This window comes from Dendrobates tinctorius, unplaced genomic scaffold, assembly GCF_039654945.1.
Source record: "Dendrobates tinctorius isolate UK_male_01 unplaced genomic scaffold, ASM3965494v1 ptg000155l, whole genome shotgun sequence".
NCBI lineage: Eukaryota > Metazoa > Chordata > Amphibia > Anura > Dendrobatidae > Dendrobates > Dendrobates tinctorius.
In genome coordinates this window covers 10,834,580-10,978,758 of record NW_027361822.1, presented here as the reverse complement: position 1 = coordinate 10,978,758, position 144,179 = coordinate 10,834,580, and the positions used below count along the sequence as shown (strand labels likewise).

Sequence of the window (144,179 nt, the reverse complement as noted above, 5' to 3'; positions counted from 1 at the left end):
TTAAGGTACTAAATGATATAACGATTGCCCTATTGTCCTGTATGGGCTATTTCAGGCGGCATTGAACAATTTGTTATTTTTACACACTTTAGCACGAGCACTTTGTATGGCACTTTTTGTTGATATCATGTTGGTTTTATAAAGGTTGATTAAAAGTTAAGCAATAGCCTGACTACCTTTGTTAATAGGATAAGGGAACCCCAGCAGCCCCCTGACTGTGACCAAGGACCCGGCCAAGGCAGCTTCTAAGTCTGTCAGATGCCCAGTATGCAGGGTAAAGCTGCCAGACACCTATACTAAGACAATCTGCGGGCCCTGCACGTCGAGGGTGATAGGAGAAGAGCAGCCGTCCCTCCTGGCCGAGATGAGATCCCTGATACGGGAGGAGGTCCAGGCCTCCAGAGCCAGCTTGGCTCAGCGGCGATCCCCCAGCCCAGGGCCAAGCCGAAAGCGTCCCAGATGGGAGGCGGAGATGTCCGAACCAAGCTCCGAGGAGAGGTCGGACTCCCGGGACTCAGATCCAGAGGAGGAAGGAGAGATCCCGGTGGATAAGCAGGACCAGGGCAGGAAATACCTGTTCAAATTAGAGGACACGGACGATTTAGTCCAGGCGGTGAGGAACACCAAGCAGATGGAGGAAGTCCCTAAACCGCAGTCCAGACAGGACCTAATGTTTGGAGGACTCGTGTCTAGAACCCAGATAGTGTTCCCAGTAAGCGAATACATTAAGACAATGATCCGCGAGGAGTGGAAGGAGGCGGAAAGACGTCTGGTGCTATCCTGGGACGTTAAAGGCCGACTGCCGTTTGATCCCGAGGAAACACTGTCTTGGGAAGAGGTTCCGAAGATCGAGGTTCCGAAGATCGATGTTCCGGTAGCCAAGGTCACAAAGAAGACCGCCATCCCGTTCGAGGATTCATCAAGCCTCCGGGACCTGATGGACCGAAAGGCGGATGTTCTATTAAAAAGAACATGGGAAACCTCGGGGGCCCTTATCAGGGCTAACATAGCAGCCACCTCGGTGGCCAGATCTATGATTTTGTGTTTGGGGCAGTTGGAGGATCACCTTACCAACAAGACCCCTAGATCTGAGATCTTAGCTTCCCTTCCCCTTATGAAGTCGGCCACGGCATTCCTATCAGATACGTCGGCCGAATCAGTAAGATTTGCGGCCAGAAACAGCTCCCTTTCTAATGCCACCCGAAGAGCGGTCTGGCTTAAATCCTGGTCAGGAGATAACGCTTCTAAAGCAAAGCTCTGCTCACTTCCCTTCTCAGGTCTAAGAGTATTCGATCCAGCCCTGGATAGTATCTTAGAGCTGGTGTCCGACAAAAATAAGGGTTTTCCAGAAGAAAGGCCTAAGCGGCCCCAGCCCTTTCGGCAAGGTCCCTTTTATAGGAGGCACCTCGACCCCAGAACCCAGGCTAGGTCTAATAGAGGATCATACAGAAGCCCCCAGGGCCAGGGCGGGAGAAGCAAAAGCTCCCTTTTTCCGTCAACCTCCAGGTCTAGGAGGCAATGATGCCATATGCATTGGGGGAAGACTTCGCCACTTCGTCACGAATTGGTCCCGAGTTACCCAGAATCAGTGGGTCCTCAGAACCATCACGGAGGGTTACAGTATAGAGCTCTATTCTCCTCCCCCCGACAGGTATATTTCCCCTACTGTGGTTCAGGCGGACTCTCCAATGTGGGCAGACATACAAGACATGATCAGGTCAGAGGTTATAGTGCTGGTTCCCCTGTCAGAAAGGGGAAGGGGACACTACTCCTCCCTGTTCTCCATCACAAAGCCATCTGGCGAGACCCGGACCATTTTAAATTTAAAGCCTCTAAACACCAGGGTCAGATACAAAAGATTCCGGATTGAATGTATTCGGTCTGCAATTCAGTTAATAGACAGGTACGCGGTCATGTGCACTCTCGACCTGAAGACTGCGTACTATCAGGTCCCTATCCACCCCTCATCCCAGAATTTATTAAGATTTGCAGTCAGTTGTCTATCCCGGACCTGCCACTTCCAGTTCCAATGCCTTCCATTCGGCCTGGCCTCAGCCCCTCGAATCTTCACGAAGTTGGTAGCGGAGGTAGTGGCCTTTCTGAGGAGTCAGGGTATCATCATCATCCCGTACCTAGAGGACTTCCTCCTGGTGGCAGTATCAGAAGAAGTTCTCATCCGAGACAGGAACCGAGAAACAGATCTAATGGAGTTCCTCGGCTGGAGGATCAACTGGGAAAAATCAGACCTTATACCAGAGTGCAGGAAGGTCTTCCTTGGGGTGCTCTTGGACTCACAGGTCAGGATATCCCTGCTACCCAGGCGCAGGCAGAAGACCATTCAGGACAGAGCCAGAGATCTCTTAAAGTATCACTCCTCTATAAGAGAGGCAATGGAGGTTCTGTGCCTAATGACGGCCTGTATACCGTGTGTCAGATGGGCCCAGTTCCACTCGAGACCGCTACAGAAGCAGATCGTCGCAGTATGGAACAGAAGTCAGTCTTCACTTGACAGACCCATAACGCTGTCAGGACCAGTGAGGGAGTCACTACAGTGGTGGACATGAGCCAAGAATCTTCAGGTGGGCGTATCATGGACATCCTCTCCATACGTGGTGGTCACCACAGACGCCAGTACGTGGGGATGGGGAGCCCACGTAGAAGGGAAAATCTTCCAGGGAAGATGGCCGGCAGAAATCGGAAACAGATCCTCCAACTACAGGGAGCTCTACGCGGTCTGGGAAGCCCTGCGGCGAAACCGTCCAATCCTAAAGAATCGACATGTCCGGATACTATCCGACAACATAACAGCAGTGTCGTTTCTGAAACATTAGGGAGGACCCAGGCACCAACCGCTCCAGGCCCTAGCAGAAAGAATATTCTCTTGGGCTGAAAGAACAGTGATCTCGGTAACTGCAGTCCACCTAGAGGGTTCCCAAAGCGTGATAGCAGATTACCTGAGCAGACAACAGGTCTGCCCGACGGAATGGGAGCTGAACGACAAAATCTTTCATTTGGCTCTGTCAACGTTGGGGGGGCTCCAAGCATAGACCTGTTCTCAAATCGAAGAAATTCGAAGGTCTCAAGATTCTATTCCCTGAACCTGGCAGACCACCCAGAAGGCGTGGACGCCCTGAGACAAGCCTGGGAAGAGCCACTCTTATACGCATTCCCACCACTGGCTCTCATACCGGCAGTATTAAGGAAGATCCGCGAGGACCGCGCAAAAGTAATTGTGGTGGTTCCATACTGGCCAAAGAGGAGCTGGTTCTCCCTACTGGGAGCTATGGCAGTGGGAAGCCCGGTCGAGCTACCCCCGTGGAAGGACCTCATCCACCAGGGCCCAATCTGCCATCAGAATCCAGTAAGACTTCACCTCTTGGCTTGGATCCTGAAAGGAACATCTTAAAGGCAAAAGGTCTATCGGATCAGGTCATATCTACACTGTTGGCCAGCAGGAAGCCGGTTACATCCGCAATATACCGAAAGATCTGGAGGAGATTTTGTCTGGAAGGTGGTAGGTCCGATCTTGTGGCGGGTACCCCTGACCTCCCTAGCATCTTAAACTTCCAACAGTCAGGGTTTAATAAGGGTCTTAGGCCCAGCACCTTAAAGGTCCAGATTTCGGCCTTAAGCTCCTTCTTTGACTACCCGTTAGCATCTCATCCCTGGGTAGTAAGATTCGTAAAGGCCACGCAGCGGCTTCGCCCCACGATTAGGCAGCTCACCCCGCCTTGGGACCTTGGCCTGGTTCTCAGATTCCTATGTAGGGATCCCTACGTCCCCAGTAAAGAGATGACTATCTCAACTCTCACCCGCAGAACAGCCTTCCTTGTAGCCATTACCACAGCCAAGAGAATTGGAGAGATCCAGGCCCTATCCACTAGAGACCCATATCTCCAGATCAGAGAGGACTGTATAATCTTGAAATTAGACCCGGCATTAACCCCAAAAGTAGCCTCACGTCAAAATATAAACCAAGAGATAGTATTACCATCATTCTGTGACAATCCCCGTAATGAGAAGGAGCAGCGTCTTCACTCACTGGACGTGAGACGCGCGGTTTTAACTATCTAGAAGTCACAAGTAGTTGGCGTATTGACCCAAATCTGTTTGTTCTCTTTTGGGGTAAATATAAGGGGAAAAAAGCCTCTAAGGCAACTATCGCCAGATGGGTTACCTCAGTAATCTCAGACGCCTACCAGGAGGAAGGCGCGAACCCGCCGGATAGATTAACGGCTCATTCTACAAGGGCAGTATCGGCCTCATGGGCCGAACGGGCGGGTGCGTCTGTTGATCAGATCTGTACAGCAGCAACCTGGGCCAGACTTAATACTTTCTGCAAGCACTACAGGCTTGATGTGATGGCTAGTCAGCAAACCGCATTTGGGAGAAAAGTTCTCCAGGCGGTAGTCACACCCTAGGGGAGGTGCTTTGGTACTCTCCATGGTGCTGTCAGGGGTACGTCCTGAAAAACGGGTGTTAGACCTACCGGTAATGATGTTTCCAAGAGTCCATCCTGACAGCACGGGTAGTTCCCTCCCTGTTATGTTATGCCATATTATGCTATGTCATATGCTGTGATATGATTGTATCATTAAAATTTTAAGTGCATTATCCACACTGTGGTACTTGTCAAATCACTGAGGGAAATGGGGTGGGACGGAACCTTTTAACCTCTCGTGTGCTTTTCCTATCCCTGTAAGGTGGAGGAGGACGTCCTCCATTGTGCTGTCAGGGTGGACTCCTGGAAACATCATTACCGGTAGGTCTAATACCCGTTTTTATGTATGGTGGACTACATGGTGCCCCTAATACTGTATGGAGGACTATGTTGTGCCCATAATACTGTATGGAGGACTATGTGGTGTCTATAATACTGTTTAGAGGGCTATGTGGTGACCATTATACTGTTTGGAGGGCTAGTAAGGGGCCTAATACAGTGTGCAGGGTTGGGTGAGAGCCAGTATACTACTTGGAGGGCTTAAATAAAACCTAAAGAGATGAACTGGAATATAAGTTGGTGTGCATGCAGCTTGTAGGCGCATGTTCACATTGGCCACTAAACAGACAAAACCTAAGCTAAAAGCAAAATACGCAAATACCCTGTTATAACTAAATAAATAAATAGCAACAGTGCATGAAAATAATATACAGCTCTGGCAAAAATTTAAGAGACCACTGCAAAATTTTTGGTTTGTCTGTCTGATTTTTCTCTTTATAGGTATATTTTTAAGTAAAATGTAAACTGCTCTTTTCTATAAACTACTGACATGTCTTTGAATTTCCAATCTTCCTCTTGATTACATTCCAGAGGTTTTCAATGGGGTTCAGGTCTGGAGATTGGGTTGGCTATGGCAGGGATTTGATGTGGTGGTCCTCCATCCTCTCATTGATTGACCTAGCTTTGTGGCATGGCACATTGCCCTGCTGGAAAAACCAGACCTCAGAGTAGGGGAACATTGCATGAGCAGAAGGAATCAACTGTTTTTCCAGGATAACCTTGCATGTGGCTTGATTCATACGTCCTTCGCAAAGATTAACCTGCCAAATTGCAGCCTTGCCGAAGCATCCCCAGATCATCACCGATCCTCCAGCAAATTTCACAGTGGGTGCAAGACACTGTGCCTTGTACGCCTCTGTCCAGATCTCCGTCTAACGAATAGACGATCAGGTGTTGGGCAAAGCTAAAAACTGGACTCATCAGAGATTACTCCAGTCCTCTATGGTCCAATCCTTATGGTCTTTGGCAAACTTCAGCCTAGCTCTCCTTTGCTTCTCCTTGATAAAAGGTTTTTTTCTAGCTTTACCTGACTTGAACCCTGCCTTTAGGAGCCTATTACCAACTGTTGTTGCCATGCACTTCACCCCAGCTGCCATTTGACATTCCTTTTGTAGGTCACTTGATGTCATCCTGCGGTTGCTGTGTGACATTCGAATAAGATGCCGGTCATCCCGGTCAGTGGAGAGTCGTTTTTGCCCTATGCCGGTCTGTAGCTTTGTTGTCCCAAATGACTGCTGCTTGACCATGTTGCAGTGGCCTGCCTTCTTAGAAATTTTAAGGAATGGAGGCAACATCCCTCGCTGTATCCCTCTGCTAGTAAAACCAGAATTGAGCCCTTCTCTTCCTTACTCAAGACTTTTTTCTTTTCAACTCCTTTGGCATGGTTAAAAGTTATTTTTTCATTTCTATTACTTTTGGAATATTGCTAGCACTTGTTTTACCATCCAGCTTGTCCATTGCAAGAGGATTGTGAACACCACAGCAGGGTTTTTTTTATACTTTCCTTCGTTAAATAAGATTTGGTTCAGGTGATCACCTAATCAGAAGCACATTAAGTAGAATGAGGTGTAATCTGGTTGGAGTTCAACTGACACTGGAATGGAACGGCTGTCAGACATGTAGAGAAGCTGATTTTTATAAAACTGTGCAGTGGTCTCTTAATTTTTGTCAGAGCTGTAGGGTACTTAGTTAACATGAGTTTGATGTTAACACGATCGCAGTGTACCGGGGGTTTAGGAAGTGTCGGAAGGGAGGTGCTGCGGGGGCCTCCTTCCCTGCAGGTCCCCGGATCCAATATGGCGGCGGGGACCTCCTGGGGCCTGCAGGGAGCTGGCTTCCTCACTGCCTGCAAAGCGCAGGCATGAGGAAGTCTGCTTCAATGCCTGTGACAGATCGCTGATCTGTCACAGCGATCTGTGATGTGACAGATCAGCGATCTGTCACATGACAGTTATGTCCCCCCTGGGACAGTATAATAACGTTAAAAAAAAAAGTGTAAAAATAATTCATAAAAAATCGCTAAATAAAAAAAAAAATATTCCCTAATAAATTCATTTTTTGGAAATAAAAAAAAAAACCAAAACAATGAAAGTACACATATTTAGTATCGCCGCATCTGTAACGACCCGCCCTATAAAACTGTCCCATTAATTGACCCCTTTATTGAACCCCTTAAAAAATAAACAAGCAAAAAATAATGCTTTATTATCATACCGCCGAACAGAAAGTGCAATAACGCACGATCAAAAAGACACATATAAATATCCATGGTACCGCAGAAAACGTCATCTTGTCCTGCAAAAAAACAAGCTGCCACACAGCGTCATCAGCGAAAAAATAAAAAAGTTATAGCTCGCAGAATAAAGCGATGCAAAAATAATTATTTTTTATATAAAATTGTTTTCATTGCATAAAAGCGCCAAAACATAAAAAAAGACATAAATGAGGTATCGCTGTAATTGTACTGACCCGGAGAATAATACCGCCTTATCAATTTTACCGCACGTGGAACGGTGTAAACGCCCCCAAAAGAAATTCTTGAAATGCTGGGTTTTGTTCATTCTGTGTCCCAAAAATCGGAATAAAAAGCGATCAAAAAATGTCACATGCCCGAAAATGGTACCAATAAAAACGTCAACTCGTCCCGCAAAAAATAAGACCTCACATGACTCGGTGGGTCAAAATATAGAAAAATTATAGCTCTCAAAATGTGGTGATGCAAAAACTATTTTTACAATAAAAAGCGTCTTTTAGCGTGCGACAGCTGCCAAATATAAAAACCGCCATAAATAGTAAATCAAACCCCCCGTTATCACCCCCTTAGTTAGGGAAAAATAATAAAATTTAAAAAATGTATTTATTTCCATTTTTCCAATAGGGTTAGGGATAGGGTTAGGGCTGAGATTAGGGTTAGGGGTGTGTTGGTATTAGGGTTGGAGTTAGAATTGGGGGGGTTTCCACTGTTTGGGCACATCAGGTGCTCTCCAAACGCAACATGGCGTCTGATCTCAATTCCAGCCAATTCTGCGTTGAAAAAGTCTAGTGGTGCTCCTTCCCTTCCAAGCTCTGCCATGCGCCCAAACAGTGTTTTACTCCCACATATGGGGTATCAGCCTACTCAGGACAAATTGTAAAACAACTTTTGGGGTCCAATTTCTCCTGTTACCCTTGGGAAAATAAAAAATTGGGGGCAAAAATATCATTTTTGTGGAAAAAAATGATTTTTTTTTATTTTCACGCCCGGGCGATCTAAACTTCTGTGAAGCACTTGGGGATTCAAAGTACTCACCACACATCTAGATAATTTCCGTGGGGGGTTTAGTTTCCAAAATGCGGTCACATGCCCGGGCGTTATAAACTTCTATGAAGCACTGGGCGGTTCAAAGTGCTGACCACACAACTAGATAAGTTCCTTAGGCGGTCTAGTTTCCAAAATGGGGTCACTTGTGGGGGGTTTCCACTGTTTAGGTACATCAGGGGCTCTCCAAAGGCAACATGACACCCGCAGACCATTCCATCAAAGTCTGCATTCCAAAACGTCACTACTTCCCTTCCGAGCCCCGACGTGTGCCCATACAGTAGTTTTCTCCCACATATGGGGTATCAGCATACTCAGGACAAATTGGACAACAACTTTTGCTGTCCAATTTCTCCTGTTACCCTTGGCAAAATAAAAAATTGGGGACTAAAAGATCATGTTTGTGGAAAAAATGATTTTTTTATTTTCACGCCCAGGTGTTATAAACTTCTATGAAGCACTGGGGGGGTTCAAAGTGCTGACCACACATCTAGATAAGTTCCTTAGGGGGTCTAGTTTCCAAAATGGGGTCACTTGTGGGGGTTACCACTGTTTAGGCACATCAGGGGCTTTCCAATCGCGGCATGGCGTCCAATCCCAATTCCAGCCAAAAAAGTCAAATGGCGCTGCTTCCCTTCCGAGCTTTGCCATGCGCCCAAATAGTGGTTTACCCCCACATCTGGGGTATCAGCATACTCAGGACAAATTGCACAATAACTTTTAGGGTCCTGTTACCCTTGGGAAAATAAAAATTGGGGGTGAAAAGATCATTTTTGTGGAAAAAATATGATTTTTTAATTGTACAACTCTACGTTATAAACTTCTGTGGGTTCAAAGTTCTCACCACATATCTACACTGTGTTCCAAATTATTATGCAAAAAATATTTCCTCATATTTTCTCTAAATTACCTATATGAATTGCAGTCAGTTATTTTCCAGTCATCTAATATTCTAGTATAATTGCAATGTTTTTGAACAAACTGCCTATGAAAACAGTATATTTTTAAAAATAAGAAACACTCAAAATGCATGTTCCAAATTATTATGCACAGCAGAGTTTTCAACCTTTTTATTTTGAACAAAAAAATGGTTAATTGTGAAATTATAAGCATTATCAGCTTATTGCAAAATGAAATCAAACAGTTTTCAAGTCAAAATTTTATTCTAGGTGATGTTACATTTGCACATAGGACCCCTTGTTCGAAAGAAGCTTCTGAACTCTCTCGTCCATTGAATTTGTCAGTTTTTGGATGGTTTGTGCTTCAATTGTTTTGCATGTGGACAGAATACCCTCCCAGAGCTGTTGCTTAGATATGAACTGCCTCCCGCCATCATAGACACTCCTTTTGATGATGCTCCAGAGGTTCTCAATGGGGTTGAGGTCAGGGGAAGATGGTGGCCACACTGTAAGTTTGTCCTCTTTTATGCCCATAGCAGCCAGAGATGCAGATGTGTTATTTACAGCATGAGACGGTGCATTATCATGCATGAAAATGATCTTGCTGCGGAAAGCACGGTTCTTCCTCTTGAACCATGGCAGGAAGTGCTGTTTTAGAAACTCCACATAGATTATGGAGTTCATCTTTACCCCTTCAGGGATCCTAAAGGGGCCGACAATCTCTCTCCCCATGATTCCAGCCCAAAACATTACTCCACCTCCTCCTTGTTGGCGCCTTAGCCGTGTTTTCATGGGGTGTCCATCAACCAGCCATCCTCCACTCTATCCATCTGGAACATCGAGCGTTGCACGGCACTCATCGGTGAACAAAACAGTTTGGAAGTCAGTCTTCATGTAACATTTGGCCCACTGTAGCCTTTTCTGCTTGTGTACAGTGGATAGAGGTGGTCGACAGGATGGCTTACGCACAGCTGCAAACCTCTGAAGGACCCTGCATCTTGTTGTTCGGGGGACGTTGGAGGCACCAGCAGCTTCAAAAACTTGTCTGCTGCTATGACAAGGCATTTTTGCAGCTGCTCTTTTAACCTGACGCAATTGCTTGTTGGAAAGAGTCCTCAATTTTTCCTTATCAGCACGCACACGTGTGTGCTGGGAATCAGCTACATACTTCTTGATTGTGCGATGATCGCGATGAAGTGTCTTGGCAATGTTGATTGTAGTCATGCCTTGACCTAAATACTCCACAATTTGTTACTTCTCAGCAGCCGACACATCCTTTTTCTTTCCCATTTTGGCAAAAAATGTAGGCTGCTTAATAATGTGGAACAGCCTTCTTAAGTAGTCTTGCCTTTATTTGGACACACCTGCCAAACTAATTTGCACAGGTATCTGCAATTGCTTTCAGTGATATAAAGAGGCCTTACACACATCACCATCAATGAGTTTAAATGACAAACAGAAAAAATTCTAACCTTATCACTCCTAACCTCTTTTTGCATAATAATTTGGAACACAGTTTAGATAAGTTCCTTGGGGGGTCTAGTTTCCAAAATGGGGTCACTTGTGGGGGGTTTCCACTGTTTAGGTACATCAGGGGCTCTCCAAACGTGACATGGCGTCCGATCTGAATTCCAGCCAATTTTGCATTGAAAAAGTCAAACGGCGCTCCTTCCCTTCTGAGCTCTGCCATGCGCCGAAACAGTGGTTCCCCCCACATATCAGGTATCAGCGTACTCAGGAAAACTGCACAATAACTTTTGCAGTCCAATTTCTCCTGTTACCCTTGGTAAAATAAAAAAAATTGAACCTGAAGTAATTTTTTTGTGGAAAAAAAAGTTAAATGTTCATTTTTTTTTTTTTGAACATTAAAAAAATTCCTGTGAAGCACCTGAAGGGTTAATAAACTTCTTGAATGTAGTTTTGAGCACCTTGAGGGGTGCAGTTTTTAGAATGGTGTCACTTTTGGGTATTTTCTATCATATAAACCCCTCAAAGTGGCTTCAAATGTGATGTGGTCCGTAAAAATAAAATGGTGTTGCAAAGATGAGAAATTGCTGGTCAACTTTTAACCCTTATAACTTCCTAACAAAAAAAATTTTGGTTCCAAAATTGTGCTGATGTAAAGTAAACATGTGAGAAATGTTACTTATTAAGTTTTTTGTGTGCCATTTCTCTGTGATTTAAGGGCATAAAAATTCAAAGTTGGAAAATTGCGAAATTTTCAAAATTTTCGCCAAATTTCCGTTATTTTCACAAACGCAAGTTATTTGACTGAAATTTTACCACTATCATGAAGTAGAATATGTCACGAGAAAACAGTGTCAGACTCACCGGGATCCATGGAAGCGTTTCAGAGTTATTACCTCATAAAGAGACAGTGGTCAGAATTGTAAAAATTGGCCCGGTCATGAACGTGCAAACCACCCTTGGGAGTAAAGGGGTTAAAAACATTAAAACTAGTCACACATGTGACATGACTTCATGTGACTTGAGGCTCATAATAGGACCAACCACCTGAAGCAGAATTCCAAAATGTGTATGATGTAAACAAAGACCTAATAGCCATATAAACAGCATACCATAAATTTAACCCATGCACAGTAGCTGTCAATGTGTGCAGTGCCTGTGTAAATAGAGAAACAGAATTATGATAAATGTGTGCTCACTTGAACCATAAATAGCCTATCTAGTATTAATAGCTGGAAGTAACCAAACAATGCAGAATACATGAATTAAGAACAATATGAACAAACGCATGAAGGTAAGTATGGTCACAATAACAAGAGCAGCTTACCCCTGTAATGTGCATGAGGGTTATAAAAAATGCAGGCATATGTAACATAATAGAACAGGTATGAGCACACAAGGATTAATGGCAGAAGCTGAGAACACCACCCATGAGAAATAACATGGAGTGGTACTATCTATTGGAAAGACCCATATGGAGTTAAGCCAGGCAGAGCAGATACCCGACGCGTGTCGCCAACCTCAGTGGCTTCGTCAGGGGTACTCATTGCACATTACCTGTGTCATTATATACACTTATTAATTACCAATGTAACGCAGCTGCGCTTCTTACCAGGCTGGCGTGGAGAGCCCTGTACCAGAAATAGCCCTAAATGATGTGTGGCCTGTAATGACAGCGCATGAGTCATAGAGGCAGTGAAGAGCTTGACCAACTGCGCACGCACTGACCACTGTGAGGCCGGAAGCGCATCATCACACGGGCTGCTGGGTTGCTGTGGTGACCAATAAACATGGTAACTGCGCATGCGCCATAGTATTATGTAGCGGCACGTATACAAGGCAATGTTTAGAAGCGGCGAGAGACCAAACTTAGCGCATGCGCTGTCTTGCAGTATAACGGCACATCCATTGGACGGTATTACCCGGACAGAAAGTGCATAAACATAATCACCAAACAATGGCCACACTTGGGCAGATGGAACATGTCAAACCTATAAACATCACGGAGAGGGTCAATTGACAGACACCAGCGCAAGCACTATAATCCTCTACATAACACAATTGGTGGGCAGTGCTATGTGGCAACAAATAAAGGACAACCAAAGCGCTTGCGCTTTAATAAAGTGTAACAGCGAATTTCCTTGACCATCATACTGAAAAGTATAAGCGCACCAAGTGTGAACGCAAACCAGTAAAAAACGCAGCCTGGTTAAAAAGGTAAGAGAAGGTATGATATTAGAGCGCATTATAGAATCAGCGAATAACTATGCACAGTGACTCGATTATCAAGGATGCACTCTTACGGACAAGCTCTGAGCTCAACAAAGATTCAATAATTAAATCCCCATTAGTATCAGATAATACCTGTATGCAAAGACAAAATTGTCCACATATCATACAGGCAGATATGATATAGAGCCCATCAAATGCCTGTTTGGGCTAAAGCTGTGTAAAGAAGTATATAAAGAGAAACTAGGCTATACCGCCAATGTTGCAGACAAGGGAGTGCAGCCACTTGTTATATTGGTACGGGCACACAGTAAATGTGGGTAACACCACCATTGTAGCATCATGTAGCCAGTATCAACAAAAAAATGCTAATATACGTGGTAAGAAAAATAAAGAGCACACCCAGGGCTTGCTTGTAGGCATTAAAGCCATCACCCCACATAATACAATATAAAGCCCACCATTATTTAAACTAAGTAAATATATTTATGTTAAGTAGAAAATGTAATCAATATATGTAACTATTGATAGTATCAGTGAGCAGGGTCAATAAAATAAATAAAGGAGCAATGCCCTGGCAACATAAGTGCCCTCCCAAAATGACAGAATTCACACTTGTGTCCGAAGATAAATAAATGGTCTCTTTAACCATAGTACACTATCCTCAAAATTCCACAAAAAAGGAGGGGAGACAAGAGTCTTAAATGTATCCTTTGAAGGGAGTATAGATTTATTGTTCATGCCCCTGAGGGAGCAGAAAGCTTAAACATAGTAAAGAAAGGATCCACATATCAATTGTTCCAAATCTTAAGCCCCTCAATATGGTAGACAAATATAAAAACTACTAGGAATGAATAGAACACAAAAGTGACCAGCAAAGATATAAAATTATAATTATGCAATAGCGACACAGCAAAAAATGTCCACATAAAGGCGCCTGGCCAAAATCAGGCATGGGAGAACATCACGGTTGGAGTCACAAGAAAAGTATATATAGGCACATGATGTTGAAAGCCTAAAGAGAGGAAAAAGGTTGGAATGCTGTTTATATGTACACCCAGGAATAGGGACACAAGACCTATATCTGGTGGTATAGATGGATCAGATCATATCAACAAAGAGTGACCCAAGAGAGAGAGACAATGTAAACAATAGAAACAACCCCCCAAAAAACGTAGAAACAGAAATCATGTTTGTTTGTAAAACCCCATAAATAGTAGGTCTTCATTTAGACCAGAGGGGACCAGACAATTGAGGTTGAAGATCCATTTGGATTCGCGTCTAAGAAGTTCCAGAGTAATGTGCCCACCCCTCATGTCTGGTTGAACCGATTCTAGTCCCAAAATCCTGGTTCCGTTCCATTGGGAGTTGTGTGCAGCCAGATAATACGAGGCAACGGATGTGAGCGTTTTGCCTTTATATCCTTTTTTGCCGTTGTGATGTTCTAAAAGTGCTGCTGCAGCTTCCTCCTCAACTCCTGCATTGTTTGTCCAACATATATTTTTGGACATTGGTCAAATTAGGGCGTAGATCAAATTGCGAGATTTGCAATTAAAGTAAGTTCTTGTCACAATCTGAAACGGGAAAGAGGGTAAAGTGAGAACACTATCACCAATAGTGAACGGGCATACATTGCAATACCCACCCGGATATGTACCAATGAGTCGTGTACCCCTGTTCAGCCTAGTGACCGGTCATTTGAAATGACTGTGGCTCAGATAATCCTTAAGATTTCTAGCCCTTCTTGCCACCAGACTAGGCTGTACAGAGATGAGGTTTTAGTCTAGGCTCACTATGGAGAATCCCCAATGTTTGGCCAGGATCCCACGCACATCCCGCCACTGGTTATTATACGTGGTAATAACGCCAAGCGGTTTTGGGGTCTCGTAACCCGAGGTTGTAACAGGCACTCCCTGTCCGCATTCCTTGACGCTATAAAGGCACGTGAAATTACCTTTTTTGGGTAACCCCTATTCCTGAAACGACAAGTCAAATCCTGTGCTTGAGCCAAGAAATCCTCCTGCGTGCTGCAGTTTCTTTTCACACGGTAGAACTGCCCCTTGGGGATGCCATTCCTAAGATGCTGTGGGTGAAAACTCGAAACATGTAACAGGCAATTAGTAGCTTCGGGCTTGCGATATAATGTGGTAGTAATTCGAGAACCCCTGGAAAGTAATTTGAGATCCAAAAATTCAACCTCCGTCTGCGAAAAGTGTGATGTTAACCATATAGTCCAGGGTTTGTTGTTTAATATCCCAACAAAGTGTTGACACTCTTCCAGGGTGCCTGTCCAGAGAAACAAAATGTCATCAATGCAACGGTACCATTTGATAACATGCATGGAAAACAACTCAAGACAGAACACCCTGGTGACCTCCCACCACCCCAAAAATAAATTGGCATACGAGGGTGCACAGCGTGCGCCCATCGCGGTGCCCGTGACTTGCCTGTAGTGGACACGATCAAAGATGAAATGATTTTAGTCCAATATGATGAATAGCAAATCCAACAGGAATGAGTCGTGTTTTCTATCGCCTGATGAGTTCTGGTCCAAAAAGAAGCAGACAGCCTGTACCCCCCAGGTCATGCCATATGCAGGTATAAAGCGACGCCACATCCAAAGTTACAAGATCCTGTAGATGCTGAATCAAGAAAGTCCCTCACAAATGACCTGAGCGTAGAAACAACCAGCTGCAGGAAAAAATCCACGTAAATACAGGGCCGTTCCAACAAGCCACCAATCCCAGACACTATAGGCCTACCTGGAGAGATTTGGGGACCTTTGGAAGCATGTAAAAGGTCAGTGTCCTGGGATGGTGGCTTGTCATGAACTAATTTTCCCGTTTATTGATGATGTTACATGCAAATGCTGAGTTCTATAGCCGATCTAATTTAGCCTTAAAGGCACATGATGGATCTGAGGGGAGAACCTGGTAGCAATCAGAATTTGATAGTTGGTGTTTTGCTTCTTCAAGATATAACTCAACTAGCCAAATGACCAGATTCCCCCCCTTATCCGCCTCGCAGATCACAAAATCTCGATTGGCCCCCAGTCTTGCAATGGCTGATTGCTCAGTCCTACTCAAATTTCTGTCCCTATTAGGATCAAGTTTAAGGCCTTGTATCTCACTGCACATGGTGTCAAAAAATCCTCTGCACCATTGGAAATAAGGAAAGGGAGGGGGTAGCCTGCGACGGTGACCTACCCTAAAATTTCTTCCTTGTGTGTCCCCCTTCATTTTCATCCAATCCAGTAAATCTCTGAAAGCCTGTCTTTCCACCATGGGCAGATCATCAATAGCAGATGGCTGATCATATAATAACTTAAAAGTTAACTGTCTGCAAAAAAAGACATTTAATTTTGGATAGTGCTTTGTTTTGTGATTAGTGTTCACACTTCTAAGATAGCTGTTGGACAAATGCTTGTTAGGCCAACAGCTACCTCCCTCAACTTCACCATACATGTAATTCCGGTTGTGAATCAAACCTTAGGTCAGGTATTAATAGGAAATTTGCTTCATGTTTTGCAAGTTATATCGACATTTTAATTTAGAAATTATTTAATAAATTCTAATTTTTTGGTCATAGAATTTAAAAAAGTAATACCAGCTTTTTTTTCTTGGCAGATGACTATGCTAGAAGCTCAGATGGACATCTGATATCTTCAGATTTTATAACAGATGATCGTGGTGTGATAGAAGATGTGCATGAAATGAATTTATTCATTCCAACTATACCTTCAACCCTTCAAAGCAAAGTTTTGTCATCTGATTATTTTCAACAAGTCCTGTCTACTAATTCATTACATACTGTTAAGCAAAATAATCACGAAAGGAGTATTGAACATCAAAAAATTTACAAAGAAGAAAGTCCATTTTCATGTTCAGAATGTAGTAAATGTTTTAACCAGCATTCAGATCTTGTTAGGTATCAAAGAATTCACACAGGGGAGAAGCCATTTTCATGCTCGGAATGTGGAAAATGTTTTCCAGATAAATGGAGTCTCCATAAACATAAGAGAAATCATATAGAGGAGAAGCCCTTTTCATGTTCAGATTGTGGGAAATGTTTTGGCCACAAATCACATTTTACTGCGCATCACAGAATTCACACAGGGGAGAAGCCCTTTTCATGTTCAGAATGTGGGAAATGTTTTGGCCTCAAATCACATTTTACAGCGCATCACAAAATTCACACAGGGGAGAAGCCCTTTTCATGTTCAGAATGTGGAAAATGTTTTGGCCGCAAATCAAATCTTATTGTACATCAGAAAATTCACTCAGGGGAGAAGCCATTTTCATGTTCAGAATGTGGCAGATGTTTTGCAATTAAATCAAATCTTACGAAACATGAGAGAATTCACACAGGGGAGAGGCCATTTCCATGTTCAGAATGTAGTAAATGTTTTTACCAGCATTCAGATCTTGTTAAACATCAAAGACGTCACACAGGGGAGAAGCCATTTTCATGTTTTGAATGTGGAAAATGGTTTACAGATAAATCAAATCTTTGTAAACATGAGAGAAGTCACACAGGGAAGAAGCCATTTTCATGTTCGGAATGTGGAAAATGCTTTACAGATAAATAAAATCTTGGTGAACATGAGAGAAGTCACACAGGGAAGTAGCCTTTTTCATGTTAAAAATGTGGGAAATGTTTTGGCCACGAATCAGATCTTGTTGCGCATCAGAAAATTCGGGAGAAGCCATTTTCATGTTCCGAGTGCGGGAAACCTTTCAGTTGAGGATCATAATTTGTCAATCATCAAAAAACTCACACAAATGAAAAGCAATTTTCATGTTCAGATTGTGGGAAACTTTTTAAACGGAGATCTTCCTTTGTTTCTCATCAGAGAATTCACATCAGGGGAAAGTCATTTTAATTCTCTGAACGTAGGAAACATTTTAAAGTAAATCCACTTTTCTTTTCTTACATATCAAAGAACTCACCGATTGAAGAAGCCATTTTCATGTTCAGATTGCAATAAAAAGATTTGATTTCTGTATAACACTTTTATCGCTAATTAAAAACCGTTTTCATGCTGTAAGTAAATATTAACAGAAATTCAGTCTTGTTGAAAACCAATGTACTGTATGCAGTAAATGGTTTCCCAAAAATCAGTTTATTTAACTTATTTCCTTTAAAAAATACTGCAAGAAAAAATACATTGGATTAAAGTCATTGAAAGCTATGCTAATTGGCGAGGACACCTGTTTTGTGCTGGCATCAATGGCACAAAAACTTTAACCTCTGAGCTGATACAGCTTTTTTTTTTTTTTTATAAGGAATCGTATAATGTTTCTTTGCAATGTGGTAAGATAAATAATTATGAAAAATGGCTTTCAGAAAAATATATTGTATAGCAATATAATGAGAAGTCGTCAAAAAGTATCTGTACTCTGCACACCCATACATTAACTCTTGATCGCAATACAAGTCATATTGTTAAGTGGAGAAATGTATTTTGAATATTTGTGATATGTTTTCTTTACACAGTATAACATTTCTTGTACTGTGATAAGATATGCAATTATGAAAATGACTATCAGGAACATACATTTTGGACACTTCTTAATCCATTGCTAAAAAAATATATGTACTCTTTACACACATACATTAACTCTTGATTGCAGTGCAAGTTACAGAAATGTGATTTGAATATTTGAGATATTTTCTTTAGGCTGCTGTCTTTATATGTTTTATTAGAATGGCACCAGATAAAAGTTCCAAATCATCTCCTTTACCCACTCTATCCTCGTTTCTTTTTTTTGGCCAGGCTGGCTAAATAAAAGAGGAGCCACAGATAAGTAAAATGCAGTTTTCAGGGCTTCCATCCATGGACCTCGGAATACTGACCTCGTCATTCAACCAGTGCCCTGCCTATTTATAAGCTCATTTCAACTTGGGGTAGGTGCACACTGGTAGTAAACGCTGCGTACTTGCGCTGCGTCCAGAAGTTACAGCATAGTGGATGGGATTTTAAGAAATCCCATGCCCACTATGCATGTAGAGACGCCCGCGGATTATCTGCGGCGATGGACATGCGGCGCGTCTCTCCAGACCGCAGCATGACTATTTATAAATTTCACCCATATAATGTATTGGACGCAGTGATTCTGCACGGTTCAATGACCACATGCAGATTCACCTGTGTTCAATAGCCGGTAGCCCTTTAGACGCAGCAGACATGCTGCGTCCAAAGTGCTGCCAATTACTGAACGTGAGCACTTAGTCACTGTGGCCACAAATTATGTTATGAATTTTTTGCGGGAAAAGTTGTACTTTTGAATGACGCCATTCGCTTTACCACATCGTGTATGTACTCTAAAAAAAATTCCTAGTGCGGTGAAATTGTGAAAATAACACACTTCTGACATTGCTTTTTGGGAACTGTCTTTACAGTCTACATTTTGTGGTTAAAAATGACCATGCCATATGATTCTGCTCATCAATACAAACATTTCCAGTTTTTTTTTTTTTTTCATTATTTTAGTAAAGAAAAGAAATCTGAAGTTAGAAAAAAAATTTTGGAAGTTGTGTCGCCATTTTCCAAGACTCATAACATTTTTATTTTTCGTATGGTGGAGCTGTATTACAGCTTATTTTTTGCTGGCCGAGATGTCATTTTTATTAGCACCATTTTGGGAAAGATGTGACATTTTGATCGCTTGTTACAGCATATGTTGTGAAATTGTGACAACCAAAAAAATGGAATTTTAGTGTTCTTGAATTTTTTTGTTCTGTTTACGGTATTTACCGATCGGGCTAATTGCTTTTATATTTTGATAGATCGGACTTTTCTAAACGCGGCGATACCACTGAAGGTGGTTTGCACATTAATGACCAGGCCAGTTTTCACTGTCACTTTATGAGGTAATAAGTAGAGTTAAGCAAATTTTTCAAAATTTGATTACGATCAGCGGCGAATATTGTATTCGCAATAGTTGCCGAACAAAGCCAAACATCACTCTAGTCGATGGGAATAGAAATGACCGAATATGTTCGAAATCGATTGTCTAACATAAATTCAGCACGAATAGGGTACCAATATGGCACGAATATGACAAATTCAGATTCTGATTCCGAACATATTCGCTCAACTCTCTCACTATATCTGAAACTGAACCTGTCAAAGACTGAACTCGTGTTTCCTCCCTCTACTAATGTACCTATACTCGACATTGCCATTTCCGTGTGTGGTTCCACTATTACTCCCCAGCAACATGCCAGCTGTCTTGGGGTCATACTTGACTCCAAGCTTTCCTTTGCCCCCCACATACGATCACCGGCTCGCTCTTGTTATCTGCACCTCAAAAACATTTCTAGAATTGGACCTTTTCTTACTTTTGATTCCGCAAAAACTCTTACTGTTTCTCTTATTCATTCTCGTCTCGACTATTGTAACTCTCTTCTAATCGGTCTCCCTCTTACCAAATTCTCCACTCTCCAATCTGTTTTGAATGCTGTAGTCAGGATCATATTCCTCACCAATCGTTACACCGATGCCTCTACCTTGTGCCAGTCATTACACTGGCTACCCCTCCACTCCAGGATTCAGTATAAACTTATTACCCTCACCCACAAAGCTCTCCATGGCTCAGCACCACCCTACATCTCCTCCCTTGTTTCAGTATACCACCCTACCCATGCACTCCGTTCTGCTGATGACCTGAGGTTAGCATCCTCAATAATTAGAACCTCCCACTCCCGTCTCCAAGACTTTACACGTGCCGTGCCAATTCTTTGGAATGCACTTCCCAGGTCAATACGATTAGTCCCCAATCCCCACAATTTTAAGAGTGCCCTGAAAATGCATTTATTCAGACTGGCCTATCGCCTCAACACATTAACCTAATCTATCCCTGTGTGGCACAGCCAAAGGTTTTACCATAGCCAGATTCCCCGCATCATGTTCCCACATGCTTTATGCATCCATTAGCCCTCTGTGTCTGTACTGTTACACACTTAACATTATGGCTGGTCCATACTATCAGGGCAATTGTTACCACCCACCTTTCGTGTCTACCTCTTTCCTCATAGATTGTAAGCTTGCGAGCAGGGCCCTCATTCCTCTTGGTATCTGTTATGATCTATGTGATTATTATTATGCTGTAATGTCTATCGTCTGTACAAGTCCCCACTGAAATGTAAAGTGCTGCGGAATATGTCGGCGCTATAGAAATAAAATGTATTATTATATTAACTCTAGTAATAACTGAGTCCGAGACTGATTTTTCATGACATATTGTACTTCATGATAGTGGTAACATTTCTTCGATATGACTTTTAGTTTATTTGTGAAAAAACGGAAATTTGGTGAACATTTAAAAAAATTAGCAATTTTCCAACTTTGAATTTTAATGGCCTTAAATCACTGAAATATGTCACACAAAATACTTGATAAGTAACATTTCCCACAGGTCTACTTTATATCGGCACAATTTTGGAACAAAAATGTTTTTTTGTTAGGAAGTTATAAGGGTTAAAAGTTGACCAGCGATTTATTTTTTTCATTTTTCCAACACATTTTTTTTAGGGACCACATCACATTTGAAGTCACTTTGAAAGGGTCTATATGATAGAAGATACACAAAAGTGACACCATTCTAAAAACTGCACCCCTCCAAGGTGCTCAAAACCACATTCAAGAAGTTTATTAACATTTCAGGTGCTTCACAAGAAATTTTTTGGGAAAAAAATGAATATTTAGCTTTTTATCCTACAAAATTTACTTCAAATTTTATTTATTTTGACAAGGGTGATAGGAGAAAGAAGACCCCAAAATTTGTTGTGTAATTCATCCTGAGCATGCTGCTACCCCATACGAGAGAGAAAATCACTGTTTGGGCGCACGGTAGGGCAGGGCTTGAAAGGGAAGGAGCGACATTTGACTTTTTGAATGCAAAATTTGCTGGAACAATTGGCAGACGCCATGTCGCATTTGGAGAGCCTCTGATGTGCCTAAACAGTGAAAGTCCCCCACAAGTGACCCCATTTTGGAAACTAGATCCCTGTGAAGTGAAAACCATTTCCGGTGACTACCTCTTGAAGCTCATCAATAGAATGCCAAGAGTGTGCAAAGCAGTAATCAAAGCAAAAGGTGGCTACTTTGAAGAACCTAGAATATAAGACATATTTTCTGTTGTTTCACACTTTTTTGTTAATTATATAATTCCACATGTGTTAATTCATAGTTTTGATGCCTTCAGAGTGAATCTACAATTTTCATTGTCATGAAAATAAAGAAAACTCTTTGAATGAGAAGGTGTGTCCAAACTTTTGGTCTGTACTGTAAGAGTAGTGGACCAGAGCAGGACGGTCGCCAGAAAGGGATAAATTAACGGGACCGAAAGCGTAGTCTGAACCAGGCGGGCAGCAGAGGTACAAAATCGGCAGACAGTAGCAGAGTCAAAATCCAGGCCAAGGTCAGAGTATTAAACCAGGAGGGCAACAGAGGTACAAAATCAGCAGGCAGTAGCAGAGTTAAATTCCAGGCTAAGGTCAGGGATAGCAATAGCAAATAACACACTAGCACATTGGGGAAACCAAGACTATATCTGGCGGCCTGCAAGACAGGCCCCAAGGTATCTGAAGGATCAGGCTATCCCTCACAGGCTCACAGTCTGGTGACGTCATTTGGACCGCCCCCAGGACCAGGCCAGATGGCGATGCACCAACCCCTTCATGACTGACAGAGGAGTGGAGCCTGCGCTCACCAGATGCCTGCACAGGAGCCCCTTCTCTGTCACCACCACCCACGGGCGAACCACGGCGCCTCCTAGTGGCCGAGGCAGGAACAGCTGTCCCCGAGTCTGACGGCGGCGTGACAGTCCAGCGCCTCCCAGTGGCCGAGACCGGAACAGCATTCCCTGATGGCGACGTGACAGATCTAGATGTGTGGTGAGCACATTAAACCCTCGAGTGCTTCACAGAAGTTTATAACGTTGAGCCATACAAATATTTTTTTATTGCTTCTAGTCTTTCCAGCCCTTGTGACAGCCCTTGAAATATTTGTAGACTGCTATTAAGTCTCCTCTGTCTTCTTTTTTGCAAGCTAAGCATTCCCAAATTCTGTAACTGTTCCTCATAGAACAGGGTTTGCAGGCCGGTCACCATTCTGGTCGTTCTTCTCTGAACTTGCTCTAGTTTGTCGATGTCTTTTTTAAAAATGTGGCGCCCAAAACTAGACACCGAATTCCAGATGAGGTCTGACCAAAGAAGAGTAGAGGGGGATAATGACTTCACATGATCTAGACTGTATGCTTCTGTTAATACATCCCAGAATTGTTCCTTTTTTGCTGCTGCATCACACTGTTGACTCATGTTTAATTTATGATCTATTAGTATACCCAAGTTTTTTTCACATGTGCTGTTGCTTAGCCCTATTCCTCCCATTCTGTATATGCGTTTTTCATTTTTATTGCCCACATGTAGTACTTTGCATTTTTCCCTGTTAAAAGGAATCTGTCGCCTCATTTTTGGCCTATGAGATGCGGCCACAGCCATCAGGGTCTTATTTAAAGCATTCTGTAATGCTGTAGATAAGCCCCTGATGTAACCTGAAAGATAAGAAAAATGAGTTAGATTATACTCACCCGGGCGTCCTGTCCGGTCCGATGGGTGTTGCGGTCTGGTGCCTCCCATCTTCTAGCGATGATGTCCTCCTTCATCTGCCGTGGCTCCTGCACAGGCGTACTTTATCTGCCCTATTGAGGGAAGAGCAGAGTACTGCAGTGCGCAGGTGCCGGGAAAGGTCAGAGAGATCCGGTGCCTGCACGCTGCAGTACTTTACTCTGCCCTCAACAGGGCAGATAAAGTACGCCTGCGCAGGAGCCACGGCAGAAGTAAGAAGGAGGACGTCATTGCATGAAGATGGGAGGTGCCGCGCCTCCCACCGCACCGTACCATGCCCCTCAGTGAGTATAATATAACTCGTTTTTCTTATCTTTCAGGTTACATCGGGGGCTTATCTACAGCATTACAGAATGTTGTAGATAAGTCCCTGATGCCTGTGGCGGCATCTCATAAGCCAAAAATGCGGTGACAGATTCCCTTTAAAAACCATTCTGTTAGTTGCTGCCCACTGCCCCAGTTTATTTATATCTTTTTGAATCCTCTCTCTCTTCTCTAGTATTAGCTATCCCTCCTAGCTTTGTGTCATCAGAAAATTTAATCAGTTTACCCTCAATTCCTTCATCTAAATCATTGATAAAGATGTTGAACAATACAGGGCCCAGGACAGAGCCCTGTTGTACCCCACATGAGACATTCTTCCAACTGGATGTGCAGCCATTTACGACCACTCTTTGGGTCCGATCACTAATCCAGTTATGAATGCACCTAACAGTTGAATTGTCCATTCCATTCATTTTTTTCAATAAGGATTGTGTGAGATACTTTGTCAAGTGCTTTGCTGAAATCAAGATATACTATATCTACAGCATTTCCCTGATCCATCCAGTCAGTGATTCTGTCATAGAAGGAAATTAAGTTAGTGTGACATGACTTATTAGTTACAAACCCATGCTGACTCTGGTTAATCATTTCATTCTTATCCAGGTATTTACATACATATTATTTAATAATTTGTTCAAACATCTTTCCTGGTATAGAAGTCAGAATCACCGGCCTATAGTTCCCGGGTCCATCTTCTTCCCCCTTTTGAAGCTAGGAACAACATTTGCTCTTCTCCAATCTTCTGGGACTTTTTTTGTTCTCCAAGAATTTTCAAAGACTATGGAGAGTGGTTCAAAAATTTCTTCTGTTAGCTCCTTCAGTACTCTGGGGTGTAATTCATCTAGCCCTGGAGACTTGAATTCATTTATTCACCAAAAACTTGAAAAAATAATATAATGTAATTCTAAGTGTATTAGAATACCAATTATAATTGATAATGTGGCGAAGAATAAGCCACAAAAATAGAGAGGTATATATCAGCCTTAATTTATTATTGCACATATAACAATTAATTAGACAATACACAGGTATAAAGTGAGGTAGATAGCAAAAAATAGCACTTAAAAAATAACGGCACAATCAAAGTTGGAAAATAAGTGCCAGACACTTATATATACCTGATATATACCTCTCTATTTTTGTGGCTTATTCTTCAGCAAATTATCAATTATAATTGGTATTCTAATACACTTAGAATTACATTATATTATTTTTTCAAGTTTTTGGTGAAAATTGTTTTGCTAGAGAGGTTTTTTATCTGGTTGGCAACGGAATTTTTTTAGGTTTATGTTGAATTCATTTATGTTAGCTAAGAATGTTTCCTCTCTAGCTTTCTGTTTATAGATAGCCTGGATTCTTCTATTCCTTTAATTCTGAGAGAAAGCGGATGCAAAATAGGAATTTAAAAGTTCGGCCTTCTCTTTGTAAAAATCCTATATCTTTGACTTTTCTCTTACTTTTGACATATCCACCAAATCCTTTTTTATTGTTTTTGATGTCTCTTGCAAGCCTTAATTCATTCTCAGCTTCAGATAATCTGATGTGTCCCCTGCAGGTTCTGCAGACAACATTATATTCTTCTTTAGATATGCCTCCCTTTTTCCAATTGATAAATATTTCTTTCTTCTTTTTTAGCATGTGTTTAAGTTCTATGTTCATCCATCCTGGTTTCCTTAAATGCTTCCTATCTTCCCTCTTTTCGGAATTATTAATGATTGTGCTTTTGAGAATCTCATTTTTCAAAATTTCCCATCATTCCTGGACATTTTTGTCCTTAAGGATATCCAGCCATTTGGATCCCTCCAATTCTCTGAGGGATTTTCATTCTCCAGCGGCACCATACATGGATGGCGGTTTGCGGGAACACACTTGCCGAAGCGTCGTATTTATACGGCAGATGTCGTGAAGGGAAACCAGAAACCTGTGGTGCCCAACAGACTGTCACGTCCGCCATGTCTGCCATGTCTGTTTGTCTCAAGAACTCCTGGAGCGATGTGCATGCGCATGTTTTGTCTGCTGTCCTGCATGTTCGCTAGAGCTGTGTGCAGACTCACCTCATGTCTGAGCTGCAGGATCCCTGCGTTTCTGCTCTGCCTTCTGTGATCTTCTCGTCATGTCTGGAGTCCTTGATCATGTGATGTTTCTTAAGATCCTGCACTGTCTGGTTCTGCAATCATCTCGTCATGTCTAGAATCCCGGATCATGTGTTCTTCCTAGGATCCTGCACTGGTTGGTTCGGTGATCATCTCGTCATGTCTGAAACCCTGATCATGTGACGTTTCCTAAGATCCTGCACTGTCTGGTTCTGCTATCATCTCGTCATGTCTAGAATCCCGGAAGTTCTCCCCTGGTCCTGACCTGGAGGAGGAGGTGCTATGCCCTATATCAGGCCGCCTCTTCCTATGCTCAGGGCCTGATTATTGTGTTGCTTCCCTGCAAGGCTCTGGGTCTGTGGGGTTGCTCCCTCTATTCTGTGCCCTTGCACTTTGCTCTGTAGTGCGTCTCTGCACACGCTCCGTGCTCGTATTCCGCCTCTTGCCTTGTGCCATGTCTTGTGTTGTCTCTCGTGCCATGTTTGTCTTTGCCTTGCTTTGCCTTGTAGTCCTTCTGCTGTTCTTTGTCTTAGTCTGTTTTGCTATGTCTCGCCTTAGCTATGCTTTGACTTGTAGTCCTTCCTTTGTTCTCTGCCTCGCCTGTTTTGCCAGGTCTTGCTTTTGCTATGCTTTGACTTGTAGTCCTCCCTGTGTTCTCTGCCTTGCTATTCCTTCCTTTGTGTTCCTCCCTATGGTCTCAGTCTTTGCTTGCTCTGCCTCGCTCTCTCCTATGGTGCTCTGTAGTGCTCCCTGGCACACGCACCATTTCTCCTCTCCTTAGTGCTCGTTTCTTTGTCTAGTCCCAAGGTCTTCCCTTGGCCCGGCTCTGGGCTTCTGCCTACGCTCCGCTGCTAGACTCTGTCCTCTCTCTGACCTGGCTCTGTTTCTGCCTGTATTCCTTGCCTTGTTCCCTGCCTTGTCCTTGCATTGAACCCCGGCGTGGGTTCCCCTTGGCCGTCTCCTGTGCCGTGGTAAGTGCCACGTGTTTGTGTACAGCCGTGTGTACTGGCCAGTGTGGCGTGCCCCCTGCGTGGCTCCTAGCACGCAGCCCTTCCTTGTGCCCTGGCGTGGCTCCTAGCACGCACCCTGCCTTGAACCCTGGCGTGGCTCCTAGCACGCACCCTGCCTTGAACCCTGGCGTGGCTCCTAGCACGCACCCTGCCCTGAACCTGGCGTGGCTCCTAGCACGAAGGTTCCTTTGCCCCCTCCTGTGCCTTAGTCGTGCCTCGTGCTGGCGTTACAGCCGTGTGCATTGGCCAGTGAGGTGTGCGTCCCTGCGTGGCTCCTAGCACGCAGCCCTTCCTTGTGCCCTGGCGTGGCTCCTAGCACGCACCCTGCTCTGAACCCTGGCGTGTCTCTACACGCACCCTGTCTTGTGCCTTGGCGTGTCTCTACACGCACTCTGTCTTGTACCTTGGCGTGTCTCTACACGCACTCTGTCTTGTACCTTGGCGTGTCTCTACACGCACTCTGTCTTGTGCCTTGGCGTGTCTCTACACGCACTCTGTCTTGTGCCTTGGCGTGTCTCTACACGCACTCTGTCTTGTACCTTGGCGTGTCTCTACACGCACTCTGTCTTGTACCTTGGCGTGTCTCTACACGCACTCTGTCTTGTACCTTGGCGTGTCTCTACACGCACTCTGTCTTGAACCTTGGCGTGTCTCTACACGCACTCTGTCTTATACCTTGTACCTTGGCGTGTCTCTACACGCACTGTCTAATTCTATGCTTTGGCGTGGCTACACACGCACCCTGTCTCGTTTGCGAACCTTGGCGTGTCCCCTACACACGCACCTCGCTTTGAACCCTGGTGTGTCCCCTACACACGCACCTAGCCTTGGACCCTGGCGTGTCCCCTACACACGCACCTAGCCTTGGACCTTGGCGTGTTCCCTAAACACGCACCCTGCTTGGATATCTGTCGTGCCTCCTTGCCTGAACCCTGGTTTGCCTGCCGGATGCCCGGAACCTGCCGACCGTTGCCAGAGGTCCGGAACCAGATGACTACGGCCTGATGTCCGGAGCTGACGTCCGCAGCCTGATCCCTGGACCCTGTCGGTTTGCCAGCAGTCCGGAGTCCGATGCCATTATGCCATTACCTGTGCCTAGGCGTGCCATCTGGCACGTACCATGTTATGGACCTTGGCGTGCCCACGCGCGCACCTTGCACGTTTTGCTTGTTTTCTCTGTATGTGATCTTGTGTTATTCTAATGAAGATACCTTGCACCTACGTCTAGTCTCGTCTTGCTTCCTGCTCGTCCTTGTCGTCAGACACTCGTCTAGTGTCCCCTGAGCCGGCCGTCTGGTCCCAGCAGTCGTGGTGGCTCACCCCCTTGGTCTTGCCCCTGACACTCCCTGTATAGGGGGTGGATTCTCACAAGGTCAGCTCGCCCTCGGTGGGTGGGTGCCACGACCCAGAGGGTCCACTCAAAAAATGGGCTCAGCAGGAGCTGAGTCCGTCACAGTTAATCAGGCCATGGACTCCGCTGGTACCTCGGCTACCCGTCTGATGACCCGTCTGTTATAGAATCTGATCTGCTCTGTCTCCTGGACTCTCCTGAATATGGCGGTACCCCGGCCACTCTTCTGATGTAAATCAGACCTGGCCCTTGACCTCTGGACTCATTTGGAAATGATGGCAGCCAGAGTAAGAAGACTTGCTTGTCTAACCGCAGTCCTCACCACTGGATCTTCATGTCTCGTTAGCGGCTCCTGTGTCTTGACCGGTGCAGGTGTCCGTTTCAGATGTCGGATCAACATTGTTGGAGTGGTTTTGTACTAAACTCTGGTTTCTGCCGAAGAAAATTTTTTTTTTTTTTTCTTCTTTCCAGCCCCGGTGAGAGGGGGCTTAAAGAGGGGGGTACTGTCACGTCCGCCATGTCTGCCATGTCTGTTTGTCTCAAGAACTCCTGGAGCGATGTGCATGCGCATGTTTTGTCTGCTGTCCTGCATGTTCGCTAGAGCTGTGTGCAGACTCACCTCATGTCTGAGCTGCAGGATCCCTGCGTTTCTGCTCTGCCTTCTGTGATCTTCTCGCCATGTCTGGAGTCCTTGATCATGTGATGTTTCTTAAGATCCTGCACTGTCTGGTTCTGCAATCATCTCGTCATGTCTAGAATCCCGGATCATGTGTTCTTCCTAGGATCCTGCACTGGTTGGTTCGGTGATCATCTCGTCATGTCTGAAACCCTGATCATGTGACGTTTCCTAAGATCCTGCACTGTCTGGTTCTGCTATCATCTCGTCATGTCTAGAATCCCGGAAGTTCTCCCCTGGTCCTGACCTGGAGGAGGAGGTGCTATGCCCTATATCAGGCCGCCTCTTCCTATGCTCAGGGCCTGATTATTGTGTTGCTTCCCTGCAAGGCTCTGGGTCTGTGGGGTTGCTCCCTCTATTCTGTGCCCTTGCACTTTGCTCTGTAGTGCGTCTCTGCACACGCTCCGTGCTCGTATTCCGCCTCTTGTCTTGTGCCATGTCTTGTGTTGTCTCTCGTGCCATGTTTGTCTTTGCCTTGCTTTGCCTTGTAGTCCTTCTGCTGTTCTTTGTCTTAGTCTGTTTTGCTATGTCTCGCCTTAGCTATGCTTTGACTTGTAGTCCTTCCTTTGTTCTCTGCCTCGCCTGTTTTGCCAGGTCTTGCTTTTGCTATGCTTTGACTTGTAGTCCTCCCTGTGTTCTCTGCCTTGCTATTCCTTGCTTTGTGTTCCTCCCTATGGTCTCAGTCTTTGCTTGCTCTGCCTTGCTCTCTCCTATGGTGCTCTGTAGTGCTCCCTGGCACACACACCATTTCTCCTCTCCTTAGTGCTCGTTTCTTTGTCTAGTCCCAAGGTCTTCCCTTGGCCCGGCTCTGGGCTTCTGCCTACGCTCCGCTGCTAGACTCTGTCCTCTCTCTGACCTGGCTCTGTTTCTGCCTGTATTCCTTGCCTTGTTCCCTGCCTTGTCCTTGCATTGAACCCCGGCGTGGGTTCCCCTTGGCTGTCTCCTGTGCCGTGGTAAGTGCCACGTGTTTGTGTACAGCCGTGTGTACTGGCCAGTGTGGCGTGCCCCCTGCGTGGCTCCTAGCACGCAGCCCTTCCTTGTGCCCTGGCGTGGCTCCTAGCACGCACCCTGCCTTGAACCCTGGCGTGGCTCCTAGCACGCACCCTGCCTTGAACCCTGGCGTGGCTCCTGCCCTGAACCTGGCGTGGCTCCTAGCACGAAGGTTCCTTTGCCCCCTCCTGTGCCTTAGTCGTGCCTCGTGCTGGCGTTACAGCCGTGTGCATTGGCCAGTGAGGTGTGCGTCCCTGCGTGGCTCCTAGCACGCAGCCCTTCCTTGTGCCCTGGTGTGGCTCCTAGCACGCACCCTGCTCTGAACCCTGGCGTGTCTCTACACGCACCCTGTCTTGTGCCTTGGCGTGTCTCTACACGCACTCTGTCTTGTACCTTGGCGTGTCTCTACACGCACTCTGTCTTGTGCCTTGGCGTGTCTCTACACGCACTCTGTCTTGTGCCTTGGCGTGTCTCTACACGCACTCTGTCTTGTGCCTTGGCGTGTCTCTACACGCACTCTGTCTTGTGCCTTGGCGTGTCTCTACACGCACTCTGTCTTGTGCCTTGGCGTGTCTCTACACGCACTCTGTCTTGTGCCTTGGCGTGTCTCTACACGCACTCTGTCTTGTACCTTGGCGTGTCTCTACACGCACTCTGTCTTGTACCTTGGCGTGTCTCTACACGCACTCTGTCTTGTACCTTGGCGTGTCTCTACACGCACTCTGTCTTGAACCTTGGCGTGTCTCTACACGCACTCTGTCTTATACCTTGTACCTTGGCGTGTCTCTACACGCACTGTCTAATTCTATGCTTTGGCGTGGCTACACACGCACCCTGTCTCGTTTGCGAACCTTGGCGTGTCCCCTACACACGCACCTCGCTTTGAACCCTGGTGTGTCCCCTACACACGCACCTAGCCTTGGACCTTGGCGTGTTCCCTAAACACGCACCCTGCTTGGATATCTGTCGTGCCTCCTTGCCTGAACCCTGGTTTGCCTGCCGGATGCCCGGAACCTGCCGACCGTTGCCAGAGGTCCGGAACCAGATGACTACGGCCTGATGTCCGGAGCTGACGTCCGCAGCCTGATCCCTGGACCCTGTCGGTTTGCCAGCAGTCCGGAGTCCAATGCCATTATGCCATTACCTGTGCCTAGGCGTGCCATCTGGCACGTACCATGTTATGGACCTTGGCGTGCCCACGCGCGCACCTTGCACGTTTTGCTTGTTTTCTCTGTATGTGATCTTGTGTTATTCTAATGAAGATACCTTGCACCTACGTCTAGTCTCGTCTTGCTTCCTGCTCGTCCTTGTCGTCAGACACTCGTCTAGTGTCCCCTGAGCCGGCCGTCTGGTCCCAGAAGTCGTGGTGGCTCACCCCCTTGGTCTTGCCCCTGACACTCCCTGTATAGGGGGTGGATTCTCACAAGGTCAGCTCGCCCTCGGTGGGTGGGTGCCACGACCCAGAGGGTCCACTCAAAAAATGGGCTCAGCAGGAGCTGAGTCCGTCACACAGACCCTATTGACTATAACAGAGTTTAATGGATTTCCATCACAAATTTTAATTGGAATCTGCTGCCCTATCTGAGAGAATCATGATATAGGGGAGATCTTGATGATAGCAGTGTGTCACTTACTGAGCTGCGTGTTTAGTTTTTTATAAAATCACTGTTATCTACTGCAGATCTACCAATTCTCTGAACACTGAGCTCTGTATAACCCCGCCCACACCGCTGAGTGTCAACTTTCTGCCTATGCACAGAATACAGTTCAGTGGTGATATACCGAGCTCTATGAATGTGGAGCACTACACGGCAGCAGGTTTACTAATCCTGTAATGGTAAAGTCTGATAACACTGTGATTTTATCAAAACGTTATGATTCACATCGGCTCATCTCCCCATTCAGGTCCCTACACCTCATACACACACAGCTCCGCTCCGTACACTTCGTACACACATGGCTCTGCTCTGTACACCTCGTACACACACTGCTCCGCTCCGTACACCTCATACACATGCAGCTCCGCTCCGTACACACGCAGCTCTGCTCCGTACACCTCGTACACACACGTGGCTCCGCTCCGTACACCTCGTACACACACAGCTCCGCTCAGTACACCTCATACACATGCAGCTCCGCTCCGTACACCTCGTACACACGCGGCTCCGCTCCGTACACCTCGTACACACACGGCTCCGCTCCGTACATCTCATACACACGCGGCTCCGCTCCGTACATCTCATACACACGCGGCTCCGCTCCGTATACCTCGTACACACGCGGCTCCGCTCCGTACACCTCATACACACACGGCTCCACTCCATATACCTCGTACACACACGGCTCCGCTCCGTACACCTCATACACATGCAGCTCCGCTCCGTACACACGCAGCTCTGCTCCGTACACCTCGTACACACGTGGCTCCGCTCCGTACACCTCGTACACACACAGCTCCGCTCAGTACACCTCATACACATGCAGCTCCGCTCCGTACACCTCGTACACACGCGGCTCCGCTCCGTACACCTCGTACACACACGGCTCCGCTCCGTACACCTCATACACACGCGACTCCGCTCCGTACATCTCATACACACGCGGCTCCGCTCCGTATACCTCTTACACACGCGGCTCTGCTCCGTACACCTCATACACACACGGCTCCACTCCGTACACCTCGTACACACACGGCTCCGCTCCGTACACCTCGTACACACGCGGCTCCGCTCCGTAGTACACATGCGGCTCCGCTCCGTACACCTCGTACACACACGGCTCCGCTCCGTAGTACACATGCGGCTCCACTCCGTACACCTCATACACACGGCTCCGCTCCGTACACCTCGTACACACGCGGCTACGCTCCGTACACCTTGTACACACACACACCTCGTACACACGCGGCTCTGCTCCGTACACCTCGTACACACACGGCTCTGCTCCGTACACCTCGTACACACGTGGCTCCGCTCCGTACACCTTGTACACACACAGCTCCGCCCAGTACACCTCATACACATAAGAACAATAGGTAGCAAGATGTGCTGGAAAAATTAGTCAACCGTATGTTCATGATGAATGTACTGGGGACCACCAACAAGATTCCAGCACATCTTGTGATGGACCCGTTAGATTATTACCTTCTGGTTGTTCTCCAAGTCCATTTTCTGAAGTTTGAAGCCCTGGTTCAGTGGTCCGTTGTCTTTTGGCATATTTATACACATCTATGGACACTATCTTCATGTCCCCTTCATCACCTGTACCAAGAAATATATTTGATAGTGATAATATTTACACTGTGTTTTTGATATTTGTTATATTATACCATATTATTTTTGTCTTTTCCAGTACATACAATATACTTATACTGTTATCTTTATTTATTTATATACTTATTCAAGACTTATTAAATAAGGATTATGAATGTATTGTGCCCTTATTACTATGCTACTGATGAGACTTTATATGATATTTATTATTCATCACTATCAATGCTATACTCTTCAGGACTTTCACCCCTATTTTTGTTTCTTTATCTAATTTTGTATCTATTATGCCTTTTTGAGTAGCTCCTCAGCATACGATCTTGTTATATCGCGCTTTGCACATGCGCGGTTCTGATATACAAGTTGAGGTTACATATTTCTATCTTTGTACTATCTTATATTGTATTTTATATACAATTGCACTTGCATCTTAGATACCTCCTTTTTTATTATTCCTCCTTGCATGTTGATGTTCGGTTTCCATTTACCGCTGTTACTCATTAGTATCGCACTGTTATGCCCTTTTCCAAAATGGCCGCGGCCCCATCTACTTTTGTCTGCGCATGCGCGGGTTTGAAATCCGGATGTTGTCATCGGTCTCCTCCTCCCTTCCGCCCACTGTCTGGCGTCTGACACCACGGGGCCCCGTTGTGTGCCAGCGTCAGCGGCGGTCGCCATGTCGGGATGGGGGGGATGGTTGCATACACACCGGGCACCACTAATGGCTTCCATCAATTCACTATATATTGAATTAAAAACGGCCTTAACACACGCCCCCTGAGGAAGGAACTTTTCCGAAACGCGCGTTGGGGCACGGCTGTGTACATTGTGCCACACTTCTCTACAGGTATGTGACTCTACCACCTATGTTTGGGCAATATCTTCATTCTGCATGGCTAGCCAGGGATTTTTCCCTTTACTTTTTGATGGCCTTCTACATATTATACTTGCCTTTTCAATTTTTGGTGCTTATAAAATATAATATATATGTATAGCTGTACCTATATACATACCATCTATACATTTGTGGCCCACTATACATTGCCATTTTTTGTGTCACTTTTTAGCTGTATTGTGCCTCATCTGTTGACAATAAAGATTGTGATTTTTATGTTTATATTGGACTTTTTACACTGTTTTTTTCGGTGTTGGCACCTCATACACATGCAGCTCCGCTCCGTACACCTCGTACACACGCGGCTCCGCTCCATACACCTCATACACACGCAGCTCCGCTCTGTACACCTCGTACACACACGGCTCCGCTCCGTACACCTCGTACACACACGGTTCCGCTCCGTACACCTCGTACACACGCGGCTCCGCTCCATACACCTCGTACACACACGGCTCCGCTCCGTACACCTCGTACACACACGCGGCTCCGCTCCGTACACCTCGTACACACACGCGGCTCCGCTCCGTACACCTCGTACACACACGCGGCTCCGCTCCGTACACCTCGTACACACACGCGGCTCCGCTCCGTACACCTCGTACACACACGCGGCTCCGCTCCGTACACCTCGTACACACGCGGCTCCGCTCCGTACACCTCGTACACACACGGCTCCGCTCCGTACACCTCGTACACACGCGGCTCCGCTCCGTACATCTCGTACACACGCGGCTCCGCTCCGTACACCTCGTACACACGCGGCTCCGCTCCGTACACGTCGTACACACGCGGCTCCGCTCCGTACACCTCGTACACACGCGGCTCCGCTCCGTACACCTCGTACACACGCGGCTCCGCTCCGTACACCTCGTACACACGCGGCTCCGCTCCGTACACCTCGTACACACGCGGCTCCGCTCCGTACACGTCGTACACACGCGGCTCCGCTACGTACATCTCGTACACACGCGGCTCCGCTCCGTACACCTCGTACACACGCGGCTCCGCTCCGTGCACGTCGTACACACGCGGCTCCGCTCCGTACACCTCGTACACACGCGGCTCCGCTCCGTACACCTCGTACACACGCGGCTCCGCTCCGTACACCTCGTACACACGCGGCTCCGCTCCGTACACCTCGTACACACGCGGCTCCGCTCCGTACACGTCGTACACACGCGGCTCCGCTCCGTACACCTCGTACACACGCGGCTCCGCTCCGTACCCCTCGTACACACGCGGCTCCGCTCCGTACCCCTCGTACACACGCGGCTCCGCTCCGTACACCCAGTACACACGCGGCTCCGCTCCGTACACCACGTACACACGCGGCTCAGCTCCGTACACCTCGTACACACGCGGCTCCGCTCCATACACCTCATACACACGCAGCTCCGCTCCGTACACCTCGTACACACACGGCTCCGCTCCGTACACCTCGTACACACACGGTTCCGCTCCGTACACCTCGTACACACGCGGCTCCGCTCCGTACACCTCGTACACACACGGCTCCGCTCCGTACACCTCGTACACACACGCGGCTCCGCTCCGTACACCTCGTACACACACGCGGCTCCGCTCCGTACACCTCGTACACACACGCGGCTCCGCTCCGTACACCTCGTACACACACGCGGCTCCGCTCCGTACACCTCGTACACACACGCGGCTCCGCTCCGTACACCTCGTACACACACGCGGCTCCGCTCCGTACACCTCGTACACACGCGGCTCCGCTCCGTACAACTCGTACACACGCGGCTCCGCTCCGTACACCTCGTACACACGCGGCTCCGCTCCTTACACCTCGTACACACGCGGCTCCGCTCCGTACACGTCGTACACACGCGGCTCTGCTCCGTACACCTCATACACACACGGCTCCACTCCGTACACCTCGTACACACACGGCTCCGCTCCGTACACCTCGTACACACGCGGCTCCGCTCCGTAGTACACATGCGGCTCCGCTCCGTACACCTCGTACACACACGGCTCCGCTCCGTAGTACACATGCGGCTCCACTCCGTACACCTCATACACACGGCTCCGCTCCGTACACCTCGTACACACGCGGCTACGCTCCGTACACCTTGTACACACACACACCTTGTACACACGCGGCTCTGCTCCGTACACCTCGTACACACACGGCTCTGCTCCGTACACCTCGTACACACGTGGCTCCGCTCCGTACACCTCGTACACACACAGCTCCGCCCAGTACACCTCATACACATAAGAACAATAGGTAGCAAGATGTGCTGGAAAAATTAGTCAACCGTATGTTCATGATGAATGTACTGGGGACCACCAACAAGATTCCAGCACATCTTGTGATGGACCCGTTAGATTATTACCTTCTGGTTGTTCTCCAAGTCCATTTTCTGAAGTTTGAAGCCCTGGTTCAGTGGTCCGTTGTCTTTTGGCATATTTATACACATCTATGGACACTATCTTCATGTCCCCTTCATCACCTGTACCAAGAAATATATTTGATAGTGATAATATTTACACTGTGTTTTTGATATTTGTTATATTATACCATATTATTTTTGTCTTTTCCAGTACATACAATATACTTATACTGTTATCTTTATTTATTTATATACTTATTCAAGACTTATTAAATAAGGATTATGAATGTATTGTGCCCTTATTACTATGCTACTGATGAGACTTTATATGATATTTATTATTCATCACTATCAATGCTATACTCTTCAGGACTTTCACCCCTATTTTTGTTTCTTTATCTAATTTTGTATCTATTATGCCTTTTTGAGTAGCTCCTCAGCATACGATCTTGTTATATCGCGCTTTGCACATGCGCGGTTCTGATATACAAGTTGAGGTTACATATTTCTATCTTTGTACTATCTTATATTGTATTTTATATACAATTGCACTTGCATCTTAGATACCTCCTTTTTTATTATTCCTCCTTGCATGTTGATGTTCGGTTTCCATTTACCGCTGTTACTCATTAGTATCGCACTGTTATGCCCTTTTCCAAAATGGCCGCGGCCCCATCTACTTTTGTCTGCGCATGCGCGGGTTTGAAATCCGGATGTTGTCATCGGTCTCCTCCTCCCTTCCGCCCACTGTCTGGCGTCTGACACCACGGGGCCCCGTTGTGTGCCAGCGTCAGCGGCGGTCGCCATGTCGGGATGGGGGGGATGGTTGCATACACACCGGGCACCACTAATGGCTTCCATCAATTCACTATATATTGAATTAAAAACGGCCTTAACACACGCCCCCTGAGGAAGGAACTTTTCCGAAACGCGCGTTGGGGCACGGCTGTGTACATTGTGCCACACTTCTCTACAGGTATGTGACTCTACCACCTATGTTTGGGCAATATCTTCATTCTGCATGGCTAGCCAGGGATTTTTCCCTTTACTTTTTGATGGCCTTCTACATATTATACTTGCCTTTTCAATTTTTGGTGCTTATAAAATATAATATATATGTATAGCTGTACCTATATACATACCATCTATACATTTGTGGCCCACTATACATTGCCATTTTTTGTGTCACTTTTTAGCTGTATTGTGCCTCATCTGTTGACAATAAAGATTGTGATTTTTATGTTTATATTGGACTTTTTACACTGTTTTTTTCGGTGTTGGCACCTCATACACATGCAGCTCCGCTCCGTACACCTCGTACACACGCGGCTCCGCTCCATACACCTCATACACACGCAGCTCCGCTCTGTACACCTCGTACACACACGGCTCCGCTCCGTACACCTCGTACACACACGGTTCCGCTCCGTACACCTCGTACACACGCGGCTCCGCTCCTTACACCTCGTACACACACGGCTCCGCTCCGTACACCTCGTACACACACGCGGCTCCGCTCCGTACACCTCGTACACACACGCGGCTCCGCTCCGTACACCTCGTACACACACGCGGCTCCGCTCCGTACACCTCGTACACACACGCGGCTCCGCTCCGTACACCTCGTACACACACGCGGCTCCGCTCCGTACACCTCGTACACACGCGGCTCCGCTCCGTACACCTCGTACACACGCGGCTCCGCTCCGTACACCTCGTACACACGCGGCTCCGCTCCGTACATCTCGTACACACGCGGCTCCGCTCCGTACACCTCGTACACACGCGGCTCCGCTCCGTACACGTCGTACACACGCGGCTCCGCTCCGTACACCTCGTACACACGCGGCTCCGCTCCGTACACCTCGTACACACGCGGCTCCGCTCCGTACACCTCGTACACACGCGGCTCCGCTCCGTACACCTCGTACACACGCGGCTCCGCTCCGTACACGTCGTACACACGCGGCTCCGCTCCGTACACCTCGTACACACGCGGCTCCGCTCCGTACCCCTCGTACACACGCGGCTCCGCTCCGTACCCCTCGTACACACGCGGCTCCGCTCCGTACACCCAGTACACACGCGGCTCCGCTCCGTACACCCAGTACACACGCGGCTCCGCTCCGTACACCACGTACACACGCGGCTCAGCTCCGTACACCTCGTACACACGCGGCTCCGCTCCATACACCTCATACACACGCGGCTCCGCTCCGTACACCTCGTACACACACGGCTCCGCTCCGTACACCTCGTACACACGCGGTTCCGCTCCGTACACCTCGTACACACGCGGCTCCGCTCCGTACACCTCGTACACACACGGCTCCGCTCCGTACACCTCGTACACACACGCGGCTCCGCTCCGTACACCTCGTACACACACGCGGCTCCGCTCCGTACACCTCGTACACACACGCGGCTCCGCTCCGTACACCTCGTACACACACGCGGCTCCGCTCCGTACACCTCGTACACACACGCGGCTCCGCTCCGTACACCTCGTACACACACGCGGCTCCGCTCCGTACACCTCGTACACACGCGGCTCCGCTCCGTACAACTCGTACACACGCGGCTCCGCTCCGTACACCTCGTACACACGCGGCTCCGCTCCGTACACCTCGTACACACGCGGCTCCGCTCCGTACATCTCGTACACACGCGGCTCCGCTCCGTACACCTCGTACACACGCGGCTCCGCTCCGTACACGTCGTACACACGCGGCTCCGCTCCGTACACCTCGTACACACGCGGCTCCGCTCCGTACACCTCGTACACACGCGGCTCCGCTCCGTACACCTCGTACACACGCGGCTCCGCTCCGTACACCTCGTACACACGCGGCTCCGCTCCGTACACGTCGTACACACGCGGCTCCGCTCCGTACACCTCGTACACACGCGGCTCCGCTCCGTACCCCTCGTACACACGCGGCTCCGCTCCGTACCCCTCGTACACGCGCGGCTCCGCTCCGTACACCCAGTACACACGCGGCTCCGCTCCGTACACCTCGTACACACGCGGCTCCGTACCCCTCGTACACACGCGGCTCCCCTCCGTACACCCAGTACACACGCGGCTCCGCTCCGTACACCACGTACACACGCGGCTCAGCTCCGTACACACGCGGCTCCGTACACCTCGTACACACACGGCTCTGCTACATCCACCCTGTAAACCCCTCCTGACCCCACACAGAAACTTCCCCTCATCCAGCACCATGACAACCAGCACAGCAGAGTCCTGCATGCACTGAGGCCCCTGATCATGTGACCTCTGACTCCTCCCCTCCTGTGACCTCATCCCAGGTCCTGTGCGCACAGAGCAGCCATATATGTGGTGTGCGGCTCTGCAGGTGGAGGTAGGTGCTGGAGATTCCCCTTTACTGGGCACAGGGGGCAGTAACCCCTCCATTCCCGGAGATAGCGCCCCCTGCAGGTGGAGGTAGGTGCTGGAGATTCCCCATTACTGGGCTGCACAGGGGGCAGTAACCCCTCCATTCCCGGAGATAGCGCCCCCTGCAGGTGGAGGTAGGTGCTGGAGATTCCCCATTACTGGGCTGCACAGGGGGCAGTAACCCCTCCATTCCCGGAGATAGCGCCCCCTGCAGGTGGAGGTAGGTGCTGGAGATTCCCCATTACTGGGCTGCACAGGGGGCAGTAACCCCTCCATTCCCGGAGATAGCGCCCCCTGCAGGTGGAGGTAGGTGCTGGAGATTCCCCATTACTGGGCTGCACAGGGGGCAGTAACTCCTCCATTCCTGGACATAGCGCCCCCTGCAGGTGGAGGTAGGTGCTGGAGATTCCCCATTACTGGGCGCAGGGGGCAATAACCCCCTCAGTGCTGACACTAGCTATGAACCCGATCTACGCCTGGGTGGCGAGCATTTTTATTGGTATATGGTCTCCTATCCTGGTATGCATGGTACCCTCACCCCCCCAATCCTAGTATGTATAGTCCCCTCGCTACCCTATCCTGGAATGCATGGTCCCTTTGCCCCCCTTTCCTGGTATGCATTGTCCTCTCACCCCCCATCCTGGTATGCATGGTCCTCTCAACCCGCCATCCTGATATGCATTGGCCTCTCACCCCCCCAATCCTGGCATGCATGGTCCCCTCACCCCCCCATCCTGGTATGCATGGTCCCCTCACCCCCCCCCCCTTTCCTGGTATGCATGGTCCCCCTATTCTGGTATGCATGGTCCCCTCCCCCCTATCCCCCTATCCTGGTATGCATGGTCCCCCTATTCTGGTATGCATTGTCCCCTCACCCCCCAATCCTGGTATGCATTGTCCCCTCACCCCCCAATCCTGGTATGCATTGTCCCCTCACCCCCCAATCCTGGTATGCATTGTCCCCTCACCCCCCAATCCTGGTATGCATTGTCCCCTCACCCCCCAATCCTGGTATGCATTGTCCCCTCACCCCCCAATCCTGGTATGCATTGTCCCCTCACCCCCCAATCCTGGTATGCATGGTCCCCTCACCCCCCCATCCTGGTATGCATGGTCCCCTCACCCCCCCCCCCTTTCCTGGTATGCATGGTCCCCCTATTCTGGTATGCATGGTCCCCCTATTCTGGTATGCATTGTCCCCTCACCCCCCAATCCTGGTATGCATTGTCCCCTCACCCCCCAATCCTGGTATGCATTGTCCCCTCACCCCCCAATCCTGGTATGCATTGTCCCCTCACCCCCCAATCCTGGTATGCATTGTCCCCTCACCCCCCAATCCTGGTATGCATTGTCCCCTCACCCCCCAATCCTGGTATGCATGGTCCCCTCACCCCCCCATCCTGGTATGCATGGTCCCCTCACCCCCCCCCCCTTTCCTGGTATGCATGGTCCCCCTATTCTGGTATGCATGGTCCCCCTATTCTGGTATGCATTGTCCCCTCACCCCCCAATCCTGGTATGCATTGTCCCCTCACCCCCCAATCCTGGTATGCATTGTCCCCTCACCCCCCAATCCTGGTATGCATTGTCCCCTCACCCCCCAATCCTGGTATGCATGGTCCCCTCACCCCCCTGTCCTGGAATGCATGGTCCCCTCACCCCCCTGTCCTGGAATGCATGGTCGCCTCAAACCCCTATCGTGGAATGCATGGTCCCCTCAAATCCCTATCGTGGAATGCATGGTCCCCTCACCCCCCTATCGTGGAATGCATGATCCCCTCACCCCCCTATCCTGTCATGCATGGTCCCCTCACCCCCTATCATGAAATGCATGGTCCCCTCGCCTCGCAATCCTGGTATTCATGGTCCTCTCGCCCCCCCCATCCTGGTATGTATGGTCCTCTCACCCCCCTATCCTGTTATGCATGGTACCCCTCATTTCCCAATCCTGGTATGCATGGTCCCCTCACCCCCCAATCCAGGAATGCATGGTCCCTTCACCCCCCAAATCTTGGTATGCATGGTCCTCTCACCTCCCCCCCCCCCCCCCCTTTTCCTGGTATGCCTGGTCCTCTCACCCCCCCCCCCCCTTCCTGGTATGCCTTTCTCCTCTCACCCCCTCCTTTCCTGGTGTGCCTGGTCCTCTCACCCCCCCCCCCTTTCCTGGTGTGCCTGGTCCTCTCACCCCCCCCCCCCCCTTTCCTGGTGTGCCTGGTCCTCTCACCCCCCCCCCCCCCCTTTCCTGGTGTGCCTGGTCCTCTCACCCCCCCCCCCCCCTTTCCTGGTGTGCCTGGTCCTCTCACCCCCCCCCCCCCCCTTTCCTGGTGTGCCTGGTCCTCTCACCCCCCCCCCCCCTTTCCTGGTGTGCCTGGTCCTCTCACCCCCCCCCCCCCTTTCCTGGTGTGCCTGGTCCTCTCACCCCCCCCCCCCCCTTTCCTGGTGTGCCTGGTCCTCTCACCCCCCCCCCCTTTCCTGGTGTGCCTGGTCCTCTCACCCCCCCCCTTTCCTGGTGTGCCTGGTCCTCTCACCCCCCCCCCTTTCCTGATGTGCCTGGTCCTCTCACCCCCCCCCCCTTTCCTGGTGTGCCTGGTCCTCTCACCCCCCCCCCCTTTCCTGGTGTGCCTGGTCCTCTCACCCCCCCCCCTTTCCTGGTGTGCCTGGTCCTCTCACCCCCCCCCCTTTCCTGGTGTGCCTGGTCCTCTCACCCCCCCCCCTTTCCTGGTGTGCCTGGTCCCCTCACCCCCCCTTTCCTGGTATGCATGCTCCTCTCACCCCTATTAAACTGCACACATACAATAAAAAAATTATACTCACCTTTCTTCCCTGTGTTCCAGCGCTGTCACATTCTGCTGGAGGCCGGGGGAGGAGTGCGGCGCCAGAGTACACGCATGCCCATACCGCGCGGTCCGGCGCCATATTGCTGAAGACACACTGCAAATGTGTCTTCAGTAAAATGGCGCCAGATAGCGCTATGCGCATGCGCGATACTCACGTGCACTCCAGCCCCGTTCTCCGGCCGAAGAGAAACGCCGCTGCAACGCTCCTCCCGGTCAGATAAGTATGCAAGTATGGCGCCGGATAACGCAGTGTGTACGGGACCGCCATCTCCGGCGCTATACACACTCCTCACCGCTGGATGCCTCATTCTGTCTGGAGCCAGACTGCGCAGGCGCGTCATGCTTGCGCAGTCTCTAAAGGCTTCAGACAGAGCGACGCTCCCACGGTTATATTATAGATTTGTGTTGCTACTCTTATACACAAGTTGCATGCATGGCTCCTCTCTGTACGTATGCCGTGCACGCCTTGCTCTCCTCTGTACGTATGCAGTGCACGCCTTTCTCTCCTCTGCACGTAGGCCGTGCACGCCTTGCTCTCCTCTGCACGTAGGCCGTGCACACCTTGCTCTCCTCTGCACGTAGGCCGTGCACGCCTTGCTCTCCTCTGCACGTAGGCCGTGCACGCCTTGCTCTCCTCTGCACGCAGGCCGTGCACGCCTTGCTCTCCTCTGCACGCAGGCCGTGCACGCCTTGCTCTCCTCTGCACGCAGGCCGTGCACGCCTTGCTCTCCTCTGCACGCAGGCCGTGCACGCCTTGCTCTCCTCTGCACGCAGGCCGTGCACGCCTTGCTCTCCTCTGCACGCAGGCCGTGCACGCCTTGCTCTCCTCTGCACGCAGGCCGTGCACGCCTTGCTCTCCTCTGCACGCAGGCCGTGCACGCCTTGCTCTCCTCTGCACGTAGGCTTTGCTTTGTACACGAAATACACAACGGTGCTTCTCCTCTCTGTGTAGATACTATACTTATAGGAAAAGAAAAAAAAGTCTCTTGGCGCAGACTCTGATCAGCACTGATACCGATCAGAGTGCTACGCACAAGGGAAGCACACAAAAATTGAGCAAGACTGCTCAGTACAGGACGCCGTGCACATGTAAAAGGCACAAAAAAGTGCGCCAAAAATACAATCAAGGAGTGGGGTGATGGAGAAAAGCTGTGCCAGGGATTTGGGAACTGCTGCTGTGATCACACCACAGGATCTACACAACCTGTCTGCACGCCAGATCCGAGGAACAGACTGCGTGCAGAGGAATGATCACTGTTTTGAATCTACCCTTTTACTGCCGATTGTTCAGTAACTATTGTCCAGCCAATCAGCACCAAAAGGGTTAATCAGCTGAGGTGACCTCGCCATCACCCCATAGAATGATTTATTTTTTTAAACTTTGTCACATCACTGTGATTCGCTGTTCAGAATTGATCGGCCAACCACAGTGATCGCCGGCTGGGCAGTACAGCCCCTTGGGATAACGTCCAGGGATGGTCTGATCTCAGATACAGCAGCCTTAACACGGTCACCACACTATGTAACACAGTGACCGGAAATAGCGGCACCATACATGGACGACGGTTTGCGGGAACACACTTGCCGAAGCGTCGTATTTATACGGCAGATGTCGTGAAAGGAAACCAGAAACCTGTGGTGCCCGACAGACCCTATTGACTATAACAGAGTTTAATGGATTTCCATCACAAATTTTAATTGGAATCTGCTGCCCTAGCTGAGAGAATCATGATATAGGGGCAGAGATCCTGATGATAGCGGTGTGTCACTTACTGAGCTGCGTGTTCAGTTTTTTATAAAATCACTGTGTTATCTACTGCAGATCTACCAATTCTCTGAACACTGAGCTCTGTATAACCCCGCCCACACCACTGATTGGCAACTTTCTGCCTATGCACAGTATACACAGAAAGCTGCCAATCAGTTCAGTGGTCATATACCGAGCTCTATGAATATGGAGGACTACACAGCAGCAGGCTTACTAATCCTCTAATGGTAAACTCCTTCTGATAACACTGATTTTATCAAAATGTTATGATTCACATCTGCTCATCTCCCCATTCAGGTCCCTACAATAGTAGATCCTCTCAGAGGAGATCTACTAAATAAGAGAATTTTCTTGATTGTCCCATCAAGAATGGTTAAAGACAGGGAGAAGATGGCGGAGAGGATATTACACCTCACCCTAGAGATCCTCTTCCGGCTTACTGGAGAGGTGAGAGATTCTGATGACGTCACATTACATCATTCTTATCTATGGGAATAACAGATGGACAGAACTGGAGAGGTGAGGACTCTGGAAATGTCTGTAGTGAGATTTATTAATGTGTCTCTCCATAACCAGGATTACACAGTAGTGAAGAAGACCTCTAGTGAGCGCTGTCAGGCCCCTGTGTCTGAGGGATGGGGAAGACCCCTGAGCCCAATCACGGGGCCTCCACCTCACCCCCTGATACATGAGGACATCAATGACCAGAAGATCCTAGAACTCACCTACAAGATGATTGAGCTGCTGACTGGAGAGGTGACACTGCTGGGAATGCTGGGACATTGTACAGTAACGCTATGGAGGGATCGGGGGGATGACTGCATCATTGTATGTGTCAGGTTCCTATAAGGTGTCAGGATGTCTCCGTCTATTTCTCCATGGAGGAGTGGGAGTATTTAGAAGGACACAAAGATCTGTACAACGACGTCATTATGGAGGTTCCCCAGCCCCTCACATCACCAGGTAATAGACAGGACTAAATACACACGGCCTATAATTATCTGTATGTAAAGAATGAATTCAGTCCCTGTATGTGTTTCCTCCAGTTCTATCCAGTAAGAGGACAACACCAGAGAGATGTCCCCGTCCTCTTCTTCCACAGGACTGTAAACAAGAAGATCCCGATGTTCCTCAGGATCATCAGGTAGATGGAGAGAAGGTGTGATGAGACCTCCCCTATGATGTGTAGACGGCTGTGAAGGTCTTGTGCTCAGTCTTGTTTTATCCACCAGTATTATATGTTTTATACTTGTGTAATGAGAACGGTGGAGATGGCAGGATTAGAGCTGATCATAGATGGGACTTCTCCATCTGTCTGTGACTTTTACAGTATTTGTTTCAGGGTGAAGATCTGCCCCATATTAATACTACAGAGACATATGTGAGGGGTGATGATCAGTGTAAAGAGGAGATTCCTACAGATAACAGCACAGGTGAGTAGTAACCAATAAATGCAGTAAATAGTCTCATTTAAAAAAACAAACAAACTATTATTGTATAACCGCCATCACTAACACAAATGATAGATGTCAGCTGAGTACTTCTTCGATCAACTTCTGACCTCCCCTTACACATGAATGTTTGGCTAGGCCGAGGCCTCTGGAAGCAGCTTTTCTCCTGGAGAACAAAAGGATCGGATAATGAAAGGGAATGTATCATACAAAAATTATTTATTTTTTTTACATAAGTTAAAAAGGTTTGATATTCCACTTTTAACCGCTTATCGACATATAATGTGCAGTTATATCATTTGTCTGGTCACTGACAGGCCGCATCTTTCCTGGCAGATGACGGCTGTGTTATTCAGCCATCATCTGCCGTAAACGTCTGTCGGTGGGGCGGGATGTTGATAGTTTACCATGACGGTTCAGGGTCTACTGACTACCTCTATCCTTGTCATGATGGTTCTACTGTGAAAGCCAGCGGTTAGCTGGCATTCATAGGAGGCCATGATAATTCACTATATATAGTTGTGTTGTAGCCCTGCTGTGTGTAGTAGGAGCGATCAGACCATCACAGATTCACGATCCCTAAGGGAACTAACAAATATGGTAAAATGTGTTTAAAAAAAAAAAAAAAAAAATGTTGCCCATTAAAAAAAAATTAATTAAATTAAAAAAATGCACTTATTTGGAATTGCCAAATTTGTAAAAGTCTATAAAATGTGAAATAAATTAATGCAATCGATAAATGGTGTAATGAGCAAAAAAAAAAAAAAAAAAAATAGTTTTTTTTGGCTACTGTAACATTTCTATAATATGCAGTGACAGGTGACCAAAACCTCTTATCTAGCCCAAAATGGTATCGATCAAGGCTCATGAAGCAAAAATATGTCCTCACACGGCCCTCCTATACCCAGAAAATTTAATATGTCATGGGTCTCGGAAAATGGCAAAGAAGGAAATTTATAATTTTTTTTTTTTACAAAGGTCAGTTTTACCGCAAAATGGACATGGTGAATAGAAAACAATTCTGGGATTGCACTTTCTTTTTTTTGCAATTACAGTGCACTTTGACTTTTTTTTTCCCTCACCTTCCAGTGCATCACATGATAAAAATGATAAAATGAATGGTGCCATAAAAAAGTATAATTCATCATGCAGAAAACAAGCTCTCATATGGCTATGTGGAGGGAAAATAAAAATTGTTATGGCTTTTGGAAGAAGGGGAGGAAAATAAACAAATTTAGCTGTGGCATGAAGGGGTTAAATACTAGGGGGAGCAGCTGCTGAAATACCAAGATGACACACTACTGAGAAAAGGGGCCGTATGGTGAGATAATACAGTGCCTGTGTGCTGGACATCATGCTGCATGCAATTCTGTTTGGAGACCTCATACTGTGCAGAGAGGCTCTGTAGGTGGTCAAGGTGGGGAGTTATACTGTGCTCATAGCCTGTATGGGGACATAATACTATGTAGGTAGGCTGTGTGGGGACATCGTACTGTACAAGGGGGCTGTGTCAGGACATTCTACTATATAGGTGGTCAAGGTGTAGGGTAGGCGAGGGGGGTGCTGAGGTGGTGCTGATCCAACAGGACTGGGGGGTGACCCACTTCTTAGCGGCGATAGACTGGAGACTGAGACAAAAATTGGGTTTAACAGGCCAGTGTTTATTCACCGTTCTGGACGACTTTCAACACTTTGTTACAGGAACTTCAAATCTCCATTATACACAGACCCGGGGTACCTTCTCTTTTATTGTCACCGTCGTGGCGTCCTTTGTGACTCTGTCCACTATGGCTGCCCTAGGCCCATCCACCACAGCAGTTCGCCATTCAAAGTACACCGTTATTTGTCGCTCTCAGACCGTCTCTGTCTGCCGCCACTGTCCTTTTGGGTCACCCCCCCGTGACCGTCTCTCCTGTCAGATACTCTCTGAGCGCCCTCCGCTGCCTTTCACTTCGCAGCAGACCCTCCTATCTAGTGAGCTCCCCTGGCTGACTGGACTTTCTGGAACCTTCCCTCAGCCTTTATACTATCACCTGACAGTCACCTTTAGCCAATGACAGTGACCTTGACCCCTGGCAGTTACGTAACCACTCTCTCCTAAGCTCCCCACTGCCCTCTAATGGTCACGTCCAGCACGGCACCCTTTTTCTCTTCATCTCAGTGCTTCCATTCCTACGCTGAACTATCTCTCTGCCTACTCACCACAGGCAGATCCATCCGCCAGATCAACCTCCCCACAAAAGTGGGGAGTTACACTGTGTAGATAGGCCGTGTGGTGGCACACTGTGTATGGGGGCTGTATGGGAACGTCAAACTGTGTAAGAGGGCAGTATGGAGACATCATACTGTTCGGGTGCTCTTTGATGATGCACTGTATGGGGACATCTTTCTGCGGAGGAATTCTTTGTGGGGACATATTGTGCAGGTGAGTTTTGTGGGGATAGTTTTGTGCAACAGGGATGTGTGGGGGCATAGTAATATGCAAGGGGGTTGGGGGTGCTCTTTAGTGACAAACTGTGCAAGGGAACATCATACTGTTTGAGGAGACTGTGGGGGCATCATATTGTGTTGAAAGTTGGTGACCAAGGCACAAAGGCTGAATAACAGACTCAGTACGATTTTAATGTTTTATATAAACATAAAAAGCAGTAAATTATGTGATTTTGTTTAGCTACTACTGACAAGAATACAAGTTTAAAATAAGCCTTATCGTCACATGTATTAATAGTAGCAGCGATTCAGTAGACTTAATGCTGCTCAATATTCTGACCGGTTGGTTCGGCCCTCCACAACAGTCAGTCTCTTATGTGACTTATTGGGAAAATGAATTGCCTACACCTTCTGTTAGAAACATCCCACCACTGCCACCTAATTCTCATGAACCTCACTTGCTTGTGACACACATGCCTTGGATGCTATTGTAAAGGGGTGTCACTGGCGCAACCTAGGGGGCGCTATCGGGGGGCTCGTGAACGAGCGCAGGGAGTGGAGGAACAAGGCACGCAGTGCGCAAGGACCTGAGACTAAGCAGTGAACACAGGACCTGAAACTAAGCAGTCACGTGACCAGGGGGCTGAGGAAAGGGAAGGAACATAGTCAAAGGAGAACCAAGGGTCAAAAGCCAGACGAGAGCGTGGTACCTAGGGATAAGACAGAGAGTAAACAGAGATGAGCCAAAGGGTCATATAACCAGGAAGAACAGGGCAGTACAAAGCAGGATACAGAGGCAAAAGTCAGGGGACAAACTGGGTCATACACAGCAAAGCACACACGCACAGAGGCACAACGTTTACAGACAAGTAACCTGGGTCAGCAACCACAAACCGAGTATACAGAAGTATCACCAACACCAAATCGAGGAACTCACAACATTAAATAGCTGCCCCAGAACCAAGGAGAGGCGAACTAGAATTAACCCTGATCTGACCAGGATGGAGATTTTTAAGAAATCTCAATATGGAAGAGGCCAGGAGCCATTTGGTGAGCTGCATTTCTTGCTACATGTTCACAGACTTACCGGTGGAAAAGCCAAACTTCACATGCCACAAATGCAAGCTTGTGTCCCTGTTGGAGGAAAAGTTGCAAAATCTCGAAGAGAGGTTAGCTACGTTGAAGACCATTAAGGAAGGTGAAGAGTTCTTAGACAGAGCAGAATTATCTCTTCATGTTACAGGAAGAGAAGAAATTCGAAGTACAACTGAAGAAACAGAGGAATGGAGACATGTGACCCAGAGAAGTAGGAGGATCAGGAGGCAGTCAGCACCCATACTTCTCAGTAACCAGTACCAGGCTCTTACACAGGAGAGCGATGAAGAAATACATCAGGATAAGACTTTGCCCACAAACAGCAACCTTGTACGCCTTCAGAGTCCTCCTGGATGGAGAAAGAAAAATGTTGTGAAGAAGAAAAAGAGAGTGGTGGTCATGGGGGATTCCCTGTTGAGAGGAACAGAGGCCGCTATCTGCAGACCGGATATAACTTCAAGAGAAATGTGCTGTCTTCCAGGTGCAAAAATTAAAGATGTGACTGACAGGATATCGGGACTCTTCAGACCTACAGATGACTACCCATTCCTGCTACTACATGTGGGGACAAATGACACTGCAAGAAACGACCTGGAAACCATCTGCAGAGACTTTGAAGACTTAGGCAAGAAAGTGAAAGAACTGGGAGCGCAGGTGGTCTTCTCTTCCATCCTCCCAGTGGATGGCCATGGAACAAGGAGGTGGAATAAGATTCTGCAGGTGAACAACTGGCTACGTCGATGGTGCCATCAGCAACAATTTGGATTTATGGATCACGGAGTGAATTACTTTTACGATGGACTACTTGCTAGAGATGGGGTGCACCTTACGAAGACTGGAAAACATGTATTTGGAAGTCGCCTTGCTACACTTGTAAGGAGAGCTTTAAACTAGAACAACATGGGAAGGGAAGCAAAAGACCAGAAAAAGCCATACATCTGAAAAATGCTATTGAGAACTCTGCTATTAGAAGTGGAAAGGAAGAACAAAGACAAAAGAATCTAAATAATAAAAATATTGGAGAAAGAGAAACCAATCACAAACTAAAATGTTTCTATACTAATGCACAAAGCATGGGCAACAAACAAGGAGAATTGGAACTACTAACACAGGAAAAGAAATATGATGTCATTGGAATCACTGAAACTTGGTGGGACAATACACATGATTGGAATACAAGACTAGAAGGATACAACTTATTTTCAAGAAACAGACTTGATAAACGAGGAGGAGGTGTCGCATTGTATGTTAGAAACGCGTATATCTGCACAGAGATTGAAGCTTCAGAGACTGGGAGTACTGTGGAAACAGTTTGGGTAAGAATACAAGGACAGAACAATGGAAAGGACACCATTGTAGGCATTTACTACAGGCCGCCTGTGCAAGCTGAAGATATGGATGAACTCTTTATGCATCAAATGGCCAAGTTCTCCAAAAAATATGACATAGTTGTCATGGGAGATTTCAACTATCCAGACATTTGTTGGGAATCTCTCTCAGGCAAAACTAACAGGTCAAGGAAATTCTTATCCTCTCTTGCTGACAACTTTATCTTCCAAAAGGTAGGGGAGAAAACAAGGGGAACTGCTACCTTGGATCTAATCCTTACAAACAGGGAGGAAATGGTTGAGGAGGTAAAAGTGGCTGGGACCCTAGGAGGTAGCGACCATGCTATTTTAGAATTTTGGATAACTAGAGGAGGAAGACCTGTGAAGACTCAGACGTCAAGGTTAGATTTCAGAAAGGCAGATTTTAAGGGATTCAGAAAGAGAATTGGAGGGATCCAATGGCTGGATATCCTTAAAGACAAAAATGTCCAGGAACGATGGGAAATCTTGAAAAATGAAATTCTCAAAGCACAATTGTTAACAATTCCGAAAAGAGGGAAGAATAGGAAGCATTTAAGGAAGCCAGGATGGATGAACACAGAACTTAAGCACATGCTAAAAAGGAAGAAAAAAATGTTTATAAAATGGAAAGAGGGAGGCATATCTAAAGAAGAATATAATGCTGTCTGCAGAACCTGCAGGGAACAAATCAGATTAGCTAAAGCTGACAATGAATTGAGGCTTGCAAGAGATGTCAAAAGCAATAATAAAGGATTTTGGGGATATGTCAAAAGTAAAAGAAAAGTCAAAGATGCTATAGGATTTTTACAGGATGAAAATGATGAAATGGTAAGACAGGATGTTGAGAAGGCCGAACTTTTAAATTCCTATTTTGCATCTGTTTTCTCTCAGAAAGGAAATGTAACATCAACTGTTCTTCACTGTCCTATTAAGGGAATAGAAGAATCCAGGATATCTATAAACAGAAAGATAGTGAGGAAACACTTAGCTAACCTAAATGAATTCAAGTCACCAGGTCCAGATGAATTACACCCCAGAGTACTGAAGGAGATAGCAGAAGAAATTTCTGAACCCCTCTCCATAATCTTTGAAAATTCTTGGAGAACAGGAGAAGTCCCAGAAGACTGGAGAAGAGCAAATGTTGTTCCTATCTTCAAAAAGGGGAAGAAGGTGGACCCAGGCAACTATAGGCCGGTGAGTCTGACTTCTATACCAGGAAAGATCTTTGAACAAATTATTAAACAACATGTATGTCATTACTTGGATAAGAATGAGGTGATTAAACAGAGTCAGCATGGGTTTGTAACTAATAAGCCATGTCAGACTAACTTAATTTCTGTTACACCGCTCCGCCATACTCACCCGGCCTCCGCTCCCACGCCGCAGTCGCCCTCCGCTCCCACGCCGCAGCCTCTCTCCACCCGACGGCCGCGGCGGTCACCTGAGACAGACCCGCGACCGATGCCTTCCCTGCATGCTATGCGCATGCGCCATAGGCCGCGGCCGCGCCTCCTTCCTGCTTCTTATGCTCCGGCTGTGCCCTGACCCGGAAGCACATTTGGACCAATGGCTGACCAAACGGGGCCATATCAGGCCGCTTCCCCCTGAGGGAGGCGCCTGATCGTTGTGTTTCCTGACACTCTGGCCTCGCTCCATCGTGCACACTCTGCTCCTGCAGTTCCTGTCTCGGCTGCTCCTCACAGCAGCTTCTCAGTCCTGCTACCCGTGTTCCTGCCGTCCTACTCCAGTCCTGCCTTCACTGTTCCTGCCGTCCTACTCCAGTCCTGCCTTGTGTTCCTGCCGTCCTACTCCAGTCTCAGTCTTACTCCGGTCCATCCTGAGCCGCCCCTCTCGGTACCGGCTACCGTGGTACTCGAACCCCTGGGCCTGCTCCTAACGGTCCCTGTATAGGGGTCGGTTCCACCTGGCAGCTCGCCCGGGGTCCCTCGGTGCCACGGTCCAGAGGGTCCACTCTCGGAGCTCCCGCTCCTGACCACCCACGCTAACAGTACGATCAGGCCATGGACACCGCCGGTACTACGGCTGCTACCCAGAAAGAGTTGCTATTCCTACGGGAGAATCAGGGGCGCATTATGTCAATCATGAAGTCGATGGACACCCGTTTGTCGGCCTTACAGGTGGCCGATCCTGGAAATGCCACTCAGCTGGCCAGTCTCCAACAGGAGCTGGGCCAGCAGCAAGATACTCAAACCCACATTTTGTCCTACATGGCCTCCTTTGATAGTCGCTTGTCAGCCCTCCAGGCTGCCGCTGCAGTGCCGACTCCTCCCCCTGCGTCTGCTGCTCATCCGACGCCCCGCCTCGCCAAACCGCCTCGTTTCACCGGGGATCCCAAGCTCTGTAGGGGGTTCTTAAATCAGTGTAGTCTCCACTTTGAATGGCTGCCGCAGCAATATCCCTCGGACCGGGCCAAAGTGGCCTTCATCATGTCCCATCTGGAGGGAGAGGCCCTTTCTTGGGTAAACCCGCTCTGGGAACGTGACGACCCGGTCGTTTCCAGTCTCCCGGTTTTCCTGGATACGTTTCGTAAGGTTTTCGATGAGCCGGGCCGGTTAGCCTCTCTCACTGAGTCACTCTTTAACTTACACCAGGGCTCTCTCACGGTCGGACAGTACGCTATTCGCTTTCGCACTATTTCCTCTGAGCTCGGCTGGAATAACGCAGCTTTGGTGGGGGCATTCTGGCGCGGTCTTTCTAGTAAAATAAAGGATGAACTCGCTGGTCGAGATACCCCGTCCACCTTAGAGGACCTTATCTCGCTGGCTACCCGCATTGACCTGCGCTTCCTGGAGCGCGCTCGGGAGTCAGTGAGAGACAGGCGCTCCTCCAGGTCAGTTCCTCCTTTCGCTCAGTCGGCCAGCTCACGTTCAGTCGGGTCTTCTTCCCTCTCTTCGGGTGAGCCCATGCAGATAGATCATCTCAGGTTGGCCGAGTTACGTCAGAGAGAGAGACGGGCACAAGGTCTGTGCCTCTATTGCGGTCATTCGTCACACTATATCCGCACCTGTCCTAAGAGACAGGGAAACGACTCCACCTAGGTCAGGTAAGAGAGGCCTTCCTAGGTGATGATGATGATTCCTCTCAACCCCTTACGATTTCTGTGCTTTTGGTTTCAGGAGGGAGGCGTGGTTCCGAGGTGGCCTACGTGGATTCGGGCTCAGCGGGTAACTTCATTCGGCCGGAAGAGGTAGACAAATACCAAATTCCTGTAGTCACTCTATCTAACCCAATTCAGATTGCCACCGTGGATGGCAAACCGCTACAGGTGACCGTCACCTTGGTCACTGAAGAGGTGGAATTGCAAATCGGAGCCTTACATCGAGAGAAGATAGCCTTTTACGTTTTACCTAAGCTCTCTCACGCCATTCTACTCGGTCTTCCATGGTTAAGGACTCATCAGCCTGTTCTCGACTGGTCTTCTGGGGAGATACTCCGCTGGGGGCACCCGTGCCAAGCTCGCTGTCTGACTCCTGTCCGCCTGGCGGCCGCTCCACGGTCACCTCCAGACCTCCCGGGTCTTCCTCCAGCTTACAGCTCCTACGCCGATGTTTTTGATAAGAAGGAAGCAGAGGTCCTCCCTCCACACCGGCCGTTTGACTGCCCAATTGAACTTGTTTCTGGTTCAACCCCCCCAAGGGGCAGAATCTACCCTCTGTCTCCCGTGGAGACCACCGCCATGTCCGAGTACGTCCAAGAGAACCTCGCCAAAGGCTTTATACGGAAATCCTCTTCGCCCGCGGGAGCCGGGTTCTTCTTCGTCAAAAAGAAGGACGGGACTCTACGGCCATGCATTGACTATAGGGGCTTGAATGAGATTACCATCAAGAACAGGTACCCTCTTCCACTCATTCCGGAACTGTTTGACCGTCTCAGAGGGGCTCGGGTCTTTACCAAGCTGGACCTCAGAGGAGCCTACAATCTGGTCCGTATCCGTGCAGGTGACGAGTGGAAGACCGCTTTCAACACTCGAGATGGCCATTACGAGTACCTGGTCATGCCCTTCGGTCTTTGCAATGCTCCTGCAGTCTTTCAAGAGTTCGTCAACGAGATCTTCCGGGATCTCTTGTACTCCTGTGTGGTCGTGTACTTAGACGACATCCTCGTCTTCTCGCCGGACCTCTCGTCCCACAGAAAGAGTGTCCGCCTGGTGCTTCAGCGTCTTCGGGAGAACCGTCTGTATGCAAAGATCGAGAAATGTCTCTTCGAACAGACCTCTCTGCCATTTCTGGGATACATTATCTCCGACGCTGGTCTAAGGATGGATCCCGAGAAGTTGTCTGCCATCCTCAAATGGCCTCGCCCCGTCGGATTAAAGGCGATACAACGATTCCTCGGGTTCGCCAACTATTACCGGCAATTTGTCTCCCACTTCTCCGCGATCACAAGACCCATTTCTGTGCTTACCCGTAAAGGGTCTACTTCCAAGGATTGGTCTCCTGAGGCAGAGGAGGCCTTTCTGTCCCTAAAACGGGCTTTCTCCACGGCTCCGGTCCTGCATCGCCCTGAGAGCGATCGACCTTTTGTACTCGAGGTGGACGCTTCCTCGACTGGTGCCGGGGCGGTGCTGTCCCAGAGAACCGCCTCCGGTCGCCTGCACCCTTGTGGCTTCTTCTCGAAGGCCTTTTCTCCATCCGAGTGTAACTACTCGATCGGTGACCGGGAACTTTTGGCCATCAAGTTGGCCTTGGAGGAATGGCGCCACCTCCTGGAAGGAGCTGTCCATCCTTTTGTCATCTTCTCGGACCACAAGAATCTGGCCTATCTCCAGTCTGCCCAGAGACTAAACCCTCGCCAGGCCAGATGGTCTTTATTTTTTGCCCGATTTGATTTCGAGCTCCGATTCCGTCCCGGCAGCAAGAATTCCAAAGCCGACGCCCTGTCCAGGGTCTTCCAACCACACGAATCCACGGAGGAACCGTCACATATCATTGATCCCACTAGGATCATCACCGTGGCTCCAGTGAACTGGCTTACTCCTCCGCCTGGCAAGACGCTTGTGCCAGAGAATCTCAAGCAAAAGGTTCTTCTATGGGGGCACTCCTCCAAACTGGCCGGCCATGCCGGAACTAAGAAGACCCTTGATCTTATCAAACGTCACTACTGGTGGCCCTCACTTCGCCAAGATGTACTCGATTTTGTGGCTTCTTGTCCATCCTGTGCAAAGAACAAGGTACCACGGAGATCTCCGTCTGGCTTGTTGCTTCCGTTGCCTGTCCCTACGGTTCCTTGGGAGAACATCGCCATGGATTTCATCACCGACCTACCCTGCTCTGCGGGCTGCTCAGTCATTCTGGTGGTGGTGGATCGTTTTTCCAAGATGGCTCACTTCATCCCTCTGCCCGGTCTTCCCTCAGCGCCGGAGCTGGCCGAGATCTTCATTCATCAAGTCTTCAGGCTTCATGGACTACCTCGACGCATTGTGTCTGACCGAGGGGTTCAGTTTACCTCCAAGTTCTGGCGTTCGCTTTGTAAGCTTATGAACGTTTCCCTCGACTTCTCCTCGGCCTACCATCCACAGTCCAACGGACAAGTAGAGCGTACCAACCAGACGCTTACGGGATACTTACGCCACTTCTCTAACTCCCACCAGAACGATTGGGTCAGCTTACTCCCCTGGGCAGAGTTCGCTTATAACAACCATGCTGGTGAGTCTTCGGCCAAGTCTCCGTTTTTCATTGTTTTTGGCAGACATCCTGGTGTCCCTCTTCCGATAACCCCTGCCTCTGAGGTACCCGCGGCCAATGCCTTGTCCTCGGAATTTTCTAAGATTTGGGCTGAGACCAACACATCACTCAAGAGATCCGCTGATCAGATGAAGAACTATGCAGACAAAAAGAGGTTGGATTCTCCTCCGTATCGTGTTGGCGACAAGGTCTGGCTCTCCTCCAAATTCGTCCGACTAAAACTGCCCTCCTACAAGTTGGGTCCACGCTACATCGGTCCGTTTGAAATTCTGGGACGTATTAACGAAGTTGCCTACAAATTGAGGTTGCCTGCTTCGCTCCGGATCCCGAAGACCTTTCACGTCTCTCTCCTGAAGCCTGTGGTGCTGAATCGTTTCCATTCCTCGCTTGATCTTGGTCCTCAGCCGGTGGGTGCCGACAACGTTTTTGAAGTGCAGGACATCCTCGCTGTGAAAAGGGTTAGAGGTAGGACTTTCTTTCTCGTTGATTGGAAGGGCTTTGGTCCTGAGGAGAGATCCTGGGAGCCTCGGGAGAATATTAATGCTCCCCGTATCCTCAAGAGGTTTCTTGTTAATCTCCGGGGGGGGCGGCTTAGGGGAGGGGGTACTGTTACACCGCTCCGCCATACTCACCCGGCCTCCGCTCCCACGCCGCAGTCGCCCTCCGCTCCCACGCCGCAGCCTCTCTCCACCCGACGGCCGCGGCGGTCACCTGAGACAGACCCGCGACCGATGCCTTCCCTGCATGCTATGCGCATGCGCCATAGGCCGCGGCCGCGCCTCCTTCCTGCTTCTTATGCTCCGGCTGTGCCCTGACCCGGAAGCACATTTGGACCAATGGCTGACCAGACGGGGCCATATCAGGCCGCTTCCTCCTGAGGGAGGCGCCTGATCGTTGTGTTTCCTGACACTCTGGCCTCGCTCCATCGTGCACACTCTGCTCCTGCAGTTCCTGTCTCGGCTGCTCCTCACAGCAGCTTCTCAGTCCTGCTACCCGTGTTCCTGTCGTCCTACTCCAGTCCTGCCTTGTGTTCCTGCCGTCCTACTCCAGTCCTGCCTTCACTGTTCCTGCCGTCCTACTCCAGTCCTGCCTTGTGTTCCTGCCGTCCTACTCCAGTCCTGTCTTCAGTGCTCCTGCCGTCCTACTCCAGTCTCAGTCTTACTCCGGTCCATCCTGAGCCGCCCCTCTCGGTACCGGCTACCGTGGTACTCGAACCCCTGGGCCTGCTCCTAACGGTCCCTGTATAGGGGTCGGTTCCACCTGGCAGCTCGCCCGGGGTCCCTCGGTGCCACGGTCCAGAGGGTCCACTCTCGGAGCTCCCGCTCCTGACCACCCACGCTAACAATTTCCTTCTATGATGGAATCACTGATTGGGTGAATCAAGGAAATGCTGTAGATATAGTATATCTTGACTTCAGCAAAGCATTTGACAAAGTATCTCATACAATCCTTATTGAAAAAATGTCTAAGTATGGAATGGACAAGGCAACTGTTAGGTGGATTCATAACTGGCTTAGTGATCGGACCCAAAGAGTGGTCGTAAATGGCTCCACATCCAGTTGGAAGAATGTCTCAAGTGGGGTACCACAGGGCTCTGTCCTGGGCCCTGTATTGTTCAACATCTTTATCAACGATTTAGATGAAGGAATTGAGGGTAAACTGATTAAATTTGCTGATGACACAAAGCTAGGAGGGATAGCTAATACTAGAGAAGAGAGAGAGAGGATTCAAAAAGATATAAATAAACTGGAGAAGTGGGCAGCAACAAACAGAATGGTTTTTAACAGGGAAAAATGCAAAGTACTACATCTGGGCAATAAAAATGAAAAAAGCATATACAGAATGGGAGGAATAGGGCTACGCAACAGCACATGTGAAAAAGACTTGGGCATACTAATAGATCACAGACTGAATATGAGTCAACAGTGTGATGCAGCAGCAAAAAAGGCAAATGCAATTCTAGGATGTATTAACAGAAGCATACAGTCTAGATCACGTGAAGTCATTATTTCCCTCTACTCCTCTTTGGTCAGACCTCATCTGGAATATTGTGTCCAGTTTTGGGCGCCACATTTTAAAAAAGACATCAACAAACTGGAGCAAGTTCAGAAAAGAGCGACCAGAATGGTGACCGGTCTGCAAACCCTGTCTTATGAGGAAAGGTTGCAGGATTTGGGAATGTTTAGTTTGCAAAAGAGAAGACTGAGAGGAGACTACAAATATCTAAAGGGCTGTCACATTGTAGAAGGATCAACTTTATTCTCATTTGCACAAGGAAAGACTAGAAGCAATGGGATGAAACTGAATGGGAGGAGACACAGATTAGATATTAGAAAAAACTTTTTGACAGTTAGAGTGATCAATGAGTGGAACAAGCTGCCACGAGAAGTGGTGAGTTCTCCTTCAATGGAAGGCTTCAAACAGAGGCTGGACAGACATCTGACTGGGATGATTTAGCAAATCCTGCTTTGAGCAGGGGGTTGGACCAGATGGCCCAGGAGGTCCCTTCCAACTCTACGATTCTATGATTCTATGAGGCGGAACCATCCTGTCCAGAGTCATGACAGGGGGACTCTGTTTCCCACTCACTCACATATCGTTGTTGGCTGACAATGAGTTAAGCACAGATCACAATTACTTATCACATCTACAGTATGTCACACTTTTTTCACTGCCACCCCTTGCCAACTCTGACTCCTCGATTTCTCTGACTCCGACTCTGACTCCCTCATACATGGCTCATGTTAAATGATATATTTACTGTAGTAAAATTAGGCTTTTAATCACCATTATGATACAATAATCAAGCTATTTAGATAGAACCAGGGATGTGGAGTGAGAGTTGGAGTTGGCATAAAATGGGCCGACTCAGATTCCTAAAATATATAATACATTGGGTAAAGTAGTACAGTGCAGAATGTGCTGTAAATGTTTACATAAGAATTTGGGAAAGTTATCAAACATCCTGTAAAGGCCCCTTTACATTTAGCGATGCACCAGCGATCCTGACCACGATACGACCCGGTCAGGATCGCTGGTGCGTCGCTAAATGGTCACTAGTGAGCTGCCAAACAGGCAGATCTCGCTAGCGATGCAGCAGCGGTCGTACTTACCTTTCAGAAGCGGCAAGGGGGACGTCTTCCGCCTGCGTCCATGGCTCGCTCGTCGGTACCCGCAAGAAACAGACGACGAGAAATGGACCTGGCCGATCTCGCGCGATCAGCGATAGCCAGTCGGAAGTAAGTATCACATGTAGAGATATCGCTAGCAATATCGCTGCTGCGTCACAAAATCGGTGATGCTTTAGCGATATTGCTATGTGTCAAGCCCCCTTAAAGGTCTGTTTTATTCCTGATCTAAGGATCTCTGCTTTTAGTTGAGATGAATCTGTGCTGCACTTTATGTATGTTAGGCGTCGGATTCCTGCAGCTGCACAGCGGGAATCCAGAGCCATACATCCAGCGGTCTACCATTCCTTTCCGACCGCTCAGGGACCTGCATAGCAATCTCGGCAATCCAGGCGCCCTGCTCAGACCAGCTCTCTGGGTCTGGATGTTGCTGCCACCTCTGGACCAGCAATGGTAGCACAACCCGCTTTGCATGAAACCACTCCAGAGGCTAAGTCCTCTTGCCGCACTACTGGGCATGCCCACGAGACCATCTCCCAGTGGAGATCGGGGGTCACGTGCTCAGGTCCTTGTCCTGATCTGATTGGCCCGTCTCAGAGGTCTGGAAGGTCCGGGAAGCGCATGGCTATAAAAGGCCCGAATGGCCGCTCGCCCATGTGCTAGTATAGACTACACTTGCTATGTGTGAATGGTGATGGATGTATGATTCTGGTGACTGACTCATTATGAAACCCCTTCCCTCTGATATTACGCATGTGGATAGGGAATTAGAGTTATAGTCAGCGCCAGTCAGTGGCAAGCCATACGCCACAGTGCATACCGCACCGCTACACTAGCGTTCGATAGTGTGTTGCCTCACGACCCTGTCGTACAGCGGGAGTGGTTAACGCCGCACTGCAGTTAGCAGCACTTACTGGCGTCCGCGGTAGCGACGCCGCACGCACGGTAGGTCAAGTCGGACACTGACCTCTGCCTTGGGCCGTGTCCTGTGACCATATACCGTGTGTGCATGCCGGCTGAGACCTGTGAAGCTAAAAGGCTCGGCGTTTATGCTTTATTTGTACTAAAGCGCCTCTGTGAGGTTAACAGAGTCTGCTCTGCGCACCTCGAGTGACGTTTAACTCGAGCGCAGTATACCGCCATATAGCGAGCCTGCCATTACTCAGCAGCGGTTGTTACACCTACTGCACAGTGGACCCCGGGCGGCGAACGCGCTTGCTATTATTTATATTTAGTGCGTTCCGCCGTCCCTAACAATGTACATGCGCAGTAGTGAGGCAGTGCCTAATCTTCGCCTGTAGCAGCGGGGTTTTTCTTAATTAAAAAAAAAAAAAGATTGAGGCCTGCGTCCCTGTTTAGATTTTTGTGAGTTAAACCGGTATCCTGAACTCATATCCCCTCCCACTCATTCCTGATTTGTTGAATCAGATTATTGGAGCAAAATTGTTTTCCATGTTGGATATCAGAGGGGCATATAAACTTATTATGATTAAGGAGGGGGATGAGTAGAAGACTGCTTTTTTTTCAGTTACCCATGACGACACGAGAGAGGGGATTCGCCATTCAAGGACAGGAAATCTTGAAGATAAAAAGGGCGGCTCCTCTCTCCGCATCAGTTGGTTTCCTGTCCTTGATGGGAAATCCTCAAGATGAAATCTTAAGACAGAAGAGGATGTCCAGGCCTGGGTCGGATGGGGTTGGGCAGGCAGAATTCTGCTGCAGCCGTCATCAGGTACCGGTAGCGCCTCGGCGGCCACGTTTTGTCGTGCCCTCCCTGAGCGAAATGTGGAGGAGACATCATGTCAGGCCACGCGGCCCGGAAATCACATCGATGCCCGGGTGAAGTTGGGAGGGGATGCCTGGGACGGTTCGTGTTTTGGCAGTCCGGTTGCTGCATCCATCACCAGGTACCGGTAGCGCCTCGAAGGCCATGTTTGTCGTGCCCTCCCTGAGCGAAACGTGGGGAGACATTATGTCAGACCACGTGGTCTGGGGACACATCGGTGTCCGGGCAAATCTGGGCCGGCGGAGGAGGCAAGTGAGAAAAAAATGGGCTGAAAGCCCTAGCCAGCTCACCAACCACTGCTGGAGCACGGAACCTCGTCTGGACTTGACGTATCTTGACTGAAGAGAAGAAAAAGATGTTTCAGCTCCTAAAATAATTCCTTTTGTTTATAACAAACTAAAACATTGTACATGGATTTTTCTCCTCATAAAGAGGTGGATGTGCTAGCAGGCACCATGCAACCAGCAACGCGTTTCGATCCTGAATGGATCTTTGTCACAGCTGGAGGCAAGTGCCTTTTACAATCTGAGATCCAGTGTGCCACGGAGACCAGGAGTTCACTGGCCTCCCTGAGCTTTTGTGGGGGAACAGGGCACAAGCCATGCTATTTACTGTTAAAATGGCTTCTTTCCCGGTCCTGGGAATGAGTGGTGAGGCCCTCCCGCGAGGTATCATGGATAGGTGCGTGGTCAGCAGCTGCACAAGTGTACAGCACGCACCAGAAGCCGAGGGCGTGCAGGGTCTGAAACGACCCGGGAGCGCGCACCGGAAGTGGAATGCCGGGTGCGCGCGGGGTCTGAAGAAACCCGGGCATAGCCCTAGGAACAAGCACATAAAAATAGAAGGAATGTGCAATCAGGGAGCAAGCACCGCAAAGGACCTAGGACGCACCAAGATTAATGGGCCAGGTTTGCGCGGGATCTAAGGAAGGGGTGGCACCCGTCTTGTATTAATGGAGCCTAGGATATTTAAAGGAGCGGCAGGCATGCAGACAGTGGCAGCCATGGAGGCCTTTTCTCCAGAGCACCTGCAGCCTCAGCAGGAGCCAGAAAGACATCGGTCACGCTCACAGGAGAAAAAGCAACCACGCCGTAGCAACAGAGGGGGTCACTTGGGCAGTACACGGGCGGATTTCCGTGACTCTAGGAAGGAGGGAATCAAAAATTATAAGTTAAACTTCCCCTCATATAGCCAGAGTCCTACAGGACACTAAGTAAGACGCACGTCACATCCAGGGCGTTCATCCCGGAAAAAAGTCCATACCAAATAGTAGAAAAGACAGGGCCTCAAACGTTGGTGAAAAAGAATTCACATTTTATTCTGCCTCCTGTGGCAACGTTTCGATCCAAAGATCTTTCTCCAAGCACAGTACAGGAGTGTTTCAACCCAAACTATATAGTGCAAACCCAACCCCTAACTTTAACATGCACCAATGAAAACTAGACATAAGCCTCCATACACATATAGACATTCAACAGTTAAAAATAGCCCCACATTTCTCCAGGCTGACTGCTAACAAATCGCCAGAAAATACATCAACTCTGATCGCTAATATACAGACAGATAATATAACTGCAGATATATGTCACCATGGAGAACGTTTGTAAACAATAGCAGCACCAATCAGCACGCAGCTCCTCCGTTGCCATGGCATCCACATTCTGACGTGGGCAAAAGGCACTCCTCCAAATGGCACTGGACCAATCCAGTCTCCTTCCATCTGAACATGATCCGGCGTCTGGACGTCATTGGACACCACATCTCTCCAGACACAGGCTCCTGCAGCTTAGAATCATTAGTGGGAACACGGCTGACACAGTGGGCGGAGCATATTCTAATCAGAGACAAGCAGCTCAATGCAAGAGAAGCCGACACACAGTAACGAACACCTTATAAATGACAAGAATTATACACATAGAAAAAAACCCACAGTTCAAAAAAATCAAAGGGGAATACACATATTAGCAGGCAATCCGGATCAGCCATGGTACAGTATAATAGGTGGATAATAGGCAATATAGATCACAAAAACATCTTTTAAGGAATAATGCACCCTGGGTAATCCTAAAGTTATCCAGTAACCCAGATTATATACAATATCAACCAATGCACAGATTGGATACCCCTAGGTGCATACATCCGTACAGTGCAGTTCAGTACATATAATAGATATAATACACATATTTATGCCCACCATATATATCAGTCCATATTTCAATAGACAATTAAAGGGGAGCTATAAAGACACAAAAAAGGGTTAAAAACAGTATACCGAGAGAAACGCACAAGGAGAACAATCCCTAAGCCTTCAACCCACAAATCCCTTATAATAGGCAACCCTGATTATAATCAACATTCATATCCCTAGGCCTCAAGGTATCCAACTCAAAAATCCATTTCAGTTCTTTTTTCCTCAAGAGAGCAACCCTGTCACCTCCCCGTCTTATAACCGGCACATCAACAATGACTCTGAACCATAATTGGTTTACAGAGTGTCCCAGCTCCTTTAAATGTTTCGGTACCGGAAGGTCCAGTAACCCTGTCCTGATTGTGATTTTATGCTTGCCAATTCTTGCCTTCACTTCCATTGTGGTCTCTCCCACATAGAAGAGACCACATGGACAACTCAGGCTATACACCACATAACTGCTAGTATGTTAGGGACGGCGGAACGCACTAAATATTAAATAATAGAAAGTGCGTTTGCCGCCCGGGGTCCACCGTGCAGTAGGTGTTAAAACCGCTGCTAGACAATAGCAGACGCGCTATATGGCGGTATAGCACATGCGGGTTATACATCACCCGATGTGTGCTGGGCGTACTCTGTTGATTCACAGTCGCTAAAGGCATGAACATATATGCCGAACCTGTGGACCTCACAGGACTCAGCGGAGTGCACATACGGTATGCGGTCACAGGACTGGACCCAAGACTCATGGCGATGTCAGTCTAGACCTACCGAGCGTGCGAGTACTGCTACAGCAGCGCGGCGACTGTGCCAGCCGCAATGCGCCAGTGCCCAAGAGAGGCGCACTGTCGGACGCTAGTACTGTGGAGAATGTGCCGTGTGGCCAGTAACTTGCCACTGACTGGCACTGACTCTATAACTAGATCCCTATACGCACTCGTAATATCAGAGGGAGGGGAATCTTAATGAGTCATTTGCAGTCCATACATCCATCACCATTCACACAGTAGCAATTAGAGTCTATACTAGTGCATGGCCAAGCGGCCATGCGGACCTTTTATAGCCGTGTGCTTCCGGGACCTTCCAGATCACTGAGATGGACCAATCAGATCACTGAGATGGACCAATCAGATCAGGAGAAGGACCTGAGCACGTGACTCCTGATCTCCAATGGGAGATCGTCTAGTGAGCATGTCCAGTAGCGTGACGAGAGGACTTAGCCTCTGGGGTGGCTTGCTGCAGGACAGCGTGCGCTGCTATTGCTGACCCAGAGGTGGCAGCAACAACCAGTCCTACAGAGCTGGTCTGAGCAGAGTGTCTTGGACGCCGAGATTGCTGTGCAGGCTCCTGAGCGGTCGGTGGAGAATGGGAGACCGCTGGATGCAAGGCTCTGGATTCCCGCTGTGCAGCTGCAGGAACCCAACGCCTAACATTACCCCCCTCCTAGGGCCCCCTCCCCTCTGAGCCTCGGTACGCTCAAACGCCGCTATCAGGAGCGGGGCGTGGATGTTCTCCACTGGCTCCCAGGTCCAGGCCTCAGGACCATGACCCTTCCAGTCCACCAAATAAAACTTTTTGCCACGCACAATCCTACGTCCCACAATGGCGTTGACCTCAAACTCATCCGAGGACAGGTCTGATGTCCCGGCAGATGACTTGGAAAACCGAGCCATGTGAACAGGCTTGAGAAGGGACAAGTGGAAGACGTCAGAGATGGCCAAGTGTGGTGGAAGAGCCAGATGGTAGACCTCTGAGCTGATGCGCTCGAGGACTTTGAAGGGACCAATGTATCATGGAGTGAACTTGGAGGACTCGGCCCGCAGCTTGATATTACGGGTAGAGAGCCACACCAAGTCGCCAGGGGCAAAAGTTGGAGCCGGACGCCGATGTGTGTCAGTGGACGCTCTCATTCTCTCTTTAGAGGCTCGAATAGCATCCTGGGTGCGATCCCAAATGTTGCGAGCCTCCACTGCCCAGTCTGCCACCCTGGAGTCAGTGGAAGACACTGGCATCGGGACGGGGACGCGTGGATGCTGACCGCAATTAAGAAGAAACTGTGTCTGACCAGTTGAATAAGCCACTGCATTATTCAGGGCAAAGTCAGCCTACGGTAGTAAGGATGCCCAGTCATCCTGCCTGGCAGAGACAAAATATCGCAGGTACGTGACCAGAGTTTGATTGGCTCTCTCAACCAACCCGTTCGTCTCGGGGTGATAGGCAGAAGACAAGTTTAGCTCGATACTGAGTAGACTGCAGAACTCCCTCCAAAACCGAGACGCAAATTGGGGACCTCGGTCACTGACTATTTTGTCCGGCATACCGTGCAAGCGAAAAACATGCTTTATGAATAGTGCGGCGAGACCGCGAGCGGAAGGCAGATTCACCATTTTAGAAAAATGATCGGTAACCACCCAGATGACCGTGCTGCCACCGGACTTGGGAATTCTAACCACAAAGTCCATGCTGACCATCTCCCAGGGTCTGTCTGCCACCGGCAAGGGGTACAGCAACCCAGCCGGCCTTTGCCTAAAGGATCTGTTCCGAGCACAAGAGACACATGCTTAATTGTACTCTTTTGTGTCCCGAGCCATGTGCGGCGACCAATAAGACCTTGCCAGGAGTTCTGTGGTCCGCTTAATGCCAAAGTAACCACCCACTCTGGACGCGTGTGTCCACGCGAGGAGGGACAAAGGTCTTGCCCGGCGGAACAGCCTCAAGTGCGACCGGAGCCACGGTCCTCAGGCTCTCCATGGGGACGATTAGCCGAGGTTCAGCCTCCTCTTCCTCCACTGAGACCACCGAGCGAGAGAGAGCATCCGCACGGACGTTTTTCTCTCCAGACAGATAGTGGAAGCGGGAGAAGAAGAGCGACCGCCTAGCATGACGAGAGTTCAAGAGCTGGGCTGCTTGCAAATAGACCAGGTTTTTATGGTCAGTGTACACCTGGAAGGGAAACCGGGCTCCCTGTAGGAGATGTCTCCACTCAGAAAAGGCCAGTTTCATGGCCAGCAACTCCCTGTCCCCGATGGAGTAATTCCTCTCCACCGGTGAGAAGGTCTTTGAGAAAAAGAAGCAGGGATGCTTCCGACCTTGAGCATCCTTCTGGAAAAGGACTGCTCCTGCACCGACGGATGATGCATCCACCTCTAGGATAAAGGGTTTATCCACATCGGGACGGTGGAGGATAGGAGCGCCAGCAAAATGGGACTTAGAGAAGAAAAGGCCATAGAGACCTGCTCTGACCAAACCTTAGGATTGGCTCCTTTCTTGGTGAGAGCGACCAAAGGAGCTAGAAATGGGGAATGAACTGACGATAATAATTAACGAACCCCAAATAGCGCTGTACCGCTTTCAAAGAATGGGGCTCCTGCCAGTCTATTACTGCTTGCAATTTGGCAGGATCCATAGCCAATCCCTGGGCCGAGATGATGTAGCCCAGGAACGGCAAGGACTCCTGCTCAAACTGGCATTTCTCCAGCTTGGCGAAGAGAGAATTCGCCCGCAAACGGTCGAAGGCCTTGCAGACGTCTCTCCGGTGAGAGGTCAAATCTTGAGAAAAGATGAGAATGTCATCCAGATTGACCACCACCGAGGTGGAAAGCATATCACGAAAGATGTCATTTACGAAGTCCTGGAAGACAGCGGGCGCATTACAGAGGCCGAAGGGCATGACCAAATACTCGTAGTGGCCATCCCTGGTATTAAAGGCTGTCTTCCACTCGTCTCCTTCGCGTATGCGGATCAGGTTGTACGCCCCCCCATAGATCCAATTTAGTAAAGATCCGGGCCCCTCGCAACCTGTCAAACAACTCCGAGATCAAAGGAAGAGGGTATTTGTTTTTTTACAGTAATGGCGTTGAGACCTCTGTAGTTAATGCAGGGGCGCAACTCTCCACTCTTCTTCTGCACGAAGAAGAACCCTGCAGCAGCCGGCGACACCGATTTTCTGATAATACCTCTTGCCAGGTTCTCCTGGATATATTGTGACATAGCCTCCGTCTCGGTGAGAGAGAATATACGCGGCCTCTAGGAGGTTCCGCGCCTGGCAATAGGTCTATCGGGCAATCGTATGGACGGTGCCGCGGAAGCGTCTCCGCAGACTTTTTGGAGAAAACGTCCGCATACTGCCGGTAGTGTGTAGGAAGCGCGGAAAGGTCGGCGGGCTCTTCTGTGGAGGCTACTTGGACACTGCCCCTCATGCACCTCCCCTCACAGTCCTTGCTCCAACCCAGTATATTCCCCGAAGACCAATCAATATGAGGGGAATGGTAACAGAGCCAGGGAACTCCGAGAAGCACCTGGTCGATGCCATCTGGCAAAATGAACAGGGACAAGGAATTGTGGTGAGATAGAGAGACCAAGAGGTGCTGTCTGGTGGGTGACCTGAGATGGTAAAGGTGCACCATTAACCACCCTGATAGTCATGGGATATGGCAGTAGCACCAGTGGAATAGCGTGCTTTTGGGCGAAGGACGAAGACATGAAATTTCCTTCTGCCCTAGAGTTCACCGTGACCTCTACCTCCCAGGTGGAAGCACCGCTATCTAACGTCCCTCGGAATACCGATTTGGGAGAAAAGGGTTTCATATCAGATAGACCCCCTCCTATGACCACGGGGCGTGGTCGTTTTTTCGACCGCTGTGGACACGTGTTAGCCGAGTGACCAAACTGCCGGCACTGATAACAGCGTGCGGAGCTTAGCACCGGAGGCGGCTTAGAGCCGGTGTGAGACAGCTCCGTGGGTTCAAGAGGTGCAGAGAAGGCAGGAGCCAACTTAACCCTCTGTCTGGATTGAGCTCGCTCCAACCCGCGCTCAATATAACGGAGATCAATGCGGGTGGAGATAGTAATCAGCTCCTCCAGAGTTACGGGAACCTCCCTGGTAGCTAAAGCATCTTTGACATGCTCTGCCAAACCCCTCCAGAACACAGGGATGAGCGCCTTATCTGGCCACTCCAACTTGGAAGCCAGTGTCCGAAAACGAACGGCGTAGTAGCTGACCGAGAGGGAGCCCTGTGTTAAAGCTAATAGCTGGAGAGAGGTGTCGTGAGTGATCCGTTGTTCCAAAAAGACCTGTTTTAGAGAGGTGAGGAACTGAGCAGCGCTCAGAACCACGGGGTCACCACGCTCCCACAGCGGCGTGGCCCATTCTAACGCCCTGCCCGACAAGAGGGAGACAATAAACCCCACCTTAGCCCGCTCTGTAGGGAATTGCGTGGCCAGTAACTCAAACTGGATAGAGCACTGGCTCACGAAACCCCTGCAGGCGATGCTGTCGCCAGAAAATTTATCGGGCAACGGGAGGCGGGACATTGTTGGCACTGGCGTGGGTGTGGGCACACGCGAGACAGCCTCTGCAACTGCCTGGGCAGCGGCCACTGTAGCATTCGCAGCTGAGGTGGAGCTCTCAATAGCCGCCAAACTGCTCTCCAGCTGCCGAATGTACTGCCGTAGCTGCTGCAGGTCCGCCATTACTAGCCAGACCCTGGCGCTAGTATAATGTTAGGGACGGCAGAACGCACTAAATATTAAATAATAGAAAGTGCGTTCGCCGCCCTGGGTCCACTGTGCAGTAGGTGTTAAAACCGCTGTTAGACAATGGCAGACGCGCTATATGGGCGATATAGCACACGCTATACATGGCTGTCCTAAAGGGTGAACATGTGTACAGGTCTGCTCATTGGTGCCATGTTAGGGGCTGGCAGCGTTACATCGATGATATTTTTCTTTTATGGGATGGTAGCAGGGAAGAGCTGGATGCTTTCCTTCAATTTCTGAATGGAATTTTTCCTGAGCTTTGGTTCACCATGGATTGTTCGCAGGAGAGGATGCAATTTCTGAATACTTCTATATATAAGAAAGATGGGATCCTTCATACGGACCTTTTTGTTAAGAGCACAGACAGGAACAATCTATTGCACTTCTCCAGTGAGCATCCTAGGTGAATGGTGGAGCCCTTACCCTGGAGTCAGTTGTTGAGGGTAAGAAGGGTGGTCTCCTTTGAGACCCAGGTAGACAAACGGTTAGATGAGATGTGCAAAAAAGTTTTGGCTAGAGGATACCTGTCACAGTCCAATTCTTGGATCTCTGTCAGATTCAGGATTCCCTCACTTAAACCTTTTTTTTTTCCTTTCAGGCCTGGGAGCTTAATATGGGTTTTTGCCCCCCGGTGGCCATAGGTGTTATTGCATGTCTGTTGGTTTCCCTGCTGATGTGACCACTCCCTTCGCTATATAAGGTCACATGGTGTATCAGCAGGTGTTGGTGATAGCATTTCCTTTTTGGATTCCAACATGGTGAAGTTGCAGCTGGCACTGAGGTGTTTAACCACTGCTGAAACTGGTGCTGAACTCTGCCTGCCCGGTGTCTGCAGCAGAGATAGATGGTGAAGGTAGCAGCTGGCTCTGAGGTGTCAAGCCACTGCTGAAAGTTAATCTGGTGATGAACTCTGCTACCTGGTGACTGCAGCAGAGAAAGATAAGTGTTTTCCCCTTTTTCTTTCGTGTGTACTAGTGCAGCGGTGGAACCAGTGTCCGCACTATCCAGTTCCATAGCAAGGGATAGGTGCAGGGATAGTGAAGGATTCAGGTATCCTGCCCGGCGACAGGTGAAGAGCCTGTATAGGGAACGTTAGGAGTGTTTAGGGACACTGCCTCAGGGGAATGCAGGAGGTCTCCACGTCCCCGTTCCCTATTGCAGGGCCCACCGTTGTAACTGTGTAACTGTTTCCCCGGTGTTCCCCTTTTGTCTTGTTTCAGTTACCGACCTGCGGGTCGTGTCACACGGGACAGGTACACGTGACAATACCCTAGAGCTGATCTGGTGGAGTTTAAGAGGAGGGCTTTGGAAAAATGTAGGGATGATCTTTTGGTACCTAAAACACCAGTTGTGTCTAGCAAAAGGATACCATTTGTTACATCCTTCAACAACATGTGTAGTAGGGTCTCTGGGATTATCAGGAGACACTGGTTATTTCTGGGGAAGGGTCATGCAAACATTGAAGAGTTTAAATTACCACCACTTTTCTCCTATAGAAGAAACAGAAATTTGAAGGATGAATTGGTTTCCTCTGATATTGGCAGCTCTAAAAAAAAAAAAAAAAAAAAAGTATACAGCCGTCCAAGTCTTGGTAACTTTCCCTGTCTTGGTTGTGCTTGCTGCAACAACATGCTAAAAGGTGGGCACTTTTTTCACCCTCATACGGGTAGGAGGTATGATATCTCCAAACGATATACATGTACTAGCAGTTATGTGGTGTATGTCCTGAGCTGTCCATATGGTCTCTTCTATGTGGGAGAGACCACAATGGAAATGAAGGCAAGAATTGGCAAGCATAAAATCACAATCAGGACAGGGTTGGTGGACCTTCCAGTCCCGAAACATTTCAAGGAGCTGGGACACTCTGTAAACCAATTACGGTTCAGAGTCATTGATGATGTGCCGGTTCTAAGACGGGGAGGTGACAGGGTTGCTCTCTTGAGGAAAAAAAAAATGAAATGGATTTTTGAGTTGGATACCTTGAGGCCTAGGGATATGAATGTTGATTATAATCAGGGTTGCCTATTACAAGGGATTTGTGGGTTGAAGGCTAAGGGATTGTTCTCCTTGTGCGTTTCTCTCGGTATACTGTTTTTAACCCTTTTTTGTGTCTTTATAGCTCCCCTTTAATTGTCTATTGACATATGGACTGATATATATGGTGGGCATATGGGCATTAATATGTGTATTATATCTATTATATGTACTGTACTGCACTGTACGGATGTATGCACCTAGGGGTATCCAATCTGTGCATTGGTTGATATTGTATATAATCTGGGTTACTGGATAACTTTAGGATTACCCAGGGTGCATTATTCCTTAAAAGATGTTTTTGTGATCTATATTGCCTATTTTCCACCTACTATACTGTACCATGGCTGATCCGGATTGCCTGCTAATATGTTGGTGTATTCCCCTTTGATTTTTTTGAACTGTGGGTTTTTTTTCTATGTGTATAATTCTTGTCATTTATGAGGTGTTTGTTACTGTGTGTCGGCTCCTCTTGCATTGAGCTGCTTGTCTCTGATTAGAATATGCTCCGCCCACTGTGTCAGCCCTGTTCCCACTAATGATTCTAAGCTGCAGGAGCCTGTGTCTGGAGAGATGTGGTGTCCAATGACGTCCAGACGCCGGAGCATGCTCAGATGGAAGGAGACTGGATTGGTCCAGAGCCATTTGGAGGAGTGCCTTTTGCCCATGTCAGAATGTAGATGTCATGACAACGGAGGAGCTGCGTGCTGATTGGTGCTGCTATTGTTTACAAACGTTCTCCAAGGTGACATATCTGCAGTCTTATTATCTGTCTGTATATTAGCGATCAGGGTTGATGTATTCTCTGGCGATTTGTTAGCGGTCAGCCTGGAGAAATGTGGGGCTATTTTTAACTGTTGAATGTCTATATGTGTATGGAGGCTTATGTCTAGTTTTCATTGGTGCATGTTAAAGTGAGGGGAGGGGTTTGCACTATATAGTTTGGGTTGAAACACTCCTGTACTGTGCTTGAGAAAGATCTTTGGATCGAAACGTTGCCACAGGAGGCAGAATAAAATGTGAATTCTATTTCACCAACGTTTGAGGTGCTGTCTTTTCTACTATTTTCTAGGAAGGAGGGGTCCATAGTCTCTGGAGGAGACATTGTGAATACCATTCAACCTCCGGATCCGGTACCCGTTTGAAGCGTCCCGAGTGGTGAGTGATTTCCGAGAAAGTACAATACACTAATGTCTGTTCTCTTTCTCTCTCTCTCTCCTCTCTTACCCTCTCCTTTTTTATATATTGGTGGGGTGTAGTGTAGGGGGTTCCTAGAAAAAGTAAGGAGTATCCCCTATGCAGACGCCAAGCAGGAGCTTCCTGGGATAAAAAAAACTGCCAGGATTGTATTGACAAAACAATTGCGGAAGAAACTCCTACATTTTTGGCAAATATAAGATCCCTAATATAATCGGAAGTCCGTAGGTCACTTAATGCATTGCAGACCCCTCTTTCGCATCGCAAGAGGACTTCACATGTTCAGAGCCAGAGGACTCATACCACAGTACTCTGAGAGTAGTTCAGAGGAAGATGTTAGTTTCCCAGTAGAGGCTACGGACAAACTAATAAAAGCTTTCAGATCTAATATGGGATTGGTGGATGAGAACGTCAAGAGGTCGGCCCAGGAACTCATGTTCGGCAGCTTACAGAGAAAGAGGCTTAGAGCCTTCCCCATTAATGAGCAGTTACAAAGCCTCTTTAAGAGGGAATGGGAGAAACCAGACAAGAAGACGCAATCAATTAGTTAATTAAAATGAAAATAATATCCATTTGATGAGGAAGCGTCTTCTTCCTGGGATAAGGCACCTAGATTGGATGTGGCATTATCAAAGGTCTCAAGAAAATCTTCTCTCCCATTTGAGGACTTGGGGTCCCTGAAGGAACCATTGGATTGGAAGACGGACAGTTTTCTTAAAACTGCTTGGGAGTCCTCAGCGGGGTCATTAAGGCCAGCCATTATGGCCAATTGTGTGGCTAGATCTCTGAAGGTTTGGCTAGACAATTTAGAGGATCAGCTGGAACAGCGAGTCTCCAGAGAGACCATCTTAGAGGATGTTCCTACCATCAAAGCAGCAGCAGTGTTTTTAGCGGACACCTCAGCAGATTCGGCAAGCTTGGCGGCTAAATCAGCGGCACTGGCTAATCCAGGACGTCGCGCAGTGTGGCTTAACCCCTTTCTGACATCTGACGTACTATCCCGTCCAGGTGCCCTGGGCCCGTATGTCCATGGACGGGATAATACGTCATAGCGATCAGCTGCGCTCTCGGGGGGGGGGGGGGGGAGCTGATGTGGCCGGGTGTCAGCTGATTTTCACAGCTGACACCCGGCATTATGTGCCCCGGCACATTAACCCCTGGCACACTGCGATCAAACATGATCGCAGTGTACCGGGGGCATAAGGAAGAATCACGCAGGGAAGGGGGTTCCCTGCGTGCTTCCCTGAGCCCCTTGGAACAACGCAATGTGCCTGCGTTCTGAGGGCCTCCTCCCTGCAGGTCCCCGGATCCAAGATGGCCATGGGGGCCTTTCCAGGGAGGCGGCTTTCTCAGTGCCTGCTGAGAACAGGCGCTGAGAGCCTCCTGCACTGCCTGTCAGAACGCTGATCTGACACAGTGCTATGCAAAGTGTCAGATCAGCCATCTGACACAATATAGTGATGTCCCACACTGGGACAAGGTAATACAGTAGAAAAAAAGTGTAAAAATAATTTTTTAAAAATTCCTAAATGAATAAAAAAAAAAATCCCTAATAAATTATTTTTTTGTAAATAATAGAAAAAAACAATAAAAGCATCCGTAGCGACCCACCTTATAAAACTGTCCCACTAGTTAACCCCTTTAGTGAACCCCTAGAGGGGTTAACTAGTACTGAGGACAAATTGCACAATAACTTCTGGGGTCCTGTTTCCCTTGGGAAAATAAAAATTGGGGGTGAAAAGATCATTTTTGGCAAACCCTCCAGAGACACCAGTAAGTCCTCCCAATGATTTCTTCTCCCAGGTAGGAGGGAGGCTTTCTCACTTCCTCCTGGCCTGGGAAGGAATTTCATCCAGTGCCTGGATTCGACAGATTGTAAGGTCAGGCCTAAAGTTGAATTTCCGCAGTCTGCCGCCTCAGAGATGCATACAAACCCCGGTACAGCCCTCTCAAGAGAAACAACGGGGCCTGGAAGAGGAGGTAATATCACTGTTAGAGAAACATGTACTGGAAGAGGTTCCTGTGGAGGAAAAGAAGAGGAGGATTTTATTCCCCCCTATTTCTGATTGAAAAAAAAACCGGACTACTCTTGGGGAACCATTATAAACCTTAAAGGTCTCAACAGCTATCTGATAGTTCTTTCATTCAAAATGGAGACCATAAGATAAGCAGTAAAACTCCTCTTCCCACAGTGTTATATGGCGGTCCTAGACCTCAAGGATGCATACTACCACGTCCCTATCCACAAGCAGGATAAGTTCCTCAGGATAGCAGTGGGAAAAAAGATCTCAAATAGCCCATTTGCAGTACAGAGCTCTCCCCTTCGGGTTAGCAATAGCCCCTCGGCTGATTTTGGAAGTCACAGCCCATCTTCAGGAAAAGGACATTCTAATAATACTGTATCTGGATGACTTCCTGATTGTGGGGAGAAGCTTTCTTCATTGTCAGGAACAAGTCGGGATAGCCATAGAGACCTTACAGAAGCTGGGATGGCAGCTAAATTTACAAATGTCCAGACTGAAACCAGCAACAGTACAGGTCTTCTTGGGGCTAGTAATAGACTCAGTGTCACAGGAGTGCCGGTTCCCAAAGGAAAATGAGGAAAAGCTCAAGCAGTTTGTCTTGTCAATAAAGAAGCCAGAAATGACACTCAGGAAAGCAGTGTCACTGTTGGGGTCTCTAACCGCCTGTATACCAGCAGTGAAATGGGCTCAGCTCCACACAAGAGAACTGCAGTGGTGTGTGCTACAGGGTCACGTAGAAAACTAACCCTCCCAGACACAGTAGTCTGGTAACTCGGTGGCTACAGATCGAATCAGCTCCAAGAGCAGTTCCCTGGGTATACAGGGCATCCAGAATAGTCACAACGGATGCCAGTCCCTGGGTGTGGGGAGCCGACCTAGACACCCTGTGTCTCCAGAGTCCCTGGTCTGAAGAGGAAAGGGGTCTATAATCGAACAAATGGGAACTTCTGATTATAGAAAGGACACTGAACGGGCTACTACGCAGCTACAAAAGCAGCATGTTAGAATCCTGTCAGACAATCAAGCGGCGGTAGCCTACATAAATCACCAAGGAGGCACTCGATCTCAGCCGCTAATGGGAATAACACAGAGAATCTTATGTCTAGCAGAACATCATTTCCTCTCATTATCGGCCCTGCATAACCAAGGAGTAGACAACCTGAAAGCAGACTTCCTAAGTCGCAGTCTGTTAAAACAGGGAGAATGGTCCCTGAAAAGATCAGTATTCAGTCAGATTGTGGACATGTTGGTTTGGCCCAAGGTAGATCTCTTTGCTTTAAGGAGCAGGAGAATCCAGAAATGTTGTTCCTTAAGCCCAGTGGACAATCCATATGCAGTAGAAGCCTTCAGGATAGAGTGGACACCAGGACTCCTATATGCCTTCCCTCCGATATGCCTAATACCGGCGGTCTTGAGAAAGATCAGAGAAGACAGAGTCAGAGTAATTTTGATATCCCAATTTTGGCCCAAGAGACCATGGTTTTACTGGCTAAGGACAATATCTGACGGATCCGTGGGTCCTCCCAGAGGACCAAGACCTTGTGACACAGGGACCCTTCCTTCATCCTCAAATGTCCAGGCTGCATTTAACAGCCTGGAATTTGAAAGGTCACTTCTAGAGGGGAAAGGCTTCTCAGCAGGGTTAGTTTCTACACTGCTTAGTAGCATAAAGCCGATAACCACGAGACTTTATGGGAGAGTGGAAGAAATTTTTATCCTTCTATGGGCCAGTACAGGAGGGGGAGGTCCCGGTAGTGGCTATACTATAGTTTCTGCAGAAGGGCTAGAGCTGGGATTGGCAGTCAGCACCCTTAAAGTGCAAGTTTAAGCTCTGGCTGCCTTATTCAACTGTGACCTGGCAAATGATAGATGGGTGGCCAGGTTCATGAGAGCCTGTAGTAGAGCAAACTCTGTCCCATCTCCTATACCTCCTCCTTGGGATCTAAATCTGGTTTTGTCAGCCTTAGCAGAGAGTCCCTTTGAGCCTTTACACTCTGTTTCAGAAAGGGTAATTTCGTTAAAAACAGCCTTACTAGTGGCAATTACTTCAGCCCTTAGAGTAGGTGACTTAGGCCGGTTTCACACTAGCGCATTTTCAACGCGCGCACGGCCGGGGGTAGCTCCGCCCCCGATCCGGCTCTCTGCCCGGCGTGCCCGCCCCTTCCTTGTAGCGCCGCCTCCTAGCGGACAGCGGCGCCTGCGATCGGCGCACCCTATCTTTAGCATAGGGTGCGCCGATCGTGCGCAGGCCGTGCGCTAGTTGCGCTTTGACCTGCGCTGCGCACTTTTGACGGTGCGCCGTGCGCGCCAAAATCAAACTTTTCGGATTTTGGCGCGCACGGCGCACCGTCAAAAGTGCGCAGCGCAGGTCAAAGCGCAACTAGCGCACGGCCTGCGCACGATCGGCGCACCCTATGCTAAAGATAGGGTGCGCCGATCGCAGGCGCCGCTGTCCGCTAGGAGGCGGCGCTACAAGGAAGGGGCGGGCACGCCGGGCAGAGAGCCGGATCGGGGGCGGAGCTACCCCCGGCCGTGCGCGCGTTGAAAATGCGCTAGTGTGAAACCGGCCTTACAAGCTTTATCAGCAGACCCTCCCTATACTCAGGCCATGGACGATAGAATAGTGTTGAGGTTGGACCCAGCTTAGCTTCCTAAAGTGGTTTCAAGGTTCCATAGGGCTCAAGAAGTGATCCTACCATCTTCCTGTCCTAACCCGAGAAACCAGAAGGACAGGCTTCATTGCCTGGATGTTAGGAGATGTCTCCTACATTTTTTTGAGGAAACGGAGCCCTGGAGGAAGCAAAGGGCCATGTTTGTCTCTTTCCAGAGGTCAAGGAAGGGCCTTAGAGTGTCCAAACAGACTATAGCTAGATGGGTGAGAGAGGCCATTAAGCTAGCTTATGATAGTGCAGGCAGAGCTATTCCTGAAGGTCTGGATGCCCATTTCACGAGAACCATGGTGACATCCTGGGCGGAGAGAGCAGATGCTTCCATCGACATCTACTTTCTTCAGACACTATAGGTTATATCTGTCTGCTTCCTCTGACTCCACATTCAGGAGATGGTTGTTACAAGCTGTGATCCCTCCCTGAAAAATTATCCAGGTCATTTTGAGTTCATAGATACCAGACATATATAGGTTATTTTTTAATTAGGTGGTTAAAAAAAAAGTCGCCATTTTTTTGTGATCTGTGGCTGGGAGAGGGCTTATTTTTGTGCGCTGATCTGTCGGTTTTATTGATACTATTTTGGTGTAGATACGATCTTTTGATTGCCCGTAATTGCATTTTAATGCAATGTTGCGGAGACAAAAAAACATAATTCTGCCATTTTGATTTTTTTTCCCTTTACGCCATTTACTGATCGGATCAATTCTTTTTGTATATTGATCGGGCGATTCTGAATGTGGCGATACCAAATATTTGTCTTTTTTTATTGTTTTATTTTGAATGGGACGACTTTAAACTTTTTATACTTTTTTTAAATATTTTTCAAAACATTCTTTTTTACTGGCTTCAATAGTCTCCACGGGAGACTACATGCTGCGATCGGCTAACAGAAAAATAAAAAAAAAACATACCATAAGGATACAGCCTTTCCAAAACCTGTTCAATAACAAATGCACTAGCAGGATGCAGCAGGCCCCCACTGATAAAGGCAGGGGAAGCACAGGTGCAAACTACTGATAAAAACAGCCCACTCACACACCTGCCAGATTATGGAGGGGTTGGCTGCCTAGTAGAAAAAAATGCACACAAATAAGGCTTGTGTAGAACGTCAGTCACACAGGTATGTTCGATGCAAAGTGTCCGGCTTACAGCCTATTGATGAAGCCCATAATAGGCAGGCGGGCTGCCCAGCACTATATACCGTACATCTCTGGGAAAAATTAAGAGACCACTGCAAAATTTTCAGTTTGTCTGATTTTTCTCTTTATAGGTATATTTTTGAGTAAAATGCTTTTTTATTCTATTAACTACTGACAATGTCTTTGAATTTCCAAGCACAAAATTTTGTATTTATTTTCAGAAAATGAGAAATGGTCAAAATAACAAAAAAATGCAGTGCTTGCAGACCTCAAATAATGCTAAGAAAACAAGTTCATAATCATTTAGAAACAATACTAATGTTTTAACTCAGGAAGAGTTCAGAAATCAATATTTTGTGGAATAACCATGATTTTTAATCACAGTTTTCATGCGTCTTGGCATGCTTTCCACCAGTCTTTCACACTACTTTTGGGTGACCTTATGCCACTCCTGGTACAAAAATTTAAGCAGTTCTTCTTTGTTTGATGGCTTGTGACTATCCATTTTCCTCTTGATTACATTCCAGAGGTTTTCAATGTGGTTCAGGGATTTGATGTGGTAATCCTTCATCCACACATTGATTGAACTAGCTGTGTGGCATGGCGCATTGTCCTGCTGGAATAAACAGTCCTCAGAGTTGGGGAACATTGCCTGAGCAGAAGGAATCAGCTGTTTTTCCACGATAACCTTGTACACGGCTTGATTCCTACGTCCTTCGCAAAGATTAACCAGCCCAATTCCAGCCTTGCTGAAGCATCCCCAGATCATCACCGATCCTCCACCAAATTTCACAGTGGGTGCAAGACACTGTAGCTTGTACGCTTCTCCAGGTCTAAGTCTAGGTCTCCGACCAGGTGTCGGGCAAAGCTGAAAATTAGACTCGTCAGAGAAGATTACCTTACTCCAGTCCTCTATGGTCCAATCCTTATGGTATTTTGCAATCTTCAGCCTGGCTCTCCTTTGTTTCTCATTAATGGAAGGCTTTTTTCTAGCGTTACATGACTTGAGCCCTGGATCTCGGAGCCTGTTACGAACTGTTCTTGAAGTGCATTTCACCCCAGCTGCCATTTGCCATTCCTTTTGTATGTCACTTGATGTCAACCTGCAGTTGCTGAGTGACATTCTAATAAGATGACGGTCATCTCAGTTAGTGGAGTGTCGTTTTCGCCCTCTGACGGTCTGTAGCTTTGTTGTCCCCAGTGTATGCTGCTTGTCCTTGTTGTCATGGACTGCCATCTTAGAAATTTTGAGGATGGAGGCAACATGATGCTCACTATATCCCTCTGCTAGTAAAGCCAGAATTAAGCCGCCCTTTTCCTCACTCAAGACTTTTCTTTTCAACTGCTTTGGCATGGTTAAAAGTATTTTTTTTCATTCCTATTACTTTTTGGAGTATTGCCATCCAGCTTGACCTATTGCAAGAGCATTGTGAACACCACAGTAGGGTTTTGTATACTTTCCTTCGTTAAATAAGATTTGGTTCAGGTGATCTCCTAATCAGAAGCACATTAAGTAGAATGAGGTGTACTCTGGTTGCAATTCAACTGACACCGGAATAGGATGGATGTCAGACATGTAGAGAAGCTGATTTTTATAAAACTGTGCAGTGGTCTCTTAATTTTTGCCACAGCTGTATATGCACCCCACAGGGACAGACACCCTAATACAACAAAAAGGGGCCTATCTGCATCCTGCCAAAAATAAGTGCAATAAAAGATGAAAAAAATAAACGCATATGATACATTATTTGAGGTATTAGTTAATATTTTGGCCAAAATAGGTAAGTTTGCAACCCAAAGTCAAGGGTCCTCATGCTTGCGAATCCTAACACTAATGCTGCGATCGCCTGTGCTACACATAGCAGGGCTTCAACCCTGCTATGTGTAGCTAAAATGCTCATCTTCTATGTGTGCTGGCTGCACTGAATCTTGAAACAATCCTGGTTTCAGCAAAGAATCAGAAATCAGAGCTGAAAAGCATGGTGGCCTAACATCATGATGTACCTAAGTCCTTACTCTACGATCTAAGGTTGGATAGTGATTTGTTTTGTGATTATATCTCACACTTCTTAGAAAACTTCACCATACAGGTCATTTCATTTCTGAATCAAATCTCTAACAGACATCTCTGGTCGGTTTTCTTCCTGGTGAACAAAATAATTGGAAACTCAATAGCTTCTGTTCATATACGTTAGATGACTAGTTCGTCCTGCCCATATTGCTGAGTTCAGGGCATTTTCGTCCAATGTAGTTGGGGGCCTTAATTCAGGTATTAATAGGAAATTTACTAATTTTTGTTGCAGTCTATATTGAAATTTTAATTTAGAAGTGTTATTTAACAAATTATAATTTTTTGAGTCCTAGAATTTAAAAAAGTAATTTTTTTTCTTTGCAGAAGACTATACTAGAACCTCAGATGGACATCTGATATCTTCAGATTTTATAATAGATGATAGTGGTATGATAGAAGATGTGCATGAAATTAATTTATTCATTCCAGCTATACCTTCAACCCTTCAAAGCAAAGATTTGTCATCTGATTATTTTCAACAAGTCCTGTCTACGAATTTATTACATACTGTTAAACAAAATAATCATCACGAAAGGAGTATTGAACATCAAAAAATGTACAAAGAAGAGAGTCCATTTTCATGTTCAGAATGTAGTAAAAGTTTTAACCAGCATTCAGATCTTGTTAGACATCAGAGAATTCACACAGGAGAGAAGCCATTTTCATGTTCGGAATGTGGAAAATGTTTTACAATTAAATCAAACCTTAGTAAACATGAGAGATGTCACACAGGGGAAAAGCCATTTTCATGTCCAGAATGTGGAAAATGTTTTGGCCGCAAATCAAATCTTATTGCACATCAAAAAATTCACTCTGGGGAGAAGCTATTTTCATGTTCTGAATGTGGCAGATGTTTTGCAATTAAATCAAATCTTACAAAACATGAGAGAATTCACACAGGGGAGAGGCCATTTCCATGTTCAGAATGTAGTAAATGTTTTATCCAGCATTCAGATCTTGTTAGGCATCAGAGAATTCACACAGGAGAGAAGCCATTTACATGTTCGGAATGTGGGAAATGTTTTCAAGAGAATACATGTCTTGTCCGACATCTGAGAAGACATACAGGGGTGAAGCCTTTTTCATGTTTAGAGTGTGGAAAATCTTTTACCGATAAATCAAGACTCAATGAACATAAGAAAAATCACACAGAGGAGAAGACCTTTTCATGTTCAGAATGTGGAAAATGTTTTGGCCAGAAATCACAACTTCTTACGCATCAGAGAATTCACACAGGAGAAAAGCCATTTTCATGTTCAGAATGTGGAAAATGTTTTACCGATAAATCAAAGCTTGGTAAACATGAAAAAATTCACACAGGAGAGAAACCATTTTCATGTTCAGAATGTGGGAAATGCTTTGGCCACAAATCAGATATTATTGTGCATCAGAAAATTCACACAGGGGAAAAGCCATTTTCATGTTCAGAATGTGGCAGACGTTTTACAATTAAATCAAATCTTGTGAGACATGAGAGAGTTCACACCGGGGAGAGGCCATTTCCATGTTCAGAATGTAGTCAATGTTTTAGCCACCATTCATCTCTTCTCAGGCATCAGAGAATTCACAAAGGAGTGAAGCCATTTTCATGTTCGGAATGTGGAAAGTGTTTTACAGATAAATCAAATCTTGATAAACATGAGAGAAACCACACAGGGGAGAAGCCATTTTCATGTTTAGAATGTGGAAAAAGTTTTGTCCACAAATCAGATATTATTATGCATCAGAAAACTCACACAGGGGAAAAGTCATTTTCATGCTCAGAATGTAAAAAATGTTTTACAATTAAATCAAACCTTCGTAAACATGAGAGAAGTCACACAGGGGAAAAGCCATTTTCATGTTCAGAATGTGGGAAATGTTTTTACCAGAATGCTTACCTTGTCCGACATCAGAGAAGACATACAGGGGTGAAGCCTTTTTCATGTTCGGAATGTGGAAAATGTTTTACCGAAAATTCGAGTCTCAGTAAACATAAGAGAAGTCACATAGAGGAGAAGCCATTTTCATGTTCAGAATGTGGTAAGTGTTTTAGCCACAAATCAAATCTTACTACACATCAGAAAATACACTCAGAGGAGAAGCCATTTTCATGTTTAGAATGTGGAAAAGCTTTCAATTGGAAATCATATCTTGTCAATCATCAAAAAACTCATACAAAAGAGAAGTAGTTTTCCTGTTCACATTGTGGGAAATGTTTTAAACGGAATCTTCTTTTGTTTCTCATTAGAGAATTTGCATAACGGCAAAGTAATTTTAATCTTCTGAACGTAGGAAACATTTTAGTGTAAATCCACTTTTCTATTCTTAAACATCAAATAACTCACCGATTGAAGAGTCATTTTCATGTTCAGATTGCGGTAAAAAAAAAGTGTTGTTGAGAAACCAATTCTTATCGGCAACGCAATCAAAAACCTCAAACAGGAGAGAAAACATTTTCATGCTCCAAGTAAATATTCACAGAAGTCAGTTTTTAAAAAAAAAGAAACAAGATTCACAGGGAAAAAAAACCCACTGTGCAACAACTCTCTAAACAGTGTCTCATAGCCATCGCTGCTGGCCAGACTGCACTGTCATCCAAAATGTATCTGTACTCTCCACACCCATACATTAAGTCTTGATCGCAATAAAAGTCATATTGCTAAGTGGGGAAATGTGATTTGAATATTTGTGAAATGATTTCTTTACGCAGTTGTCTTTTTATATTTTACTAGATGGTGACCCGATTTTATCGCATCGGGTATTCTAGAGTCTCTGTTAAAATAAAAAATAGTTATATACTCACCTTCCGACGGCCCCCGGACTCTTTCTCTCCTCTCCACGCTCCCGGCATCTTCCGTTTCCAGTAATGGTTTGCACGAAACACCGCTGATGACGTCGCACTCTCGTAAGAGTGACGTCATCTTCAGCCCTTCTCGCTAAGCATTACTGCAACCGGAACATGCCTGGCTCGTGGTGAGAGGAGGGACAGAGTCCGGGGGCCGTCGTATGGTGAGTATATAACTATTTTTTATTTTAACAGAGACTCTAAAATACTCGATGCAATAGAAGCGGGCCACCATCTAGTGTATTATACTCCTGTTACACCCGGAGCTGCTGTTACCTAATGTATTGTACTCCAGTTACACCCAGAGCTGCTGTCACTGTTCTGCTGTTATCTGATGTATTGTACTCCAGTTACTCCCAGAGCTTCAGTCATTGTTCTGCTTTTACCTAATGTATTGTAGTCCAGTTACACCCAGAGCTGCAGTCACCATTCTGCTCTTACCTATTGTATTATACTCCTGTTACACCCAGAGCTGCAGTCACTGTTGGGCTGTTACCTAATGTATTGTACTCCAGTTACACCCAGATCTGCAGTCACTGTTCTCCTGTTACCTAATGTAGTGTACTCCAGTTACACCCAGATCTGCAGTCACTGTTCTCCTGTTACCTAATGTAGTGTACTCCAGTTACACCCAGATCTGCAGTCACTGTTCTGCTGTTACCTAATGTATTGTAGTCCAGTTACAGCCAGAGCTGCAGTCACTGTTCAGATCTTACCTAATATATTGTACACAAGTTACACCCAGAGCTGCAGTCACTGTTCTACTGTTACCTAATGTATTGTACTCCAGTTACACCCAGATCTGCAGTCACGGTTCTGCTGTTACCTAATATAATCCTGTTACACCCAGAGCTGCAGTCACTGTTCTGCACTTACCTAATGTATTGTATATGTACAGGACTGTGCCTGTGTAATGAGCGACACAGCAGTGATGCCTTTAACGGCTGTAATGTGCCTGTACAGTAAGCGATGCGGCCGTGTTGCCGCGACGACTAAGCGACTGTCGCTGATTGGTCACGGCCTAACTGCCGCGACCAATCAGCGACGCAGGATTTCGGTTACAGACAGACATAAGACAATTATATATATAGATTAGAATGGCACCAGATAAAAGTTCCAGAATCATCTCCTTTATCCACTGTATCCTTTTTTCCTTTTTTTTTCAGCCAGGCCGGCTCATAAAAAGAGGAGCCGCAAATTCCAACAAGTAAAAAGCAGGTTTCAGAGCTCCCATCCAGGGACCTTGGAATACTGACCTGACCACTGAAACAGTGTCCTGCCAATTTATTAGCTCATCTCAACTCTTGGTCACACTAGCCACAAATTGTTGTGCTGTACAGTCATGGCCAAATGTTTTTAGATTTACACAATTTTTGTTTTCACAATATTTCAGCTTCAGTGTTTTTATCGTTACTCAAGTACATTTATAAACTTGTTTTTTTTTTACATTGTATTAACAAAATTTATGACTCAATATTTACAGCGTTGACCATTATTTTTCCAGACTTCTGCAATTTGCTCTCACAAATTCTTGGCCAAATCCTGACTGATAGCTATTTATTCTTGTCTAATCACTGTTGTAGTTTCACAGTTTCTGTGTTTTTGTTTGTCCAACTGATTTTTGAGGACTGATAACAGATGGGAGTGAGATCGGTAGAGGTTTTTAGACATGGACCCAAATTGGCAATGTTTTGTTTAATAAGACACTTAGCACTTTTGCCTTACCAGCCTGCTGGAAAAACAATTGTTCATCACCAAATTGGTTCTGGATGGTTGGGAGAAGTTGCTCTTACAGGATGTTTACATCCATTCTTTATCCATGGCAGTGTTATTATTCAATTTGTGAGTGAAGCCACTCCATGGATGAAAAGCCCCCAAACATGAATGGTCGCAGGAGGCTATAGGGTTGGCAAAACATAGGACTTATGGTAGAGCTCAACTTCTTCTTTTTCAAACATCCATACAGTGGGGAAAAGAAGTATTTAGTCAGTCACCAATTGTGCAAGTTCTCCCACTTAAAAAGATGAGAGAGGCCTGCAATTGACATCATAGGTAGACCACAACTATGAGAGTCAAAATGAGAAAACAAATCCAGAAAATCACCTTGTCTGATTTGGCAAGATTTATTTTTCAGATTATGGTGGAAAATGAGTATTTGGTCACCTAAACACATGCAAGATTTCTGGCTCTCACAGAAATGTAACTTCTTTAAGAGGCTCCTCTGTCCTCCACTCATTACCTGTAGTAATGGCACCTGTTTGAACTTGTTATCAGTATAAAAGACACCTGTCCACAACCTCAAACAGTCACACTCCAAACTCCAATATGGTGAAGACCAAAGAGATGCTGAAGGACACCAGAAACAAAATTGTAGCCCTGTACCAGGCTGAGAAGACTGAATCTGCAATAGTCAAGCAGCTTGGCGTAATGAAATCAACTGTTGGAGCAATAATAAGAAAATGGAAAACATACAAGACCACTGATAATCTCCCTTGATCTAGGGCTCTACGTAAGATCTCACCCCATGGGGTCAAAATGAACGGTGAGCAAAAATCCCAGAATCACACGGCGGGACCTAGTGAATGACCTGCAGAGATGGGACCACCATAACAAAGGCTACCATCAGTAACACACTACGCTGCCAGGGACTCAGATCCTGTAGTGCCAGACATATCCCCCCTACTTAAGCCAGTACATGTCCGGACCTGTCAGAAGTTTGCTAGAGAGCCTTTGGATTATCCAGAAGAGTATTGGGAGAATGTCATATGGTTTGATGAAACCAAAGTAGAACTGTTGGTAGAAGCAAAACTCGTGTTTGGAGGAGACAACGCTGAGTTGAATCCAAAGAACACCATTCCTACTGTGAAGCATGGGGGTGGCAACATCATGCTTTGGGGCTGTTTGTCTGCAAAGGAACTAGGATAACTGATCCGTGTACATGAAAGAATAACTGGGGCCATGCATAGTGAGATTTTGAGTGTAAACCTCCTTCCATCAGCCAGGGCATTGAAGATGAAACGTGGATGAGTCTTTCAGCATGATAATGTTCCCAAGCACTCCACCAGGGCAACGAAAGAGTAACTTCGTAAGAAGCATATGAAGGTCCTGGAGGGGTCAAGCCAGTCTCCAGATCTCAACCACATAGAAAACCTTTGGAGGAATTTGAAAATCCGTGTTGCTACCAAATACAGACTCCCTGTGACAGTGGTCAATTAAGGGCACTGTGCATCTTCATTTTATACTGCATGTAAATTACTTTGGTACTTGCAAAATAATTTGTGCTCCAGTATTGCATAATTTTTTTTCTTCTCCCATAGCCCCATATGGGACACAAGCCACAAAAATGTCATCATCTCTGCTACATCGATGTTGGCTTCTCCATGAGGGGTTTTAGGTAACATAAACATATAAGTTAGTCTGGGTAAATACATCACTGCACTCCGAAAGCCGCAATGTTAATTAGTTAATGAACAAAGTCATATTAGGGCTTATTTTTGTAGGTGACAAGTTCAGGTTTAGATAAACCTTTTGTGGATATTTTAGGGTAAAGGTTAGGAAAAAAAATAGCAACACTGGGCCCAATTCATTAGGACTGGTGCTTTGTACAGGCTTAATGCGCAAATTGTTTCTTCAGAGAGGAAGAGGACTAGAACTCTAGTGCCACCTATTGGAGGTAGCAATCCTAAAAGTCAATGTCGACCCTTTAACGAGCCTTGTTAACTTAGGATAATAGCCAAACCAGAATCTCAGTTTGCAGATACTGTGTTTTGCGGTACTGCCCCTCATCAGTACAAAGTGTGAGATCTGGTTTGGCTGTGTGAGTGGCATCTGACTGATATCCAAGAAGTACTGAGATCCTGGTTTGGCTTTTATCCTAAGTCATGTAACAAGGCTTGTTAAAGGGTCAACATTGACTTTTACGATTGCTACTTCCAATAGGTGGCACTAGAGTTCTAGTCCTCTTCCTCTCTGAAGAGAAAGTTGCATATTTCCCAGAGGAGCATTGTGGCTCCTCATCTCGGCATGCTTAGCATGTCATTCTCCGCAAGGAGAAATGATACTCCTTGGGTACAGGCTTAATGAAAGAAACGTTTCGGTCATTATCTACACCTTCCTTGTGGCATCAATGATGGTGATAAATTTGTCAGGCACACTTGGTCACCCCCCACTTGACAAAGCTGGTTGGCACTGGTGTAAAATCACTGAAAGTTCCTGTATAAAGTTCTTGATGAATCAGACATGTTTTGTTTTTTTCGGCTTTTTTTTTTTTAAACAAAAAATTTATGGAACAGACACGTTAGGCTTAGTAAGCGTCAGAAGCACCCAGGATGATCGATTTAGAAAACCGATTGCGATGTAAGACCGCATTGGACACCCGACCAGGGCAGAACTAATCAAATTACTCTTCTCAAATGTATTAGACCTGTCAGTTTTAGGGCTTGCTCACATGGGCATAAAGTATGGAGGAGTGCAATGCGAGAAACATTGCATTGCACGCTGACCAATGTTATTCAATGAGGTATTGCTCGTTTGCATATGTTTTTCCAGTTCTATTCGCCCCCAGGAAAAACTCACAGCATGCTGCAATTGCCTGCATATGTTAGCTGAGAGTTACCAATTCAAGTCTATGGGTGCGAGAAAAAGTGGACTGAACATGGACCCGCTGTAGGTCGTCCGATTTTTATGCACATCTGAACTAGGAAATAGAAGCAGGCAAGACACCTTCCCCCCAAAAAAGACATCAAATAATAGAATAAGCAGAATAAATATCCGGCAGATATATGATTTGACAACCTTGCTACACATTCTAAAATGCCACACTTTAATGCCTTGCACATGTGCATTATGGTCCAGCTTTTTAAGCTTCTTTCACCCAGCAAAAAATGAGGTCGGGTCCCCCCTAATTTTGATAACCAGCAAAGGTAAAGCAGACAGCTGTGAGACATTATCAGGCTGGGAAGTTCTCCCCCACATACACACACTGTTAGGGACGGCGGAACGCACTAAATATAAATAATCGGAAGTGCGTTCGCCGCCCGGGGTCCACCGTGCAGTAGATGTAACAACTGCTGCTGAGTAATGGTGGACTCACTTATATGGCGGTATACTGCGCTTGGGTTAAACGTCACTCGGGGTGCGCAGAGCGGACTCTGTTAAACTCACAGAGGCCCTAAAGAATAAAGGCCGAGCCTGTTAGCTTCACAGGTCTCAGCTGGAGTGCACACACGGTATATGGTCACAGGACACGGCCCGAGACAGAAGTCGGTGTCTATCTTGACCTACCGTGCGTGCGGCGTCGCAACCGCGGACGCCGGTAAGTTGCTAACTGCAGCGCGGCGGTAACTACTGCCGCTATACGATAGTGCCGTGAGGCATGACACCATTGGACGCTAGTGCAGAGGTGCGGTATGTGCTGTGGCCTAAAGCTTGCCACTGACTGGCGCTGACTATCTCTCTAGTTCCCTATCCACATGCGTAATATCAGAGGGATGGGGTTTCAAATGAGTCAGTCACCAGAATCATACATCCGTCACCATTCACACATAGCAAGTATAGCCTATACTAGCGCATGGGTGAGCAGCCATGCAGGCCTTTTATAGCCATGCCCTTCCTGGACCTTCCAGACCTCTAAGATGGGCCAATCAGATCAGGACAAGGATCTGAGCATGTGACCCCCAATCTCCACTGGGAGATCATCTTGTGGGCATGCCCAGTAGCGCGGCGAGAGGACTTAGCCTCTGGAGTGGTTTCCTGCAAAGCAGGTTGCGCTACCATTTCTGGTCCAGAGGTGGCAGCAACATCCAGACCCAGAGAGCTGGTCTGAGCAGGGTGCCTGGATTGCCAAGATTGCTGTGCAGGTCCCTGAGTGGTTGGAAAGGAATGGGAGACCGCTGGATGTATAGCTCTGAATTCCCGCTGTGCAGCTGCAGGAATCCGACGCCTAACATTGCCCCCCCGAGCCTCGCTACGCTCAAAGGCCGCGATCAGGAGAGGAGCATGGATGTTCTCCACTGGCTCCCAGGTCTGGGCCTCTGGACCATGACCCTTCCAGTCCACCAAATAAAACTTTTTGCCACGCACAATCCTGCGTCCCACAATGGCGTTAACCTCAAACTTGTCTGATGACCAGGCAGATGACTCAGAGAACCGGGCCATGTGAACAGGTTTGAGAATGGACACATGGAAAACGTCAGAAATGGCTAAATGTGGAGGAAGAGCCAGGCGGTAGACCACCGAGCTGATTCGCTCGAGAACCTTAAAAGGTCCTATGTATCGCGGCGCGAACTTGGAGGACTCGGCCTGCAGCTTGATATTTCGTGCAGAGAGCCACACCAAGTCGCCGGGGAAAAAGGTTGGAGCGGGTCGCCAATGTGTGTCGGCGGATGCCCTCATTCTTTCTTTAGAGACACGAATAGCATCCTGAGTGCGATAACAAATATCGCGAGCCTCCACTGCCCAGTCTGCCACCTTGGAGTCAGCGGAGGACACTGGCATCGGGACAGGGACGCACGGATGCTGGCCGTAATTTAAAAGGAATGGCATCTGACCAGTGGAATCAGCCACTGCATTATTCAGGGCAAATTCAGCCCATGGTAGCAAGGATGCCCAGTCATCCTTCCTGGCAGAGACGAAATGCCGCAGGTACGTGACCAAGGTTTGGTTGGCTCAACCAAGCCGTTCATCTCAGGATGGTAAGCGGAGGACAGGTTTAGCTCAATGCTGAGTAGGCTGCAGAGCTCCCTCCAAAACTGGGACGTGAACTGGGGACCTCGATCACTGACAATTTTGTCCGCCATGCAGATGGAATACATGTTTTATGAACAGTGTGGCAAGACCACGAGCGGAAGGCAACCGTGCGAGTGGCACGAGATGCACCATTTTAGAAAAATGGTCGGTGATCACCCAGATGACCTTACTGCCACCAGACTTGGGCAGACCAACCACAAAATCCATGCCAACCATCTCCCAAGGTCTATCCGCCACTGGCAAAGGGTACAATAACCCAGCCGGCCTCTGTCTAGAGGACCTGTTCCGTGCACACGAGACGCATGCTTGTATGTATTCCTTAGTGTCTTGAGCCATGTGCGGCCACCAATATGACCTTGCCAGGAGTTCTGTGGTCCGCTTATTGCCAAAGTGACCACCCACCCTGGACATGTGCGCCCAGGTGAGAACCTCCGGCCGTAGCCGAGGAGGCTCAAAGGTCTTGCCCGGTGGCACTGACTCGAGAGCAACTGAAGCCACGGTCGTAAAGCTGTCCGGAGGGAGAATTAACCATGGCTCAGCCTCCCCCTTCCTCCTCTGAGACCACCTAGCGCGAGAGAGCATCCGCACGGATGTTCTCTCCAGAGAGATAGTGCAAGGTGAAGCGGAAGCGGGAGAAGAAGAGCGACCACCGAGCTCGACGAGAGTTCAAGCGCTGGGCCGTTTGTAAATAGACCAGATTTTTATGGTCCATATACACCTGTAAGGGAAACCGGGCTCCCTCCAGGAGATGGCTCCACTCGGAAAAGGCCAACTTCATTGCTAGCAGCTCCCTGTCCCCGATGGAGTAATTCTTCTCTGCCGGTGAGAAGGTCTTAGAGAAGAAGAAGCAGGGATGCTTCCGACCTTGAGCATCCTTCTGGAAAAGGACTGCTCCTGCACCGACGAAAGATGCATCCACCTCCAGGATAAACGGTTTATCCACATCAGGACGGTGTAAGATGGGAGGCCAGCAAAATGGGATTTTAGTGACGAGAAGGCCTTGGAGACCTGTTCAGATCAAGCGTTTGGTTGCTCTCACAAAGAAAGGAGCTAATCCTAAGGAGCTACCAGTGTGGAGAAGTGAGGTATGAACTGGCAGTAATAGTTGACGAACCCCAGGAAGCGCTGCACCGCTTTGAGTGAGTGTGGCTCCTGCCAGTCCATTACCGCTTGCAGTTTGGCCGGATCCATAGCCAACCCCTGGGCCGAGATGATGTAGTCCAGGAACGGCAAAGACTCCTGCTCAAACTGGCACTTCTTCAGCTTGGCGAAAAGAGAGTTTGCCCGCAGACAGTCGAAGACCCTGCAGACGTCTCCGGTGGGAGGTTAAATCTGGCGAGATGAGGATGTCATCCAGATAGACCACCACCGAGGTGGAGAGCATATCGCGGAAGACGTCGTTGACGAAATCCTGGAAGACAGCAGGCGCATTACAAAGGCCGAAGGGCATGACCAGATATTCATAGAGGCCATCCCTGGTATTAAAGGCTGTCTTCCACTCGTCTCCTTCGCGAATGCGGATCAGGTTGTACGCCCTCCTTAGATCTAATTTCATAAAGATCCGGGCCCCTCGCAACCTGTCAAATAGCTCAGAGATCAACGGGAGAGGGTATTTGTTTTTAACTGTAATGGCGTTGAGACCTCTGTAGTCAATGCAGGGACGTAACTCTCCGCTCTTCTTCTGCACGAAGAAGAACCCTGCACCAGCCGGCGACACCGACTTTCTGATAAAACCTCTGGCCAGGATCTCCCGGATATATTGAGACATAGCCTTTGTCTCAGGGAGTGACAGCGGATGCACACAGTCTCTAGGAGGTTCTGTGCCTGGCAGAAGATCTATCGGGCAATCGTAAGGACGGTGTGGCAGGAGAGTCTCCGCAGATTTTTTAGAAAAGACATCCGCATACTGGTGGTATGGTTTAGGAAGCGCGGAGAGATCCACGGGCACTTCAGTGGAAGCTACCTGAACACTGCCCCTCAGGCACCTTCCCTCACACTCCTTGCTCCAACCCAGTATATTCCCCGAAGCCCAATCAATATGAGGGGAGTGACAACGGAGCCAGGGAACTCCGAGAAGCACCTGGTCAATGCCATCTGGCAAAATGAACAAGGACAGAATCTCACAGTGAGAGGGTGAGATTGAGAGCCCAAGTAGGGCTGTCTGGTGGGTCACCTGAGATGGTAAAGGTGCACCATTAACCACCCTGATGGTCAGAGGTTGGGGCAGTGACACCAGTGGAATAGCGTGTTTCTGGGCGAAGGTCGAGGACTTAAAGTTCCCCTCAGCCCCGGAATCCACGGTAACCTCTACCTCCCAGGTGGAGGCCCCACTATCTAATGTCCTTCGGAATACCGGTTTGGGAGAAAAGGGTTTTATATTTGTCTGGCCACCACCTATGACCACTGGACGTGATCGTTTTTCCGACCGCAGAGGACACGTGCCAGCCGAGTGACCAAACTGCCAGCACCGATAATAACTTTCGGAGTTTTACACCGGACGTGGCTTGGAGCCGGTGCGAGACACCTCCATAGGTTCGGAGGATGTAAGCTCCTGAGCGGAAGATCTTAGCGGATCGGTGAAGGTGCGAGCCAAGTTAACCCTTCGTCTGCATTGCGCACGTTCCAACCCACGCTCCGTAAACCAGAGATCAATGCGGGTGTAGATGGCAATCACTTCCTCCAGACTTGTGGGGACCTCTCTGGTTGCTAGAGCATCTTTGACATGCTCTGCTAACCCTCTCCAAAACACAGGGATGAGTGCTTTATCGGGACACTCTAGTTCGGAAGCCAATGTCCAGAATCGGACGGCATAATGGCTAACCGAGAGAGACCCCTGTGTTAGGGCCAATAATTGGAGAGAGGTGTCGTGCGTGATCCATGGTCCCAAAAATACTTGCTTCAGAGCCGCGAGGAACTGAGCAGCCCCCTGAACCATGGGATCATCACTCTCCCACAATGGCGTAGCCCACTCTAATGCCCTGCCAGATAAAAGAGAAACAATAAACCCCACCTTAGCCCGCTCTGTAGGGAACCGTGCAGTCAGTAACTCAATCTGGATAGAGCACTGACTCACGAATCCCCTACAGGTGGCGCTGTCACCCGAAAACTTGTCGGGGAGCGGGAGGCGAGATATTGTCGGTATAGGCGTGAGTGTGGGCACGCGTGAGACAGCCTCTGCGACTGCCTGAGCAGCGGCTACCATAGCATTCGCAGCTGAGGTGGAGCTCTCGATAGCCGCCAACCTGCTCTCCAGCTGCCGAATGTACCGCTGCAGCTGCTGCAGGTCTGCCATTACTAGCCAGACCCTGGTGCTAGAATAATGTTAGGGACGGCGGAACGCACTAAATATAAATAATAGGAAGAGCGTTCGCCGCCCGGGGTCCACCGTGCAGTAGTAATGGCGGACTCGCTTATAAGGCGGTATACTGCACTCGGGTTCAACGTCACCCGGGGTGCGCAGAGCGGACTGTTAAACTCACAGAGGCCCTAAAGCATAAATGCCGAGCCTGTTAGCTTCACAGGTCTCAGCTGGCGTGCACACACGGAATATGGTCACAGGACACACCCCGAGACAGAGGTCGGTGTCCGTCTTGACCTACCGTGCATGCGGCGTCGCAACCGCTGACGCCGGTAAGTGCTAACTGCAGCGCAGCGGTAACTACTGCCGCTATATGATAGTGCCGTGAGGCGTGACACCATCGGACGCTAGTGCAGAGGTGCGGTATGCACTGTGGCCTATAGCTTGCCTCTGACTGGTGCTGATTATCTCTCTAGTTCCCTATCCACATGCATAATATCAGAGGGAAGGGATTTCAAATGAGTCAGTCACCAGAATCATACATCCGTCACCATTCACACATAGCAAGTATAGCCTATACTAGCGCATGGGCGAGCGGCCATGCGGGCCTTTTATAGCCATGCGCGCCTTTTATAGCCATGCGCTTCCAGACCTCTGAGATGGGCCAATCAGATCAGGACAAGGACCTGAGCATGTGATCCCCGATCTCCACTGGGAGATCATCTCGTGGGCATGCCCAGTAGCACGGCGAGAGGACTTGGCCTCTGGAGTGGTTTCCTGCAAAGCAGGTTTCGCTACCATTGCTGGTCCAGAGGTAGCAGCAACATCCAAACCCAGAGAGCTGGTCTGAGCAGGGCACCTGGATTGCCAAGATTGCTGTGCAGGTCCCTGAGTGGGCGGAAAGGAATGGGAGACTGCTGGATGTATGGCTCTGGATTCCTGCTGTGCAGCTGCAGGAATCTGACGCCTAAGGCTACTTTCACACTAGCGTCGTGCACTGCACGTTGCTATGTGACATTGCAGCGCACCGACGCATAGTGTGGAAGCGCCGCACAATGGGGGCAGTGGATGCTGTTTTTCATCGCATCCGCTGACCCATTGTGAGAGGCGGGGGTGGAGTTCCGGCCGCGCGTGCGCGGTCGGAAATGCTGCAGACGACGCACCAAAAAACGTTACATGTAACGTTTTTTGGTGGCAACAGTCCGACACAACCGTCGCACGACGGTTGCAACGTGTGGCACTGCGTCGTTAATAAAAGTCTATGGAGAAAAAACGCATCCTGCAAGCACTTTTGCAGGATGCGTTTTTTCTTCAAAACGACGCATAGCGACGTGCAGTGCACGACGCTAGTGTGAAAGTAGCCTAACACACACTGCACCTCTATAAAATATTCCAAGCACACTGCCCATCTGAATAAAGTACCTGCTACCACCACTTCTTGCAAAACTATGTCTCTTTTCAAATTTGTCACCCCCATTCTGTGTCTTCACAGGAACATTCACCTCCTCCCCACCTCATCTACAATGATTAGGCATTCAGTCATTAAGCCCTCAATCGAGGAGCCGAAAACTGAATGCCTAATCATTGTGGATGTGGGGGTATAATGGTGCTGACAATTTTGAAACGGCATTGTTTTGTGAGAGGTGGTGGCAAGGGAGATCTTTATTCAGAAGGGCAGTGTGATGAAGATATGTTACAGAGGCGCAGTGTGTGTATGTGGAAGAATGATATTTTGCAGAGGCGCAGTGTGGGGGATACATTTTGCAGAGGGGCAGTGCGGGTATATATTTTGGAGAAGCACAGTGTTGGGGATGTATTTTGGAGAAGGGCAGTTTGGGGGGCATATTTTCCAGAGGGGCAGTATGAAGCTATATTTTACAGAGGCAATGTGTGAATATGGGGTTATTTGCAGAGGTGCAGTGCAGGGGGGTATTTTGGAGAAACTGCAGGGGACATTTTGCAGAAGGTCACTGGGGAATATTTTATGCAAGAAGCACAGGCAACTATTCAGGCGTGCAGCATGGGATATATCTTTATTTATGAGGCAGTATAATGATACTTAAATTTATAGGGGCACGGTGTTAAGACGTTGCTGAAGAGGGAAGTCTGCAGCAATGAGCTCTGGGCATGAAATCTCTTCATGGCGCCTGTGCTACATGAGGACATTAAGAGATGGAAACAACTTCAATAAGAGATGTCAAACATAAGAAACCTGGATGTAATGCTATGGTTCCTGTATTGTCCGCAGTCTGATGAGGACTTGTCAGGAACACCGCACTGCACTTGCTCACTGAGCCAGTGCGCGTGTCCTGAGTACAAAAACGGTGCTCAAAGATACCTGTGGAGCGGGGCAGCAGCGGTGAAGGTGTGTGCTTCAGACTAACAGGGCCTGAAGCACGTGACTGCTGGGGGCGTGGCCTAAGCTCCACAGAGCTAGGAGCTGAAGGAAAACTCCTAGAAAGGTAACTGCGGGACAAGTTACAAAGGGGCATAGGCAGAGACGTAAACCAGATTAAGCCGGGGTCAAAGCATGAGATAGCACAACAATACCAAAGGGTTAGACAGAACGGATAGTCAGGACGTAGCAATAGATCAGAAAACCAGAACAGGCAATAGACGGTACAATAGGGACAAACTGTAACGGAGTAACGATAGCCAAGCCAGGTCAGAACCTGAAGAGAAGACAATAGTACCAAAACGTGAGACAGAGAACAGAGTGAGGGGACAGACCGGGTCATACACGGGAATCAAACAAGGAATGCAGTATACAAGCACACCAGGGGGGTCAGTCACACTGCCAGAATAACAGTATAGCTGACAGGGAATCCTAGTCTGGAGTGAGTATAAATACCCCTCCCAGATCCAAAGGGAGGCCAGAAAAAGTTAACCCTGTGAGAACAGGACATTAACCATGTCCTAACCATGACAGAACTATTAGCAACTCCCAGTATCTCCTAACCATTTAAAAATTTTTGTAACCTGTGGCATTGGTTCAGTATGCCATCACGGCCCTCGGGTCAAAATATGTTGTGCACCTCTGCAGTAAAGGGTGTCATTTTAGAATATATGAGGCATTGTGAAATTATTTATCAGCTGGTATTTATTCTATCTATTCCAGCTATCTCATTTTTTGGGGTACTTGAGTGCTTCAATTTCCTAGTTCCTTTGAGATATGTGCGTAAAAATTGGTTGCCATACGGATACTAGGCAAGAAAATAAAAGCACACTCGCATTGCACACACGACATAAATTCGACCACACGGAATCCACTCAGCCAACTTCTCATGAGAGGAATCGGACCGATTTTCTATAAGCGAATGTGAGCGAGGCCTTACACTGACAAGCAGACTTTATACCATACAAGAAAACATCGGTGTGCTGAGAGAGGGCTGTGGTGAGGTCAGTGGGCTAAAGGGGAGCCCCCTCATACACACGGCTCTGCTTCATACACCTCATACACACGGCTCCACTCCGTACACCTCATACACACACGGCTTGCACTGTACACATAGCAAACAGACATGACTGCTCTATACACGTCGTACACACATGGCTCTGCTCTGTACACCTTGTGCACACGTGGCTCTGCTCCATACACCCCGTACACATGGCTCCGCTCCGTACACTTCGTACACATGCGTCTCCGCTCTGTACACCTCGTACACACACGGCTCTGCTCCGTACACCGCGTACACAAATGGGTCTGCTCCGTACACCGTGTACACACGCGGCTCCGCTCCGTACACCTCGTACACACGGCTCCGTTCCGTACATTTAGTACACACGCGTCTCCGCTCCGTACACCTCGTACACATGCAGCTCTGCTCCGTACACCTCGCACACACGGCTCCGTTCCGTACATTTAGTACACACACGGCTCCGCTCCGTACACCTCGTACACACACGGCTCTGCTCTGTACACCCAGTACACACGGCTCCGTTCCGTACATTTAGTACACACGCGTCTCCGCTCCGTACACCTCATACACATGCGTCTCCACTCTGTGCACCTCGTACACACATGGCTCCGCTCCGTACACCTCGTACACACACGGCTCCGCTCCGTACACCTCGTACACACACGGCTCCGCTCCGTACACCTCGTACACACACGGCTCCGCTCCGTACACCTCGTACACACACGGCTCCGCTCCGTACACCTCGTACACACACGGCTTCGCTCCGTACACCTCGTACACACACGGCTTCGCTCCGTACACCTCGCACACACGGCTCTGCTCCGTACACGCGACTCCGCTCCGTACACCTCGTACACACACGGCTCCGCTCCGTACACCTCGCACACACAGCTCTGCTCCGTACACGCGACTCCGCTCCGTACACCTCGTACACACACGGCTCCGCTCCGTACACCTCGTACACACACGGCTCCGCTCCGTACACCTCGTACACACGCGGCTCCGCTCCGTACACCTTGTACACACACGGCTCTGCTACATCCACCCTGTAAACCCCTCCTGACCCCACACAGAAACTTCCCCTCATCCAGCACCATGACAACCAGCACAGCAGAGTCCTGTATACACTGAGGCCCCTGATCATGTGACCCCTGACTCCTCCCCTCCTGTGACCTCATCCCAGGTCCTGTGCGCACAGAGCAGCCATATATGTGGAGTGCGGCTCTGCAGGTGGAGGTAGGTGCTGGACATTCCCCATTACTGGGCTGCACAGGGGGCAGTAACCCCTCCATTCCAGGAGATAGCGCCCCCTGCAGGTGGTGGTAGGTGCAGGAGGTTCCCCATTACTGGGCTGCACAGGGGGCAGTAACCCCTCCATTCCCGGAGATAGCGCCCCCTGCAGGTGGAGGTAGGTGCTGGAGATTCCCCATTACTGGGCTGCACAGGGGGCAGTAACCCCTCCATTCCCGGAGATAGCGCCCTCTGCAGGTGGAGGTAGGTGCTGGAGGTTCCCCATTACTGGGCTGCACAGGGGGCAGTAACCCCTCCATTCCCGGAGATAGCGCCCCCTGCAGGTGGAGGTAGGTGCTGGAGATTCCCCATTACTGGGCTGCACAGGGGGCAGTAACCCCTGCATTCCCGGAGATAGCGCCCCCTGCAGGTCGAGGTAGGTGCTGGAGATTCCCCATTACTGGGCTGCACAGGGGGCAGTAACCCCTCCATTCCCGGAGATAGCGCCCCCTGCAGGTGGAGGTAGGTGCTGGAGATTCCCCATTACTGGGCTGCACAGGGGGCAGTAACCCCTCCATTCCTGGAGATAGCGCCCCCTGCAGGTGGAGGTAGGTGCTGGAGATTCCCCATTACTGGGCTGCACAGGGGGCAGTAACCCCTCCATTCCCGGAGATAGCGCCCCCTGCAGGTGGAGGTAGGTGCTGGAGATTCCCCATTACTGGGCTGCACAGGGGCCAGTAACCCCTCCATTCCCGGAGATAGCGCCCCCTGCAGGTGGAGGTAGGTGCTGGAGATTCGCCATTACTGGGCTGCACAGGGGGCTGTAACCCCTCCATTCCCGGAGATAGCGCCCCCTGCAGGTGGAGGTAGGTGCTGGAGATTCCCCATTACTGGGCTGCACAGGGGGCAGTAACCCCTCCATTCCCGGAGATAGCGCCCCCTGCAGGTGGAGGTAGGTGCTGGAGATTCCCCATTACTGGGCTGCACAGGGGGCTGTAACCCCTCCATTCCCGGAGATAGCGCCCCCTGCAGGTGGAGGTAGGTGCTGGAGATTCCCCATTACTGGGCTGCACAGGGGCCAGTAACCCCTCCATTCCCGGAGATAGCACCCCCTGCAGGTGGAGGTAGGTGCTGGAGATTCGCCATTACTGGGCTGCACAGGGGGCTGTAACCCCTCCATTCCCAGAGATAGCGCCCCCTGCCACGTGTATATGGACAGTAATAGAGCGCTGGTGTCACTGGATTGAGGTTGATAAGGAAGGTGGCTACCTTCTGATCAATAACGTTTAGTCCCAAGTATTTAATCATGATTAGATCAATCTTATTGTGAATGAGATTAGTGGGGTCATTGGACACACCTGTATCAGTACTGGAATCACATAATGTTGATATACTTCACCATAATACTTGGTACAGTCTAGAACCACAGTTGCTTCCCCTTTATTTGCTGGTTTGATAATTTTCTTATTTTTCAATGGCTGTAAGGTTTTGGAATAGAGGAAAGTATCCTACTTCATGTTGGTGTAGAAAACTAGCAATATCTCTGTTAACCATGTTGATACACATTTCCGTAGTGTGGTATTTATGTGGTGGTTTAACCCCTTTACTCCCAAGGGTGGTTTGCACGTTAATGACCGGGCCAAATTTTACAATTCTGACCACTGTCCCTTAATAACTCTGGAACGCTTCCATGGATCCCGCTGATTCTGACATTGTTTTCTCGTGACATATTGTTCTTCATGTTAGTGGTAAAATTTCATTCATATAACTTGCGTTGATTAGTGAAAAAAATGGAAATTTGGCGAAAACTTCACAATTTTCCAACTTTGAATTTTTATGCCCTTAAATCACAGAGATACGGCACACAAAAAACTTAATAACTAACATTTCCCACATGTTTACTTTACATCAGCACAATTTTGGAACCAAAATTTTTTTTTTTGTTAGGAAGTTATAAGGGTTAAAAGTTGACCAGCGGTTTCTCATTTTTGCAACACCATTTTATTTTTAGGGACCACATCACATTTGAAGCCACTTTGAGGGGTCTATGTGAAAGAAAATACCCAAAAGTGGCACCATTCTAAAAACTGCAACCCTCAAGGTGCTCAAAACTACATTCAAGAAGTTTATTAACCCTTCAGGTGCTTCACAGGAATTTTTTGAATATTTAAAAAAAAAAATGAACATTTAACTTTTTTTCACTAAAAAAATACGTCAGGTTCAATTTTTTTATTTTACCAAGGGTACAAGGAGAAATTGGACTGCAAAAGTTATTGTGCAATTTGTCCTGAGTACGCTGATACCTGATATGTGGGGGGGAACCACTGTTTCGGCGCATGGCAGAGCTCAGAAGGGAAGGAGCGCCGTTTGACTTTTTCAATGCAAAATTGGCTGGAATTCAGATCGGACGCCATGTCGCGTTTGGAGAGCCCCTGATGTGGAAACCCCCCCCCAAGTGACCCCATTTTGGAAACTAGACCCCCCAAGGAACTTATCTAGATGTGTGGTGAGCACTTTGAACCTTCAAGTGCTTCACAGAAGTTTATAACGCAGAGCCGTGAAAATAAGAAATCCATTTTTTTTTCCACAAAAATTGATCTTTTCGCCCCCAAATTTTTATTTTTACAAGGGTAACAGGAGAAATCATACCCCCACAGTTATTGTGCGATTTGTCCTGAGTACGCCGATACCCCATCTGTGGGGGGGAACCACTGTTTGGGCGCATGGGAGAGCTTGGAAGGGAAGGAGTGCCATTTTGGAATGCAGACTTTGATGGAATGATCTGCGGGCGTCATGTTGCGTTTGCAGAGCCCCTGATGGGCCTAAACAGTGGAAACCCCCCCACGAGTGACCCCATTTTGGTAATTAGACCCCCCACAAGGAACTTATCTAGATGTGTGGTGAGTACTTTGAACCCCCAAGCGCTTCACAGAAGTTTATAAACGCAGAGCCGTGAAAATAAAGTCTTTTTTATTTCCACAAGTGATTTTTTTTAGACCCAATTTTTAGACCCCCAAAGTTGGTAAATAGTGGAAACCCCTCAATTCTTGCTCCAACCCTAACCCCAACACACCCCTAACCCTAATCCTAACCCTAATCCTAGTTCGCCCTAACCCTAGCCCAACCCTAACCCTAGCCCTATCCCTAACCCTAATGGAAAACTGAAAAAAAATATTTTCTTTATTTCGTTATGTTGGCCTAACTAAGGTGGTGATAAACGGGGGGATTATGTACTATTTTGTTTATTTTGATCACGATGATAGTTTATCATCGTGATCAAAATGAATGAATGGAATCTGCCAGCCGGAGCCGGCAGATTCCCGACGGGCGCACTGCGCATGCGCCCGCCATTTTCCCCGGATCCAAGATGGCGGCGCCCACCGGAGGATGCCTGCAGGACACAGGACCACCGGGAGGGGACAGAGGACCATGGAGAGGTACCAGGGGGGGGATTGGGGACCCTCTTTCTCCTCTGATGTGCGATCACATCAGAGGAAAGAGCAATTAAATGTAAAATTGCGGCTTTTTTTTTGCGGTCGCCGTTATAGGGTTAATAACGGCGATCGCAAAAGCGGGGTCGGTAAAAAACGACCGATTCATGTTATCAAATTCCAGCACTGTGGGGCGCTATTCACTTTCTCCACAGCGCCGTGAATTAGCTGCGCTGTGGTTTTAGTACAGATAAATACCGCCGTTAAAAGGCGTATCGGCGGTTGCTAAGGGGTTAAAACTACTTGAAAGGCCAAAATGACTGGCGCATGAGGTTTAACCAAAGTAGGAGAAGAAAGAGAATTATCACACACTCAGAACCTAGCAACAGTCACAGATAAACTCACCCAAAGCCTTCTCTAATAACTGTAGGATAGGTGCGAGGAAGGTGATCCTACAGGACTGGGGGGTGACCCACTTTTTGACGCCGACAGACTTGAGACTGAGACAGAAATTGAGTTCAACAGGTCCGTGTTTATTCACCGCCTTTCTGACGACTTCTGCACCTTGCAGGAATCTCGCATTTCCTTTATACACAGACCCGGGTACCTTCACTTCTTATTTTGTAAGTCGTGGCGTCCTTTGTGACTCTGTCCACTATGGCTGCTCTAGGCACATCCACCACAGTGCTTCACCATTCAAAGTACACCGTCACTTGGTACTCTCAGACCGTCTCCGTCTGCCGCTACTGTCCTTTGGGCCACCCCCCGTGACCGTCTCAACTGTCAGTTACTCTCTGAGGGCCTTATACCGTCTTTCTCTCTACGGCAGGCCCTCCTATCTAGTGAGCTCCCCTGGCTGACTGGAACTTCTAGAACCTTCCCTCAGCCTTTCTACTACCAGCCCAGGTAGCTCCGCCCACTATCACCTGACGGTTAGCCTGACAAATAGCAGTTACACAGTCACTCTCCTACTCTCCCCACTGCCCTCTAATGGTCACTCTACAGCACGGCACCCTTTTCTCTTCATCTCAGCGCTTTCATTCTTACACTGAGCTATCCCTCTGCCCTTCACTACAGGCAGATCCATCCGTCTGGTCAACCTCCCTACAAAACAACCACCAGCCATGCAGCAAAAGCTAACTCTGACAATGAGTGCTAGACAGGACCCAGTTTATATAGGAGATGGGAGTGGCTAACAGTGCACAGCTGAGAGCCTTAACACAGGAAAGCTTCCAGGAGCTCTCAACTAAGCAGATTAACCCCTGCACTGCTAAAAGGAATTTACATTGTTTAGTATGAATGTGAAGGGCTTTTAATCAGTGCAGGAGTAGGAGAAATCAGACAGCGCGGTCTTCTGGCTCCTCTCTATTGCGGTAAACCCATGACACTTGCGATGTTCTTGTATTATGTTATCAGTCTTGGATTTTAGACTCACCCACTCGGTAACAGGTATTATTGTAGATAATTGTGTCTCAATTTAGGTGATTTTATCTTGAAATTCTTTGATCGCCTTCTGTAGAAAATCAGTACTCAGCACAATAATATCTAATGAACACTTAGGTATCTTTTGGAATTTTTCCCGATAATCTTGATTTTTGGAAATTAATGTTGGACATAAGTGACTACGTAGGTCCCAGAGAATTTTGCCTTGATGATGGTATTCAGCTAAAGCAGTGCTTTCCAAACTCCAGTCCTCACGGACCCCACGGGTCATGTTTTCAGGATTTCCATAGAGTTTCACAGGTGAGAGAATTCCTGATGCCTTGATGATACTTCCACCATCTGTGCAATAATAAGGAAATCCTGAAAACATGACCCGTGGGGTCTATGAGGACTGGAGTTTGGGAAACACTGAGCTAGAGTAATTGAATGAAGATCATAGAAATATCCACCACACTCTCAAAGCATCAATTGCAAGGTGATTAATAATCCAATGATGTACATACAAAAAACAATATAAATCCAATAAAGTGGAAGCGACATTGATATATAGAGGACATTTTGACCCGTCCCAGATCTTTGTCAAGAGTCGCTGAGAATAAAAGTAAATAAAACAACATTCTATCACCCATAGTGTATAATACATATATATAATGTAAGATAGGAAACATAAGTATGTTTAGATAGTAACAGTGGGGAAAATAAGTATTTGATACACTGCCGATTTTGCAAGTACCCCCCCTCCCACACACACACACACACAAAGAATGAAGAGGTCTGTAATTTTTATTGTAGGTACACTTTAACTGTGAAAGGCAGAATCTTTAAAGAAAAAAAACAGAAAATCACATTGCTTGATTTCTAAATAAGTAAATAGCATTTTATTGCATGAAATAAGTATTTGATCATCTACCAACCATCAAGAAATCTGGCTCTCACAGTTGTTCTTTAAGAAGCCCTCCTACTCTGCACTCATTACCTGTATTAATTGTACCTGTTTGAACTTGTTATCTGTATAAAAGACACCTGTCCACACACTCAATAACACTCCAACTTCTCCACAATGGCCAAGACCAAAGAGCCGTCCAAAGACAACAGGGACAAAATTGTAGATGTGCACAAGGCTGGGATGGGCTACAGGACAATAGGTAACCAGATCTGTGAGAAGGCAAAAGCTGTTGGCACAATTATTAGAAAATGACTGACATCTTGCGCTTCTTCCAATCTTCCGCTGTCTGGGGCTTCATGTAAGATCTCACCTCGTAGGGTAATGATGATTCTGAGAAAGGTCAGAAATCAGGCCAGAACTACAGGGGTAGACCTGTTCAATGACCTGAAGACAGCAGGGACGACAATCTCAAACATTACCATTAGTAACACACTACACCATCATGGATTATAATTCTGCAGGACATGCAAGGTCTCCCTGCTCACGTCATCACATATGCAGGCATGTTTGAATTTTAGCCAATAACCATCTGGATGATCCAGAGGAGGTGTGGGAGAAGGACATGTTGTCAGATGAGGCCAAAATAGAACTTTTTGGTATCAACTCCACTCGCTGTTTTTGGAGAAAGAGAAGAAGAATGAGTACAACCCGAAGAACACTGTCCTAACCGTGAAGCATGGTGGAGGAAACATCATACTTTGGGGGTACCTTTCTACAAAGGGGACAGGACGACTGCACCGTATTGAAGGGAGGATGAATAGGGTCATGTATAGCGATATTTTGGCCAACAACCTCCTTCCCTTAGTAAGAACATTGAAGATGGGTGATGGCTGGGTCTTCCAGCATGACAGTGACTTGAAACACACAGCCAGGGCATCTAAGGAGTGGCTCCATAAAAGCATTTCAAGGTCTCTGAGAGGCCTAGCTAGTCTCCAGACCTGAACTCATTAGAAAATCTATGTAGGGAGCTGTAACATATTGTTGCCCAGCGACAGCCCTGAAATCTGAGAAATATGGAGACGATCTGTATGGAGGAATGGACCAAAATCCCTGATAGAGTGTGTGGCCAAGACATCTATAATTGTAAACAAAGTTTTCTGTACCAAATATTAAGGTCTGTGTTCCTATTGTACCAAATACTTATTTCAAGCAAATTATGTAAGAATCATACAATGTGATTTTCTGGATTTTTGATAAGATTTTGTCTTCACAGGTGACGTGTACCTAAGACAAAAATTACAGACCTCTCCATTCTTTGTAGGTGGGAAAACTTATTTTCGACCCCAATGTATAATAAGGAAAATGCATAACGTCAATTATGAAATGCAAAATAAGACATACATGTTTAATGGAAATAAGTAAGTGAAGAGACAAGAGAAATCTCTAGAGCAAATACAGCATTATTTGTCTATTTTATGAATCCTAGGATTGCATTCTGTGTTGTAAATTATATGACAGAGAGAGCAAAATAACATACGGCATTAAGGTTACATATGATGGGAAACGAACATATATCAATAGTTATATGTATACATATCATAGATAACATGTATGACAATAATACACCGGCTCAAGTTGAAGGGTGCCCAAAGTATATCACTAAGCTGTGGGAGAGCCAGCATAAAAGGTCAAGGTAGTACAACTGGATTTGATTGCTGTATAAGATTTATAGCTTACGTTGCAGAGTTCTGGTAGTTAGAGAATAATAAGCTATTAACTAATGAGATGGTGTAAAGTGGAATTGATTCACATACATACCTGATCCAAAGTTGTAGATACAGAGTCATAATTTGTTAACCCAATGCAAAATGCTGCTATGGGGAAAGCAGGCGCATCCCGTGCCGATGCAGCAGGTGCTGGTATAACCTGAATGGCTGCATAAATAGGGCATCCAGAAGGCATTTTTGGTGTTGTAGGACCTGCGGCACAGGAAGTCACACGATCCGGACCACGTCATCGCTGACCCAATCATCACGTGTTGAAATTTACTTCCTAGGAAAGGGAGGTGGTGGGACTAACCAGAAGACCCGAATCACGCATTGGGAAGAATCTTTTAGAAATTTTAGAATCTTAGAATGCAGATCACAACACTAAGGCTAGTTTCACACTAGCGTATGGTAGAGCTGCGGAGGGATGTGGACTTCCTCCATGAAGCTCCGCCAACTGCCGCACCTCCTCCGTGAAACTAGCCTTAGTCCGGTGCTGAGGGCACTTATCCTGAAGGAGGAGATTGCGAAGCACATTATGGGAGAAAATAAGAACTCGTTACATAGTAGGATCAGATTTAGGATTTTATGTAGTGATGGAAATTTATGAGGAAAAAGTTGGGGCCTCATTTATCATAATTTCTAAAATAAACTTTTCCTACAGCAACTAATCAGAGCTCAATTTTCATTTCTTGAACGACTCCGGTTAAAGTTAAAAATGGAATATTATTAGTTATTTTTATTTTGAGGAATTTTATTTGGATGCTTTTAATGGTCAAGTGTGAAATAAGCCTTTATACTTCTATAGGGAGGTGGTGGAGAATGTCATTCACCCTAGGATATTAGTGTTCTAGATGGATAGCTATATGTGAGTTGAATCTGAGAGCTGAGGAGGAGTATGATAAGGACAGACTATTGGGGTCTGTGTTTATCTGAGTGGGAACCAGTAGGTTAGGACTACAGCGCTCTTCGACAGACTTGGTGAACAGTGCACTGGAGGAAGGCTATGTACGTACTACATTTTTTTTGGCTAGTGTCAAGCACATACGTTCAGGAGGCATGTGCCCGACGGTGGCCACTGTCCAGGCACCCGCCCACCTTAGGGACCCATTGTAAAGAAGCATATACCTCATGGTAAATGTTTTTCGCACTAACCCTGCTGAATTTCCTGTACAGTTAAATTATGCGCACACCGACCCGATGGAGGCAAATAACACTCTTGGCCTCAGTCTTGTGAATGGTCACCTATGGCAGTGTTACAGTATATGTCATGAAAAGCTCAGAACTTACTGTAAACTGTAGGCTAAATGCACAGATGCCGTGTGCACTTAGTCTAAGTTGCAACACTTAATAGTAAAGTCACAAAAAGAGGACTAACAATCCTCCAAAAATTCAAGAATTAATACAGCAAAAAGGGGCAGCAGTATTTACCTGCCCAGGTCTCAGAACTAATGCACTCTCAGGATGCAGAAAACCCATGTAGTAAAGATGGAGGCAACACAGGTACCAAATACTGATGAGACAACCACTCACAATCTACCAACGGTAAGCATCTTGGAGGGTTTAATGATGCTCTGAGACTCCTCCTGGTGAGAAGACAGGATCTGGAAAGCATGTTCGCCTTGATGTTCTTAGCTAACAAATAAAGTAGCACTCTGTAGCGCTATAGCATGCAAACATGAAATTTGAATTGCATATCTGCTCTAGAAAATATGAAAAATTGAGAATACTTAGCACATAAATAGGCCAATTCTTGTGTACCTGGCAGCTGTGATAAGGTGATTATCTCTTCTGACACCTATCCTCATGTGACTCCTCTCATAGGCTAATAGCCTACATTTATATGGGAAGGTAGGATCCTGCTGTGATTAAAACCTCCGGAGTCTTACGAGTGGAGTGCTGAGTCAGAGAGCCTATGCATACAAATTTCACAAGACTGACCGTCACTTCCAAACAGAAATCAGGAGTGTACAGGTGCTTACAAACAGTAACCATTTCCATATATAACTAACAAATATAGTAGCACTCTCATGGAATGTTAGAGTTGGAAGGTACCTCAAGAGTCATCGTCTTCAACCCCCTGCTCAATGCAGGATTCACTAAACCATCTCAGACAAGTGTCTGTCCAGCCTTTGTTTGAAGACTTTCATTGAAGAAAAACGCACCACCTCTCGTGGCAGCATGTTCCACTCATTGATCACCCTCACTGTCAAAAAGTTTTTTCTAATATCTAATCTGTATCTTATCCCTTTCAGTTTCATTCCATTGCTTCTCATTTTTCCATGTACGAATGAGGATGATCCCTCTACACTGTGACATTCTTCAGATATTTGTAGACAGCTATTAAGTCTCCTCTTAGTCTTCTTTTTTGCAAGCTAAACATTCCCAGATTCTTTAACCTTCCTGGTACGACATACTTTGCAGTCCGCTCACCATCCTTGTAGCTCTTCCCTGATGTTGCTTTAGTTTTTCAATGTTTTTTTTTTTAAATGTGGTGCCCAGAACTGGACACAGTATTCCAGATGCGACCTGACCAAGGAGGAGTAGAGGGGGATAATTACTTCACGTGATCTAGACTCTATGCTTTTCTTAATACATTCTAGAACTGTGTTTGCCTTTTTTTTGCTGCTGCGTCACACTGTTGACTCATGTGCAATCTGTGATATAACAGTATACCCAAGTCTTTTTCACACGTGCTCTGTAGCACTATAGCATGCAAACATGAAATATGGTACATGAAAGTTAAGTTGCATTAATGCTCTAGAAAATATGCAAAATTGAGAATACTTAAGGCATAAATTGTCCTTGATGTTCTTGTCTGCCTGCTGGAAATGGAGAACAAAATCAAAGCTGGCAAAGAACAAAGATCACCTGGCTTGACACGGATTTAGGCGCTGTTCGTACTACAGGTAGGCAAAGTTCTTTTGGTTCATATAGATAATTACAGGATCAACTGCTCCTTCAGTTTTAAAGCGCCACTCCTCCAGAGCTAGTTTTTTTGCCAACAGTTCTCGATCGCCTATTGCGTAGTTGCGTTCTGGAGCTGATAAGGCTAAACAGAAGAAACCGCAGGTAGCCAAACGGCGGAACGAGACTTCTAGATGATGACTGCTGTTGCACTGGAGGAAGAAGCCTCCTCTTACAAAAAAGAATTGCTTGTTGTTCCTTCGGTGCTGCCCTGAAGTGGAGGCGACGGCCTGTTTTAAGGAGACAGAGGCGCTTTCTGCCTCTGGTGTCGCCACCCTTGGATTAGCTCCTCTCTGGGTCAGTACAGAAATTGGAACTGTCCAAGAAGAGAAATGTGGAATTTACTGGTGGTATAAATTAGCGAATACGAGGAACTGCTTAGACAGTCAGGACAAGGCCACTTCAGGACAGCGAATACCTTCCTGAGATCCATCTTTAGTCTCTGAGATAATGTACCCAAGGAACAGAAGAGAGGTTTGCTTAAAAACACATTTTTCAAACTTGGTGTTCCAAAGATTGTTTCTAAGTTTCTCTAGAACCTGGCAAAAATCCCTCCTGTTAGTGGGCAGATCGGGATAGAACACCAATATGTCATCCAGGTAAATCACCACACACAAGTTCAGAAGATCCTGGAAGATATCGTTCACCAGTTCTTGGAAGACTGCTGGGGCGCATTACAGAGCTCAAACAGCATTACGTGATACTCATAATGGCCATCGCAAGTGTTAAAGGTAGTCCTCCATTCATCCCCCTGGCATATTCGAATCAGGATATGTGACCCCTGCATGTCAAGTTTAGTAAAGACGCTGGAACCCTTAGGACAATGAAAGAGCTCAGATATGAGAGGCAGAGGATATTTATTTTTGACCATTATTTGATTGCGACCCCTATAGTCTATACAGGGACAAAGTGAGCCATCCTTTTTCTTTACAAAGAAGTATCCTGCTCCACCCGAGAAGGAAGACTTGTGGATAAATCCCCTGGCTAGGTTTTCTTTGATATATTTGGACATAGCTCAGGTCTCAGCCTGGAACAAAGGGTAGAAACAACCTCGAGGAGGAGCTTAGCAAGGGATGAGATCAATAGGGCAATCGTTTGGTCTGTGTGGTGGTAGCATCTCCGCCCTCTTTTTATCTAACATATCCATGTAAGTTCAATATGCGGTAGGCAGGCCAGGTAAATTTTGATGGAGCAGGTGGAGTTCGGGTAGGGCGAATGGGGACAAGGCACCTCTCATGACAGGCCTGGCCCCAATGAAGTACTTCTCTGGATCTCCAATCTAAGACAGGCTCGTCTTTTCGAAGCCATGGCAGGAGCAGGGGATGGAACAGACAAGATAGTACATAAAGAGAGATCCTCTCTGAGTGCAACATTCTGACCCAAAGTTCCACAGGCTCAGAAACTAAAAGAATGGCCTCGGATAGGTTTCCCATCCATGGAATTCAGTAGACGTTGGATGGGTATGTGATTCCACTCCACAATGGCCTGTTGAATGAAATTTCCTGCATAACCAGAATCCAGATAGGCCGATTCCACAAACAGATGTTGCCACAGGAAATGGATGCTGACAGAGTCAGCGAAGGAGAGGAGTGGTCCTTGCCCCGGATTCCATCTCCATTGAACCCTATTCTTTGGAGTTTGCCGGTTTTTCAGAGCTGGAGGGAATTAAATGTTCAGGACTGCTGCAATAGAAGCACCTCCTCACGGCACAGCGGACCTCCTGACGATGCTTGGCCAGCTTCACCTGTTCGATTTGCATGGACTCCGAGGAGGGTGCAGACACAGAGGTCTGCGCATTGATCTGCCTTTGAGAGGTAGAAGCAAAATGCATGGGTCTTCTCTTGCGGAGCTCATCCATAATTTTCTCTTAAAGGCCCTCCCAGAAGGCAGCCCCCAATACCTTGTTGTTCCAGGCGAGCTCAAAGGGTAGAGTATGAAATCAGATGGCGTACTGACCCATTATGAGGATTCCCTGGTGCTATCTAAGGAGAATGTTGCAGTAGAGATGCGACCAGGGTCATCAAATACCTTGCGGAAGGCCTCAAGAAACGACTGGAGATAGGGGATCCGTTAGTTTCCAATAGCCACGCCAGAGCCTTGCCAGAAAGATGGGACATGATGAATGCCACTTTGGACCAATCATACGTGAACTGATGTGCCAAGAGTTCAAAGTGCAGAGTGCATTATTTAATGAATCCCCGGCAGAGGGTAGGATCACCATCATAACGTAGGGGAGCTGAGGGACTAGGTCGGTCCGGAACCAGGAATGTAGTTGAATGGCTTATGGGACATGGCCGAGATTGCCACAGCTTGTGGAGGAGCGAATGTGGCCACAGATGTCAGCAAATTCAGGCAGGTGGATTCTGTCCGCAGGTGGAAGATTTTGTTCTGGTCTTTCTGGCGGGAGACTTCCTGATATAGTTCGGAGATGGAGGATGCTTGGGAGCCAGTGGATTCCATGGTCTGAGCAAACTGTAACAGGAATGGTGGAATTACTGTGGCGTACGAGGAGTGCCGAAAAGGAGGTAAGTAGTTGAACACCTGACTCTTCGCTAGATCACATGGTCGTGGTGTTAAACTTAGCTACAGATGGACACCTGGTGCTATGGACCTTGGATGCATGGCAGCTGACCCCCGAGGGCACAGAGTGGCCTAGAAGGGAAAGCTCAGGTGGTACAGGCAGACAGCTACAGGAGCAGCATGTCCTAGTGTGAACGGCTGGTGTACAGGTGGGTACTAGCAGGTGCACACAGGAATGACTGCTATACAGATGAGCATGAGAGGTGAAGACTGGTATAGCTGGTATATAGTTGAGAACGGCAGGTGCAGGGTGGTATACAGGTTTGCACGACAAGTGCAGGCAGTAACGGCAGGTACGGCTGGTATACAGATGAGTACAGCACGTGCAGGCAGGTACAGCAAGTATGGCTGGTACATAGGCGAGTACGGCAGGTGCAGGCTGTCACAGGTGGGCATGGCAAGTGAAGACAGGTTCTGGAAGATAAACTAGAACAGGAACCTGAGGACTAGCACGCATGCAACTAGCAGAGAGGACACATTGCTCACGCACCTCCCAACAGGTGGATGTGCCTTAAATAAGTGTATCCCAGTGATTGGCTGTGGACACTGTAGGACGACGAGTGCTGTCACAAGAGGGCGGAAGCATGCATGTGTGTGTGCCCTAAGTACAATCGCAGATCCCCGGGCAGCAGCATCAGGTGGAGGAAGTACAAGACGGGTGCCGTGGCGTTGAATGAGTCTGCATCCCTGCTGTGGGAGGGAAGGAGGAAGCTTGGAGGGCCGCCAACGCTACAGATAGCTTCAAAGTAGTTCATTATTGTCTAAGTATCAGTTGGATAACTTAGAAAATTGGAACTGCATTACTTCCATAGAAATAGGAAAACGCTACATTATGTACATAATATTGGAAAAATGAAACTGCAATATTGCTATGAAAAATTACAGTAAAGAAGAAGATATTGATATGTGAATCTAACAACCAGCATCAAAGCGTCCTTCATTTTTGGGTCTTGATAAGACACCTCTATGGGCTCTCCCATAGTGGTCCCATATAATGCTTCATCTATAATATAATGATAGGAGCGTCACTCTGTCCGAAGTCTTTATAGACTGCGCAGGCGTGTAGCGCTTGCGCAGTCTGGACCCCACAGAGTTACGCATCCGGGGATAAGGATTCTTGCCCAGGAGATTGCGGTATGCGTAAGCACTGAACGCATACCGCGATCTCTGGCACAACAACTTACCTATCTGGTATTGCCGCGGGGTCTCTTCGGGCCAGAGGCCGGGACATGAATCCTCTGTCGGAAATGATGCATGCGTATAGCACACTTCAGACCAAGAAAGGGGGGTGAGGGGACCATGCATACCAGGATAGGGGGGTGAGGGGACCATGCATACCAGGATTGGGGGGTGAGAGGACCATGCATACCAGGATTGGGGGGTGAGAGGACCATGCATACCAGGATTGGGGGGTGAGCGGACCATGCATACCAGGATTGGGGGGTGAGGGGACCATGCATACCAGGATTGGGGGGTGAGGGGACCATGCATACCAGGATTGGGGGGTGAGGGGACCATGCATACCAGGATTGGGGGGTGAGGGGACCATGCATACCAGGATTGGGGGGTGAGGGGACCATGCATACCAGGAAAGGGAGGTGAGAGGACCATGCATACCAGGAAAGGGGGGTGAGAGGACCATGCATACCAGGACTGGGGGGTGAGGGGACCATGCATACCCCAAAAGGGGGGTGAGAGGACCATGCATACCAGGACTGGGGGGTGAGGGGACCATGCATACCCCAAAAGGGGGGTGAGAGGACCATGCATACCAGGATTGGGGGGTGAGGGGACCATGCATATCAGGAAAGGGGGGTGAGGGGACCATGCATACCAGGATTGGGGGGTGAAGGGACCATGCATACCAGGAAAGGGGGGTGACGGTGAGCATACATACCAGGATTGGGGTGTGAGAGGACCATGCATACCAGGATTGGGGGGTGAGGGGCCATGCATACCAAGAAAGGGGGGTGAGGGGACCATGCATACCAGGATTGGGGGTTGAGGGGACCATGCATACCCCGAAAGGGGAGTAAGGGGACCATGCATACCAGGATTGGGGGGTGAGAGGACCATGCATTCCAGGATTGGGGGGTCAGGGGACCATGCATACCAGGATTGGGGGTGAGAGTACCATACATTTCAGGATTGGGGGATGCATTATTATTAAATCTTCAAAAATAAACTGCATACATATTCTAGAATACCTGATGCGTTAGAATCGGGCCACCATCTAGTACAGTATAATGCTCCATTCATGAAAAAATAAAATCAAATACCCACCTATCCTGCCTGTTCCCTGCTGCCAGTGATCCAGCGTCCACTGTTCAAGTCTCCTCAGCGTCTTGATTCTCTTTGACGTCTCACTGCAGAGGGTGCACTGTAGAGACGTCAGTGCGACTTCTGCACTGAGACATTACAGAGAATCGTCGACGCTGAGCAGACCAGAGAGCGGACACCGGATCACTGGCAGCGGGGAACGGATGGGAGAGGTGAGTATTTGAAGCAGTTTAAGGGGCGAGGTGGCCGATGCCAGAGGTGGCATCACCCACCCACCCCGAATCACTGTAGTGCGCCGAGTCCCTCCAGGCTCCCATGACTTGACTCTTCCAGGACAGGTCCTGTTTGTACTCAAAATGGTAGCCTTTTTAGCGCATGCTCAGCACAAACTTCGGGGGTGGGGGAATTCATGGACGGTTAATGGTTTTTTCTGCCGGACACTACGGACAGCAGAGAAAATTTTTTACGGACTGGTTGTGAATTTACGGACAGTTGGCAACTATGCAGATGTTGAGCGGGGATGCCATTTGCGTCGCCCCTGAGGAAACGAGCAGCGAAATGGGCGCACATTGAGTGTGGAGTGGAGACAGCCATAAGCCTGCATTCTAGACCTGTCTCCTCTCTAGGTAATCTATTGTGACTTATATTGGTAATTGTATTTCACTTATATTGAGACAGACATATGGCTTTCATGATGGAATTGCTCTGGCCCCCTTCTTCTCTCTTAGATCTGATGTTTTGGTATAATATGATTGGAGCACAGGATACAACTCAATATCACTAGGATCTACACCTTTACATTAGAGTGTCCTGTTCATCTCGTCACCATCCTACCCTTATCTTCTGGGGAATTAGAATCATTTGCGGACAGATATACCTATGAGGACTAGTATTGCATTTGCACTGTATTGATCTGCCACCATAATATTTCTGTATTATTTTGACATTCATAGCTATGGGCATTCCTGTTCTTTTCTGATATATTACATAGCATTAACTCCTTACTAACTTATGAGATTAATTGCTTATACTTGTTGTGTGTCCCCCCCCCCCCCCCCCTTTTTTTTTCTTCGGAGGTTTGCTTGCCCTATCTTTTTTTTTTTTTATTGAAAAATCATTAATAAAATGTTATAGTTCCTATCTTCTAAGTTGGGTATCGCTTCTTGTCCGATGGCTACTGTAGTTTTGGACTGTAAAGTTTGATTTATATTAAAGTGGATCACAATATACTGTTGGTTTGTCATATTAACCCCTTCATGAGCCAGCCTATTTTGACCTTAATGACCTGGCCATTTTTTGCATTTCTGACCAGTGTCCCCTTATGAGGTAATAACTCAGGAACGCTTCAACGCATCCTAGCGATTCTGAGAATGTTTTTTCATGGCATATTGGGCTTCATGTTAGTGGTAAATTGAGGTCGATAATTTTTGCGTTTATTTGTGAAAAAATGGAAATTTGGCGAAAATTTTGAAAATTTCACAATTTTCAAATTTTTAATTTTTAATCTGTTAAACCAGAGAGTTATGTGACACAAAATAGTTAATAAATAACATTTCCCACATGTCTACTTTTACATCAGCACAATTTTGGAAACAAATTTTTTTTATGTTAGGAAGTTATAAGGGTTAAAAGTTGACCAGCGATTTTCATTTTTACAGCAAAATTTACAAAACCATTTTTTTTAGGGACCACCTCACATTTGAAGTCACTTTGAAGGGTCTATATGGTAGAAAATACCCAAAAGTGACACCATTCTAAAAACTGCACCCCTCAAGCTACTCAAAACTACATTCAAGAAGATTATTAACCCTTCAAGTACTTCACAGGGAATAAAGCAACATGGAAGGAAAAAATGGACATTTTAATTTTTCCAACAAAAATTTTCTTTTAGCATCATTTTTTTTCATTTTCACATGGGTAATAGGATAAAATGGATCCTACAATTTGTTGGGCAATTTCTTCTGAGTACACCGATACCTCATATGTGGTCATAAACCACTATTTGGGCACACGGCAGGGCTCAGAAGGGAAGGAACGCCATTTGACTTTTTGAATGGAAAATATGCTGGAATATTTATCGGTTGCCATGTCGCGTTTGGAAAGTCCCTGTGTGCCTAAAAATTGGAGCTCCCCCACAAGTGACCCCATTTTGGAAACTAGACCCTCCCGGGAACTTATCTAGATGCATAGTGAGTACTTTGAACCCCCCAGGTGCTTCACAAATTGATCCTTAAAAAAAAAAAAAGTACTTTTTTTCACAAAAATTTTCTTTTAGACTCAGTTTTTTCATTTTCACATGGGTAACAGGGTAAAATGGATAATAAAATTTGTTGGGCAATTTTTCCTGAGTACAACGATACCGCATATGTGGTCATAAACCACTGTTTGGACGCACGGCAGGGCCCAGAAGGGAAGGAGCGCCATTTGACTTTTTGAATGGAAAATTAGCTCCAATCGTTAGCGGACACCATGTCGCGTTTGGAGAGCCCCTGTGTGCCTAAACATTGGAGCTCCCCCACAAGTGACCCCATTTTGGAAACTAGACCCCCGAAGGAACTTATCTAGATGTGTGGTGAGCACTTTGAACCCCCAAGTGCTTCACAGAAGATTATAACGCAGAGCAGAGAAAATAAAAAAAATATTTTTTTTTCCTCAAAAATGATTTTTTTTTTAGCCCGCTATTTTTTTTATTTTCACAAGGCTAACAGGAGAAATTGGACCCCAAAAGTTGTTGTCCAGTTTGTCCTGAGTATGCTGGTACCCCATATGTGGGGGTAAACCACTGTTTGGGCGCACGGCAGGGCTCAGAAGGGAAGGAGCGCCATTTGACTTTTTGAATGAAAAATTAGCTCCAATCGTTAGTGGACACCATGTCGTGTTTGGAGAGCCCCTGTGTGCCTAAACTTTGGAGCTCCCCCACAAATGCCCCCATTTTGGAAACTAGACCCCCCCAAGGAACTTATCTAGATGCATAGTGAGCACTTTGAACCCTCAGGTGCTTCACAGAAGTTTATAACGCAGAGCTGTGAAAATAAAAATATTTTTTTTCCTCAAAAAATGATTTTTTAGCCCGCTAATTTTTATTTTCACAATGGTGACAGGACAAATTGGACTCCTAAAGTTGTTGTCCAGTTTCTCCTGAGTACACTGGTACCCCATATGTGGGGGGGACCACTGTTTGGGCACATGTCGGGGCTCGGAAGGGAAGTAGTGACGTTTTGAAATGTCGAGTTGATGGAATGGTCTGCAGGCGTCATGTTACGTTTGCAGAGCCCCTGATGCGCCTAAACAGTGGAATCCCCCCACAAGTGACCCCATTTTGGAAACTACACCACCCAAGGAACTAATCTAGATGTGTGGTGAGCAATTTGAACCCCCAAGTTCTTCACAGAAGTTTATAACGCAAAGGCATGAAAATAAAAAATATTTTTTTCCTCAAAAAATGATTTTTTTTAGCCCACAATTTTTTATTTTCACAAGGGTAACAGGAGAGATTGGACCCCAAAAGTTGTTGTCCAGTTTGTCCTGAGTATGCTGGTACCCCATATGTGGGGGGGAACCACTGTTTGGGCACACGTCGGGGCTCGTTTTAAAATGCCGACTTCATGGAATGGTCTGCAGGCATCATGTTATGTTTGCAGAGCCCCTGATGTGCCTAAGCAGTAGAAACCCCCCACAAGTGACCCCATTTTGGAAACTAGACCCCCCAAGGAACTTATCTAGATGTCTGGTGAGCACTTTGAACCCCCAAGTGCTTCACAGAAGTTTATAACGCAGAGCCATGAAAATAAAACATTTTTTTTCCACAAAAATAATTATTTCAGCCCCCAAGTTTTTATTTTCCCAAGGGTAACAGGAGAAATTAGACCTCAAAAGTTGTTGTGCAATTTTTCCTGAGTACGCTGATACCCCATATGTGGGGGTAAACCACTGTTTGGGCCCACGTCGGGGCTTGGAATGGAGGGAGCACTGTTTGACTTTTTAAATGCAAAATTGGCTGGAATAAATGGTGGCGCCATGTCGCGTTTGGAGACCCCCTGATGTGCCTAAACAGTGGAAACCCCTCGATTCTAACTCCAACCCTAACCCCAACACACCCCCATCCCTAATCCCAACCCTAATCATAACCCTAACCACAACCCTAACCCCAACACATCCCTAATCCCAACTCTAACCCTAACCCCAACCCACCCCTAACCCTAATCCCAACCCTAATTCCAGCCCTAACCCTAATGGAAAAATAAAAATATTTTCTTTATTTTATTATATGTCCCTACCTATGGGGGTGATAAAGGGGGGTTTATTTACTTTTTTTTTTATTTTGATCACTGTGAGAGTTTCTCACAGTGATCAAAATAAATGAATGAATCTGCAGCCGGTGCACTGCACATGCGCCCGCCATTTTCCAAGATGGCGGCGCCCATGACGCAGGACATCGGGACGGCCAGAGCGACAGGAGGTACCGGGGCCGGTGGGGGGGGCGGAGGGAAGGGGGAGGGGACCTAATGATGACTGCGGCGTCCGATCGCTGCTGTCAGTCGGTGGCGGCAGCCGATCGGCGCCATCAGTCGGTGGGTGAGGGGTCTGATTGCTGTCTCCAGCCATGGCCGATGTTATTGCAGCATCGGCCATGGACCGATTGTAATATTTCACCAAATTTAATTGGTGAAATAATACAATCGTACTGCGCTTGCGCCCGCCATTTTCAAAGATGGCGGCGCCCATGCAGGAGGGACGGCGGGAGCTGGAGCGGGACGTGACAGGTACCAGGGAGGGGGGGCAGATCGTGACAGCAGCGGCCCATCGCTGCTGTCAGTCCGTGGCAGGGGCCGATCGCCCCCGCCAGCTGGTGTGGGGGGGTTAAATTAGTGTCTCCAGCCATGTCCGATGCTACTGCAGCATCGGCCATGGCTGGATTGTAATATTTCATCAAATTTCATTGATGAAATATTACTATCGCTCTGATTGGCTGTTTCACTTTCAACAGCGAATCAGAGCGATCGTAGCCACGTGGGGGCTAAGCCACCCCCCCGTGGTGAAGCATAAAGGGTCCTTTGTGTGCGAGTCGGGTGACCTTTCATTGACCCCGGTCACCCGACCCGCAGGAGCGCTATTTATAGCATGACGCCTACGGGGGCATCATGGGTCGTTTGGGCACGACTTTTCATGACTCCTACGTAGACGTCATGGGTCGGGAAGGGGTTAAAGCAATACTGTGTAGGGTGCCAACCTCCGCGGCAACTTAGGGACATTATAGTTGGTTATTAGGGTTACCTTAGCCCCTACATATGTATTGGTTATTTCCAGACATGGGTATGATTTTTGGCCAGACATTTATTTTTTATTTACTTTTTTTTTGTATATATTTTGAGGTGTAAAATAGATCTAAATACTTATGTCCCCCCAAAAATTGAGAAAAGTATTCAAGGTGTGATACCTTTATTGGCTAACCAGAGAAATTCTATTTGCAAGCAAACTTTCAGGGCTCAGAAGGCCCCTTCATCAGGCTAGATTACAAGTGAATTACAAATATAATTTCTCTGGTTAGCCAATAAAGGTATCACACCTTGAATACTTTTCTCAATTTTTTGGGGGGACATAAGTATTTACATATATTTTTCTGGCTAAGGCTAGTTTCACACTAGCGCTTTTGAGCTCAGCGACGGCCTGCGCACGGCCGCCGCTAAGCCCCGCCCCCTGCCGCGCCTCCGCCGGTAGCTCTGTCTACCGGCACATGACGCTGAATGCGCCCTGCGTCCCCTATCTTTATCACTGGGGGGCAGGCCGTGCGCAGTATGCGTTTGCGTGCGCCGACCTGCGCCAAACGCAACCTGCTGCAGTTTGGTTGCGCAGGCGCACCGTCAAAAAGGCGCATGCGCCGCCAAACGCATATTGTGCACGGCCTGCGCCCCCAGTGATAAAGATAGGGGACGCATGCAGCGTCATGCGCCGGTAGGCGGAGCTACCGGCAGAGGCGCGGCAGGGGGCGGGGCTTAGCGGCGGCCATGCGCAGGCCGTCGCTGCGCTCAAAAGCGCTAGTGTGAAACTAGCCTAACATGGTACCACAATTTTATTTTGTATTGTACGAGGTGTAAAATAAAAGTGATGTTTTTTCAAACCAATCTACATAGATAGTTTTAAGTCGGTGAATTGATTGCGTTTTTTCTTACACTAGTTTGACTGTAATTTCGTGAACCCCAAATTATTTTCTTCATATGAAAATGACAGAACTTGCAGTGGAGCCTTCTCCTCGCTTAAGGCTCTCCTTTGCAGAAGGGAGCAGAACAAGGGAAGTTTGAGCCCTGTAGTGTACAGAGCATTAACGTTACTTTAGTATTACTTGCTTAACCTACATATATGACCTAAATGGAGATACATTTGGGCTCTGTTCATATTATTTTCATATTTCTGGTCTTTTACAGGGACAGAAATACAAAAATAACCAGGTCCAGAATCCTTTGCATACCAGAAACCTTTGGCGCCAGACAAACCATATTGACTATAACAGAGTTTAATGGACTGCCATCACATACTTTATTGGAAACTGCTGCCCCATCTAAGAGAAGCATGGTATAGGGGCAGAGATCCCAATGATAGCAGTGTGTCACTTACTGGGCTGCGTGTTATAGTTTTGATAAAATCACTGTTTTATCTACTGCAGATCTACCAATTCTCTGAACGCAGAGCTTTGTATAACCCCGCCCACACCACTGATTGGCAGCTTTCTATGTACACTGTGTTTTGGCAAAAAGCTGCCAATCAGTGATGGTGCTATACAGAGCCCTATGAATATGGAGAACTACATGACAGCAGGTTTATTAGTCCTCTAATGATAATCTCCTGCTGATAAAACTGTGATTTTTAACAAAACATTATGATTTCACATTTGCTCATCTTCTCATTCAGATCCCAACAATACTGCATCATCTCAGTGGAGATCTTATATATAAGAGAATTTTCCTGATGGATAGGAACAGGGATAAGATGGCGGAGAGGATATTACACCTCACCCTAGAGATCCTCTTCCGGCTTACTGGAGAGGTGAGAGATTCTGATGACGTCACATTACATCATTCTTATCTATGGGAATAACAGATGGACAGAACTGGAGAGGTGAGGACTCTGGAAATGTCTGTAGTGAGATTTATTAATGCGTGTCTCCATAACCAGGATTACACAGTAGTGAAGAAGACCTCTAGAGAGCGCTGTCAGGCCCCTGTGTCTGAGGGATGGGGAAGACCCCTGAGCCCAATCACGGGGCCTCCACCTCACCCCCTGATACATGAGGACATCGATGACCAGAAGATCCTAGAACTCACCTACAAGATGATTGAGCTGCTGACTGGAGAGGTGACACTGCTGGGAATGCTGGGACATTATACAGTAACGCTATGGAGGAATCGGGGGATGATGGTATCATTGTATGTGACAGGTTCCTATAAGGTGTCAGGATGTCACCGTCTATTTCTCCATGGAGGAGTGGGAGTATTTAGAAGGACACAAAGATCTGTACAAGGATATCATGATGGAGGTTCCCCAGCCCCTCACATCTCCAGGTAATAGACAGGACTAAATACACACGGCCTATAATTATCTGTATATAAAGCATGAATTCAGTCCCTGTATGTGTTTCCTCCAGTTCTATCCAGTAAGAGGACAACACCAGAGAGATGTCCCCGTCCTCTTCTTCCACAGGACTGTAAACAAGAAGATCCCGATGTTCCTCAGGATCATCAGGTAGATGGAGAGAAGGTGTCATGAGATTTCCCCACAAGACCATGAAGGTCTTGTTCTCAGTCTTGCATACTTGTGTAATGAGAACGGTGGAGATGGCAGGATTAGAGCTGATCATAGATGTGACTTCTCCATGTGACTGTCTCTTTTACATTATTTGTAACAGGTTAAAGATCTTCCCCATATTAATACTACCGAGGCATATGTAAGGGAAGATAAGCAGTGTAAAGAGCAGATTACTACAGAAAACAGTACAGGTGAGTATAAAACAATACATGCAGTGAATAGTCTCATACTTGAAGAAAAAAAACGATATTGTATAACCGACATGACTTACACAAATGATAGATGTCAGTTGAATACTTGTTTGGTCAACTTCTGACCACCCCTAACACATGAATGTTTGGCTAGGCCGAGGCCTCTGGAAGCAGTTTTTCTCCTGGGGTCTGACACGGAATATTCCTTAGATGACATGTTATAACATGTCTCCCCAGACCCCTCACTCCTCTCTCAGCTTTAGGTAAGAGAAGGATACCTAATTTGATTCAGATTGGATTCTAATCCAGTTGTAGCCCTCATTTCTGATGTTGGTCATATCTTCCCTCAAAAACCTCCTTGACAGACAATATGGCTGTCATATCACCGAACATCCTTCCAGCATCCCATGTGTACCATACATGAATATCATATAACCATAATTCAGGCAGATATAGCCAGCTACCAAAACCTTTGCAATTTTACCAACTGTTGTGAATATACTAACTGATCATGGATATACCCATAGATTCTGCAGAACTAAAATTATAATACAAAAAACCATAACATATTGTGTTACCTTGTCTCAGCTATGCAGTACGGTCAGAGCATCTACACAAGGTGAAAGCATTGATGCCCCTGCATTTAAAATTAACCTGTTAACTGATACATACTACCCAACGCCGCAGCGTTTCAGAGTCAAACATACCTGGATGAGATAATACCGCCATTGCCTGGCATGTACTACTCAATCCTTTGGCAAAATGTATCAGCTAACAGTTTCACTTTAACACATATGTGCAGGTGAAGGCATACAGGGACACTATTTCCTGGCCCAAATGGTTACCCAACATTGACAGTTAGCTGTTAATTACTACAGTGGTGGCCAAAAGTATTGACACCCCTGCAATTCTGTCAGATAATACTCAGTTTCTTCCTGAAAATGATTGCAAACACAAATTCTTTGGTATTATCTTCATTTAATTTGTCTTAAATGAAAAAAACACAACAAGAATTGTCCTAGAGCCAAATTGGATATAATTCCACACCAAACATAAAAAAGAGGGTGGAGAAAAGTATTGGCACTGTTCGAGAAATCATGTGATGCTTCTCTAATTTGTGTAATTAACAGCACCTGTAACTTACCTGTGGCACCTAACAGGTGTTGGCAATAACTAAATCACACTTGCAGCCAGTTGACATGGATTAAAGTTGACTCAACCTCTGTCCTGTGTCCTTGTGTGTACCACATTGAGCATGGAGAAAAGAAAGAAGACCAAAGAACTGTCTGAGGACTTGAGAAACCAAATTGTGAGGAAACATGAGCAATCTCAAGGCTACAAGTCCATCTCCAAAGACCAGAATGTTCCTGTGTCTACCGTGCGCAGTGTCATCAAGAAGTTTAAAGCCCATTGCACTGTGGCTAACCTCCCTAGATGTGGACGGAAAAGAAAAATTGACAACGCAAGATTGTGCGGATGTTGGATAAAGAACCTCGACTAACATCCAAACAAGTTCAAGCTGCCCTGCAGTCCGAGGGTACAACAGTGTCAACCTGTACTATCCGTCGGCATCTGAATGAAAAGGGACTGTATGGTAGGAGACCCAGGAAGACCCCACTTCTTACCCTGAGACATAAAAAAGCCAGGCTGGAGTTTGCCAAAACTTACCTGAAAAAGCCTAAAACATTTTGGAAGAATGTTCTCTGGTCAGATGAGACAAAAGTAGAGCTTTTTGGGCAAAGGAATCAACATAGAGTTTACAGGAGAAAAAAAGAGGCATTTAATGAAAAGAACACGGTCCCTACAGTCAAACATGGCGGAGGTTCCCTGATGTTTTGGGGTTGCTTTGCTGCCTCTGGCACTGGAATGCTTGACCGTGTGCATGGCATTATGAAGTCTGAAGACTACCAACAAATTTTGCAGCATAATGTAGGGCCCAGTGTGAGAAAGCTGGGTCTCCCTCAGAGGTCATGGGTCTTCCAGCAGGACAATGACCCAAAACACACTTCAAAAAGCACTAGAAAATGGTTTGAGAGAAAGCACTGGAGCATTCTAAGGTGGCCAGCAATGAGTCCAGACCTGAATCCCATAGAACACCTGTGGAGAGATCTAAAAATGGCAGTTTGGAGAAGGAACCCTTCAAATATCAGGGACCTGGAGCAGTTTGCCAAAGAAGAATGGTCTAAAATTCCAGCAGAGCATTGTAAGAAACTCATTGATGGTTACCGGAAGCGGTTGGTCGCAGTTATTTTGGCTAAAGGTTGTGCAACCAAGTATTAGGCTGAGGGTGCCAATACTTTTGTCTGGCCCATTTTTGGAGTTTTGTGTGAAATGATCAATGTTTTGCTTTTTGCTTCATTCTCTTTTGTGTTTTTTCATTTAAGACAAATTAAATGAAGATAATACCAAAGAATTTGTGTTTGCAATCATTTTCAGGAAGAAACTGAGTATTATCTGACAGAATTTCAGGGGTGTCAATACTTTTGGCCACAACTGTATGTTTTCACCCTTCATGTCTGGTCTTCATCAGATAACCTGTTTCAGTTACCTATTCACAGCAGTAGTTGCAGGCAGCGATCCAGTGACCTCAGCCTTGGATGTGTATATCTCATAGCTTCACTCATGGAACCTTCTCTAGACCCAAAAAAATCTCATGACACCTCTATTCAATGGTCTCCTTGAGATTTTAGGGTGCAAGTTGGTGTAACTGGTCATAGTTTGACATGACTGCATATAAAATGGTTGTATGTACATAGTTGTTTTCGACGATCAGTTCTATTTTTGCTGTACAAAAAGTGTTATTAAAATCCTGCTTCATATGAGATTTTGGGAAAAAAATTGGGGAAAAAAGGAAAACTAGTCAATGTTGTCTGAATGGAATGTAATTTTCTGTAGTTTGAGGTAGGTAATATACCAAGGAATAAAACTAAATATAAAAAATAAATTAAAAAACATCATGAGGAAATCTATCTTTACATCTGTTTCAAAGCTGGGCGATCACAGACACACGTAACATGAAACAATGAAGTTCTGGCTTCAGCAAAGATTCTGAAATCAGAGCTGAAAAGCATGGTGGTCTAACGTCATGACATAAGTAAGCCCTTGCGCTGAGATCTTCTGTTGGATATGATTTGTTTTGCGATTAATGCTCACACTTCTTCAGTAACTGTTGGACAAATGCTAGTTTGGCCGAAAGCTACCTCCCTCAACTTCACCTTACACATCATTTCAGTTCTCAATCAAGTCTCTATTAGACATCTCTGCTGGCTTATCTTCCAGGAGAACAAAATAATGGGAAATTCAATATATTCTATTCATACACATTAGATTGACAGTTCGTCCTGATCAAAATGTAGTGTTTGGTGGCTATTCCTCTCATGTATTTGGGGGCCTTAGGTCAGATATTAACCCCTTCCCAACATGCGCTGTACATGTAGAGCTCATGTCGTGTCTCTCCCTTTGATGTGGGCTCCGGTGCTGAGATCACATCTTTCCTGGCACATGTCAGCTGTTTTTAACAGCTGACATGTGCCCCTAACAGTCGTGGATGGAATCGAGATCCACCCGCGGCTGTTAACCTGTTAAATGTCTCTGTCAATCTCTGACAGTGACATTTAATGTGATCGCGTCGGAAGCCGCGTGTCTAATTCCGCCCATCGGCGCCCGTTTCACATGACTGTGGGTTGCCGATGGGTTGGCATGACAACCCAGGGTCTGCAGCAGACCCCTGTGGTTATCATTGCCGGATTGCTATGAGCGGTCGCCCAGCGGTCGGCGTTAATAGCAAGTGAGCTGCTACACACAGGCGAACTGATCATCGCCTGTGTGTAGCAGAGGCGGTCGGATTATCGCAGCTTCTAGTCTCCCATGGAAACTATTGAAGCAAGTGAAAAGATAAAAAAAAAATGTTTTAAAAAATATTAAGTTATATTAATATATATATAAAAAATATAATAAGTTCAAATCACCCCCCAACAGCCCCATTCAAAATAAACATTTAAAAAAAAAATTAAAAATACACATATTTAGTATTGCAGCATAGAGAATTGCCTGATCTATCAAGATATAAAAAGAATTAATCCGATTGGTAAACAGTGTAGAGAAAAAAAAGTAAAAATGCCATAATTAGGCTGGTTTCACACTTGGGTTTTTTTGCGCTGTGTTTTAGCACAAAAAAAACCGCATGCGTTTTTTTCCCCTGTACTTTAACATGGGTGCGCATATGTGCACATACACATGCGTTTGTATGCGCATGCGTTTTTTTGCAGTGTGCGCTCGGGCGCACAAAATGCATCCTGTTGCATTTTTTGTGCGTCCGACTTGCCCCCAAAAAACGAATGCGCACGCAATGCGTTTTTTTTTACAGCAAAACACCCTTTAAAGTCTATATGCGCAAAAAAGCATGCTTTTTTTAAAAAAAAAATGCACCAAAACCCGCAAAAAAAACGCACACAAACGCATGATGCTTTTTTTCATGCGTTTGTGTGCGCAAAAAACGCGCAGCAAAAAAACGCAAGTGTGAAAGTAGCCTTACTTTTGTTGGTCGTCACAACATTGCATTAAAATGCTGTAACGTGCGATCAAAAGATTGTATCCACACCTAAAAGGTATCAATAAAAATGTCAGCTCACACGCAAAAAATAAGCCCTCACCAAACCCCAGATTGCGACAAATGGAGACGCTACGGGTCTCGGAAAATGACGCAAATTTTAATTTTTTTTTTTTACAAACTTTGGATTTTTTTCACCAAATAAATAAAAAAGAACTTAGACATGTTTGGGATCTACAAAATCATAATGGCCTGGAGAATCATAATGGTAGGTCAGTTTTAGCATTTGGTGAACATAGTAAAAAAAAATCCAAAAAACTGTTGTGGAATTGCACTTTTTTTTGCAATTTCACCGCAATTGAAATTTTTTTCCAGTACACGATATGGTAAAACCAATGGTGTCATTCAAAAGTACAACTTGTCCCGCAAAAAACAATCCCTTACATGGCCATATTGACGGAAAAATAAAAATGTTATGGCCCTGGGAAGAAGGGGAGTGAAAGATAAATGCAAAAACGAAAAAGGGCTGCAGCGTGAATGGGTTAATAAAAATTTGCTACATATTTTGGAATTTATGTTGAAATTTTAATTTAGAAATGTTATTTAAAAGGGTTGTTTACTACAAGGAGAACCCCATCTTAAACTACATTTTCAACCCCGATAAAAAAATAACGCACCTCCCGTCCTGGCTCTGTTCCAGCGGTGATGGCACTTGTGGTCCCGGGGCTGTGATGTGGTGGAAAGACACGTGATGCCCGGTGTCCAATAAGCGCTGTCATCAATGTCAATCACCTTTGGACAAACTGAACATTCAGTTAGTTAGAAGGCGGAGACTGTGACATTAGTGTTGTTTGGGCACCAGCATCACATGTCAAAACACCACATTACAGCCTCATGGAGTGCGAGTGCCAACACCACTGGAATGGAACGGGAGGTGAGTACAGGTTTTATTATTTTATCGGGGTTGAACATTTAGTTTAAGAAGTGGTTGTCCTAGTAGTGGACAACCCCTTTAACAAATTATAATTTTTTTGTCCTAGAATTTAAAAAAGTAACACCAGATTTTTTTTCTTGGCAGAAGACTATGCTAGAATCTCAAAAGGATATCTGATATCTTCAGATTTTATAACAGATGATCGTGGTATGATAGAAGATGTGCATGAAAAGAATGTATTCATTGCAGCTGTACCTTCAACCCTTCAAAGAAAAGATTTGTCATCTGATTATTTTCAACAAGTCCTACCTTCTAATTCATTACATACTGGTAAACAAAATAATTATCACCAAAGGAGTGTTGAAAATCAAAAAGTTTACAAAGAAGAAAGACCATTTTCATGTTCAGAATGTGGCAAATGTTTTACAATTAAATCAAGTCTTGTGAAACATGAGAGAATTCACAACAGGAAGAGGCCATTTCCATGTTCAGAATGTAGTAAATGTTTTATCCAGCATTCAGATCTTGTTAGGCATCAGAGAACTCACACAGGGGAGAAGCCATTTACATGTTCGGAATGTGGAAAATGTTTTGGCAAAAAATCACAGCTTTTTGCGCATCAGAAAATTCACACAGGGGAGAAGCCCTTTTCATGTTCAGAATGTGGAAAATGTTTTGGCCACAAACCACATCTTATTGTGCATCAGAAAATTCACTCAGGGGAGAAGCCATTTTCATGTTCAGAATGTGGCAGACATTTTGCAATTAAATCAAATCTTGCAAAACATGAGAGAATTCACACCGGGGAGAGGCCATTTCCATGTTCAGAATGTAGTAAATGTTTCAATCAACATTCCGATCTTGCTAGGCATCAGAGAATTCACACAGGAGAGAAGCCATTTTCATGTTCGGAATGTGGAAAATGTTTTACAGATAAATCCAATCTTGATAAACATGAGAGAATTCACACAGGAGAGAAGCCATATTTATGTTCAGAATGTGGGAAATGTTTTCACCAGAATGCAGATCTTGTCCGACATCAGAGAAGACATACAGGGGTGAAGCCTTTTTCATGCTTAGAGTGTGGAAAATGTTTCACCACTAAATCAAGTCTTAGTAAACATAAGAAAAATCACATAGCAGAATAACCCTTTTCTTGTTCAGAATGTGGGAAATGTTTTGGCCATAAATCCTATCTTATTGCGCATCAGAGAATTCACATAGGGAAGAAACCATTTTCATGTTTGTAATGTGGAAAATGCTTTACAGATAAATTAAATCTTGGTAAACATGAGAGAAGTCACACAGGGGAGAAGCCATTTTCATGTTCAGAATGTGGGAAATCTTTCAATTGGAATTCCTATCTTGTCAGTCATCAAAAAACTCACAAAAATAAGTAGTTTTCCTGTCATTTTAATCTTTTGATTGTGAGAAAACTTTTAGCGTAAATCCACTTTTCTCACATCAAGGAACACAAGGATTGAAAATTTAATTTTCATGTTCAGATTGCGGTAAAAAAAGTGTTATTCAGAAATCAAATCTTATCAGCAATCAAAAAACCTCACACGGGGGAGAAACCATTTTCATGCTCTAAGTACCGTAAATATTTATAGAAATCACGTCTTGTTAAAAGCCAAATGAGATACACTGGGGAAAAAAAACTATTTTAATTTACTGTATGCAGTAAATTGTTTACCAAAAATCAGTTTCTTTTGTTTTTTTAACTCGTTTTCTGTAAATACTACAAGAAGAAATACATTGCATTAAAATCATAAGTCATCGAAAGATATACTAATTGGGACAACACTTCTTTTGGCAGAGCTTGATTTATCTGACATCTATCTAGTAGCTTTAAAAACTGTCCATTTCTAACTTAAGATTGAAATTCTTGTGAAAAACGGATGCTAAACTTTGGCCATAACCTGGCCAAAATTGGGCTGACATCAGTGGCCCAGAATCGTAATCTCTTTGCAAGGAAGCAGACTCAAAATGAAACCAGCAGTTCCTGTATCCCTGGTGAAGCCTCGAAAACTTAGGAAAATTATTAGCGAAAACTACTGTGCAGCAACTGTAAACAGCGATTCATAGCCATCACTGCCTGCCAAACTGCACTGTCATCAAGCTGAGCGGATACAGGGTTTTTTTTAAAGGAAAGGTATAGCATTTCTTTGCATTGTGGCAATTTGAATAATTATGAAAAATGAGTTTCAAAAACATATACTTTATAGCAATGCACTTCAGTATTTTTACCTTTACTGATGGACATTTATAACAATTTAATTTTTTTTTTAGTAACAAATACATCAAGTTTATGCAAAGACTCAATATTTATAGTGTTGACTAGAGTTGAGCGACTTTTGGTTTTTTAGGGTCGCGTTTCGTTTCGTGAAACCCGACTTTTCCAAAAGTCGGGTCGAGCAAGATCGTCCGATTATAGGGAAAAGTCGGGGTCGTCCCGAAACACGAAACCCAATGTAAGTCAATGGGGAATAAAAGTCGGCAGTGAGAGGAGGACAGGAAACACACCTACAGTGCCCATTTGAATGCCAAAAGCATCAATTCTTCTTTCTTAAGCTTGTCAACCTTAATTAACTTCATAATACAAGTTACGCACTGAAAAATGGGGGTTATTTGGCTACAAACTGTGGGGGGGGAGGGCTGGCTCCAGGTTTTCATGTGCCCTGGGCGAAAGAGCGCCCCTTTAACACATACCACAACTCATCATGCTCCAATACAGCAGAGAAATAGCGGTATAGTACAATGAAAAATACCTCACTTTTTACATCTCATGACGAGGCCCATCTATTTCTCCATACAGAATCATTGGTCCCATATAATGTTTGAAACAGTATATGATGAGCTCCACATAATGCTACAGTATATGTTGGTCCCCATGGATGAAGCTCCACTGTCTTATGGGCCCAAATAATGCTCCAAACATAATGGGCCCCATTTCTAATGCTCTAGTGTATAATGGGCCCTGTAAATGCTGCTCCAGTGTCTGATGTCCACCTTTGGAATGTTCCAGTGTATGGTGGGCCCCATCTATCATTCTCCAGAGTATAGTGCTCCCCAAAAATTGCTGTCCCAACATTGAAAACAATCAAATAAGTCTCCTCGCTAGGGAATCCCTGTACTTGTCTGGACAGGTGCTGTAGCTTGCTTAACAGCTCGCCAGCCGTTCTCACGCCCAGTATGGATTACACGTGATTGCACAAAGGTGAGAAAGGGTACCGTATCCCCAGATAACATGTATGGATAGCGTACACATTCAAAATATGTCTCAGGAGGCAGGCTCAGACGGTGTTAGGCCCAGTATGGATTGCACGTGATTGCACAAAGGTTAGAAAGGGTACCGTATCCCCGGATAACATGTATGGATAGCGTACACATTCAAAATATATGTCTATACAGCATGAGGCAGGCTCAGACGGTGTTAGGCCCAGTATGGATTGCACGTGATTGCACAAAGGTTAGAAAGGGTACCGTATCCCTGGATAACATGTATGGATAGCGTACACATTCAAAATATATGTCTATACAGCATGAGGCAGGCTCAGACGGTGTTAGGCCCAGTATGGATTGCACGTGATTGCACAAAGGTTAGAAAGGGTACCGTATCCCCGGATAACATGTATGGATAGCGTACACATTCAAACTATATGTCTATACAGCATGAGGCAGGCTCAGACGGTGTTAGGCCCAGTATGGATTGCACGTGATTGCACAAAGGTTAGAAAGGGTACCGTATCCCTGGATAACATGTATGGATAGCGTACACATTCAAAATATATGTCTCAGGAGGCAGGCTCAGACGGTGTTAGGCCCAGTATGGATTGCACGTGATTGCACAAAGGTTAGAAAGGGTACCGTATCCCCGGATAACATGTATGGATAGCGTACACATTCAAAATATATGTCTATACAGCATGAGGCAGGCTAAGACGGTGTTAGGCCCAGTATGGATTGCACGTGATTGCACAAAGGTTAGAAAGGGTACCGTATCCCTGGATAACATGTATGGATAGCGTACACATTCAAAATATATGTCTATACAGCATGAGGCAGGCTCAGATGGTGTTAGGCCCAGTATGGATTGCACGTGATTGCACAAAGGTTAGAAAGGGTACCGTATCCCTGGATAACATGTATGGATAGCGTACACATTCAAAATATATGTCTATACAGCATGAGGCAGGCTCAGACGGTGTTAGGCCCAGTATGGATTGCACGTGATTGCACAAAGGTTAGAAAGGGTACCGTATCCCTGGATAACATGTATGGATAGCGTACACATTCAAAATATATGTCTCAGGAGGCAGGCTCAGACGGTGTTAGGCCCAGTATGTCGTGCGGTAGGTGGTGACTCCGGCCATGGGGGGGGAGGCAGCACAGTTAGGGAGTTTTAGAAAGTGGCATATGTTGATGTTGGACATTCAGCTGATGCAAAAGGCGAAATAGGTGAAGTACCAGGAAGAGGTGGACCAAAGCAAGCCATTTTTCTGTCACCCTATGTGTCATCAGGGGAAGGTGGGACAAAATCCTTGGAAACCCATGCGTGGTTCATTTTAATGAAGGTTAGATCATCCACATTTTGGGTTGACAGACGGGTCCTTTTTTCTGTCAGGATTGATCCAGCTGCACTGAAGACTCTTTCCGATAGCACACTTGCAGCTGGGCAAGCGAGCTCCTGTAAGGCATATTGGGCCAATTCAGGCCAGGTGTCCAGTTTAGCGGCCCAATAGTCAAAGGGGAATGACCTGTGTGGGAGAACATCGATATGGGAGGAAAAGTAGTTTGTTACCATAGTTGACAACTGCTGTCTCCTGTCACTTTCCATCGATGCAGTATTATCAGTTGTGTGAGCGGTATTTGAAAAATCAGTCCACAACATTGTCATGAACCCCCTGTCTCCAATGCCACTTCTGCTGTGTGCACCACGAACACCTCTGCCAAGCTGCCCCCGGCCCGTACGGCTCGTGTGAGAACCATCACCGCTGCTGTGTGCTGGGAATGCCTCAAGCAACCGATTTACCAGAGTTGCTTGTTTATTAGCCAATATTAGGTCAAGGTTCTCCTGTGGCATGATGTTTTGTAATTTGCCTTTATAGCGTGGATCCAGGATGCTGGCCAACCAGTAGTCGTCATCGTTCATTTTGGCAATGCGGGGGTCCCTTTTTAGGATCCGCAAGGCATAATCTGACATGTGGGCCAATGTTCCCGGTGTCAATGATGCACTGCGAGTGCTGGGTGGAGGAGCACTTTCTGGCAAATCCACATCCCTCCAGTCACGCACAAACCCTGTACCAGACCTTGCCACGCCAACATTTTCACTTGCCCCACGAGATGCATCCTCCTCCCCTAAGTAATCATCCCCATCATCCTCCTCCTCCTCTTCTTCCTCCACCTCGTCCAGGAGAGGTCCCTGAGCAGACAATGGCTGAATGTCATCAAGGATTCCCTCCTCCTCTTCCTCCTCATCAACATTGGCTGCAGACGCCTGCTCCTTAAGGTGCGTCAAAGTTTGCATGAGCAGACGCATAAGTGGGATGCTCATGCTTAGGATGGCGTCGTCTGCGCTTACCAGCCGTGTGCATTCCTCAAAACACTGAAGGACTTTACAGAGGTCTTTCAGCTTCGACCACTGCACACCTGTCAACTCCATGTCTGCTCTCAAAGTGCCTGGCCGTGTATCCTCCCACAAATGCATTATGGCCTGCCTCTGCTCGCACAGCCGCTCCACCATGTGCAGGGTGGAGTTCCACCTTGTTGCAATGTCGATAATGAGGCGGTGGTTGGGAAGGTGGAGCAATCGCTGCAGCTTCTGCATACGAACGGAGTGTACAGGCGACCGGTGGATGTGCGCGCACAGTCTTCGCACCTTCTGGAGCAGGGCTGTTAACTCCGGATAATTTTTGAGGAAGCACAGCACCACCAGGTTCAAGGTGTGAGCCAAGCAAGGTATGTGGCTGAGTTTTGAAAGGGCTATGGCTGCCACAAAATTACGGCCGTTATCACTAAATACCTTGCCTGCCTCAAGATGTACACTGCCCAGCCATGACTCAGTTTGTCGCTTCAAGTACTCGGCCAGCACCTCGGTGGTGTGTCTGTCGCCCAAACACATCATCTGCAACACAGCCTGCTGACGCTTTCCACTAGCTGCTCGATAGGGGGACACATCGTGTGCAACAGTGGCAGCTGCAGATGGAGTGCTCGTACGACTGCGCTCTGTGGACGAGCTTTCGCTTCTGGAGGAGGAGGGTCGAACGCCTACAGCCAACTGTTTCCTATACCGTGGGCTAGGCAGCACTGTCCCACCACCGCTGTCCCCTGTGGACCCTGCATCCACATTAACCCAGTGCGCAGTGATGGACACGTAACGGCCCTGGCCATGCCGACTGGACCATGCATCAGTTGTGAGGTGCACCTTTCCGCTCACTGACTGCTTGAGTGCATGGACAATGCGGTCTTTCACATGATGGTGGAGGGCTGGGATGGCTTTGCGAGAGAAGAAGTGGCGACTGGGTAGGTCATAGCGTGGTACTGCATAGGCCATGAGTTCGCGGAAAGCTGTGCTTTCCACCAACCGAAAGGGCATCATCTCAAACGAGATTAGTTTGGCAATGTGGGCGTTCAAACCCAGTTACGCGGATGAGAGACTGAGTACTTTCTTGACCTACTCATAGTGTCTGGGAGGGTGAGCTGGACTTGAGAGCTGCATATGGTGGAAGTAGCGGTGGACAGGGCGGACTGAGAGAGGGTTGATGATGGTGATGGAGTTGGTGTTCTTTCTGATGGCCTAGAATCAGTATTTCGTTGATATAACAGTGGGATTCCCTGACTGCTGTGGTCTTGCAACGACACCTCAACATTTGCTGCTGTGCTAACCGGTGGGCTTACAGTGGGGGAAACAATGTAGCGTTGCTGACTACCTTCGTTGTGATCAGTTGCACATGTGGCACTTGAGGTTTGGTGTTGTGTCCACGCTTGCAAGTGCATGCTGGTTAAATGTCTAAGCATGCAACTGGTATTCAAATTTTTCAGATTTTTCCCTCGGCTAAAGGTCTTTGCGCACTTCTTACAGATAACCTTGGCCTGATCATGAGGATTTTGTTCAAAAAAGTGCCACACTGCACTCTTCCTACTTTGGCAGACATTTTGCGGCCTAGCACGCTGTGATCTTTTGACCCTCTGGACTCTTTTGATGTTTGGAACCTGTCTTTGGAGTGCTCCGGGCCTGCCAGATAACAGCTTTTGCGATGTCGATGTCTGCTGTGGATGCTCCTCATCTGAGCTATTGGAAGCAGCACCCTCTTCCCCCAATGGATGCCAATCTGGGTCAACAACTGGGTCATCCATCACCTCCTCTTCTATGTCATGTGCACCTTCCTCTGTGTCACCGTGTATGGTGGTATAGTGTGCGGGAAGGGGCACCTGAGTCTCATCAGGGTCAGAATCTGGCTCTGTACACTGCGAGGACAATGTAGTGCTCTGAGTGAATGTACCAGCAGAATCATCCATCAGCGGCTGTGCATCAGTGCACTCCATGTCAGATTCATCTTGGCCTGGGTAATTCACCATTTGACTTGATAATCCAGGCATGGTATGTGAAAACAGCTCCATGGAGTAATCAGTAGTATGGCCTGCGTCATCCTTCAATCTTGGTTGGGGTGAAGGACACAAGGAAAGGTGTGGTTCATGAACATGAGCCTCCAATGACGACTCAGTGCTTTTACTTTTTACAACTGAAGAAGAGGAGGCGATAGAGCTGGAGGCTGAGTCAGCAATGTAAGACAAAACTTTTTCCTGATGCTCTGGCTTTAAAAGCGGTTTGCCAACTCCTAGAAAACTAAGCGTTCGAGGCCTTATGTAGCCAGACGATGATGCAGGGTTAGCACCTCCTGCATTCGGTCCTATTTTGCTCTTGCCACTACCATCAGATCCACCACCAACACCATCATTACCAGCTGCCAACCCCCGCCCAATTCCACGGCCTCTTCCACCAGCCTTCCTCATTTTTGGTAGAAATGTAGACAAAATCCAACAAACTATATAGTAATGTAAAACAAGGTACAAGGTGTCTATAGGGCAGGGGAGATTTTGAATTTCTGCACACACTTGTGGACAGTGGACACTTTTGGATTGTGTGAGGCCCACTGATATCTGAGCGCTATGTGACAGGCTCGATGGCACTGCTGTGACAAAAGTGACTAGAGGATAAGGGAGATTTTGAATATCTGCACACACTTTTGGACACTGGACACTTTTGGATTGTGTGAGGCCCACTGATATCTGAGCGCTATGTGACAGGCTCGATGGCACTGCTGTGACAAAAGTGACTAGAGGATAAGGGAGATTTTGAATATCTGCACACACTTTTGGACACTGGACACTTTTGGATTGTGTGAGGCCCACTGATATCTGAGCGCTATGTGACAGGCTCGATGGCACTGCTGTGACAAAAGTGACTAGAGGATAAGGGAGATTTTGAATATCTGCACACACTTTTGGACACTGGACACTTTTGCATTGTGTGAGGCCCACTGATATCTGAGCGCTATGTGACAGGCTCGATGGCACAGCTGTGACAAAAGTGACTAGAGGATAAGGGAGATTTTGAATATCTGCACACACTTTTGGACACTGGACACTTTTGGATTGTGTGAGGCCCACTGATATCTGAGCGCTATGTGACAGGCTCGATGGCACTGCTGTGACAAAAGTGACTAGAGGATAAGGGAGATTTTGAATATCTGCACACACTTTTGGACACTGGACACTTTTGGATTGTGTGAGGCCCACTGATATCTGAGCGCTATGTGACAGGCTCGATGGCACAGCTGTGACAAAAGTGACTAGAGGATAAGGGAGATTTTGAATTTCTGCACACACTTGTGGACAGTGGACACTTTTGGATTGTGTGAGGCCCACTGATATCTGAGCGCTATGTGACAGGCTCGATGGCACTGCTGTGACAAAAGTGACTAGAGGATAAGGGAGATTTTGAATTTCTGCACACACTTGTGGACAGTGGACACTTTTGGATTGTGTGAGGCCCACTGATATCTGAGCGCTATGTGACAGGCTCGATGGCACTGCTGTGACAAAAGTGACTAGAGGATAAGGGAGATTTTGAATTTCTGCACACACTTTTGGACACTGGACACTTTTGGATTGTGTGAGGCCCACTGATATCTGAGCGCTATGTGACAGGCTCGATGGCACTGCTGTGACAAAAGTGACTAGAGGATAAGGGAGATTTTGAATCTCTGCACACACTTTTGGACACTGGACACTTTTGGATTGTGTGAGGCCCAATGAATATCTGAGCGCTATGTGACAGGCTCGATGGCACAGCTGTGACAAAAATGACTAGAGGATAAGGGAGATTGGATTGCTTTTAAAAAAGCAGTTTGCGGAGCAGTGGGTAAACAGCAATGCCAGCCTGTCAGGAAGCCTTAGAAGGCAGCCCAACAACCAACACCACTGATACACCACTATATAGCCTCCCCTTGCACTGCACACACAGTGACTGGTGTGTTGTGCAGGCCAAATTGCTAGCAGCAGAAGCAGTTTTTTTTTCTTCTCAGCAGGACAAAAAAAAAAAATTGGGATTGCTTTTAAAAAAGCAGTTTGCGGAGCAGTGGGTAAACAGCAATGCCAGCCTGTCAGGAAGCCTTAAAAGGCAGCCCAACAACCAACACCACTGATACACCACTATATAGCCCCCCCTTGCACTGCACACACAGTGACTGGTGTGTTGTGCAGGCCAAATCGCTAGCAGCAGAAGCAGTTTTTTTGTCTTCTTCCCTGCCTAACGCTCTCCCTACAGAATCAGCAGCAACCTCTCCCTATACTAAGATCGGCAGAAGTAAGATGGCGGTCGGCGTGCACGCCCTTTTATACCCCCTGTGACGGCCACCAAAGCAAGCCAATCACTTGCATGCCCTTCTGAAAGATGGTGGTGACCCGTGCCTATGTCATCACGTTGCCCACAGTGTCCGTGGATCCTGATTGGCTGAAAAAGAGCGCAAAACAAACTTTTGAAACGCGACTTTGGCGCGTAAGTCGCCGACCTCGTGGCCGACCTCATCCTAGGGTCGGGTTTCGTTTCATGAAACCCGACTTTGCTAAAAGTCGGCGACTTTTGAATTTTTTCGACCCGTTTCGCTCAACTCTAGTGTTGACCATTATTTTTCCAGACTTCTGTAAGTTTCGCTAACAGATTCTGGCCTAATGCTATTGATCAAGCTGAGAAAACTTTATTGGCATTGAACCAGGGTCAGGATTCTGCAGTTATATTGTCAAAAATTCCGAAAGTGGGCGGGCCTTACTAAATGGAATGACGATGCCCTAGCAGCTCTCTTTCGGAAGGGTTTGGCAGAAACCGTAAAAGAGGTTATGGTGGGATTTCCTGTTCCCTCTGGTCTTGACGACTCTGTTATTGGCCATTCAAATTGATCGGCGTTTACGTGAGCTTAAAACTACACGAGAGGCTTTGCCGCCTTTCGAACGAACTTCTCAACCCATGCAATCTGATAGGGTTTTGTCTAGAGCACAACGTCAGAAGTTTAGAAGGCGTAATAAGTTGTGTTTTTTTTTGCGGGGACAGCTCTCATACTATTGCTGTCTGCCCTAAGCGAGAAAAGCGTTTTGCTCACACATTTGCTGTGGGGAGTGCACAGCCTAAGTTCCTTTTGGCGATTACCCTGATCTGCTCCTTGTCTACATTTTCCGCTAAGGCTTTTGTGGATTCAGGAGCAGCTTTGAATCTGATGGATTTGGACTTTGCTAAACGTTGTGGTTTCCCCATGATACTCCTTCGGACTGCTATTCCTTTTAGAGGTATTGTTGCTACTCCTTTGGCAGAGAATAAACCCCAGTTTTGGACCCAGGTGATAATGCGGGTCGCCCCGGACCACCAAGAAAATTGTACATTTTTGGTGTTGCACAATTTGCATGATACTGTTGTTTTGGGTTTCCATTGGTTGCAAACTCATAATCCTGTTTTAGATTGGAAATCTGTGTCTGTGGTGAGTTGGGGTTGTCAATGTGTTCTTAGTGACACTCCTATTTTCTCCACCTCTCACCAGTCTCATGATATTACTGACTATTTGGCTGATTTTTCTGATGTATTCAGTGAGAGTAAGTCTGCGTCTTTGCCTTCTCATAGGAGTTATGATTGTGCAATTGAGTTAATGCCAGGATGTAAATTTCCCAAGGGTTGGCTTTTCAACTTATCGGTACCCGAACGTGATGCTATGCGATCTTATGCCCCTTCTCCAACGACTCATTGATATATCAGACCATCCTCTTTACCTTTAGGTGCTGGGGGGTTTTTTGTGGCCAAGAAAGATGGTTCATTAAGGCCATGTATATTGTTCCCTTAACAAAATCACTGTTAAATATCAGTACCCGTTACCCCTGATTTCTGATTTATTTTCCAGAGTTAAAAGTGCCTGTTGGTTTACCAAGCTTGACCTCAGGGTGGCGTATAATCTTATTCGCATCAAGCACGGGGATGAATGGAAGATGGCGTTTAATACTCTGGAGGGACATTTTGAGTACCTGGTGATGCCTTTTGGACTCACTAATGCCTCTTCTGTCTTCCAGTCTTTTATGAACGATATTTTCCGGGACTTTGTGGATAAGTTTTTGATTATTTATCTGGATGATATTTTGATTTTTTTCCAGTGATTGGGATTCTCATGTGGAACATGTCCGGACTGTGCTCCAGATTTTGAGGGAAAATTATCTGTATGTTAAGGGATCGAAGTGCCTCTTTGGTGTACAGAGGATTTCATTTTTGGGATTCATTTTGTCCCCGTCTGCTATTGAAATGGACCCGGCCAAGGTGCAGGCCATTTATGATTGGGTTCAGCCCACTGCTTTGAAGGCTCTCCAGAAGTTTTTGGGTTTTGCTAATTTCTACCGTAAATTCATAAGTAATTTTTCTGGTATTGTTAAACCACTGACTGATTTGACCAAAAAGGACGCTGATGTAGTGAATTGGTCTCCAGAGGCAGTTTCGGCATTTCAGGAGCTTAAGCGGAGATTCACTTCTGCTCCGATTCTACGGCAGCCTGATGCCTCACTCCCATTTCAGGTGGAGGTAGATGCTTCTGAGATTGGTGCAGGAGCCATTTTGTCCCAAAAAGATCCGGTGACTTCTAAGATGAGTCCCTGTGCCTTCTTTTCTCAAAAATTCTCCCCAACTAAACGTAACTATGACGTGGGGAAATGTTGACCATGAAATGGGCATTTGAGGAGTGGAGACATTGGTTGGAGAGAGCTAGACATCAAGTTGTGGTCCTCACTGACCACAAGAATTTGATTTATCTTGAATCAGCCAAACGCTTGAATCCTAGACAGGCTAGGTGGGCCTTGTTTTTTACGCGTTTTAATTTTGTGGTCTCTTTTCTTCCGGGCACTAAGAATGTTAAGGCGGACGCCCTTTCTAGGAGTTTCTTTGCGGATTCTCTTGATGTGACCGAGCCTACTACCATTCTAAAGGAGGGTGTAGTTCTTTCCGCCATCTCACCCGATTTGAGACGTGCCCTGGAGGAATTTCAGGAGGACAAACCTGAACGTTGCCCTATGGGAAAATTGTATGTTCCTGACCAGTGGAGGAAAATAGTAATGTCTGAAATTCATTGCTCCGCGTTGGCTGGTCATCCAGGTAGTTTTGGTACCAGAGATTTGGTGAGTCAGTCTTTTTGGTGGCCTGCCTTATCTCGTGATGTCAGGAATTTTGTGCAGTCCTGTGGGACTTATTCTCGGTCCAAGCCCTGTTCTCGTTCTAGTGGGTTGTTGATGCCCCTGCCGGTGCCCAGGAGGCCATGGATTCATATCTCAATGGATTTTATATCTGATCTTCCTGTCTCTCAGAGAATGACTGACTGTTATCTGGGTGATCTGTGATAGATTTTCTAAGATGGTCCATCTTGTACCACTCCCAAAGTTGCCATCATCTTCTGAGTTGGCGCCATTGTTTTTACAACAGGTGGTTCAGTTGCACGGGATTCCTGAGAACATTGTGTCGGACAGAGGAGTCCAGTTAGTTTCCAGATTTTGGAGAGCTTTTTGTTCCAAACTGGGAATTCAGTTATCTTTCTCCTCTGCATTTCATCCTCAGAGCAATGGGCAGACTGAGAGAACAAACCAGACTTTGTAATCCTATTTGAGATGTTTCATATCTGCTGATCAGGATGACTGGGTCTCATTTTTGCCCTTGGCCAAATTTGCGCTAAACAATAGGGCTAGTTCTGCCACTTTGATGTCTCCCTTTTTCTGTAACTTTGGGTTTCATCCTCGATTTTCTTCAGGGCAGGTGGAATCTTCGGCCTGCCCAAATGTGGATTCTGTGGTAGAGAGTATGCAGCAGATTTGGGACCAAGTGGTGGATAAGTTGTCCCACTCAGGAAAAAGCCCAATGGTTTTCCAACCGGCATAGGACCATTGGTCCCCAGTTTAAAGTGGGTGATATGGTTTAGTTGTCTTCAAAGAATATTCCTATGAAGGTTGCGTCTCCAAAATTCAAGCCAAGATTCATTGGACCTTATAAGATTTTAGAAATCCTTATCCCGTTTCTTTCCGTTTGGCTCTTCCAGTTACGTTTAAGATTCATAACGTGTTCCATAAATCCTTGTTGAAGAGGTTTGTAGAGCCAGTAGTTCCCATGGCCGCACCTCCTGATCCTGTATTGGTTAAAGGTAATTTGGAGTAGGAGGTAGAGAAAATACTGGATTCTCGATTGGCTAGACGGAGACTCCAGTACTTGGTCAAATGGAAGGGTTATGGCCAGGAGGATAATTCTTGGGTCTCTGCTTCTGACATTCGTGCTGAAAGATTGGTTCGTGCTTTTCACCGGGCCCATCCTGACCGGCCTGGTGGCGTGGATGAGGGTTCGGTGACCCCTCCTCAAGGGGGGTACTGTTGTGAATTCTCTCTTTGGCTTCCCTCTGGTGATTACTGAAGGTAGTGCAGCTGATCTGATTGACAGAGGCTTGCCACCTGATAATGAGGAAGACGATTGGAGATCTGGGGTTTCTGATTGGGATTTAAGACAACTGACTCCCTCTATCCCTGCTGGTGATTTTCTTCCTGTGCCCTCTGAGGTCTGATGTCTCCTGCTCTTTCCCTGCAGTGTTCAGATAAGTGGATCATTTGTTATTCTGTTTGCATTTGATCTGGTTTTGTTTATCTCTGATTTGTGCAGGTCAGCCAGCTCCGGCTGGGGCTGTGCTGAATCACCCCCCCATATGTTACTGCATATGCCAGTTTGTTTTGTCCCTTGTTATATAGGTCTCTTTTTGCTTTGCTTTCAGAATATACCAGAGTGCTGATATAGTGGGGGCGAAGTCGTGTGACTTCAGTGTTTTTTGTGCATCAGACATGTTGGACTTTTTGCAGGTTTTTTTTGCGTGATTGCAGTGTCTTTCCTTTCCTGTCCTGTCTAGTCAGCGTGGGCCCCATCGTTTGCTCTCAGTCTATTTTTCTGCCTGCGTTTGTTTTTTCATCTTGTCTCACCGACAATATATGTTTGGGGTCTATCTATTCCTTTGAGGTCTGCTCCGGGGCAGTTTAGATTCCGCCTTTCTTGCTTTAGGCTTAGCTCTCTGGCTGTGCCGAGGCGTCTAGGATCATCATAGGCACGCTACATGGCTACTGCTAGTTGTGTGGACAGGATCAGGGGTCTGCATCCGCTTAGTTACCAACCTCTGGTTTTCTGTGGCTTAGCTTGGGCCTGCTATCCTCCTTGGTGCCCATTTATAACAGCCCCCATATGCTGCCCCCATAAGATACTCCATAGATTATGCCCCTGTATGTTGCCCCCATAAGATGCTCCATAGATTATGCCCCTATATGCTGCCCCCATAAAATGCTCCATAGATTATGCCCCCATGTGCTGCCGCTGCTGCTTCTGCATTTAAAAATAAAAAAAATGACACTCACCTCTCCGTCGCTGGGGGCCAGGTGCCGGTGTCACTGCTGGCACCTGAGATATTCACCTGTCCGGGGTCAATCGCTGCTTGCTGCTGTCTGGCACGTCATCTGTCAGTGACGTTCAGACTGCAGGGGGCGCAGCGCGCACTAACCACGTCACCGTGCCCTCTGCTGTCTGAACGTCACTGACAGATGATGTGCCAGACAGCAGCAAGCAGTGATGGACCCCCGGACAGGTGAATATCGCTATACTTACCCATCCTGATGCAGTCTCTGCAGCCCCGTTCTCCCACGGTCTTCCTGCCTTGAGCGGTCACGTGGTACCGCTCATTAAACTCATGAATATGCGCATATTCATGAGTTTAATGAGCGGTACCATGTGACCGCTCAAGGCAGGAAGACCGTGGGAGAACGGGGCTGCAGAGACCGCGCCAGGACGGGTAAGTATGACCTGACACAGACTCCCCCCCCCCCCCCCCCCCTCCCCCTCCGACCCCTGGTGTATATGACTCGAATATCAGCCGAGAGGGGGGACTTTCAGCCCCCAAAAAATCTCGGCTTATATTCGAGTATATACGGTACTAGAGTATTTTACATTTTTGTGGAAATTCAAAAACTGAAAAGTGGGGCGTGCAATATTATTCGGCCCCTTTAACTTAATACTTTGTTGCGCCATCTTTTGCTGCAATTACAGCTGCAAGTCGCTTGGGGTATGTCTCTATCAGTTTTGTACATCGAGAGACTGGACAAGAATTTCATTCTTCCTTGGAAAACCGCTTGAACTCAGTGAGGTATGATGGAGATCGTTTGTGAACAGCAGGTTTCAGCTCTTTCCACAGATTCTCGATTGGATTCAGGTCTGGACTTTGACTTGGCCATTCTAACACCTGGATACGTTTATTTGTGAACCATTCCATTGTAGATTTAGCTTTATGTTTGGGATCATTGTCTTGTTGGAAGACAAATCTCCATCCCAGTCTCAGGTCTTTTGCAGACTCCAAGTTTTCTTCAAGAATGGTATTGTATTTGGCTCCATCCATCTTCCCATCAATTTTAACCATCTTCCCAGTCTCTGCTGAAGAAAAGCAGGCCAAACCATGATGCTGCCACCACCATGTTTGACAATGGGGATGGTGTGTTCAGGGTGATGAGCTGTGTTGCCTTTACACCAAACATATCGTTTGGCATTGTTGCCAAAAAGTTAGATTTTGGTTTCATCTGACCAGAGCACCTTCTTCCACATGTTTGGTGTGTCTCCCAGGTGGCTTGTTGCAAACTTTAAACAACACTTTTTATGGATATCTTTGAGAAATGGCTTTCTTCTTGCCACTCTTCCATGAAGGCCAGATTTGTGCAGTGTACGACTGATTGTTGTCCTTTGGACAGACTGTCCCACCTCAGCTGTAGATCTCTGCAGTTCATCCAGAGTGATCATGGCCCTCTTGGCTGCATCTCTGATCAGTCTTCTCCTTGTTTGAGATGAAAGTTTAGAGGGAAGGCCGGGTCTTGGTAGATTTGCAGTGGTATGATACTCCTTCCATTTCAACATGAGCGCTTGCACAGTGCTCCTTGGGATGTTTAAATTTTGAAAATCATTTTTTATCCAAATCCGGTGTTAACTTCTCCACAACAGTATCACGGACCTGCCTGTTGTGTTCCTTGGTCTTCATGATGCTCTCTGTGCTTCAAACAGAACCCTGAGACTATCACAGAGCAGGTGCATTTATTCGAAGGCTTGATTACAGACAGGTGGATTATATTTATGATCATTAGTCATTTAGGACCGCATTGGATCATTCAGAGATCCACAATGAACTTCTGGAGTGAGTTTGGTTTACTGAAAGTAATGGGGCAGAATAATATTGCACGCCCCACTTTTCAGTTTTTGAATTTCCAATAAAATTTAAAATAACCAATAAATTTTGTTCAACTTCACAATTGTGTCCCACTTGTTGTTGATTCTTCACCAAAAATTTACATTTGGTATCTTTATGTTTGAAGCATGGTATGTGGGAAAAGTTTGAAAAGTTCCAGGGGGCCGAATACTTTTGCAAGGCACTGTATGTATCTGTTACCATGTAATGTTGCTTCAGAATATATGTTACATACATATACATGCTTGGTGTTTTACATGTACATGAGCCACACTGCCCTAACAGTTTTTAAAAAGTTTTTAGGGGCTACTTTTAGTACTGTTGTCTTTCACTGTGTGATCAATTTAATTAAACAGTATTGTTACAAATATGTAAATTATGTTCAATTATTTTTCTAATTATTTAAGTGGCGGTATTAGTCTGAAATGATTTCTTAGTGGGTACCCCCATATATCAATATTTTAAATACGAAATTAGTCTACAAATCCTTTCTATTGTATTAACTGGTGCTCTGAGAGCCCTGCCAAATTCAGGCAACACACATGAAGGAGATCCAACTTGGAGTCCAAACATTTCCAAAAATTAGGGGCAGACACCAGGAAAAGTGGAATAAATTGACCCACAGAAGAAATTTTTGAATGACACAGTAGCAATCACCCATGGGCCATGCAGGAGGTATCATGGTCTGGGCCAGCATGTAGAGCTTTGAATTTAAGTTTAAATTAAGATGAGGTAGGTGAGGGACCGATGTAAGCCTCCTTTGCTGGGAGTCCTGATACCTCATGCAACAGCTCAAACTGCTTTTTTACCTCAGCCACACTCAGGTGGCACAAATATCTGCTTGGTAGATTGGTAGACCATTAATGTTAGAAAAATTAAAGGATATTAACAAAGGTAGCTGACTGATCAATTCACCCACAGTA

General features: G+C 46.9%; 1 protein-coding gene across 2 annotated transcripts; it reads left to right on the top strand.

Annotated features, from left to right (window-relative positions):
- The first annotated feature begins 39,592 nt into the window (after positions 1 to 39,592).
- LOC141051030 (uncharacterized) lies at positions 39,593 to 128,225 on the top strand. 2 transcript variants are annotated; one of them, XM_073547828.1, is made up of 9 exons: positions 39,593 to 39,644; positions 44,582 to 44,731; positions 44,861 to 45,040; positions 45,124 to 45,247; positions 45,331 to 45,428; positions 45,627 to 45,717; positions 80,413 to 82,032; positions 82,201 to 82,255; positions 126,912 to 128,225. In XM_073547828.1, exons 1-9 carry the CDS (start codon positions 39,618 to 39,620, stop codon positions 127,582 to 127,584), a joined length of 3,018 nt encoding a protein of 1,005 aa, XP_073403929.1. In that variant the 5' UTR covers positions 39,593 to 39,617; the 3' UTR covers positions 127,585 to 128,225. The 2 variants fall into 2 exon arrangements, with proteins under 2 accessions (XP_073403929.1, XP_073403928.1); XM_073547827.1 differs by lacking the exon at positions 126,912 to 128,225 and having other exon boundaries at positions 45,615 to 45,717; positions 80,413 to 82,414.
- The last annotated feature ends 15,954 nt before the right edge of the window (positions 128,226 to 144,179 follow it).

Bases quoted from the DNA above. Each gene is read 5' to 3' on its own strand.
- LOC141051030 (XM_073547828.1), top strand. From the start codon at position 39,618: ATGTGGTGTGCGGCTCTGCAGGTGGAG. The intron at 45,041-45,123 runs GTGACACTGCTG...TGTATGTGTCAG, and splicing joins TTGAGCTGCTGACTGGAGAG to GTTCCTATAAGGTGTCAGGA. The intron at 82,033-82,200 runs GTTTTACCGAAA...AATGTGGAAAAG, and splicing joins ATGTTCGGAATGTGGAAAAT to CTTTCAATTGGAAATCATAT.